At 41.2% G+C, this 130,024-nt stretch overlaps 5 protein-coding genes and 2 pseudogenes across 15 annotated transcripts; 4 read left to right on the top strand and 3 right to left on the bottom strand.

Moving 5' to 3' along the window:
• Positions 1-30,335: 30,335 nt before the first annotated feature.
• On the top strand, positions 30,336-42,739 carry LOC147357436 (ATM interactor-like; annotated as a pseudogene).
• Positions 42,740-60,690: 17,951 nt separating this feature from the next.
• SDHD (succinate dehydrogenase complex subunit D) lies at positions 60,691-72,288 on the bottom strand. 3 transcript variants are annotated; one of them, XM_086339210.1, is made up of 4 exons: positions 72,135-72,288; positions 69,354-69,470; positions 67,847-67,991; positions 60,691-61,655 (listed from the first exon to the last, which is right to left on the bottom strand). In XM_086339210.1, the coding sequence occupies exons 1-4, from the start codon at positions 72,259-72,261 to the stop codon at positions 61,490-61,492; spliced, it is 555 nt and encodes a 184-aa protein (XP_086195336.1). In that variant the 5' UTR covers positions 72,262-72,288; the 3' UTR covers positions 60,691-61,489. The 3 variants fall into 3 exon arrangements, with proteins under 3 accessions (XP_086195336.1, XP_086195337.1, XP_086195338.1); XM_086339211.1 differs by having other exon boundaries at positions 72,210-72,288; XM_086339212.1 differs by lacking the exon at positions 67,847-67,991 and having other exon boundaries at positions 72,210-72,288.
• A 132-nt stretch (positions 72,289-72,420) lies between these two features.
• TIMM8B (translocase of inner mitochondrial membrane 8 homolog B) lies at positions 72,421-74,399 on the top strand. Its single transcript, XM_086339213.1, has 2 exons — positions 72,421-72,527; positions 74,007-74,399. The coding sequence occupies exons 1-2, from the start codon at positions 72,444-72,446 to the stop codon at positions 74,172-74,174; spliced, it is 252 nt and encodes an 83-aa protein (XP_086195339.1). The 5' UTR covers positions 72,421-72,443; the 3' UTR covers positions 74,175-74,399.
• NKAPD1 (NKAP domain containing 1) lies at positions 74,315-87,048 on the bottom strand. Of its 9 annotated transcripts, XM_086339203.1 has the most exons (8): positions 86,704-86,809; positions 86,142-86,389; positions 85,253-85,329; positions 82,094-82,300; positions 80,090-80,190; positions 78,412-78,561; positions 77,419-77,472; positions 74,315-76,987 (listed from the first exon to the last, which is right to left on the bottom strand). In XM_086339203.1, the coding sequence occupies exons 5-8, from the start codon at positions 80,170-80,172 to the stop codon at positions 76,483-76,485; spliced, it is 792 nt and encodes a 263-aa protein (XP_086195329.1). In that variant the 5' UTR covers positions 80,173-80,190; positions 82,094-82,300; positions 85,253-85,329; positions 86,142-86,389; positions 86,704-86,809; the 3' UTR covers positions 74,315-76,482. The 9 variants fall into 9 exon arrangements, with proteins under 9 accessions (XP_086195329.1, XP_086195328.1, XP_086195331.1 ...); XM_086339202.1 differs by lacking the exon at positions 86,142-86,389 and having other exon boundaries at positions 86,704-86,909; XM_086339205.1 differs by lacking the exon at positions 86,142-86,389 and having other exon boundaries at positions 74,315-76,984; positions 86,704-86,818.
• Positions 87,049-87,059: 11 nt separating this feature from the next.
• On the top strand, positions 87,060-93,820 carry PIH1D2 (PIH1 domain containing 2). Its single transcript, XM_086339195.1, has 6 exons — positions 87,060-87,094; positions 88,109-88,311; positions 88,715-88,838; positions 89,270-89,515; positions 90,770-91,035; positions 92,775-93,820. The coding sequence occupies exons 2-6, from the start codon at positions 88,135-88,137 to the stop codon at positions 92,907-92,909; spliced, it is 948 nt and encodes a 315-aa protein (XP_086195321.1). The 5' UTR covers positions 87,060-87,094; positions 88,109-88,134; the 3' UTR covers positions 92,910-93,820.
• A 993-nt stretch (positions 93,821-94,813) lies between these two features.
• DLAT (dihydrolipoamide S-acetyltransferase) lies at positions 94,814-129,526 on the bottom strand. Its single transcript, XM_086339194.1, has 14 exons — positions 129,188-129,526; positions 128,605-128,706; positions 127,639-127,763; positions 127,340-127,493; positions 124,503-124,629; positions 122,163-122,350; positions 120,750-120,903; positions 111,157-111,224; positions 110,026-110,118; positions 109,557-109,664; positions 108,605-108,720; positions 98,771-98,933; positions 97,393-97,529; positions 94,814-96,808 (listed from the first exon to the last, which is right to left on the bottom strand). Exons 1-14 carry the CDS (start codon positions 129,464-129,466, stop codon positions 96,679-96,681), a joined length of 1,944 nt encoding a protein of 647 aa, XP_086195320.1. The 5' UTR covers positions 129,467-129,526; the 3' UTR covers positions 94,814-96,678.
• On the top strand, positions 106,219-106,604 carry LOC147357431 (HIG1 domain family member 1A, mitochondrial pseudogene; annotated as a pseudogene).
• Positions 129,527-130,024: the final 498 nt, after the last annotated feature.

Here is a 130,024-nt window from a genome sequence, read left to right as displayed (position 1 = left end):
GGATGTGGTAGTGGTTGCACAACTTGGTAAACTTTCTAAAAATCCTTGAAATGTATCCTTAAATTTGGTGAATTTATGGTATTGAAATTATGCCTTAATAAAATTACTTTTAAAAAATTCCATTTGATTGAATTTTTATGTTAACTTTTATTATTTTTTCCTTACTGTACAATTAAGACATATTTGTTACAGAAATTTTAGAGAATACTGTGTAACAGAAAGAAGAAAATTCAACATGCCCATTGCTTCCATCTTCAGACAACCATCTCTGACATTTTGGCATAGGTCCTTAGTTTTCCTTTCTATAAAAATGTGTGCGGAAAAACTAAAAAGTCCCTGCCCCTTGATCTAGACAGAATCTGCTATACCTTTTCAATAATCTTTCAAAGCTTCACTTTAAATCTTGGACATACAAAGGGATAGCTTGAACTGAGTCTTGACGTAAGGGATGGTTCTGCATAAGGAAAGAGGAGGCTCTGAGAGGGAGAGCACAATGAGAGTTCTAGCTTGAGTTCCCTGCCTTCCCACAAAACAGAGTCTACTGCAAGGACTTTTGTGCAAGTAATTTATCTGGGATGTAATCCCAGGGAGCAAGAATGAGAAAACTAGGATGAGAAAGGGAATGTGCAAGCTAATATAAGGTGTGTTATCAAGGTTCTCACCATGGGCCTGACTTGTCCAGAACCACATGAGAAGCATACAAAAGGCCTCCCAAAATCATCTCCCTGGAGGGAGGGAGGCAAGGGTATCTACCCATAAGCTCCAGATACCCATTAATCGAAGGTTGCCCCTGGGGGTGTTAATCCCCACACTTCTTAGCAGTGCTTGGCCAGGCAGATTTACGTGTGGCAGAAAGTGAAAAGATACACAGCACACTCAAGACAATATTGTTAGTATGAGCTAGCATGGCACTGTCCACTGCAGTTACTGAGGAAATCAGAAGTGGGCTGAAGCAACGTGACACAGGGCACCAGACTGGAGCAAGCAAGAGGGTGAAGCTTAAGTAGAAAGAAATTACCTTAGCTGATTCACATTGTTCTACAGGAAAAACCAACACAACATTGAAAAGCAATTATCTCTCAATTAAAAATAAATTTTTAAAAATCACCAGAGGACCTTTGAGCAGATGTTTTACTTCTTTCTTTCCAATCTATTTGGATTATTTCTTTTCCTTATTTTACCATATGGTTAGAACCTCAGTAAAATATTGAATAGAAGTGATGAGAAACAGCATATTTGCCTTATTCTCAATCTTAGAGAGAAATCAATCAATATTTTATCATTATATATGATATTAAGTTCAGTCGCTCAGTCATGCCTGACTATTTGCAACCCCATGGACTGCAGCATGCCAGGCTTCCTTGTCCATCGCCAACTCCTGGAGCTTGCTCAAACTCATGTCCATTGAGTCAGTGATGCCATCCAACCATCTCATCCTCTGTCGTCCCCTTCTCCTCCTGCCTTCAATCTTTCCCAGCATCAGGGTCTTTTCCAATGAGTCACTTCTTTGTATCACATGGCCAAAGTATTGGAGCTTCAGCTTCAGTATGAGTCCTTCCAATGAATATTCAGGACTGATTTCCTTTAGGATTGACTGGTTTGATCTCCTTGCAGTCTAAGGGACTCTCAAGAGTATTCTCCAACACCATAGTTCGAAAGCATCAGTTCTTCTGTGCTCAGCTTTCTTTGTGGTCCAAATCTCACATTCATATATGACTACTGGAAAAACCATAGCTTTGACTATTCAGATCTTTGTCTGCAAAGTGATGGCTCTGCTTTTTAACACACTGTCTAGGTTTGTCATAGCATTCTTCCAAGGAGCAAACCTCTTTTAATTTCCTGGCTGCAGTCACCATCCACATTGATTTTGGAGCCCAAGAAAATGAAATCAGAGTTTTCACATTTTCCCCATCTATTTGCCATGAAGTGATAAGACCAGATACCATGATTTTCCTTTTTTCAATTGAGTTTTAAGCCAGCTTTTTCACTCTCCTCTTTTGCCTTCATCAAGAGGTTCTTTAATTCCTCTTCACTTTCTGCCATAAGGGTGGTATCATCTGCATATCTGAGGCTGTTGATATTTCTCCCAGCAAACTTGATCCCAGCTTGTGATTCATCCAGTCTGGCATCTCACATGATGTACTCTGCATATAAGTTAGATAAGCAGGGTGACAATATACACCCTTGATGTACTCCTTTTCAATTTCAACCCAGTCCATTGTTCCATGTACAGCTCTAACTGTTGCTTCTTGTCCTGCTTACAGGTTTCTCAAGAGGCAGGTTATGTGATCTTGTATTCCCATCTTATTAACAATATTCCACAATTTGTTGTGATCCACACAGTCAAAGACTTCAGTATAGTCAATGAAACAGAAGTAGATGTTTTTCTGAAACTCTTGCTTTTCCTAGGATCCAACAAATGTTGGCAATCTGATCTCTGATTCCTCTGCCTTTTCTATCCAGCTTGTACATCTGGAATTTCTTGGTTCACGTACTGCTGAAGCCTAGCTTGAAGGATTTTGAGCGTAATCTTGCTGGCATGTGAAATGAGTGCAATTGTGCGGTAGTTTGAACATTCTTTGGCATTGCCTTTCTTTGGGATTGGAATGAAAACTGACCTTTAGTCCTGTAGCCACTGCTGAGTTTTTCAAATTTGCTGGCATAATGAGTGCAGCACTTTAACAACATCATCTTTGAGGATTTGGAATCACTCAGCTGGAATTCCATCACCTCCACTAGCTTTGTTCGAGTAATGCTTCCTAAGGCACACTTGACTTCACACTCCAGGATGTCTGGCTCTAGGTGAGTGACCACACCATTGTGGGTATCTGGGTCATTAAAAGCTTTTTTGTAGAGCTCTGCTGTGTATTATGCCACCTTTTCTTAATCTCTTCTGCTTCTGTTAGATCCTTACCGTTTTTATCCTTTATTGTGCCTTTCTTTGCGTGAAATGTTCCTTAGGTATCTCCAGTTTTCTTAAAGAAATCTATAGTTGCTGGGGTCCAGCCCTGGTGGATCCAGGGAAATTCGAAGCAGAGATGGCATCAGCGAATACACTGGCTTTAATTAAATATTAATTAGAGATATAAAGAGTAATAGAATGAGGATAGCTCAGTAGGAAAATTCAGTAGAGAAAAGAGGCTGAATAACTTGGTTTATGTGGAAGCTAATAAAATTCCAAGGCAAGGAATTTACGTCAGCTACGTAGGCCGCAGGCATCCTCCCATTCTTCCGAAGGAGAGGAGACACTAAGGCCTCCCCAGTCAGATCTTAGAAGCCCAGGCATAATTAGTGGCCTTGACGAGCCTCCACGTTCCAGATGGGGATTCAGCCAGAAGGTGAGAAAAAGAATGACATGGGGAGACCAGTCTTTCGAGGAATTGATCCCATTTTTTATTTTTCCAGGGTCTGTTTTTATACACAGAGATATTATACAAAAGTCACGCGGGGTCAGCAGTCCTGACTTTTATTAAAGTCAGGTGCTTCATACAAATGTATACAGAGGTCTTAGGGGTGTTACATCATCTTCTGGCCAGGGGGGGCCTGCTGACAATTTATGACCCTCTCCTTGTGACAGCGGTCAGTCAACCAGAACACTTATTTCTCCAGGGGTGATTATTCTTAAAACAGACGCCACCTTCCGAAGGTGCCAGATAAAATTACATTCCTATAGGGTGAGGGTATAGTGGGTTTTAATTAAGGAAAGAATTTGCTTAGCCTAAGGTCTAACATGATTAATATCAAGGTTAATACTTATATCTCTTATATGTTAGTTATATTCATTAATGTGTATAAGGGCAGGGGATGTGGAGACTTAGCAGTAAACATTGGCTCAACAAATGAAAAACCCTTCACCAATACAATTTCTAATCAGCCCACTATACTTATAGTTTTCTAACTTCTCTAAAGAACCTGTTTTTAGAAGGTTTAAAGCATCTCGTGCCTCTCACGGTTGGGAGGCTGTGAACAATCACACGTGGCCGGACAAGCCCGTCAGGCAGGCTAGAGAACCTTCAGAGGAGTTTGTAAGTTGGAATACTCCTGTCACGCCCAGGAATTATTATTAACTGGAGCTCTAAGTTAACTCTTTTTCAGAGAGAGGTGGTGGGGGACAGCCTCCCATAGAGTCAGAGGTGTAGGTGAGAGCACAAAGTAGTAAAGTAGGTACACTCTGGTTTTTGGGGGTAGATGCTCGAGAATTTCCAGCGGGACTCCTGAGGTTTGATCCCGCCTTTGCGTATGTCGAGCCTCCTTCCTCATGACCTTTGCCATGGGTGGAGCTCCTCACACTGGCTCCCGGCATATAGTCTTTCCCATTCTATTGTTTTCTTCTCTTTTTGTGTATTTTTCAATTAAGAAGGCTTTCTTATCTTTCCTTGCTAGTCTCTGGAACTCTGCATTCAGTTGGGTATATTTTTCCCTATTTCCTTTGCCTTTCACCTCTTTTCTTTTCTCAGCTATTTGTAAGATCTCTTCAGACAACCACTTTTCCTTCTTGCATTTCTTTTTCTTGGGGATGGTTTTGGTCACCACCTCCTGTACAATGTTACGAACCTCTGCCCATAGTTATTCAGGCACTCTGTCTACCAGATGTAGTCCCTTGAATCTATTCATTACCTCCACTGTATAATCATAAGGGATTTTATTTAAGTAATACCTGAATGACAGAGTGGTTTTCCGTACTCTCTTCAATATGAGCCTGAACTTGCAATAAGAAGCTGATAATCTGGGCCACAGTCAGCTCCCGGTGTGGTTTTTGCTGTCTGTATAGAGCCTCTCCATCTTCAACTGCAAATATAATCGATCTGATTTCAGCCCTGACCATCTGGTGATGTTCATGTGTAGAGTCGTCTCTTGTGTTGTTGGAAGAGAGTATTTGCCACGACTAGTGCGTTCTCTTGGCTAAACTCTGTTGGTCTTTGCCCTGCTTCATTTTGCACTCCAAGGCCAAACTTGCCTGTTACTCCAGGTATCTCTTGACTTGTTACTTTTGTATTCCAGTTCCCTATGAAAAGATCTTTTATTGATGCTAGTTCCAGGTGGTCTTTTAGGTCTTCATAGAATCATTCAGCTTCAGTTTCTTCAGCATCAGTGGTTGGGGCACGGACTTGGAATACTGTGGTATTTAATGGTTTGCCATGGAAACGAACCGAGATCATTCTGTTGTTTTTGAGATTGCACCCAAGTACTGCATTTCAGACTCTTTTGTTGACTACGAGCGATACTCCATTTCTTCCAAGGTAGCCTTGCCCACCGTGGTAGATATAATGGTCATCTGAATGAAATTCACCCATACCCATCCATTTTAGTTCATTGATTCCTAAAATGCTGATGTTCACTCTCACCATCTCCTGTTTGACCGCACCAATTTACCTTGATTCGTGGACCTAACATTCCAGATTCTTACACAATATTGTTCTTTACAGCATGGGACTTTACTTTCACCATCAGATACAACCATAACTGGTTGCTGTTTCTGCTTTGGCTCAGCCTCTTTCTTATTCCTGTAGCTATTTCTCTGCTCTTCTGCAGTGGTATATTAGACACCTAGTGAACTTGGGGATTCATCTTTCAGAGTCATATCTTTTTGCCTTTTCATGCTGTTTATGGGGTTTTCAAGGCAAGAATAATGGCATGGTTTGCCAATCCCTTTTCCAGTGGACCACCTTTTGTCAGGCTGTATCAGGGACATGCCCTTCAGCTGCTCAATGTAGCTGGATGCCATGCCGGGCACCCTGGTTGTCTCACTGCTGGTCCTCCTTGAGCATTTGAACCTTCACTGTCCACTGGGTGTTGGTCAACGTGCAGCCAGGGATCGAGGCAAAGGCCCTGCTGGAGTGGCTGAGAAGAGGGTCTGGGGAAGGCTGGAGCTGATGTTGGAGGACACCCAGGATGGGAGGGCACCCCGGCCTTATCACTGCTGCTGACCGCCCTGGAACCCATCCGCTGCCCAGGAGTCTCAGAGCCAATCAGCTGCTCAGGAGCAGTTGGTACCCTGACCTCTCTGCTGCCACGGTCACCCTGGGAACTGGAGGTGCTGGTCACTACCCTGCTTCCACCTCCAACTCTGGGTTGATCTTTGCAAAGCCGCTTCCCTGGCCACCAACGCCTCTTCAGGCCACCACGATGTTATCCTGTGGCGATACTTGTTATAGGTTTAGTACCAAATATTTTTCCAGATCACAGTGAACCTGAAAAGCACTTGGGTTAGTTTTCACTATATTTCTGAGAATTTTTATGAATAATAAATTTATATAAGTGCTTACTTATTTAAGCCAATTAAACAGAGATCTTGTAGAGATTAATTTTGCTAATATTATCTGAGGTTTGAAAATACCACACAGCTACAACACACACTTGTGTACAGACACACATGAATATACAGACAAGCACAAACTGATAGTTTAGTTTTTAAATTTTGACCATAAGACAGGTATGATAATGTAAAATTCAGTTACAAAAGAAACAGTTGGAATAAGTTAAGTTTATATGCTCAGATGGCTAAATCTTTTTCTACTAATATTTGTGGAGAAGACGTAAGATTTTTCATTCACTCAAATTTCAAATGACCTTTCAGCATTTGGTTCTTCTGATAAGAATTATCTCCCTGAAGTCTGTAGAATATGTACATCTCAAAGGCATACATTTTTATCTTTGAAGAAGAGTCCTTAAAAGGAAAAAGTTCTTATCAGGCTCCAATATGTTCTTCCAATATCTTATCAGGTTTCAGGCAGGACAAACAGTAAATATTCCTGGGAGTATTAAATAACTTCCTGGACCCAAAAGGCATTCATTCTCAAAGACAGTTCAAAGGTTCCTACATTCCCAAGATTCAGAGTCACTTCCAAAGAGAGCCGAAAGAAAGCACTGACAGCTACATGTCCCAGGCAGGGAGAAAGCCAAGCCAAGCTTTTGTTTTTAAAAAGGTAACCATTTAACAGTCTCTTCACAGTGGAAAGGCAATTTACATGGAAGATTACTAGAATTAATGCTCCAATACCGGAAGCTAGAGTGGAGCAATAGGAATTTCATCAGTCCTATAGTCTTTTGTTTTCCTTACCTTTTAAGATATGCGCATTTATTAAGACACTGCTCTTTTTTTCATCATTCTTTTGTATATTTATTTACTTATTTTTGATTGCACTGGGCTTCTTTTTTACTGCACTGGCTTTTCTCTGGTTGCGGTGAGCAAGGGCTACTCTCTAGTTTTGAAGCAAGGGCCTATCATGGTGGTGACTTTTCTTGCTGAGAAACACAGGCTCTAGGCATGCAGTCTTCCCTAGCTGCTGCAAGTGGATCAGTAGCGGCAGCTCCCAAGCTCTGGAGGGTAGGCTTAGTGTTGTGGCGCACAGGTTTAGTGGCTCTGCAGCAAGTGGGATCTTCCCAGACCAGGGATAGAACTCATGTCCCCTGCATTGGCAGGTAGATTCTCATCCACTGTACCACCAGGGAAGTCCTCAGTACGTTTTATAATTTTTCATTAGCCTTTTGCAGCAAAATTTTCAAAGAAACTATCTTGGAATTTTGAAGCTTTGTGGAAGCTTCAGCATGTCAATTAAAATAAGTATCTGGGTTAGGAAGATCCCCTGGAGAAGGAAATGGCAACCCACTCCAGTATTCTTGCCTAGGAAATTGCATGGACAGAGGAGGCTGGTGGGCTACAGTCCATGGGGTCACACAAGAGTCAAACATAACTTAGCAACTAAACAACACCTCATCTTTAAATGATCTTATCCAATTAGAGTGCTCCTCCTAATGACCACTGTAATTCTAGTTTGTGATTTCCAAGTGCTGGCAGCAGTTTAGAAGGACCCTAGCTATAGGAGTTTAATCCTGTCAATGAAAAATTAATCAGTCAATCTAATAAGTGGAAATCTTTATTAGAGCCAAATTGGAGGATTTAACCTGGGAAGAGCACCTCAGAAAGCTCTGAGAACTGCCCCACCTGTTAGAAGTCAAGGCACAGTTATGTAAGTTTTTTAAGACTGTACATCAAATGATGTATTATTGACACTTTACATACTTCAAATCTAAGCAGCATGTGACCCTGACAACATGGTTGATGTCAACTAAAAAGATGCACAACGTCAGAGTTGTCAGTTAAGTTTTATTTGGGGGCAAATGAGGACTGCAGCCTGGGAGACAGCATCTCAGCTCTGAGAGACTTCTCCAAAGAGGCAATGGGAGAAGGTCAATGTATAGCATTTTGGTGATGGGGGAGTTTAATGTAAAAAAGCACTCACTTTACGAAAGGTTTTTTGCTAGTCACAAGGAAATGACGTCACCATGAAGGAATTCAGTGCTTTTCTAGATATGAGGAGATGCAAGGATTTGGATCATGAAATTAGTTCCTGAAAATATCTAAGTATTTAAAGACCTGTTCCATCAGTTTCCCTAGAGCACAGAGTGCAACACTCTCCAACCTGAATTCCCTCCAGAGAGTATTCAAGGTCAGCAGCTGCAGCAGCACCGGCAGATGGCAAATGCCCATGTTGTTGTTCTTCAGTCGCTGGCAAGTGCCAATTTTTAGTTGACATTGACTTTAAAAAATGCACAACATGGTGAGAGTTGAGAGTTAAGTTTTATTGGGGCCAAAATGAGAACTGCAGCCCAGGAGACAGCACCTCAGATAGCTCTGAGAAACTGCTCCAAAAATCCAGTGGGGGAGATTAGTATATGTGTGATTTTGGTGAAGGGAGAATGCATGCAATGAAGCACAGATCTTTCCAGAAACCTTCTGCTAGTTTCGTGAAGTTTTTGCTAGTCCTAAGAAACAGTCATCACCATGAAGGATTTTAGTGCTTTTCTAGACATGAGGAGAAACAAGAATTAAGCTCATAATATTGGCTCCTAAAAATATCTAACTCTCTGAAGACCTGTCTTGCCAATTTTCCCCGAGCACAGAGTGCCTCATTTCTGCTCTCCACCCTGAACTCCTTTCGGGCGGTGTTGAAAATCAGCAGCTGCAGCAACACATGATTTCATCCTCGTAGAGGTCTTTGGCAAGTGTCCCTGGCAAGTGCCAATTTGTAGTTGACAAGATCGAGATGGAATGTTATCTTTTAAGGAGTTGTCTTGCTGGTGCTAGGAAACTGTCACTCTTCAGGGTGAGCAGCTTTTTCTGCCAATGGGGGAGATTTGGTCAATGCATGGTGTGGGGACAGAGGAAGCTAAAGGCAGAGAAATTTTTGTTTAAATGTTTCTTGTCTTGCTATAAAATATGAATTTTATTTCACAACCCACATTTATGTCCAGCTTATGTCTAACCACAAATGGGGTGTAATTCTCATTTCTGTCTGGCCATAATTTGGGGTCCCCACCCTGGAGGTTTCCCTGGTGGCTCAGATGGTAAAGAATCTGCCTGCAGTGCAGGAGACCTGGATTTGATCCCTGGATTGGGAAGATGCCCTGGAGAAGAGAATGGCTACCCACTCCAGTGTTCTTGCCTGCTAAATTCCATGACAGAGGAGCCTGGTGGGCTACAGTCCATGGGATCTCAGAGTCATACACGACTGAGCAACTAACACACACACACATACACCCTAGAGGTTACCAAGCCAGACTCTCAGAACACAAAGCAAGTTTTGTAAGATTTTGTAGATATTCAGTATCTTCCAGAACCACAGTTCTTAGACATAAAATAAGCAGATGTGCTGAAAGATGGCAAAGAGTTAAATAACTCTCTGGATCTTAGGAATCCCATTTTTAACTCAAAACAAAATTTCATTCACCTAAGATCTTGCAGCACTGGATCAGTCCACTCAAATCCAATCCAGTCCAATCCAAGACAAAGTCTGGTTTTTAGATTGGATCCTCTCCAGCTCCAGCTGATAACTACCAACAATTCCCATGGAACTCTGGACTAAGGGGAAAGGTTGAACCAGCAGAACTCAACAATTGAGGAGTGCAGGCTGGGGGCTCTGCATGGATGAGGAACTGCACACTGCCACCAACTACTGCCACACGGATCTTTGGGCAGAATCAAGGGCTGGGAATTGCAGGCTAAAACGTTAGGGGCTGGTCTCTATGTAGACCCATCTACTAGCTCAACGGGGCACCAAGCTGACCTACCCTGTGAAGAATAGCCTATTAAATCAGGAGTTCAGTGCAAAGAGAGCAGACTGAGCTCAGAACTTACTCGTGGCCCTTGAGAATGGCAAGAAAGATAGTGAATTTAAAGAGTAACATGTCTTGTGTTTCTCATTGTCCCCAAATGCTATCAAGTTCACTCCTAATCCCCACTGCTGCCCCCAAATTTGTTAAATAAAAATTCATCAGAATAAATTTGAAGATTTTTGTGCTGAAAGTTTTCACTTTCATCTCAGGTTCAAAGGATTTGTTAACAAAATAAGCCACTCGTTCTATACAAATAAATAATATCAATGTTTATTAAAGAATTATCTAGCTTACTTTCAATATACTAACATTAAAAGAAAAGAGAAAGAGAAACAGCAGAGGATACATCACCAAATTGGGTTTTGACCAACATCCAGAGTCAAACAGCGCTGGGTAGTCCCGAGACACAGCACATGTGGAGTCCCAATTGGGAAAAGGTCCCAGGTGGTGGATCTACTCCGGGGGTGAGACTTCAAAGATTGCAGTAGATTGCAGTTTGGGGCTCCTGTTTATAATCCCAGGATGCAAACTGATATCACTGTCAATATGTGAGCAAATAGCAGCTCTGGTTTCATGTTAATAATATTTGTTTTGTCTTATAAAACTTGGAATGTTGTTAAGCCTGGGCCTTGGTTGGCCAGGTACCCTTCAAGGGCTCAACAATTTCAAGATTTGTCCCCAGCCTTATCTATGGTGCTGCATCTTGAATTCACAGCAGGTAGTAAGAGCAGTGTCTAGGTGGGTTAGAAGCAAGGTCAGAGGCCTGTTCTGCTTTGTCTCTGAAGCCTAAACAAGACTATTTATTTAATTTCCCTAACAAAGATGTAATTGACTTTATTAATTTATTCATGAATTGGGCAGCATCCCACCTAGAAAATAGAAAGAGGCTCTGTCAAGCTGCAGAAAAGGAAAGGGAGCAGAGAAAAAGAAATTATTAGCAAATTATAAAGCAAAATAATTAGCATTGTTTTAGGCACAGTTCTCCTAAAGATAACAGAAGGGGCCCTTTCGGGATGGGTGGAATATCTCATTAGTGCTGACTAGGTAATTTCCTACTGACTGGTTAAAGGTTACTTTCCTGGGAGAGGCTGTCACTGCAGTTAGTTTAGGTATTAAGTTTGTTTTGCTGACACAGGGCCTTAAAGCAGTGACTGTATCTGGGGCCTCTTATTTCTTCTTAATAAAATGTATGACATAATGATTTGATATTTGTTTATATTGTGAAACGATCACCACAATAAGTCTAGTTAGCATCTGTCACCACACATAGTTACAAAACATTTTTTTCTTGTGATGTTAACTTTTAAGATCTAGTCTCTTACCAACTTTCAAATACGCCCTTTAGTTTTCTAAATTCTTTTGGTATAACTTCCTTATATTTGACTCCTGAAAATGTGGATATTTAAAGAGGCAGTATGCAGAGATGATATGAGGAGACTGACTTTTGGAGACAAGCAATCTTGTTTTGAATCTTGTCCTGTGACCAAAGTACACGGGAGACGTGTGCTTTGGACGCATCTCTCTGAGGCTCAGTTTCCTCACATATCAAATGGGAATGGAGGGAAACACCCACTCCACAGGGTAGTTTACAGAATAAATGAGATAATATGAAGCTCTCGGTAGTATCTGGCATTGGACCATGACAGCTAATAAACTTTATTTCCCTTCTTACATTTCTCCATGTATTCACCATCCACTTCCACCTGAGCGCACACACACACACACACACACACGCACCTGTCAGAAACAGCGCCTTTTCTTCCTATAAGAAATAAACCTGGAATTTCCTTGATGGTCCAGTGGCTAAGATTCCACACACCCAATGCAGGCCCAGGTTCAGTCCTTGGTCAGGAAACTGGATCCCACATTCCACAACTAAAATATCCCACATGTCGCAATTAAAAAAAAAAAAAAAGATTCCACATGCCTCAACGAAGACCTGGTGCAACCAAATGAATAAATAAATATTTGAAAAAGAAATAAACCCATCTTGCTTTAGGTCACTTCTTTTCCTACAGTGTATAAACTCATTGCTCACTCCAAAGGAATAAAAACATCACTGCTTTCCCCACCATTCTTTCTGGCTCTTAGACATATGTTGCATATTCCCTATCTTCTTTCAACACATGTACTTTATAACTGAAAGAGAAGATGGCAGGACATAGAAGCCTACTTTGTTTTGCTTGCTTATCTTCCAAATTTTAAACTCTTGATTTTGTTGCACAAAAGAAATCCCGTGTAAACTAGACTACAGAAAATGGCAAGTCACGGCTTGGAATTTTGCTAACTCTACATATGATTGTCTCTGGAACCACAAAACCCATACAGCAGAACAAAACTTTATATTCACATCTGTAGTTATGCTCAAAATTTGGCCTTTGATTTTTCCTAAAATGGTAATGACCTTGCTCATGAATGGCTCCTCACCCCCATGAATGGTACACATTTTGTCTAGGACTTAATTATACGTCACAGAGCTCAGTTCAGGAAATGAGAGTAAAAACAGTTAAAGGTAAGTGTGTTCTTAGTTGCTCAGTCATGCCGGCTTCTTTGCAGCCCCATGGACTATAAACCACCAGGCTCCTCTGGCCATTCTTCAGGCAAAATACTGGAGTGGGTTGCCATTTCCTTCTCCAGGAGATCTTCCTGACCCAGGGATTGAACCTGTGTCTCCTGCATTCCCGGCAGATTTCTAATCTGCTGAGTCATCAGAGGAAGAATGTCAAAGGTATAGGCATTGAAAATCATAACATTTGGGGCGAGATGTCATGAAATTCCACCTGCCCCCAAAAGGGCTCCTCAATTGAGGTCTTTTAGGAGACACCAAAAGAGAGATATCTTCTTTTTCTGGCTCCAAGACTGCAAGATGGCCTATAAGGTATTTTTAGAGTCATTAACTCACGTTTTACAGCCATTTGATTAAAAAAAAAAAAAAAAATTGACAGGTAGAGATACTTCCAGAAAGCTCTCAGATATCATATTCTGAACACAATGCCTTCTAAGGCCAGAGGCACACATGAGGCAGAGCCTCTGGACCTTCCAAAGATGCCTGCAATAAAAGGGATAAAAATGAAGTGCAGGGGAGGACTTCTGACTGGCTGGGTGGGCACCCTTCACAGAAAAGGTTTAATTTAAGCTAAGCCTTGATGGGCAAGCAGCATCTCAACAGACTATGGGAGGAAGGAGTCTTTCATCCCTGAGCACGTGGACTTGGATTTGTTAGACGTTGTCTCTGAAGGTCAGAGTGCTAATTGTCATAGCGGATAGGAATCTCAGTCCTTAAGCTCTGATGAGTGAGAAATGAAACCTTACTTTCTACTCTTTTTTTGGGGGGGCCATGCCACACGTTTACAGGATCTTAGTTCCACGATTAGGGATTGAACCCTAGCCCTGGCGGTGAAAGTGCCAAATCCTAACCACTGGACTCCAGGGAATTCCAGGAACCTTACTATATATATATATATATATATATATATATATTTAACTTTTTTATTTTGTATTGGAGTATAGCAGGTTAACAATGATGTGACAGTTTTAGCTGAACAGCAAGGGGACTCAGCCAGACATACACATGTATCCATTCTCAGCCAAACTCCCCTCCCATCCAGGCCACCACATAACATTGAGCAGTTTCCTGTGCTGTACAGTAGGTCCTTGCTGGTTATCATTTTAAACATAGTGTGCACATGCCCATCCCAAACTCCCTAACTATCCCTTCCCCTCATTCTTCCCAAACAACCATAAGTTCATTTTCTAAGTCTTTTTCTATATTTTAATTTTTACTCCAAGTTCTCACTATGCTGAGGTAGTAAAAACTTAATTTTAGTAATTGCTAACGGTCCCTCAGAGAAGGCAATGGCACCCCACTCCAGCACTCTTGCCTGGAAAATCCCATGGACTTTCCATGGAGGAGCCTGGTGGGCCACAGTCCATGGTGTCCCTAAGAGTTGGACAAGACTCAGCGACTTCACTTTCACTTTTCACTTTCATGCATTGGAGAAGGAAATGGCAACCCACTCCAGTGTTCTTGCCTGGAGAATCCCAGGGACGGGGGAGCCTCGTGGACTGCCGTCCATGGGGTCGCACAGAGTCGGACACGACTGAAGCGACTTAGCAGCAGCAGCAGCAGCAACAGCCCCTCTGTCCCCATAGAGGGGAGATAGATGTAGAACTATACAAATATAGAACTTGTATCTAAGTTCTGTAGGTAAATAATACCAAGGCATGGGGGATAGGATAGATAGGAAGCAAAGAGGAATCTAAAGTTTTATCTATTGCCAGAAAGTTTATTAACAATAAGGAAAGAAAGGTCGTAAAAAGTCATACATGACTGAGCAGCCAAGCACACACAAAGAAATGAGAGAACACCTCAAGAGAGAGTGGGCCACACTGAGAGAGGCAAAGGGCCCTGGAGGGCTGGATACAGAGTTTTTAAGGCAAGATCATTTGCATAATCCAGGGACGTCATCAACTGACAACCTTGACTGACAACTGCAGGTTATATAACAAGATGCTCTACCGCTCATGGGCTTCCCATAATTCAGTCTGTTATTATAGATAATTATAGATAATTATAATCAATAATTATAGGATTGATTATATTCTTTGCAGCCAAAGATGGAGAAGCTCTATACAGTCAGTAAAAACAAGACCAGGAGCTGACTGTGGCTCAGATCATGAACTCCTTATTGCCAAATTCAGACTGAAATTGTGGGACCACTAGACCATTCAGGTATGACCTAAATCAAATCCCTTATGATTATACAGTGGAAGTGAGAAATAGATTTAAGGGACTAGATCTGATACACAGAGTGCCTGATGAACTATGGACGGAGGTTCATGACATTGTACAGGAGACAGGGATCAAGACCATCCTCAAGATAAAGAAATGCAAAAAAGCAAAATGGCTGTCTGAAGAGGCCTTACAAATAGCTGTGAAAAGAAGAGAAGCGAAAAGCAAAGGAGAAAAAGAAAGATATACCCATTTGAATGCAGAGTTCCAAAGAACAGCAAGGAGAGATAAGGAAACTTTCCTCAGTGATCAGTGCAAAGAAATAGAGGAAAACAATAGAATGGGAAAGACTAGAGATCTCTTCAAGAAAATTAGAGATACCAAGGGAACATTTCATGCAAAGATGGGCTCGATAAAGGACAGAAATGGTATGGACCTGACAGAAGCAGAAGATATTAAGAAGAGGTGGCAAGAATACACAGAAGAACTGTACAAAAAAGAGCTTCACAACCCAGATAATCAAGATGATGTGATTACTCACCCAGAGCCAGACATCCTGGAATGTGAAGTCAAACAGGCCTTAGGAAGCATATCTACGAACAAAGCTAGTGGAGGTGATGGAATTCCAGTTGAGCTATTTCAAATCCTGAAAGATGATGCTGTGAAAGTGCTGCACTCAATATGCCAGCAAATTTGGAAAACTCAGCAGTGGCCACAGGACTGGAAAAGGTCAGTTTTCATTCCAATCCCAAAGAAAGGCAATGCCAAAGAATGCTCAAACTACTGCACAATTGCACTCATCTCACACGCTAGCAAAGTAATCCTCAAAATTCTCCAAGCCAGGCTTCAGCAATACATGAACCATGAACTTCCAGATGTTCAAGCTGGTTTTAGAAAAGGCAGAGCAACCAGAGATCAAATTGCCAACATCCGCTGGATCATCAAAAAAGCAAGAGAGTTCCAGAAAAAAACATCTATTTCTGCTTTATTGACTATGTCAAAGCTTTTGACTGTGTGGATCACAATAAACTGTGGAAAATTCTGAAAGAGATGGAAACACCAGACCACCTGACCTGCCTCTTGAGAAACTGTATGCAGGTCAGGAAGCAACAGTTAGAACTGGACATGGAGCAACAGACTGGTTCCAAATAGGAAAAGGAATACGTCAAGGCTGTATACTGTCACCCTGCTTATTTAATTTATATGCAGAGTACATCATGAGAAACGCTGGGCTGGAAGAAGCACAAGCTGGAATCAAGATTGCCAGGAGAAATATCAATAACCTCAGATATGCAGATGACACCACCCTTATGGCAGAAAGTGAAGAGGAACTAAAAGGCCTCTTGTTGAAAGTGAAAGAGGAGAGTGAAAAATCTGGCTTAAGGCTCAACATTCAGAAAACTAAGATCATGGCATCCGGTCCCATCACTTCATGGCAAATAGATGGGGAAACAGTGTCAGACTTTATTTTTGGGGGCTCCAAAATCACTGCAGATGGTGATTGCAGCCATGAAATTAAAAGACGCTTATTCCTTGGAAGGAAAGTTACGACCAACCTAGACAGCATATTAAAAAGCAGAGACATTACTTTGTCAACAAAGGTCCATCTAGTAAAGTCTATGGTTTTTCCCATGGTCATGTATGGATGTAAGAGTTGGACTATAAAGAAAGCTGAGCACTGAAGAATTGATGCTTTTGAAGTGTGGTGTTGGAGAAGACTCTTGAGAGTCCCTTTGACTACAAGGAGATCCAACCAGTCCATCCTAAAGGAGATCAGTCCTGGGTGTTCTTTGGAAGGATTGATGTTGAAGCTGAAACTCCAATATTTTGGCCACCTGATGCAAAGAGCTGACTCATTTGAAAAGACCCTGAGGCTGGGAAAGATTGAGGGCAGGAGGAAAAGGGGATGACAGAGGATGAGATGGTTGGATGGCATCACGGGCTCAATGGACGTGAATTTGGGTAAACTCTGGGAGTTGGTGATGGACAGGGAAGCCTGGTGTGCAGCAGTTCATGGAGTCGCAAAGAGTCAGACAGGACTGAGCGACTGAATTGAACTGAGCTGATAATTAGATATATGTGTTCATGCAATATTTATGAGCAGTTAATGAGTCCCACTCCAGTACTCTTGCCTGGAAAATCCTATGGACGGAGGAGCCTGGTAGGCTGCAATCCATGGGGTCACTGAGAGTCGGACACGACTGAGCGACTTCACTTTCACTTTTCACTTTCATGCATTGGAGAAGGAAATGGCAACCCACTCCAGTGTTCTTGCCTGGAGAATCCCAGGGACGGGGGAGCCTGGTGGGCTGCTGTCTCGGGGGTCGCACAGAGTCAGACACGACTGAAGTGACTTAGCAGCAGCAGCAGCAATGAGTCCAGTGGTCGCCAAAGGTTATTTTAGTACAGGATAATGTGAGTACAGGATACTGAATCACCAACAAGGACCTACTGTATAGCACAGGGACGCTCCTCAATGTTATAGGCAGCCTGGATGGGAGGGGAGTTTGGGGGAGAATCAGTTCAGTTCAGTTCAGATGCCATCCAACCATCTTGTCCTCTGTCGTCCCCTTGTCCTCCTGCCCTCAATCTTTCCCAGCATCAGGGTCTTTTCAAATGAGTCAGCTCATCATATCAGGTGGCCAAAGTATTGGAGTTTCAGCTTCAATATCAGTCCTACCAATGAACACCGAAGACTGATCTCCTTTAGGATGGACTGGTTGGATCTCCTTGCAGTCCAAGGGACTCTCAAGTGTCTTCTCCAACACCACAGATAATGGATACATGTATATGTCTGGCTGAGACCCCTTGTGTTCACCTGAAACTATCACAGCATCATTAACCCGCTATGCTGCTGCTGCTGCTGCTGCTGCTAAGTCGCTTCAGTCGTGTCCGATTCTGTGCGACCCCATAGATGGCAGCCCATCAGGCTTCCCCATCCCTGGGATTCTCCAGGCAAGAACACTGGAGTGGGGTGCCATCGCCTTCTCCGGTTAACCCGCTATACTCCAATACAAAATGCTAGAGTAGGGCAAGTCCCAACAGTCAGTGGTGGGGGTGAGGGGAGGTTTCTGGCTTCCTGACTGTTTTTGGAGTACTGCTGCTGCTGCTAAGTTGCTTCAGTCGTGTCTGACTCTGTGCGACCCCATAGACGGCAGCCCACCAGGCTCCCTCGTCCCTGGGATTCTCCAGGCAAGAACACTGGAGTGGGTTGCCATTTCCTTCTCCAATGCATGAAAGTGAAAAAATAAAGTGAAGTCGCTCAGTCGTGTCCGACTCCTAGAGACTCCATGGACTGCAGCCCACCAGGCCCCTCCATCCACGGGATTTTCCAGGAAAGAGTACTGGAGTGGGTTGCCATTGCCTTCTCCGAGTACTAGTGGGTGTCTATTAGGAGCAAGGCTAATAAATTGCTTGGTGGGATTAGGCGGCTATTGTACTGTTTAGCTGAAGGGGCCACCTCCCCTTGCTCTCAGCTAACCTCCTGCCTATCAGTTGCAGGAATAAGTAAGTAAGTAAGTAAGGGACTGAGCAGGCTCTTACTTCTGCCCACAAAGCCCTTTAAGGAGGAATCTTCCCTTCGATCAGTCATGTCCGACTCTTTTCGACCCCATGGACAGTAGCCTACCAGGCTCCGCTGTCCATGGGATTTTCCAGGCAAGAACACTGGAGTGGGCTGCCATTTCCTTCTCCAAAATCTTGCTTCATCTCCATGGTGTGGGGGTGGGGGCTGGGCATTGTTGGTTGCTGCTCTAGGATCCATGTGATCTCTCTCCATTATGCAGCAGCCAGGTGAGTGGGATGGGACTGACACAAGCCACCACTCTTCCCAACCATCTCCACTGGCTGATGCTGACTGGCTCAACAGTGATCCCATCCTTCTTGCTTTGATGGCAATTGTTATCCACAGTGGTTATTTTTGTTTCTTTGCCTGTGTCCCACAGCTTGTGGGATCTTAGTTCCCCAAAAATATTGAACCCAGGCCTTTGACAGTCAATGCCCCAAGTTCTAACCACTGGACCACTGTGGGGGAATTCCCCACAGCTGTTCTTTTAGCGATGAGTACTTCATTGAAGCTGGTCCAATTGAAACCCCAGGATTATTTTCCCATGGTTGAGAAAAGAGAAGTTCTCCTTCTGGACAGACAGATATGTAAATCCTGGAACTGATACAGGCATTTTGCTGTTAGGAGGGAAGTCAGCCTAAGGACAGAGCCAAGACCCGTAAGAGAACAGAAGTGGAGGCAGAGCCTGATCAAATCACCAGGGCCTGATCAAATGACCCTGTCCCTGCACTTTATTACTGAGCCAATAAAATCCATTTATTGCTTAAATCACTTTGAATTGGATTTTTTCTTTTTTTTATCACTTCCATAAAAAAGCATTCTAACCAGTTTACTTTAGGGGCACTCTTGAGCGCACTGAAAACATTCTGTTTATTCTGGACCCATCTGGGCTTGGAGAACTCTGAGAGGCTGTTCAGATCTTATTATGTATTCCACATAACAATTTATTTTATACTATCTAGCTGCCTCCGACAGCTCTACCCATAAGAGGGAGCATAGTTCTCCCCTCTTCTTATATCTCACAAAGCTATTTGTCGGGACAGTCGGGTGTCAATTTATACCCCATCCTATAGAACAGTTAATCACAACTGAATTCCCTCACACTGCTTCTTCAACTCTAACCTCTGATTTGCTTGTCTTTCACATAGTTTTAACTTTTCAGAGTTTCATACAAATCACACACTATGTAAATTTTTTGGACTGGTTTTTTTCCATTCAACAAAATGCCTTGGTAATTCACCCAAGTTGTTGTGTATATACAACAACTATATGTGTGTGTGTGTGTGTGTGTGTAGTTCAGTGCTTTTTGCTGTTGAATTCCCCCCAAAAGCCTGTTATTCCCATCTTTGTTGATGGCAACTTTGTCCTTCTAGTCGTTCAAGCCAAAATCTTGATTCCTCCTTTTCTTTCAACCCTACATCCAATCCAGACTTCTCTGGCAGGCCAGTGGTTAAGACTCTGTGCTTCGATTGCAGGGGGCACGGGTTCCATCCCCGCTCAGGGAAATAAAATCCCACATGCCATGTGACACAGCGAAAGAAAGAAAGAAAAAAAAAATTTTTTTAATAAAGAAAATCAAGTTAGCTCTACCTTTATTTTTTATTTTTTTATTTTTTTGCTTCACCATGGGGCTTGCAAGGTGTTAGTTTCCAGCCAGGAACTGAACACTGGCCCTGGCAGTGAAAACACAGAGTCATAACCACTGGAGAATCAGAGGTTTCCCTAGCTCTACCTTTAAAGTATATTGAGAATTCAATCACTTCTCAGCATCTCCACTGCTACCGCCATGGTCAGACCCATATCATTTCTCACTTGGGATACTACAACAACCTCCAGTCTGGCCCCTGGGCTCCTGCCTTTGTCTTCCCTATTATCTATTTTCAATATAGCGGCAGCAGTGGTCCTTTTGGAAACATAAGTCAAATCACGAGACACTTCTGCTCAGAATTCTGCACAGGCTCTCCATTCCATCAGAGTGAAAGCCAAGGTCCCTCTAATGGCTTACAAAGGCCCTACATCAATCATCTGGTCCCCTCTTACCTCTCAACTCTGTCTCCTACTTTTCTCCTCCTCATTCATTCTGCTCCAGCCGCATTGGCCTTCTGCTTCTCAAACACACCAAGCATGATTCCACGGGTAGAATCTACCTGTTTTCTCTGCTTGAAATTCTTTCCATGCCCCCAAATGTCCATTGTCTAATTCCCCACCTCCTTTAAGGATTTGATGAAATCTTCCTCTTTGGATGAGCCTAACACTGACTACTCCATTTAATAGCCAGCTCACCTCCAGGCACTATTGATCCCTCTTACACTGCATTAATTTTCATCATAGGCCCATTACCTTCTAATATACTATGCAATTAACTTACACACTATGCTATTATTTACTGTGAGATTCCTCAGTAGAGTACTGGCTCCATGAAGGCAGGGATCTTTGTTCGTTTTATTCATGAATGTATCCCAAGCACCTAGTGCAGAGCCTGAAACACAGGAAGCACTCCATATGTGAGTTAAATAGGAAGGGAAAATAAAGGGACTTCCACGGCAGCCCAGTGGCTGGGACTGCACCTTCCAATGTAGGAAGTTTAGATTCAGCTCCTGGTCAGGGAGATGGCCACGTGCCTCATGGCCAAAAAATCAAAGCATGGAACAGAAGCAATATTGTGACAAATTCAATAAAGACTTTAAAAAGGATCCACACCAAAAAAGATTTTTTAAAAAGAAGGGAAAATATAAATTCTGGGGCTCAATAGTTTCTTACAGACAGAGCAAGTCAGTCAATTAAATGCACAAACTTCTAAGTTCTCTTAAGTCTCAAGGACCCCAGTTAGTTCCCTGTTATTGAATGCCTATTATATGCTAGGTATTATTTCACTTAACTATACAGATATCCATGAACGAAGCTCCTAACGCAGAGGTTCCAAAGGCTAAGGTAGTCTATGACAAAAGCTCACAAAGTATTTAAGGAAGCAATAACAACCTGAAGTATTGGAGAGTAGAGCAGAGTATCCCTACTCCTTTACAAAATGATCAAGCATGGGCTGCCTGGCGAAGTCACAAAGCTTCATCAGTTGATGGTTCCATAAAGATATAAGCCTGGTTTCCTGGTCCGTTACCATCGTCTATCAGTCTTTCCTCTGCTACATTACCTCCTTGCTCATTGCTCTTCAGCCAACTGATCAAGGTTGGAAGCTATGCATGTTAGTTAGTTGCTCAGTTGTGTCTGATTCTTTGAGATCCCATGGACTATAGCCTGCAAGGCTCCTCTGTCCATGGGATTTCCCAGGGAAGAATACTGGAGTGGGTTGCCATTCCCTTCTCCAGGGTTCTTCCCGACCCAGGGATCCAACCTGAGTCTTCCACTTTACAGGCAGATTCTTTACTGCCCAAGCCACCAGGGAAGTACCTGGAAGCTATGTATTGCATCCCCAAATCTCACATGTTAGTTTCACCACCTATTGAGGAAGACCAACTTAAAAATTATTTGAGTAAATTCCATACATCTGACAAATACTTATTGAGCACCCACTATAAGCCAAGCTCTTGTATAGGTATTAATGACTCAGCAAATAGGAGACACAGATCCCTGTTCCCAAGGAGATTACATTCTAGTAAAAGGAAAATGAGACTAGACAATTTTTTTAAAGATCAAAAATATCAGATAGTGAAAAATGCAATGTCAACAATTAAGAACATCTATGAAGAAGTGACCATTAAAGTAAGACAGAAGTGGACCAAGACAGAAGTTCCCATGCCAAGACTATCAGGAAGTACATTCTAGGCAAAGGAAACAGCTAGTACAAAAGTCTTGAGGTTGGAACAGCTTGGGGAGTGTGAGGCAGGGAAAGAGACTACTGTAACTGAAAGAGAGTTGGCAGAAGGGAGAATGGCCATGGATGGGGTGGGAGAGGTGATTGGGGCTTGGCCAGAGGTTTTGTGGACTAAAATAAAGAGTGTGGATTTTATCTAAGTGCTAATGAAACTGAGTAGGTCTCAAGCCTTCCCAGGGAGAAATCTCCTCTGCCCTCTACCTCTTATTTGTAGAAAATGTTTAGCCTACTATACCTTCTAGGTCCCAAAGAGCAAATTTCACCAGAGAAGTAAGAAAATACAGAAACAAAGGAAAAGAGTCAAGCAAAACAAAATAATAATAGTTTAGCCATAAAATAGTCAAAGACCTTTAGTTCCTCCTCAAGGTCTATAGATTATATCCTGAGCCATATCCTTGAGTTGTTCTGCAAATATCAAAATCTCCCCCAGGTGAAGGAGGTTAACTGCATGCTGACGACCAGCAGAACCCAGACCAATTGGAACCAGAAGGTTGATGAATGAGACTCCTAAAACTTCACCCTTTGACCTCACCATCAACCAATCAGAGAATTATGCACAAGCTGAAAAGCACTTCACAACTGACATCCCCAACATTGCCTTTAAAAACCTTTCCTTAAAAGTCATCAGGGAGTTTAGGTCTCCTGACTGTGAATTGCTCATTCTTATTGCTTTGCACCCCACAATAAATACTCTACTTTCCTTCACCACAACCCAGTGTCAGTAGATTGCTGTGCATTAGGAAAAGACCCAAGTTCAGTTAAATAACAATTTTGGCAACCATGAAGGGACTCCCATCCCAGGTAGGTGTCTGGACAGTGGCAGCTCTCAGATCCTGTCCAGCAGCTCCCTGAGTACCTTTGTCTCACTGAGAGCCCTGAGTGCTTTCTTCTAACCAGGCATTGCTGGCCCATATCACTTTCAATTTTGGGTTGAAGGAAGCAAAGCTCTGTTCCCGGTTTGTAAGATGTCTCTGCTAAGTGATAGAACCTTACATGTGATGACATTAGAGTATTCTTCCCTACTGGGTTGCCTTGATTGGAACTTTTCCTTTTGAGGGAGAAAAATCATAAGACTTAGTCATCTGGCTCTGATCTCCAAGTGGAGCATCATTTTAACTTTTCCTTCTGTGCCAAGGAGCTTCTTGGTCATCCATTACCACCTGAGAAGTAATTGTGAGAGTCTGTGTTAGATCTGAACCCCCATCTGAAATAGTAGGTAGGAAATCCTCCATTCTCATGCTAGGGAACTGTGACTTTTAGAGGCTACTGTGCATTGGGTTGCCTCATTCTGGTCTATTTCTGGTAATACAAGCCATATGAAAGAAAAAATGGGAAATTAGATCTCTATTCCATCTTGTAGGCCCCTAGGATGTATTCTACAAAATCGGGAAATTTTCAGCTACACACATATGAAAAGAAAGAAGATGATTTCCTTTTAACACCATGTGGCTATAGCATTCTTAAGATTTCAGAGAAAAATGGCTTGATAAAATATATTTTCAAAACTCTGACCCCAAGAGAACAAAAGTATTCCTAGAAGAAATCTTGAAGTTAAAAGTCTTAACATTTTCTTGGAATGCAAACACAACCCACATTGCCTGAGACTATGGCCTTGGGCAGCTCAGATGATAAAGAATCCACCTATAATGCAGGAGACCTGGGTTCAATCCCTGAGCTGGGAAGATCCCCTGGAGAAGGATATGGCTACCCACTCAATATTCTTGCCTGGAAAATTCCATGAGCAGAGGTGTCTGGCAGGCTACAGTCCAGGGGTCACAAAGAGTCAGACATGACTGAGCAACTAACACTTTCACACAAAGCTGAATGAAAAGAGAAATAGGGTGAAGAAGCCTTTTAAACTCAAGTGAGTAAATTTAACTTATTCCAACTGTTATTCATAAAAGAATGTCTTATGTTGAAATACTTGATTCATGACTAAGTTTCAAAAATGAAGCTATGAGGAAGTTCCCTGGAGGCGTAGCGGTTAGCAGCCCAACCTTTCACTGCCATGGTCTGGGTTCACCCCTTGGTCAAGAAACTGAGATCCTGCAAGCCTCACATTGTGGGGGGGAAAAAGAAAGCTATGAGATCTCTAGCTGTGTCTTTATTTAAAAATCAGTTTATAAATGAGCTTTATTCAATTGGCTTAAAGGAAATCAAGCACTTACATAAATTCTAAGAAATATAAAAGAAACTAAGCCAAATGAATTTTAGATTCATATGATCTGGGGACTATTCAGCATTAAATTAACGTCTGATATTAAAGTTAGTTTAAGCTTGTTGGTTTAATTAACATAGACATGTCTTTAGAGTCATCAACATTATGTATAATATTTCTAATGTACCTAAAGTTCAGTTCAGTTCAGTTCAGTCGCTCAGTCGTGTCCGACTCTTTGCGACCCCATGAATCGCAGCACGCCAGGCCTCCCTGTCCATCACCAACTCCCGGAGTTCACTGAAACTCACGTCCATCAAGTCAGTGATGCCATCCAGCCATCTCATCCTCTGTCGTCCCCTTCTCCTCCTGCCCCCAATCCCTCCCAGCATCAGAGTCTTTTCCAATGAGTCAACTCTTCCCATGAGGTGGCCAAAGTGCTGGAGTTTCAGCTTTAGCATCATTCCTTCCAAAGAACACCCAGGGCTGATCTTCAGAATGGACTGGTTGGATCTCCTTGCAGTCCAAGGGACTCTCAAGAGTCTTCTCCAATACCACACTTCAAAAGCATCAATTCTTTGGTGCTCAGCTTTCTTCAGAGTCCAACTCTCACATCCATACATGACCACTGGAAAAACAATAGCCTTGACTAGATGGACCTTTGTTGGCAAAGTAATGTCTCTGGTTTTGAATATGCTATCTAGGTTGGTCATAACTTTCCTTCCAAGGAGTAAGCGTCTTTTAATTTCATGGCTGCAGTCACCATCTGCAGTGATTTTGGAGCCCAGAAAAATAAAGTCTGACACTGTTTCCACTGTTTCCCCATCTATTTCCCATGAAGTGATGGGACCGGATGCCATGATCTTCGTTTTCTGAATGTTGAGCTTTAAGCCAACTTTTTCACTCTCCTCTTTCACTTTCATCAAGAGGCTTTTTAGTTCCTCTTCACTTTCTGCCATAAGGGTGGTGTCATCTGCATATCTGAGGTTATTGATATTTCTCCTGGCAATCTTGAGTCCAGCTTGTGCTTCTTCCAATCCAGCGTTAAGTTAAGCAGGGTGACAATATACAGCCTTGACATACTCCTTTTCCTATTTGGAACCAGTCTGTTGTTACATGTCCAGTTCTAACTGTTGCTTCCTGACCTACATACAAATTTCTCAAGAGGCAGATCAGGTGTTCTGGTATTCCCATCTCTTCCAGAATTTTCCACAGTTTCTTGTGATCCATACAGTCAAAGGCTTTGGCATAGTCAATAAAGCAGAAATAGATGTTCTTCTGGAACTCTATTGCTTTTCCATGACCCAGCGGATGTTGGCAATTTATGACAAAAAATTAAATGTAAACAAGAGAAAAGCTTTTTAGCGAACTTTAGAAATAATTATGGCTTAGTTTTTCCAGTTTTTTGGTAACTTGAAACTTTACAGTTTTGCTAAATTAAGTTAAATGATGAAAATTCATTGGCGGTATATATAATTTTAAATTAAGATAAAAGACTATAACACTGATTGCTAGGCAAGCCTAAGTTTACATTCTTTTGTATTGTTATTAAAATACTAAAGATGTTTGGGTTTATTAGACACATGTTTTGTACTACACTGAGGGGAAAAATGTATATATTTAGAGGTTATAGAATATGTTCATAAATTTGACAATCAGGTAATGCTGGTATTTACCTTTAAAATCTTTTACTGTCACTTTATGATTAAGTGACTAAGTACTGTCTCACTGTGACCTATGATCATATTTGACCAGTTTTGGGGGGTTTGTTTTTTGGGGTTTTTTTTGCAAACTTCCTCAAACCAAATTCTTAAATTATTTTGACCTCTGGTTAACTCTGGGTTGCTTCACAGGGCCACTGAAGTATCACAGAGAGAGAGAGAAACATTTAATTAATTGGGATTATTTAGTATGTTAATTTCCGTGGGAAGCAATGTCAAATGTGTGGTGACAAACATTCTTAGGTTTTGTTGTATGAGTAAATGTCATTAATATAGAAGTTCTAGAAATTATATAAAATTTCTAAAATTTGAATATGTCCTGGAATAATGTTATCAGTCATAATTTTATTTATCTCAAAATGTTGCATGTCTCAGCAACTTGGTTAAAATTTATCAATTGAACTGTAATTCGATCTTTAAACATGTCTTTTAAGTCTTTTATCATTCATAACTAGTTATTGCTTCACGCCAATGCCTTTGCAAAAGAAAATGCTTCATCTTCAAGATTCCTAGAAAGGGCTTTCTAACATATACAGATTTCTGATAACTTTCAGATCTGGGTGAGAAATTAAATAATTCTAATGAAAACAATAATGGTTTTGTGTTACTGTTAAAAAAAAAGATTAAAATCAAGGATTAGTTACATAGGACTGTGTAAACTGATGAATATAGTTATAATTTTTATGATTTTTATCTGAAATATTATGAGTTTTTATTGTGTTATCAGATATGAAGAAACCTTTCCCCTCAAGCTAATTATGGTTTATAGAAACTTGATAAATTATACTTTTGTAAATAGAATTGAAATATTTATCTTTTCTCTTTACCTGATCCCTCCAGAAATTGGAAACTCTTAAGTTACCAGCAGCCTTATCAGGCCAACTTTATTGCAACCAGAGTTATTTTGCAAACAAATAAGTCTTAATTTGGCTAGACTTGTTAAAAATGAGGATGACTCAAACAGAAAAGTTATATTTCAATAATATACTTTTGTTGATGCTGAAGTTTCACATATATTAAGGCTTTTTTATCTATTGTCTATGTCCAAGATGATTTTTTGTTGCTATACCACATCACTGTAAAGTTTAACTGAATTTTTAATATTAAAATGATGTTCTAAGCATATTTCTGAGGCTGATCACAGTAATCTTTGGATAAAGGTCAGATGCCCCATGACTTGCAACCAGGGGATCATGCGTACTAGAAAACAAACGTAATTTAAAAGACTCTGTCTCCAACCTAGATGAAAAGACTCTTGTCAGGTACTCTAACTCATACACAATGAAGCTGAAGAGAACTGACTCTTGAACTCATATTTCCCACTTAAGAAGGGCTTCTAAACTAGACTGGTCTGTTGAAAGAACTGCTGACCTCAAACTACACCCAAATCAGGACAAGAAGATGAGAGCAACGGTAGGCAGCTGGCCCAAGAATCCAGATCAGGCCTGTAAGACCTATCCTACTAATTCAACTGAATTGTTTACCAAATTTTTATCTCCTTATCAAAGTGGAAAGTTATTGTACTCAGTTCAGTTCAGTCGCAAAGAGTTGGACACGGCTGAGCGTGTCCAACTCTTTGCGACCCCATGGACTGCATCACACCAGACTTCCCTGTCCATCACCAACTCCTGGAGGTTGCTCAAACTCATGTCCATTGAGTCAGTGATGCCATTCAACTATCTCATCCTCTGTCATCCCCTTCTCCTCCCACCTTTAATCTTTCCCAGCATCATGGCCTTTTCCAATGAGTCAGTTCTTCACATCAGGTGGCCAAAGTATTGAAGCTTCAGCTTCAGCATCCATCCTTCCAATGAATATTCAGGACTGATTTCCTTTAGAATTGATTGGTTTGATCTCCTTGCAGTCCAAGGGACTCCCAAGAGTCTTCTCCAACACCACAGTTCAAAAGCATCAATTTTTAGGTGTTCAGCTTTCTTTATGGTACAACTCTCACATCCATACATGACTACTGGAAAAACCACAGCCATAGCTTTGACTAGACGGACCTTTGTTGGCAAAGTAATGTCTCTACTTTTTAATATGCTATCTAGGTTGGTCATAGCTTTCTTCCAAGGAGCAAGCATCTTTTAGTTTCATGGCTGCTGTCACCATCTGCAGTGATTTTGGAGCCCAAGAAAATAAAGTCTGTCACTGTTTCTATTGTTTCCCCATCTATTTGCCATGAAATGATGGGACCAGATGCCATGATCTTTGTTTTTTGAATGTTGAGTTTTAAGCCAGCTTTTTCACTCTCCTCTTTCACTTTCATCAAGAGGCTCTTGTGTTCCTCTTCGCTTTCTGTCTTAAGAGTGGTATCATCTGCTTATCTGAGGTTATTGATATTTCTCCCAGCAATCTTGATTTCAGCTTGGGCAACATCCAGCCAGGCATTTTGCATGATGTAATCTGCATATAAGTTAAAAAAAAGCAGGATGACAATATATAGCCTTGAAGTACTCCTTTTCCAGTTTGGAACCAGTATGTTGTTCCATGTCCAGTTCTAACTGTTGCTTCTTGACCTGCATACAGTTTCTCAGGAGGCAGGTAAGTTTGTCTGGTAGTCTCATCTCTTTCAGAGTTTTCCACAGTTTGTTGTGATGCATACAGTCAAAGGCTTTGGCATAGTCAATAAAGCAGAAGTACATGTTTTTCTGGAATTCTCTTGCTTTTTCTATGATCCAACAGATGTTGGCAATTTGATCTCTGGCTCCTCTGACTTTTCTAAATCAAGCTTGAACATCTGAAAGTTCATGTTTCACGTACTGTTGAAGCCTGGCTTGGAGAATTTTGAGCATTACTTTGCTAGCGTGTGAAATGAGTGAAATTGTGCGATAGCTTGAACATTCTTTGGCATTGCCTTTCTTCAAGAGTGGAATGACAACTGACATTTTCCAGTCCTGTGGCCACTGCTGAGTTTTCCAAATTTGCTGACATATTGAGTGCAGCACTTTCACAGCATCATCTTTCAGGATTTGAAATAGCTCAGCTGGAATTCCATCACCTCCACTAGCTTTGTTCATAGTGATGCTTCCTAAGGCCCACTTGACTTCACATTCCAGGATGTCTTCCATTTCGCCTTTTTGTGTCTAGGTGAGTGATCACACCATCATGGTTATCTGGGTCATAAAAATCTTTTTTGTACAGTTCTGTGTATTCTTGCCACCTCTTCTTAATATATTCTGCTTCCATTAGGTCTATACTGTTTCTGTCTGTTATTGTGCCCATCTTTGTATGAAATATTCACTTGATAGCTCTAATTTTCTTGAAGAGATCTCTAGTCTTTCCCATTCCATTGTTTTCCTCTATTTCTTTGCAATGACCACTGCTGCTGCTGCTGCTAAGTCGCTGCAGTCGTGTCCAATCCTGTGCGACCCCATAGACAACAGCCCACCAGGCTCCTCTGTCCCTGGGATTCTCCAGGCAAGAACACTGGAGTGGGTTGCCATTTCCTTTTCCAATGCATGAGAGTGAAAACTGAAAGTAAAATAGCTCAGTCCTGTCCAACTCTTTGTGACCCCATGGACTGTAACCCACCAGGCTCCTCCGTCCATGGAATTTTCCAGGCAAGAGTACTGAGGAAGGCTTTATTACTTCTCCTTGATATTCTTTGGAACTCTGCATTCAGATGGGTATAGCTTTCCTTTTCTCCTTTGCCTTTAGCTTCTCTTCTTTTCTCAGCTATTTATAAAGCCTCCTCAGACAACCATTTTGCCTTTTTGCATTTTTTTTCTTGGGGATGGTCTTGATCACCACCTCCTGTACAATGTCATGAACCTCTGTCCATAGTTCTTAAGGCACTGTTACTTCTAACCAAATTTTTTATCCAATGTTCAAGATGGGAAAAAACTCTCTAGTGAAGTTTTTACAGGCTATGACTACTTATGACATGTATCACTGCTTACTTAAAGTCTACTGTTAGAAGCATATGTGTTTGTGTCACAATTTGGTAACTGATAAAACATATAGCCTATAAAATGTTTCCCCATTAGCATACCTCTGTGTTTGTTCACTGTCTGGATTAATTTTCCCCAACATAGGTGACTAGGCAAATGGTTATAAACAAAAAACAAGGCTTAACACCAAGAGACATTATGGACCCAAAGCAGGTAACAACCACTCTGGCATTGAGGGACAATTACTTTGATTATTAGTGCTCCCCATTGAAAGATTTGCAATCAAAAGGAGAAATGGTAGAGGAAATTTTCACATATTGAGATATGGGTAAGTCATTTTGGCTTATACATCATTTAACTTAACATTTATGCTCACCAGGCAGCATGTTTTGTGGCCTATTAAACATGCATTGTACATTTGCTTTAACCGTCGAAGAAAAAATGTATTTTTTAAAATCAAAAAGGAATAATTGTGGTCCAGGCATCCAAAATAGAGCTGAGTGGCTATTATGGACATTGTTTCAGATACTTTACTGTATTACTGAGAAACTGAATTTTCTGAACTGTACCAGACTCAAGGATACCACAACCCACTTTCAAAACAGTACCTTCAAACAGCTGCCAAATGCATCCTTATGGTCTCAAGGTCTTATAACAACTGTGAAACTCTTTAGGAATGGTAAAACAAATGAGATAGTTCAAGCAGTAGTCTTCCAGCAGAAGGCATTAGATTCTTTTTTCTTTTTACCAGAATAATACTATATGATAAAATTGCTTTAAATTATATTTTAGCAAAAGAAAAAAAATGATGAAACAAAAAGACATATGTATAGTAGCCAATAGTTTCTGTTATGTATATATTAATACCCCTGTAGGAACCCAAGTAAATAGAATAATTCAAAAGACCACTTGGTTACAAAATGTACGTAAAGAGAACCCACTCAAGAATTTATTTTCCTGGTTGCCACCTGGAATAGGAGGTTTCTTTCAAGGAATATTACAATGGTAAATTTTCATCATTATCCTCATTGTAGTATATCTACTAATTTTCCTTTTTAAATATTTTTATTTTTATATAATTTTTAAAAGTCATGTTCCATTCTCAGTTGTTAGAAAATATTGGCTATATTCCCCATATAGTACAATACTTCCCTGTAGCTTGTCTTTAAAAAAAAAAAAAAAAAAACAACTTTTTATTTTCTGTTGGAGTATAGCTGATTAACAATGCCAGGTGGATAGCAAAGGGACTCAACCATACATATACTGGTATCAATTCTCCCCTAAACTCCCCTCCCATTTAGGCTGCCATGTAACGTTGCAGAGTTCCCTGTCCTTATGCTATTTGTATTAATTTTCAAATGTTTACCCAAGTGCTATGACAAAGCAATCAAAGATTGAGGTTCTGTTTTCATAATACAGAATACTAAGGCTAAGCCTGGACTCAAGAATTCTTTAAAATGAAAATCTATGACATTCTCTCCTCTAATACTAAAAAATTGACTTTGCCCCCATTCAGCTGGAAGTAGCTGAGAGGTCATCACACCTGTTCCCATAAACCACTACATTATTTATTGGACATCCCATGGCCCCAAGAAGAGAAGAAAAAATTTTTTAAATAAAGAGATTAACTGAGATTAGTAGGGCAACGCAAGCCAGCCTCTACTGAGCATGCCAGAGAAATAAGCAGGTGAGATCTCTGCCCTCAAGAAACGTAGTCAGGGAATTAGTCATTTGGGGGATATTAATAAGCACCACAATGTGCATTGTACTTGGTGCTTGGAATACAAAGATGAACTAGACACAGAACCTGCTTTTAAGAAACCTGTCTCTACGAGAAATATATATAGTTGAAGAATGTTAAAAGCAAAGAAACAAAACAATATAAACTGGATCTAAATAAGCCAATATCATTCATTAATTTAGTACCTTTAGCTTTTAAAATTGTTATGCTTGTTTGTTTTAATTAGGCAGGCTATTTCTTGAAACTGAAGAAAAGCAATTGCTTCACTTTTTTTTACCTTAATGGTAATCTCAATAAATAACTATTGCTGTTATTCGTGCTCTTACAGAGTTTCAGTTATTTACGCTGACAGTAAGCGTCAGATGCAGCAATAGTTCACTAAACACACACTCAAAAATGTTTACCAATGATGATGGCAGAAACAGGGAAGTCCAGTTAGGTAAGATTAATCAGAGAACTCTTCCTGGAATAGATGATTTTTAATTAGACTTAAAGTAAAATACTTGTTTTGGTAGAGAAAAAGAGGAAACAATTATTACATACTGCCAGCTTCTCAAAAATGTCATCACATGGGCTTTGTTTAATTTTCTTACGGTAAGAAGAATAAGACCATAGAGGGAAAAACTGTATTTAGTAGAAAACTGCACTGTCTTGTTTTATTGAGGCTTAATTGATATACAACATTATATTAGTTTCGGATATAAAATACAATGATTCGCTACTTGTATATATTGAGAAGTGATCACACAATAAAGCTAGATAACATCTGTCACCACACATAGTTACAGAATTTTTTTCCTGTGGTGAGAACGTTTAAGATTTCTCTTAGCAACTTCCAAATATGTGATACGGTGTTATTAACTACAGTTGCTGTGCTATACATTATACCCCATGACTTATTTAGCTTATAACTTGACATTTGTACCTTCTGACCCCCTTCCCCTATTTTGCCCACACCACCCCTATCTCTGGCAACCGCCAATCTTTTCCCTGTATCTATGAACTTGGATTTTCTTATTGTTTGTTTTTAGACTCCACATATAAAGAGGTCATACAGTATTTGTCTTTCCCTGTCTGACTTATTTAATTTAGCATAATGCCATCAAGGTCCATCCATGTGGCCCCAAATGCAAGATTTCATTCTTTTTAATGGCCAAATAATTTCCCATTGTAACATACATACCACATCTTTTTTATCCATTCATCCCCTGATGGACACTTAGCTTGTTTCCATATCAAACTGCATTGCCTTAAGGAGACCGCTAGGTATATGATTCCAGTTCTGTGGGAGCTATTTTGCCACTTTGTAAGCTGTACATACTGATAGCAACACAAAATAATTCTTGTCTTTGAACATGCATATTCTGTCCTGTTCAGTGGAAGAGCAATGTACTTCCCTCCTCCCTTCCAGAAAAACAACTTTGCTACCATTTGTACATTTATTTCAACATTCTTGATCTAAAAATGGCCTATGGTTGTCCGTAGGGGTGGGGGAAAATGAAGGGTAGGGATAGTTTGGGAGTTTGGGATGGGCATGTATACGCTGCTATATTTAAAATGGATAACCGGAAAGGACCTACCACATAGCACATGGGACTCTGCTCAATGCTATGCGGCAGCCTGGTTGGGAGGGGAGTTTGAGGGAGAATGGGTACATGTCTCTGTATGGCTGAGTCCCTTTGCTCTTTACCTGAAACTACCACAACATTGTTAATCAACTATACGCCAATACAAAATAAAAAGTGAAAAAAAAATTTTTTTTAAATAAAAATGGTCTGTCCTTTGAGCCAGTTGCTACCTCTTTCTGGTTCCCTCACTGATTAATGAAGAGGATAAAGTTTTGAATATGTATTCATTTTTGTATCTGTAGGAGCCATTCAATATTTAGTTATTTATTTATGTGCGTCAGGTCTTAGCTGAAGCGTGTAGGATTTTCACTGAGGCATGAGGGGTCTTTCACTGCAGCGTGTGGGCTTCCGTCTAGCCGTGGTACCGGCTCTAGAGTGTGCAGGCTATGATTCTGATGCATGGGCTTTTAGTTGCCCCACCAGCGATCAGACCCGCAGTGGAAGGCAGATTCTTAACCCCTGGACTACCAGGGAAGTCCCAATTTTACCTTATGCTGCAAGTTAATCTTTTAACAGGATAAAAGCGAGACAGGCAAAATAAGAAAGTGAAAAAAAATTGAGGGGGCAAAGAAGAGACAAAGTGGGAAAAAAAGATAAGGCAGCCGCTCTCTTGTAAAGTCTGAGATGAATTAATTAGAAGTCAGTCCTTCTGGAGGGGAGAGTCCAGAAGATGTAAATTTTTCTTTCTTCACATCTGTTGTTCCTTTGAGTTGTGGCATTAGTATATGTTGCCAAAGTATAATTAAAACAAAATTTTCTCACAACCCAGAAAACCTCTCCACAAAGGGAGAAAAAGAAAATATTTTCACTATTGAATAAGCATTAAACAAAAATGTGATGCACACCCTAGGGAATCTGCTAAAAGATTATGAAGACAGAAAGAAATCTCACCATCACATACATGTTCTCAGGATAAGCAATAGTGTTAATGATTTTTAAAAGATAAGCAATAACCAGTCTTTAGTAAGAGGACTCAAAGAGAGCACCCTTTGCTACACATAGTTCGTCTTCAATTCACCTGATAATTGAGGTGACCATCTATATTAGCTAATTGGTTTTATATAAAGAAAAAGCAACCTCTATCTTTATGACAGGAGGTATTTTTGCAACTGGGAGGGAGATGCCCACAGAAGTCAGGTTCTTACTGGAAATAGAAACTGGAATAGGGAAATGAAAACGTGGATGTTTACATTTCAAAGGCATGGCCCCAAGCCCTTGAGAAAGACACCCCTGGGTCATAAACGTGGCAAAAGACTTATGTAACTTTTAAAAGTGTTTGCATATATTTCAGAGAGACAGAGAAAGGACTTACCAGTTTTCTAAAGTAAATGCTCTAAGAAAAGGGAGGAGGGACATCTGCCCGTATTTTTCACAAGGAGAATGAGGCATCATTTAAAATGTTTATTTGTCCTTATATGTGTAAATCCTATCTAACTGCACAGTTGGAGTGAACAACGCCCTCCCCTTAAAATCCAATTCTCACCCTCCCAAATGCAAGTCTAGTTCAGTCTCCCCAATGCCTTCTGCTTCCCATAAGGGTTCAGGAACCCTGTGCAAAGACAGTGTACGAAGAGAGGGAAGGAGAGACGGAAACTCTCTCGACATTAGCAGCTGGAGGGTTCCTCTGTCACCAGCAGATCAGCTGACTCTGGAAGGGTTCCTCTGGGAGCTAGTCATACCGATGCCACGAGGAAGGTCTGTGGGACTTTCCATCCGCCACTGCAGTCTAGACTGGAGTTCCTAGAGAGAGGGCGAGCTCCTGCCTCCGTGTGCAGTTCACTCAGAGGTTCGCCAGATGACAGCTGTTTTGCGGCAACTACTTCCCGGGAGGCAAACCTGACCCCAGAAAAAATTGATGAGGCCAGTTTCCAGGACTGGCCTCATCAATTTCACCTCCTCACTCCACCAGCACTGAGGCCAGCACACTAGTTCCGTCTCCAGCCATCACGGTTATTTTATAGCAGGGAACTGGAAATTTGGGCCTTAGCTGCCACCAAGTCTTAAAGTCAGCCATACCGTTTCCTTCCCACTGCACTCCCTAACCTTGAACGCTGGGGCAAAGTTTGGACTCTTGGTGCTTATCCTGAGTTCCACATATAAATTTTCCACCCCCCACCCCCGACCCCAGAACCAGGCACACTAAGGAAATTGCAAGAGGGGAGGGAAGATGTTGTTATAAACTCTCTCCCTTGAGCAATGGAGAAAGAAGTCACAATTCCATAGTCAGGGAAGGCCAGTCAAGTGATTTCTTTGGGTAATTTCTGCTGTAAGTGGTTAACTGCCTCCATTAGAGTCAAGAAGCTGCAGAAAATCTCAAATTTCTGCCCTTAGAACTTGAGAAATAACATTTCTGTGTCCCCAGTGCAAAAATTCAGGTTTGAAATTAAAGCTGACTCTTCCTTTGCAATGAAGAAAAGAAATAAGGGAGCTTTTAACTTTTCTGAGAGCTTGAGAGAGGTAATCAGATTCCAAACTAGTCCTACTGACGTTCAAAGCAGTCACGCCAAATCTTACCAGATCCTCATATTTTTTCTGAGAGCACAGGATTGCTTCATTCCAAAGCACTCCCAAGTTAGAACGAAACAGCATTCAGTTTTTGCTATGGTTCTGAGTCATTTTCTTAATCATCTCTCCTTATAATTGGATGCTCTCTGCTCAGGCACTCAGTTGTGTCAAACTCTTTGCAGCCCCAGGGACTGGAGCCTGCCAGGCTCCTCATGAAATTCTCCAGGCAAGAATACTGGAATGGGTTGCCAGGCCCTCCTCCAGGGGCTCTTCCTGACCTAAGGATCAAACCTGCTTCTCTTAAACATTTCCTGCATTGGCAAGAAGGGTTTTTTTTTTTAACCACTAGCACCACCTGGGAAGCCCATAAATGGATATTACAATATTCCTAATAATTCATAATTTTAAAAGCTTATAAAGAAAAAGTTCAAATTAAAATGGATTAACTACTGATTATCCAAATAGCTACAGCTATCACTGCGGTATTTTCAGATTACTTCTTCGTTAGCTCTGCCTCGCAGCTGCTGAATTGAGCAAGAGGTGTGGGGACTTCCATCCAGTTTCAAGGGGATCTGCAGAGAAAGTTATATTCAGATGAAGCAGCTCCACTGCCCTTGTGACTAATCTTTGTTCATCAGTTTCATGGGCTCTGCTGACTCACTTCTCTATTCAAGATGTTTATTGCCCAGGAAATAACACTTACGCCATCAGAATCCATTTCCACTTTGAAGGATGCCAATGTGACAAAGCAGCACGGGAAAAGGCTCGACTCCTTATGTGTGAGTTACAACACAAGTGCCAGCAAAGAAGAAGAAAGTTTTACCTTTTACAGGAATCCTTTGTTTATTGGCCAATGTTGAGAAGTAAAGCAGGAACAGGAGACTGCCCAGACTGGGCTCCCCTGTTTGTGTAAGCCTTGATAGATCACCAAGGGTCACAGATTATAGGCTTCACATTCAAGGATCAGGTCCTTATAGCTGTCCAGTTATCCAGTAGAGGTCAAGTTTAAGTTTTCTCTTAAGTGTTCTTAAGAGACTAATTTATAAGCTAAAATGCCAATTTATTCAGTTGTCATGCACACACATACACACAATAAAACTGTCAAATCGGAAAAGTGCCAAGTGTCCATTAGTCAATATATCCACTTCTCAGTTTTAAAAAGATCTATTTAAAAACCAAACCATTACCAGAAGTTTACTTTTGACTACAGTATCCTGTCTATTGTGTTACGGGTGTCCCAGTTTAGCCTGTGAGCTGCTGGAGATCAGGAGCTGTGTCTCTTTGGTCTTTATAATCTCAGGGCCCAGCACAGTACCTGGTACACAGTAGACACTGACATATTTTTTTACATACAAGCAAGTGAATAATAATGATTTGTGTGAAATTTCTCTGCAAATTGCAAGGCACTGTCTAAACGGAACGGTGACTATGAATAAGGACTTGCAATCATTAAGCTACAATAGCCTAATGTGCCCATCTTCACGGTAGGAGCAATGAAGTGTGAAGGCAAACACTGGGAAGCAAGGGAAGATGTACATATATAAAAGCAAAATTAATGTAATAACGCCAATTAATGTTTTGAGATAACATTTAAGAGATATGAAGTACAGGACATTAGGTTTTAAACGCCTTTTTTTTCTTGGCTGCACTGTGTCCCTGTTGTGGTATGCAGGCTCCCTAGCTGTGAGTTGCAGGCTTCAGAGTACGGGGTCTCAGGAGTTGCAGTGAGAGGGCTTATCTAGTTGCAGCACTCCAGCTCTCAAGCTGTGGTGCCTGGGCTTTAGCTCCTCCGCGGCATGTGGGATCTTAGTTTCCCCTCCAGGGATCGAACCCATGACCTTGCATTGGAAGGTGGATTCTTAACCACAGGACCCCCAGGGAAGTCCCTAAAAGCAATTTAATGACAAAAAATATAAAAGTGATCCAAAAGGAAATCAACCCTGAATATTCATTGGAAGGACTGGCGCTGAGGCTTCAAATCCCTGGCCACCTGATGCAAAGAGCTGAATCATTGGAAAAGACCCTAATGCTGGGAAAGATTGAAGGCAGGAGGAGAAGGGGATGACAGAAGATGGTGGGATGGCATCACCGACTCAGTAGACATGAATTTGAGCAAATTCCAAGAGACAGCGAAAGACAGAGGAGCCTGGCATGCTGCAGTTGATAGGGTCGCAGAGTCGGACAGGACTTAGTCACTGAACAACAATAATAAATAAGAATGAACTGATGTTAAGAGAGAGAAGGGAAACCCTAAAACTAGAACTTCAAACCTCCACATCATGGGTCTTCCAAGTCAGGAAACTTGCTCTGTATCTAATAGGAAACTGGGCAATGTCCTCAAAGGAGATTGTTTACAATTTTCTGTTCACATTTCTTTTACCTTGAAGGGTATGAATAAGGAAAAACAAAAATGTGGGTCAGTCAATGGGTGACAAATTTTAAGAGAATATTGTCAGGATCAACCTATCTTAGGAAAAGATAGAGGTCAGACTGACTGTGTTTAAGTGAGATGTTGAGCATAGCTGGGAGAAAATGTACACTGAGTCAGAGATAACCAGTAGTGGTTAGGCCCCGATCCGGCCAAAAGAATATTTTGAATTATTAAATGTATTAGGCAAGACAAAGACGATAAATAAAAAGTTACTGAATTCCCTAAGCTTCTAAGTCATAGGGAAAAAAATAAATCAACGACAAATAAGCCTCTAATTTTGCTGTAACAGCCTTGAGGGAGAATGAGTAATAGTCATAGTTTGGGAACGAGAAGGAGGTGCCCTGCTCATAAACTTGGCAGAGCCACCACAGGATTGAGTCATTGTTCAGGAGACACAATTCATTATCAGCCATCGGCCACATCCATCTGCTTAGTGGAAGACTATGTAGACCGCAAGCAGGACAGCTGGTGGACAAAGGACAGTCCCTCTTCCTTCTCTATTTATAATATCCTGGTTTATTTTTAAGTGCAGGGTTGCTTTTTCCTTTTAATCTTTATATTTGGAAGATATCGAGATAGGTCAGGAAAGATTTAGATAAGCTAATGTTAAGTCCCTTAGCAAAAAATATTCCTTTCTTTCCTTTAGAAGGAGCAGTCTTCTTATTTCTTGTGCAGTTTCTCTCTCAAAGATCCAGCAGCCAAGGAGACACAGACATAAAGAACAGACCTTTGGAGCCTGATCCGGCCGCGGTGCGAGAGCCACGGCAGCCATTGGGCGGCGGCGGACCCCACTGCTCTCGCCTCGGGCGCCCCGGCCGTCCGGGCGGCCGCGAGGGGAGCCGCCGCCGCCGCCGCCGCCTCCGGCCCGTGGGGTGCCCCCGGGCGGCTGAGAGGCAGCCGGCCGCGACCCACGGCAGCGAGGCAGCAGCCCGCGGGGTCGGTGCCGCCCGCCCGGGAGCTCATTCAGCCGTCGGTGGCGAGCCGTCCCGGGCAGTGCACGGTGCGCGGCTGCGGCAAGATCCTGCCCAGCAGCCCCGTGCTCCACATGCACCCGGTCAAGAGCCACCGCCTGCAGCTCATATGTAACAGCCATCACCCACCTTCAGATCATCCCCTCACTGATTACTAAGGCAGACATTACATCTAAGCACAAAGGAAGCGGCCAGTCTGACGAGGGCTCTCTTAACTTTGTTGGCCTGAACCATTCTCGCAAGCCCTTTTTAACATTTTATATTGTTGTTTTTTGTGGAACTGCTATCAGGAGCTATATTTCTCCAAACCTTGTGAAGCATCCGTTAAGCAAAAGATACCATTTGTCAATACCTCTCAGGACTGGTTTGATAGTATACAATTGTTGTTCAGTCGCTTTGTTGTCTCTGACTTTTTGCAGTCCCATGAACTGCCGCACTCCAGGCTTCACTGTCCTTCGCTATCTCCCTGAGTTTGCTCAAACTCATGTCCATTGAGTCAGTGATGCCATTCAACCATCTCATCCTATGTCACCCCCTTCTTCTCTAGCCCTCAATCTTTCCCAGCATCAAGGTCTTTTCCAATTAGTCGGCTCTTCGCATCAGATGGCTGAAGTACTGGAACTTCAGCTTCAGCACCAGCCCTTCCAATGAATATTCAGGATTGATTTCCTTTTGGATTGATTGGTTTGATCTCCTTGTGTGCAAGGGACTCTCAAGAGTCTTCTCCAACACCTCAGTTCAAAAGCATCAATTCTTCAGTGCTCAGCCTTCTTTATGGACCAACTCTCACATCCATACATGACGGCTGGAAAAACAATAGCTTTGACTAGACGGACCTTTGTCAGCAAAGTGATGTCTCTGCTTTTCAATACACTATTTAGGTTTGTCCTAGTTATTCTTCTAACGAGCAAATGTCTTTTAATTTTGTGGCTGCAGTCACCATCTGCAGTGATTCTGGAGCCCAAGAAAATGAAATCTGACACTGTTTCCATTGTTTCCTATCTATTTGCCATGATGTGATGGGACTGGATGCCATGATCTTCATTTTTTGAATGTTGAGTTTTAAGCCAGCTTTTTCACTCTCCTCTTTCACCATTATCAAGAGACTCTTAAGTTCCTCTTAACTTTCTGCCACTAAAGTGGTATCATCTGCATATCTTGGGTTGTTGATGTTTCTCTCAGCAATCTTGATTCCAACTTGTGATTCATCCAGCCCAGCATTTCTAGCGATGTACTCTGCATGATGGCGCAGTAAATCCAACAATAAGAAAAGATTTGAAAACTGTACCTAAATTCTACTGTTGTCCAATTGAAGGATGCCCTAGAGGCCCTGACAGACTATTTTCTCAATTTTCTCTTGCAAAACAGCACTGTATGAAAGTGCATGCTAAAAGAAGCATAAATGTAGTAAGTGCAGCAATTCATACGGCACCAAGTGGGACTTGAAAAGACATGCAGAGGATTGTGGCAAGACCTTCCAGTGCACGTGTGGCCGTCACTATGCCAGCTACCGAACTGGCCATGAGATCCCTGCAGAACACGGGGATCCACCTAGTAAGAAAAGGAAGATGGAAAACTGCCTGTGCAGCTGGAGCTGTCCAGGAAGACCGCTGAATCACTGAGCAACCAACCAATTCCACAACCAGACGTTCCAGAACTAGAAACTTTGGAAATAAAGCTGGTGGCTTCCTCTGAAGACTCTCGCAGCTCTAATGCCAAACAACAGACTCTTCCAGCAGCTCCAAGGTACCCTCAGCAGTTGCTTTTGCCAAAGCCCAAGGTGGCTTTGGTTAAACTCCCCATCATGCAGTTTTCTCCTGTGCCTGTCTTTGTGCCTACAGCCGACTCCTCGGCCCAGTCTGTGGTGTTGGTCGTCGACCATCAGGGCTCCGCTCCTGGTGCCATACACTTACTGCCCTTGTCCATTGGAACCCTGACCCTCAGCCTAGATTTGGAGGCCTGCTCTCTCAAGGAGAGCCTCCCTCTTTCAAAAGTTGTAAATCCTGTTGCTGTTAAGCCGATTAGCACAGGTGTTCAAGTCAACTTGGGTAAAAGTCCATTTAGCCCATTACTGAAGAAGGAAGTGGCAACCCAATCCAGTATTCTTGCCTGGGGAATCCCATGGACAGGGGAGCCTGGTGGGCTGCTGTCCATGGGGTTGCACAGAGTCAGACACGACTGAAGCGATGCATGCATGCATAGCCCATTACAAGAACTTGGGAACACATGTCAGAAGAACAACATTTCTTTGACCAATGTACAGACAGACCTGTCCTGCACCACACCACAATTCATGCCATCTGCACAGTGGGCCAGTCCTGACTCCTCTGTGTCGTCCTGTTCACAAACTGATTTGACATTAGTGTTCAAAGTCAGACTTTTTTGCCCAGTTCTAAGGTAACCTCATCTATCACTGCTCAGACTGATGCGTTTATAGATGCCAGTTTCCAGCCAGGTGGGATCTCCTGAGAAACTCAGAGCAGTGGAATGCAAAGTCCAGCAGATGACCAAGTACAGATGGACCATGCTGTAATGTGTGGAGACATTTTTGAGAATGTCCATTCATCATATGGTGTGTCTACAGACAATATTATAAGCAGTAGCTTAGTAGCAGAGACTGTAACTCATGACTTGTTACCTCAGAACCACCCTAAAACTTTATCTCATGATATTGAGAAATCCGCACCAAATTTCAGGGCCCCGAATAGTATGCTTTCATCAGAGAACGTGACAGATAATCAAACCCAAACCATGGATTTATTAAGTGATCTAGAAAACATCTTGTCAAGTAACCTACCTGGTCAGACGTGGACAATCATAGTCTTTTGTCTGACACAAATACTGGACCTGACACCCAGCTCCCATCTGGCCCAGTCCAGAATCCTGCAGTTGATTTTGATACTGAAGAGTTTTCAGCCTCAAATACACAAACCAAAGAGAGTGAGCTTAGCACCATGACCACTGAGCCAGTCTTGGAATCGCTGGACACAGAAACCCAAACTGATCTCTTCCTTGCAGACCCTTCTGCGCAGGCCTACAGTTGTAAGGGAAATTCTAGCTTCTTAGGCCTTGAAATGTTTGACATGCAGACACAGATGGACCTGAACTTCTTTTTAGACAGTAGCCCTCATCTGCCACTGGGAAGTGTCCTGAAACACTCCAGCTTTTCCATGAGTACTGATTCATCTGACACAGAGACCCAGACTGACAGACTCTCCACTGCTAAAAACCTGCCTGCCCTGGAAAGCAAAGTTCAGTTGAACAGTGCCGAAACACAGACAATGAATTCTGGCTTCGAAACTTCGGGGAGCTTATTCTTCACCAGCAATGAAACTTAGACAGCAATGGATGACTCTCCCCTGGATGATCTGGCCTGGAACAAGATGGAATCTCAATTCAGCTCTGTTGAAACCCAGACGTGTGCAAAACTACACCCAGTCTCCAACTTCTGAAAGCAGAGTCCACATGGGGGGTGGATTCACAAATACTGGACCTGACACCCAGTTCCCATCTGGCCCAACGCAGAATCTGGATTTAGAAGATGAAGAAGGGGGACAACAGTACTAACTCTACTGAATGCAGTCGATGATACAGTTACTTCGATTCTTTGAGGTTCTTTGCCTTTTTGTACTTGTAAACATATTTGTGTAAAAATTTGTGAGTGTATTATAAAGTGTAAGATGTTGATCTGGAAAAAAAAAAAGAACAGACTTTTGGACTCTGTGGGAGAAGGTGAGGGTGGGATGATTTCAGAGAATAGCATTGAAACATGTACATTACCATATGTAAAATAGATGACCAGTGCAAGCTCGATGCATGAAGCAGGGCACCCAAAGCAGGTGGTCTGGGACAACCCAGAGGGATGAGGTAGAGAAGGAGATGGGAGGGGTTTCACAATGGGGTTATCATGTACCTGTGGCCGATTCATGTTGAAGTATGGCAAAAACCTTGACAATATTGTAAAGTAATTATTATCCAACTAAAATAAATAAATTTTTTAAAAGATCACCATTCTCCACACCACCACCAACCTCCCCCACAAAAAAATCAGGGTTTTCCCTGTGGTCCAGTGGTTAAGAATCCACGTGTCAATGCAGAGGAATCGGTTTGAGCCCTTGTCTAGGAAGGTCCCACATGCCGCAAAGCAACTGAAGCACCCAGAGCGCATGCTCCACAAGAGAAGCCACAGCAATGAAAAGCTGGTGCATTGCGACAAGAGAAAATGTTCATGAAGCAACGAAGTCCCAGTGCAGCCAATAATAAATAAATAATTCTAGAAAGAAAAAGAAAAAATACTCATACCTAGAGGTGGGGCTTTTTGTTTTGTTGTGCATGATTTAGAGTTAGAAGAGGAAACAGGGAAATACCTTACTTTGGCAGCACTTTTTAAAAACCACAATTCCTCATGTACTAGAGACTCATAGAACAGCAGGCAAAAGGAGTAAGGGAGAGATGCAGCTTCAACAGAGCGGAAGTATACTAAGTGAAAAGTTGCTGGGAACTGAGAAAAGAGGCTGCCATACCAATCTGCCCTCTAAATACAGATGTTAAAGGAAGATTCCATTGCCATGCCATTGGGCAGAAATCAGAGCAAAAGGCAGTCCTCACTCACTGGTTGGTTTGGTTTAGTTGCTAAGCCGTGTCCAACTCTTGCAACTCCATGGACTATAGCCCACCAGGCTCTTTTGTCCATGGGATGGGATTCACCAGGCAAGAACACTGGAGTGGGCTGCCATTTCCTTCTCCAGTTTTAGGATTATCTCCCTTCTTTTGTTGACTCTGAATCTAAATAGATACCACTATGTTCAAAGTTGGGAACAGAGACAAAAAGTTAGCATGGAAAGTATTAAAAAACAAAACAGCACAATAAAACATGAGAAAGGAAAAAAGTACTCCAGAGATTCAGAAACTTTCCATATGTGAATAACTTTGCTGGAGCCAGAAAAAATTTACAGGAAATTTATTGAGCATCTTAAGTGGAACTGAAGGACCTGAATGTATGGGAGAGGGGAAATAGAAGAAATAAGGTAAAATTTCAGTAATTGTTGAGCCTGGGTGATGGGTACTAATATAAGTTTTCAAGTTTTTATAGCAAAAAGTTTTTTAAACTAAAGATCTATTAAAGATAATACTGGGTTGGCCTAAAGTTTCATTTAGGTTTTTGATATCTTAGAGAAAAACTGAATGAACATTTGGGCCATCCCAATAAATTAACTCTGCAAATTTGCAATATATGACAATACATACAGCCACAAAAAATAATTTCACTTTAATATACAAGTGATATAAGTAAGAAAAATTTTTTCTTCTCTTTTAATCCTATTTATAATAGTAAGAAGGAATATAGTGGGAATAATATAACTTAGATAATAAAATCTACTCAGAGAAAATTTATAAAACTTATTAAAAGAAATAAAAAGAAATAAAGGAACCCTGAAACAGAGAAATACTCATGGACAAGAAGAGTAACTGTAGTGAAGATGGCATTGCTTTTCAAGTTAACTTACAGATTTAATACAACGCCTAAAGCAGTATCACATTAACGGGTATAAGTAAAAATTTCTCATTTATATACTTGTCATAACATTTCTTTTAAGCTCTTGGATTTTATGCATTAATTATACTTATGTTCTATATCTTATGAGGTTTTGACATCTTTGGGGGCTTTGCTGGCTGGGGAAGGGACTGCCCTTTAGGGCTTGCTAATTCCTGAGACAGGAAACAGTATGTTGGTTGGTGAGCCCAGCTTTCCTATACACCAACCAATTCAAACTTCGCACCACCAGCCACCTCCTTTAGCCAGCAGTCACACACAGGGCCAGCATTTCCCCTGCCCTAAATCTTCCCAAGATCAGATACCAGACAACAGGGACAGCCCTGTCCCCCAAAGTTCGCTGGAATTACTCAGATATCCTAATTTGTTTGCCTTTCTCTGCCTTGCTTTTTCCACACAAAACATAACAAAAACTGTGACCTGTGCTTTTCCTCCCCTCCTCTCTTCCTTCAGGCTTCCCTGGTGGCTCAGATGGTAAAGAATCTGCCTGCAATGCAAAAGACTTGGGTTCGTATCCCTGGGCCGGGGAAGATCCCCTGAGAAGGGAATGGCTGGCTACCCTCACTAGTACTCTTGCCTGGAGAATTCCATGGACAGAGAGGAGCCTGGCAGGTTACAGTCCATGGGGTCACAAAGAATCAGACACGATTGAGCCAAGAACACTTTTCTCTTCCTTCAGACTGACTTTGGTGCACCCCCTTGTGGCTATGCCTGGCATGACATGCCTTTCATGTCTAAGACAGCTTTTATTACAATGGCATTGACCTAGTGTTTTCACTCAGTCATTTTTATAAATTAACTGCTGGGCACAACTTATCTTACTTTTCTGCATTCTTTGGCAATCACGTCTAGCTTTTTTTTAATGTCTAGGGTTTTTTTTTTTTTTTGTCAGAACAGCTGCCACTGCAAAAAATATTTATTTACAATGTCACAGTATTTTTGAGCATCTGTTGATCATTCAGTGGCTGCACAATGCATGAGTTCTGCTTAAAAACTCCTTCCACACAGGCGTGCACTGCTCATTTGCTGGTAAAAGAAAAGAGAGAGAAGCTATAGAAGCCAGCTTGTTCATTCATTCCACAGCTTTTCTCTGAGTGAGGAATGGGAATACAAAAGTACCTGACATGTGACCCCAGCCCTAAAAGTGTCAAAATCCAGCTGCGTAAGTGAAACACGAACAGAAAATTCCTAAATTATCATAAAATGTAAATTTAACTTAGAGACAGCTCTTTTGCTTTCACATCCTTTTTAAGGTTCTCCCAGAGAGCTGTTTCACAGACATAATGCTGATACTAAAGTCCAACTTATAAAAGTGCTTACTTATTTTTGCAGAAGAGGGAAAACTGATTAGTAGGTATTTTCTGGGAGTAAAAAAAAAAAAAACTATGCAAGATTGAGTCAAATCTCAAGACTTGTCAAATCTCAAGAGAGATTGTTCTCTTTTGCTACTCTTGAAAATATGACTCTACTGCATTTCACTTGGCTTCTAAGAATAGTTGCATTTTTTCTATTTTTAATATTTATTTATTTATGGCTGTGCTAGGTCTTCACTGCTGCACATGACTTTCTCTAACTGCGAAGAGCTGCAGCCACTCTTCATCGCAGCGTGCTGGCTTCTCACTTCAGGGGCTTCTTCTGCTGTGGACCATGGGTCCTAGAGTGTACGGCCTCAGTAGTTGTAGCCACCGACTTGGTTGTCCCGCAGTATGTGGGATCTTCCTGGACCGAGGATCGAAATGTCAAGGTGGTTCTCCAACCACTGGATCACCAGGGAAGTCCGCGTTTTTTTTCCTTTTAAACTAGGAAGCATGGCTGGAAAAGCAGAGGGAAAATACAAAACATACACATTTTTGTCAGGAAAGCTTTACATTATATGCCAATAACAAAACTTACCCATCAAGGATATATATGCTGCTGCTGCTAAGTCACTTCAGTCGTGTCCGACTCTGTGCGACCCCATAGACCGCAGCCCATCAGGCTCCCCCGTCCCTGGGATTCTCCAGGCAAGAACACTGGAGTGGGTTGCCATTTCCTTCTCCAATGCATGAAAGTGAAAAGTGAAAGGGAAGTCGCTCAGTCGTGTCCGACTCTGTGCAACCCCATGGACTGCAGCCCACCAGGCTCCTCCATCCATGGGATTTTCCAGGCAAGAGTGCTGGAGTGGGGTGCCATTGCCTTCTCCGAAGGATATATATAAGCACAATTAAATTCATATAGAATCAATCTTTAGAGCTGGGTTAACTTCTAGCTCCGGGAGATGGTGGACTGGGAAGCCTGGCATGCTGCAGTTCATGAGGTAGCAAGAGTCGGACACGGCTGAGCAACTGAACAAAACCAACTTATATATTTATTTATTTTTGGCCACAAAGCATGTCAGATCTTGTTCCCTGAGCACAGATGGAACCCACACGCCCTGCAGTGGAAGCAAAAAATTCTAACCACTGGACCACCAAGGAAATCCCTAGGCATCTTTCAATGGGCTGGTCTGGGAGCTTTGCTCTTAACGCTTTCCCACACGGTAACTTTAAAATGCTGTGTGGGAAAACTAAATGCTGTGGGAATCCCATTCTCTATCCTTTCTCCTCAGACTTACCTTGTGAACGTACTCTTTTCACAGTCTGTATCACGCACTTTCACTTATGTATCTGTGTCCTCCCACCAGACTATGAGCTCCTGGGGTGGCAGGATCTCTCTTTTTTTCTGTGAACTTACTTGTTGAACAGAACCTGACAGAAATGGCTCTAGCCCCTCTTTCTCACAAGATCCTCATCAAGCTGATTGGTTTACTTCACCTTTTCTGCTTTTCTACCTGCTGCTATGAACTTCACCAGGTGTTATTAAGCTTTCTCGTCTTTGGTAATCACATAAGTGCTATGGTATTTAATCATGGTTTTATTATTAAGTAAAGCTGTTGCGATTTTCATATATTTAAAAACTATTTGTCTATCTTTAACCATTGCTCATTTTTCTGTAGAGTTGTTTGTATTTCTCACCAATTTTTTTTATTTGGCTGTGTCGGACTTAGTCATGGCATGCATGATATTCCATCTTCATTGAAGCATGTGGTATCTGTAGTTGCAGCTAAAGATGTGGGATCAAGTTCAATGAACACAGATCAAACCCAGGCCCCCTGCACTGGGAGCACCGAGTCTCAGCTACTGGACCACCAGGGAAGTAGCATCACCGATTTAGTTTCTAAAACACCAGTTATTAATCTGTATTTATTATTTAGCTCATTAAAAGGACAATTTTCTAGTCCTGTAGAACTGTGTTCAATTCTTGGCTCTAGGTAATTATTATCATCCCTAAAATGAGAAGAAAAATACTACTTCCTGTCTCATAGAGACACTCACAGAAATGTTATGAGTATTAAATGAGAAAATTCATAGTGTACCTGGTATATAATTATAGGTACAATTTTTTAATGTTTACTATCATATTGACTACGCCCAAGCCTTTGACTGTATGGATCACAATAAACTGTGGAAAATTCTGAAAGAGATGGGAATACCAGAACACCTGATCTGCCTCTTGAGAAATCTGTATGCAGGTCAGGAAGCAACAGTTAGAACTGGACATGGAACAACAGACTGGTTCCAAATAGGAAAAGGAGTACGTCAAGGCTGTATATTGTCACCCTGCTTATTTAACTTCTATGCAGAGTACATCATGAGAAACGCTGGGCTGGAAGAAACACAAGCTGGAATCAAGATTGCCGGGAGAAATATCAATAACCTCAGATATGCAGATGACACCACCCTTACGGCAGAAAGTGAAGAGGAACTCAAAAGCCTCTTGATGAAAGTGAAAGAGGAGAGTGAAAAAGTTGGCTTAAAGCTCAACATTCAGAAAATGAAGATCATGGCATCTGGTCCCACCACTTCATGGGAAATAGATGGGGAAACAGTGGCAACAGTGGCTGACTTTATTTTTTTTGGCTCCAAAATCACTGTAGATGGTGATTGCAGCCATGAAATTAAAGACGCTTACTCCTTGGAAGGAAAGTTATGACCAACCTAGATAGCATATTCAAAAGCAGAGACATTACTTTGCCAACAAAGGTTCGTCTAGTCAGGCTATGGTTTTTCCTGTGGTCATGTATGGATGTGAGAGTTGGACTGTGAAGAAAGCTGAGTGCCAAAGAATTGATGCTTTTGAACTGTGGTGTTGGAGAAGACTCTTGAGAGTCCCTTGGACTGCAAGGAGATCCAACCAGTCCATTCTAAATGAGATCAGCCCTGGGATTTCTTTGGAAGGAAAGATGCTAAAGCTGAAACTCCAGTACTTTGGCCACCTCATGCGAAGAGTTGACTCATTGGAAAAGACTCTGATGCTGGGAGGGATTGGGGGCAGGAGGAGAAGGGGACAACAGAGGATGAGATGGCTGGATGGCATCACTGACTCGATGGACGTGAGTCTGAGTGAACTCCGGGAGTTGGTGATGGACAAGGAGGCCTGGCGTGCTGCGATTCATGGGGTCGCAAAGAGTCGGACACAACTGAGTAACTGAATTGAACTGATCATCTTTATTAGAAATAAAAACAATAACACAGTAACGAATGTCTATATTGGTATAGCATTTTTAAATGCCCTAACTATTTTAACATCTTTTAAAATCTCTATGGCAATCCTGTAAAGTAGATAGGACTTTGCTGAAACAATGCCTCATTTGTGCTTTCTAGACTAGAAGAGTGAAGAGAGTTGCAGGTAAGGCTTTGAGGTCAGAGAGGAGATAGTCCAGGTAGGCTAGGTCTAGGAGCTCATTCAAATCATACCTTCTAAGTAATGAGAAAGCTCAATGCATAAGGCTGAACTTGAATTCAACAAACATGAAGGAACACTGAACAGGGGTTTTGCATAGTGTAACCTGGATGTCACCTGAGGTTTTCCTGAGATCTAGTATTCCACATTGTGGAACTCCATTGCATAGAATATTAGATCTCCACATCTACTCCAAGGAGTTCTGCAAATTCCTAGGAGGTTTACACTCTCATAGTCATTTGTGGCTCCAGACGCCTTCTTCCAGTGAATTGATACAGTTTGTGGATCATCTTGGCATCTAGCATGTGCTCTGGAATAAGGATATTGCTTTGATCCTGATAGAAATTTACTCCTGATATAAAATATCCAAAATAAAATAAAACAAACCACTAATATTTTTTCAAGACATAGTCTCTATGTCTCTAGCAACATTACCAAAAAAAGTGTGAGGGACAAAAGAATGAATCATGCTGTCAAAATGAAAAAGAAAAAAAACAACAAATTGCACACGAATAACCTTGTCCATCTGTTGGTCATCCACAATCAGGATTTTTTTTTCCCCTCTGGCTACTGTAACCCTATTGTCCCCAGATCCCGGCCTCACACCATCTCACCACCTCTTTTCTCATCTGTCCCTCTGTTCTCTTCTCTTTCCCAAGTCTCTTCTGGATTAGTCCTAGAAACTTCAAATTCTCCTTATTTTACTTTTTGGAACAATTTTTGATTCCCCTCAATCTTTGCTCCCAAACTTGGGCTCACATCTATATTTCCCAATCATTACTTGCTCAGCAGAACAAAAGGGATTTTCACGTAACCAATGTTTTTAGACTTTCTTTGTGTGTTGACCCCATTCTCTCACTTGTGGTTATACAACACTTTTTTTTTTTTTCCTCCATTACACCATCACTTAACATGTCAAACAGTACCAAATTCCCTGGTGGTCCAGTAGTTAATAATCTGCCTGCCAATGCAGGGGACATGGGTTCAATCCCTGGTCCAGGAAGATCCCACATGCCATGTGGCAACTAAGCTCATGTGCCACAACTACTGAGCCCAGGCGCCTAGAGCTGGCGCTCTGCAACAAGAGAAGCCACCACGATGAGAAGCCTGCACACTGCAGCAAAGAGTAGCCTCTGCTTGCGGAAACTAGAGCAAGCTCTCATGCAGCAACGAATACCCAGTACAGCCAAAAATAAACAAATAATAAACAAATAATTAAAAAAAATTTTACACAATACCAACATATTTGTCTCCATGTCTATCCCCAGTGCTCAAATGAATAAGTGAACACACTTTCTGGAGAGTAAAGATGAAGGAGGCTCCAGATACCAACACTATTTAGCCTAAAAACAAAAGATTAAGATCATCAGCCTGCGTTCACACACTATTGAAACCACTATCCAGTTTCATCAAAGAATGAAGAGTAGGAAGAGGCCAAACCCCAGTAGGAAGATAGAGACATACTACCCATGCATTGTCGTTCTATTTTGTTAAGCTATTGTTCTAACTGGAATATATATTCATTGCCAAAATAATAAACATTACAAAAATATACAATTAATCACTGTCAAGAGAATGCATATGTTGTTGTTGTTCAGTCACTAAATTGTGTTTGACTCTTTGCAATTGCATGGACTGCAGCATGCCAGCTTCCCTGTCCTTAACTATATCCCAGAGTTTGCTCAAATTTATGTCCGTTGAGTCAGTGATGCTATTTAGCCATCTTGACACCACCCTTATGGGAGAAAGTGAAGAATAACTAAAGAGTCTCCTGATGAAGGTGAAAGAGGAGAGTGAAAAAGTTGGCTTAAAGCTCAGCATTCAGAAAATGAAGATCATGGCATCTGGTCCCATCACTTCATGGCAGATAGATGGGGAAACAGTGGAAACAGTGGCTGACTTTATTTTTTGGGGCTCCAAAATCACTGCATATGGTGATTCCAGTCATGAAATTAAAAGATCCTTACTCCTTGGAAGGAAAGTTATGACCAACCTAGACAGCATATTAAAAAGCAGAGACATTACTTTGCCAACAAAGGTCCATCTAGTCAAGGTTATGGTCATGTATGGATGTGAGAGTTGGACTATAAAGAAAGCTGAGTGCCGAAGAATTGATGCTTTTGAACTGTGGTGTTGGAGAAGACTCTTGTGAGTCCCTTGGACTGCAAGGAGATCCAACCAGTCCATCCTAAAGAAAATCAGTCCTGAATATTCATTAGAAGGACTCATGCTGAAGCTGAAGCTCCAATACTTTGGCCACCTGATGCAAAGAGCTGACTCATTTGAAAACACCCTGATGCTGGGAAAGATTGAGGGTAAGAGGAGAAGGGGATGACAGAGGATGAGATGGTTGGATGGCATCACCAACTCAGTGGACATGGGTTTGGGTGGACTCCGGGAGTTGGTGATGGACAGGGAGGCCTGGCGTGCTGCAGTTCATGGGGTCGCAAAGAGTCTGACACAACTGAGCAACTGAACTGAACTGATGCTCTGTCATCCTCTCCTCATTTTGCCTTCAACCTTTCCCAGAATCAGGGTCTTTCCAAAATTTGGAATAGACCAAATAGACAAATATGTATATACACACAAATTTCCAAATAAAAACTATGAGCTATGCCATGTAGGTCCACAAAAGACTGATGAGTCAGGGTGGAGAGTTTTGACAAAATGTGGTCCAATGGAGAAGGGAATGGCAAACCACTTCAGCATTCTTGACTTGAAAACCCCATGAACAGAAAAGTCAAAAAGATATAACACTGAAAGATGAACCCCCCAGGTCTGTAAGTGTCCAATATGCTACTGAAAAGAGCAGAGAAATAGCTCCAGAAGGAATGAAGAGGCTGAGCCAAAGCAGAAACACTGCCCAGTTGTGGATGTGTCTGGTGGTGAAAGCAAAGTCCAGTGCTGTAAAGAACAGTATTGCATAGGAACCTGCAATGTTTTTTCCACTAATCAAGGTAATTGGAAGTGCCATTAAACAGAGATGGCAAGAGTGAACATCAACATTTTAGGAATCAGTAAACTGAAACAGATGGGAATGGGCAAATTTAATTCAGATGACCATTATATCTACTACTGTGGGCAAGAATCCCTTAGAAGAAATGGAGTAGCTCTCATAGTCAACAAAAGAGTCCAAAATGCAGTACTTGGGTGCAGTCTCAAAAACAACAGAATGATCCTGGTTCACTTCCAATGCAAAACATTCAATATCACAGTAATCTAAGTCTATGCCCCAACCACTGATGCCACAGAAGATGAAGGTGAATTGTTCTATGAAGACCTGCAAGGCCTTCTAGAACTAACGCCAAACAAAGATGTTCTTTTCATCAGAGGGGACTGGAATGAAAAAGTAAGAAGCCAAGAGATACCTGGAGTAACAGGCAAGTTTGACCTTGGAGTACAAAATGAAGCAAAGCAGTTTTGCCAAGAGAATGCACTGGTCAGAGCAAACACTCTCTTCCAACAGCACAAGAGACAACTCTACACATGGACATCACCAGCTGGTCAATATTGAAATCACACGGATTATATTCTTTTCAGCCAAAGATGGAGAAGCCCTACACAGTCAGAAAAAACAAGACCAAGCTTATTGTGGCTCATATTACCAAGCTCCTTATTGCAAAATTCAGGCTCAAATCTAAGAAAGTAGGGAAAACCACTAGGCCATTCAGGTATAACCTAAAGCAAATCCCTTATGACTGTACAGTGGAAGTGACAAATAGATTCAAGGGATTAGATCTGATAGAGCGCCTGAAGAACTACGAATGGAGGTTCGTAACACTGTTTAAGAGGCAGTGATCAAAACCATCCCCAAGAAGAGGAAATGAAAAAAGGCACAATGGCTGTCTAAGGAGGCCTTAAAAATAGCTGAGAAAAGAAGAGAAGCAAAAGACAAAGGAGAAAAGGGAAGATACACCCATCGGAATGCAGACTTCCAGAGAAAAGCAAGGAGAGATAAGAAAGCCTTCCTCAGTGATCAATGCAAAGAAATAGAGGAAAGCAAGCAGAATGAGAAATACTAGAGATCTCTTCAGGAAAATGAGAGATATCAAGGGAATATTTCATGCAAGGATGGACACATAAAGGACAGAGATGGTATAGACCTAACAGAAGCAGACGATATTAAGAAGAGGTGGCAAGAATACACAGAAGAACTGTACAAAAAAGATCTTAATGACCTGGATAATCACGATGGTGTGATCACTCACCGAGAGCCAGACATCCTGGAATGTGAAGCCAAGTGGGCCTTAGGAAGCATCATGACAAACAAAGCTAATGGAGGTGATGGAATTCCAGTTGAGCTATTTCAAATCCTAAAAGATGATGTTGTAAAAGTGCTGCACACATTATGCCAGCAAATTTGAAAAATTCAGCAGTGGCCGCAGGACTGGAAAACGTCAGTATTCATTCCAATCCCAAAGAAAGGCAATGCCGCAGAATGTTCAAATTACTGCACAATTGCCCTCATTTCACATGCTAGTAATGTAATGCTCAAAATCCTTCAAGCTAGGCTTCAACAGTCTGTGAACTGAGAACTTCCCGCTGTACAAGCTGGATTCAGAAAAGGCAGAGAAACCAGAGATCAAATTGCCAACATCTGTTGGATCATAGAAAAAGCAAGTGGATTCCAGAAAAACATCTACTTCTGCTTCATTGACTATGCTGAAGCCTTTGACTGTGTGGATCACAACTGTGGAAAATTCTGAAAGAGATGGGAATACCAGACCATCTTACCTGCCTTCTAAGAAACCTGTATGCAGGTCAAGAAGCAACAGTTAGAACAAGATATGGAACAATGGACTGGTTTCAAATTGGGAAAGGAGTACGTCCAGGCTGTACATTGTCACCCTGCTTATTTAACCTCTATGCAGAGTACAGCATGTGAAATGCTGGGCTGGATGAAGCTCAAGCCTGACTCAAGATTGCCAGGAGAAATATCAGCAACCTCAGACATGCAGATGATACCACCCTAATGGCAGAAAGTGAAGAGGAACTAAAGAGCCTCTTGATGAGGGTGAAAGAGGAGTGAAAAAGCTGGCTTAAAACTCAACATTCAAAAAATGAAGATCTGTTCCCATCCCTTCAAGGCAAACAGATGGGGGAAAAATGGAAACAGTGACAGACTTTATTTTGGGGGACTCCAAAATCACTGTGGATAGTGACTGCAGTCATGAAATTAAAAGAGGCTTGCTCCTCGAAAGAAAAGCTATGACAAATCTAGACAGCATATTAAAAAGCAGAGACATCACTTTGCCAACAAAAGTCCATATAGTCAAAGCTATGGTTTTTCCAGTAGTCATGTATGGTGAGAATTGGATCATAAAGAAGGCTGAGTGCCAAAGAATTGATGCTTTCAAATTGTGGTGCTTGAGAAGATTCTTTAGAGTCCCTTGGACAGCAAGGAGATCAAACCAATCAATCCTTAAATCAACCCTGAATACTCATTTGAAGGACTGATGCTGAAGCTCAAGTTCCAATACTCTGACAGCCTGGTGCAAAGAGCTGACTCAGCAGAAAAGACTGTGATGCTGGGAAAGACTGAAGCAAAAGGAGAAGAGGGTGGCAAAAGATGAGATGGTTAGATAGCATCACTGACTCAATGGACATGCTGCTGCTACTAAGTCACTTCAGTCGTGTCCGACTCTGTGTGACCCCATAGATGGCAGCCCACCAGGCTCCTCTGTCCCTGGGATTCTCCAGGCAAGAACACTGGAGTGGGTTGCCATTTCCTTCTCCAATGCATGAAAGTGAAAAGTGAAAGTGAAGTCACTCAGCTGTGTCCGACTCTTAGCGACCCCATGGACTGCAGCCTACCAGGCTGCTCCGTCCACGGGATTTTCCAGGCAAGAGTATTGGAGTGGGTGCCATTGTCTTCTCCACAATGGACATGAATTTGAGCAAACTCCAGGAAATAGTGGAGGACAGAGTTGGGGTTGCAAAGAATCAGACATGACTTAGCAACGGAACAACAATTCTTTAAGGTAAATAGTACATCATCCTTGGATACCTGGATAATTTCTAAGTAAGACAGAGAATAGAAAACATTGGTCACCAATCAAAAATACTTTAAAGTATTTTTATACATTATAAATTGACCATCAATTATTTAGTAGAATGTTCCTATGTCCTTTTAACATGAGTGTTTACTGATGTACATCAGTTCTTAAGTCACCTGCCTTCTATGGTCACTTAAGTCACCGTCTGTCTTTAACAGCACAAAAATTTATTGCTATGATTAAAGGTTATAACTAGATGGATAATTAAGACTAAACTAGATATTGTGCTGCACTCAGTCGCTTTAGTCATGTCTGGCTCTTTGCAACCTATGGACTGAGCCCACCAGGTTCCTCTGTCCATGGGATTCTCTAGGCAAGAATACTGGAGTGGGTTGCCATGCCCTCCTCCAGGGGAACTTCCCATCCCAGGAATCGAACCCATATCTCTGGCATCTCCTGGACTGTAGGCAGTTTCTTTACCCACTGAGCCACCTGGGGAGCCCATTAGCACACCAAGGCCCCCTAGACCTTGTTCCCATTAGTTCACGGTATCAGAATGTGGAGAAGCAAGCCTACAGATGTCTCCTGACTACCTTCATAAGGCATGTAACTGGTCTGTTATCCACTGCCCACAGGCCTCCTGAATGCATGGTTTCTCCAGCCCTGCAGAGCCCCTTAAACTGCTGCTGTAAGCGACATATGCAGTAAGCAAGGGCACCGGTATAAAGACAAACGCTAATTGAATAGTGTCAGAGCAGCATGTCACACACTCCCATCAAGCACAGGATATGAAGTAAGTGTAGAACAGAACCAGAAGAGATCATGTCCTAGAGAGGGCTGGTAGGCACTGTGAGTGGGCTGTGCAGTGGTGTCCTGCGCACCAGCAGGAAGCCAAGAGATGCACTCTATACCATGTTTCTACCAAGAAATGGGAGAACGGGGTCTGACAGTCTATCCCTAAATAAAAACAGAGCATGGTTCATGGACTCTGAATGCACATTTTTGGCATAAAAGAATTTTAATTCTCTGTTTTCATAAAGCAAAAATCTCAAGTCTTCGTGAGTGAATTTCACATTAACTGACACTTTATTTTGCTTAAAACCTAAACACTGTCAGTTTGGGAAGAAACCCATTGTGATATATAGCACTCCCCATTTAAATTCTAGGGTTTCTTCTTTTGATCCTTGGCAAAATCTTTTATCCAAGAAACAGAATAGATACATATAGATATCTAAAAACATGAACCATTAGAGAATAAAATAGGAAGTCAAGAAAGATTTAAGTTTTGGCGGCCCTTGCTTTTTGTTCTTTAAAGACTGTTTAAAGACTGTAGCAGAATAAGAGGATCACTGGCTCCCAGTCTCCTAGAGATAACAAGTAATGAAACTAAAAACAAACCAACCCACATCCCCAAACAAGGTCAGGTAACCTCAGTTCCCTGCCCTGCCCCATGGTGAAAAAACAGGAATACTCTTAGTAGCAGCTCAGAATTCATCTTTGTCTCCTACCTGCCCCCTCAGTGGGAGTTTATAGTCATGACTTTTTCAGACATCCATATTTCTGTATATACAATATAAAATTGTATTAGATGACAACTGATTTTTTTTTAATTCAGGTAGAGAAAGCAGCAATAACTTTTAACTAAAACCTTCTATATTTTTTGATTGCTGTTCAACTTGCTACCATTTAGCAAAAAGCAAAATTCTCAGTGTTTCCTCAAATCTTATTGCTTTACAACTGTAGCATACCATCCATTAAAAATAAAAAGATGAAGCAGATATATATATACACACTAGATATAGTAGGTGCAATAAAAATATACATAAATTTGAAAAAATGGATATTTGTCTATTTCTCAAGGGAATTTTTACAGTTCATGAAGGTAGAAAATTTAACAAAATAATGTTTGTGAAACATGCTAAAATCAAAATTTAAAGCTAAAGGCTAAAGCTTTAAATATATATTTGTATATGTATATAATCATAATATATGAAGATATATGAAGATTAGTAAGTAAAAAGGCCTTATAAATTATTTTTACAGGCAAAATTAGTAGTAGAAAATAAGATTTATCTTTAAATATAGTATTTACGCCTTTATCATTCTCTTGAATTAGTCTTTGCAAAAGTTCTTCACTTCTAAGTTTCCTGTTGTGTATATTGTCACTCTAAAGCAAAATGTTTTCTTGTATTTTGGTATCTTTGACTTAAGCTTATTTTTAATAACCAATATTCTCTGATAGGCTGTTTCTTTTTATTTCCTAAGCTCAAAAGGCTTAAATTCAGAATAACAGAATTGTTAAGAGGTCTTTTATATCTAAACTTTCTTTGGAGTGTCTTGGATGACTGTAATGTTATTTTCTTACCTCATGAAAGGAGAGATACTAAAAATAATTAGGTATGTTTTGTATTCTTTGTAGTTCGATTAGCTAAAACACTCTATGAGCTGAAACTTTAAAATATCCCAGAGCTGTACTGTGGGATACAGATGTTCAACAGGACTTTTCTTTCTTTACTAACCTAACCTCTAACTTCATTCCTTTAAACCATTCTTGTTGATGTGTGTTTTAGTGATGCTTACTCAAAATTAGGAACCACATAAGCTCATTGCCTTCTATATTGTTTGTCTGCTTCTTTTATAAGTAACTGTTCCAATTAAAATCTAACTGCCTTTCTTCCCCTTGCTGATAAAAGAGTAATTTTAGTATTGTTCAACAGCTATTGCAAGCTCAGCCACATTGTAAAAGGTATTCAACATGTGTGTCATAGCAAAGTAATACCTAAAATTTAGTCTGTCATATTGACAAAAAATGCCAAGTCTACAAAATCTCTTTTCCTGGGTATCTCACAAATCAAAAACTTAGTGACCTATCCCTCCAATGAATGAGTTAAAACTGTCACTCAGTCATGTTTGACTCTTTGTAACCCCAAGGACTGTAGCCCACCAGGCTCCTCTGTCCATGAAATTCTCCGGGTAAGAACACTGGAGTGGGTTGCTATGCCCTTCTCCAGGGAATCTCAACCCAGGAATTGAACGTGGGTCCCCGGCATTGCAGGCAGACTACCATCTGAGCCACCAGGGAAGCCCCTCCGCTACCATATCTAATTTTCCTTCAAAATTTAATGACACTGATTCTCATTTTTCATAATGAAAAAGTTGAGTATAGCCTCCCTCCCTCTTTTCACATGCCAGTATAATTCTTACTGATTCTAAGTTCTAAATATGTCTTGAATTTCTTTTCACTCTACTATGGCCTTCAGAATTTATTATATTTTCTGGATCACTGAAATAACCTGTTACCTCCCTCAAATTCACAGCTGCCAGCACAACCTATTTGCAATAAACATGTGATCCTGTCTTCGGCATAATTTACAATCTTCCGTGACTCGGGTGTTCTCAAGGTGGTCTCAGTTACTTACCATGGCACAGAAGGCACTACAGTCAGTCTCTGGTGCAGTTGGACCAAATCACGTGCCATCTTGTTTATCTGCCATCCATCCTCCAGTCACCCAGCTTCCTTGGCCACGTATCAAGTCCTCATCTTTCAGAATCCAGGTCAAGACTCTTCTGTCTCCCAGGAAACTTGCAAGCAAATTGTTTCCTTTGTTATATCCCCATTCAATGTACTTTATTATTGCACATATTACACTGTATTGCAATCATTTATCTGTTGTCCCAACTAGTCTATGAGTTCCTTCTGAGATAAATTCCTACCTCTTAAAAAAAAAATTCCTACCTCTTTTGCCACAGTACCAGGCATGGTGCCAATTATAGAAGCTACTTAACACCTATCAAACAAATGAATGTTGACTTCTACCTTTGAAAGTGACTCCTACTTTCCACCACCACTGTCTTCCACATCTATCTTGTCACACACCCTTCTGCCTCCAGTTCACCGACCTTCCTGATGACACCTGAATTCTCTCTGAAGCACAATTCTTATCACGTCCTGCTTAACCTCAGAAACTTCCTACTGCTGTCAGCCCCGGCCTCATCTTCCCTCTACAGTGGTTCATAGCAACCCATTGATTTTCCAAAGTGATAGGTGAGCTCCAACCTAATAACAAAACTGAGCAGGACTAGGGGCAGGCGTTACCCAAGCAGCCTCGACTCTAACATTCAATCATCACCTAACTAGCCCATCAGCATTCAGTTCAGTTCAGTCACTCAGTCGATCCAACTAGGATCTGATGGTACTGGTGATAGCTACAAGATTCCCACATTACTCAGTTACTGCGCTCCCATTTCGCTTCTATGGAAAACTCCATTTCTCCATTCCATTTTACAGCAGTCGGGTACTGGGGGCTAGGTGGGGATGGAGAAATGACTTTAAGGGGAACACTGTCTATAGAGATTTTAAAACAATAATGAAACAGACTAAAGGTCAGTCTGCTTTTTATCATCATCATGAGCCACCAACTCTGAAGAAAGCCAGTAATAAAAAATACTCCTCCCCACCAAGACAGACCAGCCCACCACCACCACTCTTTGACAAAGCACTACTATTCAGGCACCACCCGCTTCTGAAACCTTTAACCTGCCCCCAGACAGAATTAACCACCTCTTCCTAAATCCTTAATACACATCTGAATCTCCTACAAGACTGTAAGCATGTTAAGGGGACCTCATCTTTAACCTCCAGCATGAACACTTACCCTTCTAGCCACCTCCCCTTCAGCAGTTTGTGGAGTAAGGTCCTCAGTGAATGAAATGCACCCAGTCCCATTTAATCTATGTTGCTAGATGAAACCATCCTGCCTTACACTCATTCCTTAGACCAGACTAACTGCATACAGTATATAATTTGAATATAAAGGATGGCATTCACAGAACACCATAATCTGGACCTAATTTTAATTCCTACTACTTAATCTTAGTCTCCTCATACCAAACTACTTATACTCAGTATATTTCTGCCTATTATATGAAAGTCTTTTCTGTATTACAGTACTTTGTGTCTAACTTACCTATCTGCTAAACTCAGAAAGAAATTAAAGGAAATACAGTCCTGCTTCAGAGCCATATATGTAACAGACACTCAGTTCTACCAAATAAAACTAGGAACAATTAAGACATAAAAGAGTAGAATAAATTTTTATTATGCAGCATTTTATTTTTTTAAAAAATTACCTTCATGGAATACATTTTCACATTAGAAATTCCCAGTGGGAAAACAACAACTTATCACTTATAATTTTATATTTGTGGACAGATTATTTTAGGACAAGTAAAATAAACACATTTGAGGATTAAGTCTTGGTTTAGAATCTGCAACAATTTGAAACATCTATAAAGGGACCTCTTCCCTAAATGGAACTTCTCTACATTCAGAAGCTCTCCAGGCTCTTCTTTCTAGGATTTAGAAATCAGTAATGTGAAATATCAGCATTTCTAATTTTCAAATTTCCCTAAGACATGTAACCATCAGTAACTGGTATCAACTGAACAGAGGGGGAGGTTTACAAAAACGAAACACTGCCTAATTTTCTGCAGTCTTTACTTATGAATTAAGTCTTTCCCTTTCTCCATCATCCTAGCACAAACACAGACATTTGATCAGATATCGAGAGTAATAAAGCTGAATTCCCTTTAAGAGTTTGATCAATTAAAAGGCAAAAAGCTCATATATAATGTTCAGTTATACTATGAGACTTATGAAAAGCTGAGACACTCCATTAGCTCCCCAGAATACAAAATTCAGTCTTATAACTTCTTAAGATACAACTTCTCTCAAATCTTTCTTCAAAGATTAAATTCTAAAAACAATCAGGTGATTAGGAGAAGAGGTTTGTCTCACCAATGTTTTTCCTTCTTATTGTGAGTTGAAATGGCATGACAGAGCAGAGGCAAGGAGGTGTACAATCAATTCTCAAGGTATTAAGTCTAAAAGGTCAGAGCTTCCACAGCATAGCCACAGCTTTGCAGATGCCCACGTCATGATAGTTGAAGTAACAGAGCCCAGCAAAGGTGAAAGCCGAGAGCACCAAAAGGCCTGTCTTGGCAGCTTTCTGCACTGCATCTCCATGAACATAGTCAGTAACAACTTGTCCAATGCCCCTGAAGGAAAAAAAACATCACAGTACAAATGAAAAGCCACAAGTAATGTCAGGTTAGAAGGCTATTCAGTTAACTTGGCTGCACAACATAATCAGTCAAGGTCAAAATGCAATTCATGGTAACAAGTGCGTGCCAAATAAGCACTTTAATCCTTTGTATGGCCAAATAACTCTCCTTTGTAAACATATATTTTATTTATTTAGCTATTCATTAATTGAAACATCTGGATGATTTTGCCTTTGGGGCTAAAATAACACTGCTCTGAACATTATGCTACAAGGTTTTGTGTGGATGGGGACATATGCTCTCACTTTCAGTAGGTATACACCTACAAATGAAATTGTTGCGTCAGATGGCAACTCTCTGTTGTTAACTCATATTATAACTCTGTGGTAAAAACTTGTTAGACCTGACAAACTATTTTCCAAAGTAGCTGCAATGTTTTACATTCCCAGCAGAGATATATGAGGATTCTAACTTGGTGACCCTTGTAACAGTCCATCTTTTTGATTACAGCCATCTGAGTAGGTGTATGGTGGCATCTCAATGTGGTTCTGATTTGCATTTCTCTAGTAACAAACACGGGCGCAGGAGGGCCTAGAGGAGCTATCCCACGTTGAAGGTCAGGAAGGGCGGCGGTGAGGAAATACCCCTCGTCCAAGGTAAGGAGTAATGGCTGCGCTTTGCTGGAGCAGCCGTGAAGAGATACCCCACGTCCAAGGTAAGAGAAACCCAAGTAAGACGGTAGGTGTTGCAAGAGAGCATCGGAGGGCAGACACACTGAAACCATAATCACAGAAAACTAGTCAATCTAATCACACGAGGACCATAGCCTTGTCTAACTCAATGAAAATAAGCCATGCCCTGTGGGGCCACCCAAGACGGGCGGGTCATGGTGCAGAGGTCTGACAGAATGTGGTCCACTGGAGAAGGGAATGGCAAACCACTTCAGTATTCTTGCCTTGAGAACCCCATGAACAGTATGAAAAGGCAAAACAATAGGATACTTAAAGAGGAAATCCCTAGGTCAGTAGGTGCCCAATATGCTACTGGAGATCAGTGGAGAAATAACTCCACAAAGAATGAAGGGATGGAACCAAAGCAAAAACAATACCCAGTTGTGGATGTGACTGGTGATAGAAGCAAGGTCCGATGCTGTAAAGAGCAATATTGCATAGGAACCTGGAATGTTAGGTCCATGAATCAAGGCAAATTGGAAGTGGTCAAACAGGAGACGGCAAGAGTGAACGTCGACATTCTAGGAATCAGCGAACTCAAATGGACTGGCATGGGTGAATTTAACTCAGATGACCATTGTATCTACTACTTCGGGCATTTCTTAGAAGAAATGGAGTAGCCATCATGGTCAACAAAAGAGTCCGAAATGCAGTAAGTACTTGGATGCAATCTCAAAAATGACAGAATGATCTCTGTTCGTTTCCAAGGCAAACCATTTGGTATCACAGTAATCCAAATCTATGCCCCAACCAGTAACGCTGAAGAAGCTGAAGTTGAATGGTTCTGTGAAGAAAGCTGACTGCCGAAGAATTGATGCTTTTGAACTGTGGTGTTGGAGAAGACTCTTGAGAGTCCCTTGGACTGCAAGGAGATCCAACCAGTCCATTCTGAAGGAGATCAGCCCTGGGTGTTCTTTGGAAGAAATGATGCTAAAGCTGAAACTCCAGTACTCTGGCCACCTCATGCAAAGAGTTGACTCACTGGAAAAGACTCTGATGCTGGGAAGGATTGGGGGCAAGGGAGAAGGGGACAACAGAGGATGAGATGGCTGGATGGCATCACTGACTCGATGGACCTGAGTCTCAGTGAACTCCGGGAGTTGGTGATGGACAGGGAGGCCTGGCATGCTGCGATTCATGGGGTCGCAAAGAGTCGGACACGACTGAGCAACTGATCTGATCTGATCTGATGAAGACCTACAAGACCTTTTAAAACTAAACCCAAAAAAGATGCCCTTTTCATTATAGGGGACTGGAATGCAAAAGTAGGAAGTCAAGAAACACCTGGAGTAACAGGCAAATTTGGCCTTGGAATACACAATGAAGCAGGGCAAAGGCTAATAGAGTTTTGCCAAGAGAACGTACTGGTCATAGCAAACACCCTCTTCCAACAACACAAGAGAAGACTCTACACATGGACATCACCAGATGGTCAACACCGAAATCAGATTGATTATATTCTTTGCAGCCAAAGATGGAGAAGCTCTATACAGTCAACAAAAACAAGACCTGGAGCTGACTGTTGCTCAGATCATGAGCTCCTTATTGCCAAATTCAGACTGAAATTGAAGAAAGTAGGGAAAACCACTAGACCATTCAGGTATGACCTAAATCAAAAATCTTATGATTATACAGTGGAAGTGAGAAATAGATTTAAGGGCCTAGATCTGATAGATAGAGTGCCTGATGAACTATGGACGGAGGTTCGTGACATTGTACAGGAGACAGGGAGCAAGACCATCCCAATGGAAAAGAAATGCAAAAAAGCAAAATGGCTGTCTGAGGAGGCCTTACAAATAGCTGTGAAAAGAAGGGAAGCGAAAAGCAAAAGAGACAAGGAAAGATATAAGCATCTGAATGCAGAGTGCCAAAGAATAGCAAGAAGAGATAAGAAAGCCTTCCTCAGCGATCAATGCAAAGAAATAGAGGAAAACAACAGAATGGGAAAGACTAGAGATCTCTTCAAGAAAATTAGAGATACCAAGGAAACATTTCATGCAAAGATGGGCTTGATAAAGGACAGAAATGGTATGGACCTAACAGAAGCAGAAGATATTAAGAAGAGGTGGTAAGAATACACAGAAGAACTGTACAAAAAAGATCTTCATGACCCAGATAATCACGATGGTGTGATCACTCATCTAGAGCCAGACATCCTGGAATGTGAAGTCGAGTGGGCCTTAGAAAGCATCACTACGAACAAAGCTAGTGGAGGTGATGGAATTCCAGTTGAGCTATTTCAAATCCTGAAAGATGATGCTGTGAAAGTGCTGTACTCAATATGCCAGCAAATTTGGAAAACTCAGCAGTGGCCAAAGGACTGGAAAAGGTCAGTTTTCATTCCAATCCCAAAGAAAGGCAATGCCAAAGAATGCTCAAACTACCACACAATTGCACTCATCTCACACGCTAGTAAAGTAATGCTCAAATTTCAGCAAGCCAGGCTTCAGCAGTATGTGAACCGTGAACCTCCAGATGTTCAAGCTGGTTTTAGAAAAGGCAGAGCAACCAGAGATCAAATTGCCAACATCCACTGGATCATGGAAAAAGAAAGAGAGTTCCAGAAAAACATCTATTTCTGCTTTATTGACTATGCCAAAGCCTTTGACTGTGTGGATCACAATAAACTGTGGAAAATTCTGAAAGAGATGGGAATACCAGATCACCTGACCTGCCTGTTGAGAACCCTATATGCAGGTCAGGAAGCAACAGTTAGAACTGGACATGGAACAACAGACTGGTTCCAAACAGGAAAAGGAGTACGTCAAGGCTGTATACTGTCACCCTGCTTATTTAACTTATACGCAGAGTACATCATGAGAAAGGCTGGGCTGGAAGAAGCACAAGCTGGAATCAAGATTGCCGGGAGAAATATCAATAACCTCAGATATGCAGATGACACCACCCTTATGGCAGCAAGTGAAGAGGAATTAAAAAGCCTCTTGATGAAAGTGAAAGAGGAGAGTGAAAAAGTTGGCTTAAAGCTCAACATTCAGAAAACGAAGATCATGGCATCTGGTCCCATCACTTCATGGGAAATAGATGGGGAAACAGTGGAAACAGTGTCAGACTTTATTTTTTTGGGCTCCAAAATCATTGTAGATGGTGATTGCAGCCATGAAATTAAAAGACGCTTACTCCTTGCAAGGAAAGTTATGACCAACCTAGATAGCATATTCAAAAGCAGAGACATTACTTTGCCAACAAAGGCCCGTCTAGTCAAGGCTATTGTTTTTCCAGTGGTCATGTATGGATGTGAGAATTGGACTGTGAAGAAGGCTGAGTGCCGAAGAATTGATGCTTTTGAACTGTGGTGTTGGAGAAGACTCTTGACAGTCCCTTGGACTGCAAGGAGATCCAACCAGTCCATTCTAAAGGAGATCAGCCCTGGGATTTCTTTGGAAGAAATGATGCTAAAGCTGAAACTCCAGTACTTTGGCCACCTCATGCGAAGAGTTGACTCATTAGAAAAGACTCTGATGCTGGGAGGGATTAGGGGCAGGAGGAAAAGAGGACGACAGAAGATGAGATGGCTGGATGGCATCACCGACTCAATGGACGTGAGTTTGAGTCAACTCCGGGAGTTGGTGATGGACAGGGAGGCCTGGCGTGCTGCAATTCATAGGATCGCAAAGAGTCGGACACGACTGAGCGACTGAATTGAACTGAATAACAAACACATTTTTTCATGCACCTTTTGCCATTTCCATATCTTCTTTAGATAAATGTTAATTTTCCCTATAAAAAGGTCCCTTTGGCTATATGTGGTGAATGGACCGTGTAGGCAGAAGGGCAATAAGAACAAAAATAGAGAACTAGTTAGGAAGCAACTGAAGTAGCTGAGGCAAGGCTGCTGGCTTAACTTGCCTTAAGCTAGGGTGGTGATAGTGAGGATACCATCAAGTGACAATTCAGGCTATATTTTGAGGAGAGAACTAAAAGAAAGAGCTGATGGACTGGTGGCGGGGTTAGGACAAAAAGTAGTATTTAGAATGACTCCTAGGATTTTTGATTTGAGCAACAAGACTTAATTGAATTATTGAAGAACAGGAGAGAAGAAGCTTGTGAGGAAAAACTGAGAGATTTGAGGGGAAGAGTGATTTGGGGCAATATTACACTGGGGATGCCTACTAGATATCCCAGTGGACAACTGGAAATACTAAGTCTGCAGTTCAGGAAAAGAGGGCCATGTGGAACAAAAAACAAAGAGGTCTATCTGAACTCACCTGGGGGAAGTATGTAGGCAGAGAAATTTAAGAAAGCCAAGAACGAGCCTAGGGTTCAGACCTTCATTATTCGGAGGTCAGACAAGAGGAGGTGCTGGCTGAGGAGACAGAGAAGGTATATAGAGCTGGTGGGGTGGAAGAAAACAAGGTAAGGATGGTATCTAGGAAGCCAAAGAAAAATTACTTAACGAGAGATCAGTCAATTAAGTTGAATACTGCCAAGTTCAAGTGGAGAACAAAGAACGGACAACTGGTTTGGAAAAATGAAGGTCTTCAGTGATTTTTGTTGAGAATGACTTCAGTTAAATAGTTGGGATAAAAGCCCAATCAATGCAGGTTTAAAAAAACGGGATACTAAAGAACTAGTGCACAATTACAGACAACTCTTTCAAGTCTTTTTTGTGTATGTGTAAAAAAGGAGAGAATTAATAAGGTAACTGGAGAAGTCAATTGCAATTATTTACATGTATGACTTTAGGACTTCCCTGGTGGTCCAACGGTTAAGACTCACTTCCACTCCAGGGCACACAGGCTTGATCCCTGATTAGGGAATTAAGATAAGATTCCATATGCCACCCAGCATGGTCAAAAAAAAAAAAAAAGCATGACTTTAGATTTATCTCTTATTCTGATTTTTCATCAATTTAGACTGATCTTCTTTCAAGATACACACATTAGAGAAATCCTACTGTACTTGTGATCTAGTATTTCAAGAGCAACTGGGATCATTTACTGTGCAAGGTCTATCTGGTTGAAGGGTAATTCTCCTAACCAATGCTTACGAAGTAAGAAAACTAGGTAAGCAAACAACCCCTTTAATACTATCAAGAAAATGATTCTGACAAATTATTTAACGTCCCTGGGATTTAGTTTCCACAGACGTTAAATAACAGGCTTGGCTAAGATACTCCCTCAAGTCCTTTCAGTTCTAACAATCCAAAAAACACCTCCCCATCCATGACAGCATACTGTCCTTGCCAAACCACATAAAATGGGGAACTCTCAAAAGCAATGCTAAGTTCAAAAGCCTCTAAAATATGAAAAGGAAGACATCTTACAGGCACGTGGATACACAAATTTGGGCATGTAAATATTTTACGTATGTTTTATTGTTCTCTTCAGATCTTCAGTATTTTGAGCAACTTCTCCCTCATATGCAACTGTGAGATAAGCTCACAGCAAACAAACTGCACAGACAAGGTAAGACTGAAAGGACTGCTGTACTTGCCAGTGACTGTGAAGAGTGAGGGTTGCAGCCAGAGAGTAGTCCATCGCAGAACACGGATTCAAATAAGCAGCTGGAATTAGGCCCAGGAGCAAAACACTGACAACCCTCTCACCAGTCCAGTGGAGAGATGCAGCCTTGGAACCAGCTATAGAAAGGAAGGACGAGATTCCTAAGAGTTTCAGGGGAAATACACATCTCAGTATTTGCCACAAACTAACCCAAACCAACAGAACGGCAAACAGTATGCATTTAAGATTTAACTCTGAGCATAAAGTGGGTAAGAGAAAGGAGGTAAATGAGAAAGATGCAATCTCCCTTCTCTGAAGTCTTTCAGCACAGGGTTTCTCAAGCCTACATACATTAATTAAAAGAGAGATCCACTCTGCTTAGAGGCAAGATGATGGATGAAATATTGTTGCAGAATTACCAACCTTGGACTTCATTATAATAGACAGATACCTTATAAATGTAAGCTGGTGACACCTGAGGAATTCCTTTAAAACATCAATCTTATTTTACACCTGATCTTTCTAAGTAATATTAAAAATCCTCCCAAAAGAAAATTAAGCCTGTCAATTAAAAGAGAAGCACAGTTCTAATGTCAACTTTTAGGATTATGGCTCTTCTGTTCTGTTACTTATAAATAGCCCAATATAGAGAAGGAACATGAAACTTTCTTTTAAACAAGTAAAAATAAAATGGGCTTTAAACATCTCTTTGAAAGCCTCTTTTTTGGGGGGGTTACATACCCCTTTGGGAATGTTTTATTAATGATGGAGTTACTTCCTGGAAAAATCCACACAGATACACACGTTACAAACTATGTACACAACCCTGGGGACCTTCCTTCAGTCCCATGCACCCCAAGTTAAAATCGCTCTGCTAAATCTAACTGAACAAAGTTCATCAACAACTTTTCAAAGCTAAAATAATTCTAAATAGCAGAAAAACTATACTTGCTTAATTATTCATAACTCAGAAGCAGCTTTCAAGTGACAGGCTTAAGAATCAAAAGTCTTTATCTCTATAAAATACTGATGTTTCTAGACTTTAAAAATGAAAATAGTTACCTCAGTATTCACCTATGGATTTTCTAAGACTTAACAATACCTAAATAGTATTCATCCAAGAAATAACATGATTTTAATAGCAACCTAAATAAAAACAAACATATCATTATAGCTATGAATATGCAAGATTTTAAAAACTGTCTGCTATTCTAAATTATCCAGATCCAGCTCCTCTGCAATAAATAAAGGTAACTAAACTATATTGAACAGATTGTCCCTACAGAGCTATTTTCTTTTAAGAAACTTAAACATTTTAAAAAGACTTAGACCAGAAGGTTCTGTATAAGTGGAAATGGCATCATTCAACCGTGCTAGCATTGTGTGCCCACAAGTGTAGATTAGGTCTTCACTTGACAGAGCTGGACACAAGAGTTCCCCTCAGAGAGAGCAAGTCCTGCCAAAGGCATGATAATCAGCGCAGACAAAGATGCACATACAATGGTGGCTGGGTGACAGGTGAATATGCTGTGTTCCACACCATCCTTGAGCAGGTTGGTCCTGGAGAAATCCTGAGACAAGAGCTGGTCTGACCACTGGGTTTCGGAGGAACAGAGCTGAGGAAAGAGACATCAAGGGAATCATAAGCACCTTTCCTGTAACAGGACTGAGACTTTCTACATGACCATAGATAAGCTGCTGCTGCTGCTGCTTAGCTGCTTCAGTCATGTGTGACTCCATGTGACGCTATGGACTGCAGCCTGCCAGACTCCTCTGTCCATGGGATTCTCATTGCCATGCCCTGCTCCAGGGGATCTTGCCAACCTAGGAATCGAACCCAGGTCTCCTGCATTGCAGGCTGATACTTTACCACTGAGCCACCCAGGAAGACCCATAGGTAAGCTACTTAACCCCAAATAGGGAATCACCAGCTAATCTGTAAAATGTGGATAGCATCTATTTCACTGGGTTGCTGTGAGACTAGACTAAGCAGCCATGGAAAGACTGATAAATCGATGAACACTTCTGCAAAAAGGGCTTCACTTTGACCAATTCTCAAAAATTAATTATGGCTCTTTTATCCTTTCATTCATCTACTCATCCAACAAACTTTTACTACATACAAAACTATGCTCTGCACAACAGCAAGAGAGATAAAGACAAAGTCTTTGTCTTCAAGTAATTCAGCCTAGTTTGGGAGATACGACTTTCTTTTTCAAGATCAATTTCTGTGCTTGCACGCCTGAACTCATCCCTTTCTGTCCTCTTATAGATCTTGGTTAAAAAACAGGCAGACCTAAGAACACCCAAGCCTATCAATACCGACTATGAGATAATGGACAATTAAGTTAAATAGGCTCTCCAAGCCTCAATGTCCTCATTTGTAAAATGAAAACATTGGTATTTACTTCATAATACTCTGCTGAAAATTAAGTAATATATGTAAGATGTTCAACCTAAGTCCCACAGTGTTATAAGCACTCAATAAGCACTCAATAAAAGATAATTTCTCTCCTGTATCTTTAACCCCTCCTTTCTTCCTACTGACCATTTTCCCTCAACTGATGCAATATACTTAACCCCTCCCTTCATCCTATGTCCTATAATGCCCATGCACTCTTCCCCTCCTTTCTTCTCTTTCTAAACATGCTTCTTTAAAGTGTTGTCTAAATCACCTTGACTTCCTCACTTCCCTAAAATTCTTCATGGCCTGCAACTCGTCCTTATCCCCACCAAAGCTGCATTCATGAATTACCAATGTTCTCATGTGACCACATCCAACATCTTATTGGGCCTTTCTGCACGAGGCACTGGTGGCCACTTCTCCCTTCTTTTCTCTGACAGAACTCTCTTCAGCTTCTCCCTTTGATTTTCTGATCATTATATATCAGTCTCCTCCTGCATTTGCTCTTAAATGCTCACCCAGGAGTCCATCATCTGCCCTTTGCTCTCCTTGCTGCCTAAGCCCACCCCTAGACATTTTGTCCACTCAACTTCTAGAGCCTTTAGGTTAGTGACAGTCAACTCTGTATCCCCAGGTTTGATATCTCTCCAGAGTTTCAGAAGTTTGAGTACCTGCAAGCTCTGTCCCCTGAAGTACCCCACCTGGTCCTCAAACTCACTATGGAAAAAACTAAAATCACCCTTCAACTCGTCTTCTCATTCAAACTTGCCTCTCATTTGCATGTTCCTCATTTTATTTAATGATATCCTAGTCACTCATCAACCTAAACCAAAAATCTGGAAATCATGTAAGACTTCCCTTCTAAATTCAGTCAAATACCAAATCATACTCATATAACTCCTTAGCATTTCTTGAGACAATCTTCTCTTACGTACTACTTTCCAAGTTCAGGACCTCACCATGCTTGCCTAGACTACTACAATAAGTGTCTCAATTCATCTCCTAACTTATGTCTTGGCTTGTCCCATCTCCCATGATGGCCATCTATAATATCAAACAGTTACCAAGGTGGTCAATCTAACTGCAAATCTATGTCAAATCTTTCACTTTCTCCCTTTCACACAAAGAAAAATGCATACTCCACATCAAGACAAATTTTTCTGAGATTTGATTTCAGTTTACTTTTCCAGAACCATCTCATTCCTCACCTTGAGCTTCATGTTCTAATATCCGATTTGTTTTCTCTCACAACAAGCAGCTTCTATGCCTTTCATCATTGCTTCTGCTCATCCCACTACCTCTAACTGTAATGCCCTTCTTCCTGTGGCCTTCCCTACCCTCAAGACTCAAATCGGGCACAGCTCCTTCAGGAAGTGAGACAGGATAATCCTTCCAAAACACAGAGCTAGTATAGTCTTCTGGATTGGCATACAACTTAGATACTGTGCTGTAGTTTTTGCTTTCTGTCATATTATGCTTAGATGTTTTCCTATAAAAATGGAAACTCTTTAAGAATTGGAACTACGCTTTCTCACATTTTTAACCCAATCATACTACAGTACCTTGTATAACACAAATGCCCCCTCGATGATTATCGAACTGAACGCCAAGGGAAACGACCAATACGTAAATTGGGACTTAAGACACTGACACTCTTTTCTGATTCAGGGTGGGAACATTCCAAAAACAGGGAATGAGGAGAAAAAGAGAACTCGTGAACACAGCCGCAGCAGGACTGTAACTTTCAGACTACCCCATCACCACGTCAGCCCAGAGGAGGGGAAATATGCACTCGGGTGGACATCTGGACCCTAAGACAACGCTGGTCATGCTGTGCCAAAGGAAAGGAGGGACACCCCTGTTCAAAAGGTCTCACCGCCCAGCAGACGAATCCTAACCGCATCCCTTTCCCCGGCTGGAGGTTGTGCTGAGAACCTCCGGCTGCCCTCACCTCGCCCTTCTCTGGCGCCGCAGAGGACACTTAGCCTCCAGAGAGCCGCCATGTCGCTCCGGAAGGTTCAAGGTCAATCAGCAACCCGGAAGCAGTCATTCGACAACATCCGCCCGCGACAAGGAAGAAAACATGGAAACGGAAAAGGCCGCGTGAACCGGAAGTTGGGGTTGGCGCGGGCCCGCCGCACATGCGCAGATAACTCTTCGGAAGGTCGGTAACTGGACACGGAAGATGGCGGAGCTGGGTGAGGCGGATGAAGCCGAGTTGCAACGCCTGGTGGCGGCCGAACAGCAGAAAGCGCAGTTCACTGCACAGGTGCGGGGATATGGACTAGTGTGAAGAGAAAGGAGGGTGAAGTACAAGTCCCAGGCACTCGCGGAGCTCTGAACGCTGGCGGCGTGGGGCGGCCGCCAGCCGCTCCGTGCTTGCTGCGCGTGGTTCTGCTCACTAAAGAAACGAGTCGCTTCTGCCGCTGGTTACCTGCAGTGCTCAGGTGCCCTGTGAGCCTAGCGTAGGGGAAAGAGAAAGTGTAAAGCGAAGCAAAAAGGTTCGGGTGACGCAAGTGCACGGAAGCCTAGTTTGGTGGCGAGCTCTCTCGGCTGGCATTGGGAGGACCCAGCTTCTCATACTGCTCTGTCCCTTACAGGCCACGTGCCCCTAAACAAAATACCCATCCACCGTAGGTCTTGGTTTCACAGTCGCCTGCTGCCTCACAGGATGTCGAGGATCATATGCAATGTATTTGAAAACGATAGAGTAGTAGAGCATCATTGGATAAAAGTGGGCTGAAGTAGTCAGTGTAGACTTAGGTAGAACAAGAGCTTCGGAGCATAGTTCCAGCCCCGGCTTTGACCTTTACTAGCTGCATGATTTTGGACGTATTACTTACCCTGCCTCTTAAATGGAGGTCACAGTCATCCTTTAGGACCGCAAAAAGAATTGACTTAACTACTTAGTACCCCAGCCTCCCGAAATAGCTAAGCCCTTGGTAAATGGTTATTCCCCGCTTTTGCGGGCAGTGGAGGTGGTGGGAATGGGAGGGCTCGCGGAAGATAAGTGGCAAGAACCCTGGTTGGAAATCTTTGGGTCCTGAACATTTTGAAAGCGCACACATTTTCTGTGCTTCTGTGTGCATTTTTCTGTAGATTGGGTCCGTAACCTTCATTGGATTCTCACATATATCCCTGACCCCCCAAAAGGTTAACGACTTAAGAACTGCTTAGGAATAGGCTTAGAATGAGAGGAGTGCAGTGGTTTGGGGGAATTAATTGGTACCATAGCTTTCCCAGCTTACACTGGTGTCAGTTTGGAAATAAAGAAGGTATCAATCCTGCCTGCAGTTTTACAATCTGATTAAGGAAGTGACGCAGAAAATAATCGTGCTCTCAAGGAGGTGATAATAAACTGGAAAAACCTTTAGGGAGGAGTGTTGAGGGCCAAATTAAGTATGCTATGTATGGACCTACCTCATTGAAACACATTGGTTGGGTGTTAAATAAGGGAGTGCCCTGAGTGGCTGACAGAGAAACTGATGCATTAGGCCAGCACTGGGGTGACTTGGTCGAAAGTACCTATTTTTCAGTTACTAAGGAGAAAAATAGACAAGGAGAGGATGAAAGTATTGTTGCAGGGTAGGAATGAGGAGTTGGACTGTATTGGTGACAAATTAGGAAGTGAGCAAAGAGTCAAAGAATGGTTTAGTCAGGTGACAGAAAATGAGAAAAGTGGGAAGGAAATTCATAGATAAGGCCTGTCAGCAGACCCCAAGTGGTTACTGTTTTTCTTTCCTCTTAGGTGCATCACTTCATGGAGCTATGTTGGGATAAATGTGTGGAGAAGCCAGGGAATCGCTTAGACTCTCGTACTGAAAATTGTCTCTCTAGCTGTGTGGACCGCTTCATTGACACTACTCTTGCTATCACCAGTCGGTTTGCCCAGATCGTACAGAGAGGAGGGCAGTAAGCCACCCCTGGAAGAGTAACAGCAGCAGCCAAGGACTGATTAAGCAGCCTGAAGGGCCTGCGGGGGAAGGCGGCCAGTCTGTCGGGTTGGCTTCAGGCAGCTACCAAGCCCGTTGGTGCTAAAAAGGAACAGATCAGATGTTCAAAAAGTGAAATTTATTTATTGGGAATTCAGAAATTCCATCTTGTATCACAACAGTTTATTCAATAAATGTGAATTCTCCAACTCTCTTTTTTAAATCCCATTTTAGGATTTAATATATAGATCTCTGATTGGTAGGAACATTACAATTAAGTATGTTCCAAGGCCATTAGTAGTGCAAATGAGAGATCTTAGGTTTTGAAGAGCCATCCTAAGCCATATTTAAGGGGGTGGGAAGAACCATCAAAAGCCTTAGCCTAAGGCATCAGAGAGAATTTGGGGTTGAGAAAGGTGAAAACAGAAAACAGCTTTATTGCTTATACATGACCAAGAAAAGGTAAACATGGCAAAAAGCAAAACAGGCAAGATGTGTGTTCACTGGGAAAGAGGCCTGCTAGTATGAGACGAAGAGAAAGTCAAGACCTAAACAGAATCAACTTCCTGGAGAAGCCTGGTTCCACTGGCCCATCTTCCTGAGTCTGCGCTTAGAATCAAAACTTTTAGAGCACAGAAACAGTGCTAAAAAACAAACCCAGGAGCTGAAAACTCCTTCCCACAAAGATTTCACTTACACCAAGAAGAAAACAATTGCTTTAGGTTAAGAGGTAGTAATTATAGACTGTTCTTCCCTACTTGGGCCCTTAATCTCAATGTTAAAAATATGCACCATGGAACATCTGCAACAGTACCAAAGTACTAATATTTCAAATAAATATCCCAAAAGGTAGCACCTGCTTAGAGTCAAGGGCTAGGGAACCTCTGGCCAACTGTTTATGACTAAGCATTTTATTAGAAATCTGTTCTGTAAAGAGAACAATTTAATAGTTCAGAGCTACAAAATATTACCACCTCATGGAATGTTGTCATAGGCTATTGCTGGTGTCATACACTGTCAGGCTACCATGAAGTATTTCTGTATTACACATGGGGAAAGTTCCAGGGAGGCTGACTTACCTGCTCCAAACCTCGTAACCAACTAATGGCAGAACCAAGACAAAAAGTCTGAGCTTTCAAGATTTTTACTCAGCCCATGAAGTGACAGCCAGGAAAAAACAATGTCACTTGTTCTGCCATAGTAAATAAAACTCACTTGTGTTCTGCCAGCCTTCTTCCAGCGAGTTTAGTTTCTTAAGAGTTAACATAGTAGGATCACCGTATTATAGCACAGGGAAATAACAAGATCTTTGCTTGGTGCTTTAATCCAAAGGCAGACTAGGAAGAAATGGATATGTCCCTGAGAAGCCTATTCATTTTGGAATCGATTCAACCTAGTTTCAAGGGAAATCTACAAGTTCATTAACTAAGAAATGAACAAGGAAGACAACATTTAAATGGCTGTTGCTGCCCTGAATCCTTTTCAGTGCACAATGAGATAGCACGACTGATGCCTAATTCTTCATTTGGTTAAGGACTTACCCAAGACAACTTACCCAAGAAATAATTTTGAATACAAGTGCATTTAGGCAATAAACAGTGAAACTGGAAAACCTTTTACTATCCAATCACCCATGTTTAGGGGTATACTGAGTATAGCCACAGACCCTGTCCAGCAGGGAAATATGACAAAAACCCCTAGTTTCTACCAGTAACAGCTGTCTAAGGATGTTACCATGAATTGAAAATGTTTGTTCTTATGCTCATTTCCTTATTAAGTAAACTGGACCACATCTGTGGGGCCAAAATACAGAAAAGATCAAAGCACCAAAGCTAAAGACAAACTGTGGCACCTATTATATAATAAACAAGAGCAACACGATATTTCCTCTTCATACCATTCTATATAGCACTAGCTCAATCCATCTCTTGACCCCAGCCCTTGCTTTCCCCAAATTCAACACTGTGACTGGTATACCCAGGTCTTTACTGGATTCAACTTTCTGGGTCCTTTAATTTGCTGCATATGCACTCTACCCTAAATGTGATTAATCACAAAAAATAATCTCTTCAAGAAACCTTCATAACAAAATAACGGATTCCCTATTAACAGTAAGAGGATCAAGTTTAACAGGCCAAACTAGACAAGACGTCTGTCAGAACATATATAGATGGCACAGGACAGCTCTAACCTCAGGCCCTGTGCCGAGCAGTAGCGTCACTGGCAAACCCCAAGGTGTAAGAACTGTAAATATCCAGAGTCATGCAGAAAACATGAATGCTGCTTTCTCATTTAGTCATCCTCTGAACTCTCGGCAGACCTTTCATCTGTAGCCACTTTCCAATTTGTGCGTTTGTTTGTCCTCTCCTGTATTTCATTGTTAACTACAGGGATGTGGGCTTTTTTCTCTCTCTTTTTCCTTTTGGTTTTCTTAGTGTCTCTCTCCTCACTTTCCTCAGAACTGCTGGATGCAGAATCATCTGATGGGGAAGTGTCACTCTCTGCCTCTAATAAAGGAGATTTCTTGAGAGACTTTTTCCTGGATTTTTTCTTGCGTTTGTGTGGTTGCTTCCTTTTCCTGGTACTAGAAGCCCCAGTTTCTTCCGAGAACTCGCTTGAGGAATCTGCTGTTATATCTGTGGCTTCCTTTTTGCTCTTCTTCTGTTTTTTGTGTGACTTCTTTTTCTGCTTTTTTTTGTGGGACTTCTTTGACTTCTTGTGTTTGTGAGATTCATGGGTAGATGATTTTACCTGGGGAGATGTTTTTTTCCCATTGGTAATATCTTGCTGATCACTACTAATAAAAAAGAAAAACTGCTTTACTGTAGAAAATATAAAGTGTATTTATATAATTTTTATATTCTGCTTTCGAAATGGGAAGTTGGGGTTAACCTCTGAATTTTAAATAAAAACTTTGATACAAGCTTACCATCAGACTTTATCACTGAGTTTTGTTTCTTCATTTTTAAAATGAAGATAAAAATCTTCATCTGCCATACTGAGTTACTGTATGGAACACTGTATATAAAACCGACATGCTACAGATATGCCAAATGTCAGGGAAAGGCAAAATATCAGTCCTCTCCCAACTAAACTGCCTATTTCTCTGGTTACATTTTTAATGGCAAATGTCATATACTTGGTAAAAAATTAGGAACTTCATTTATAATTCAGACATTGTACTAATCTTAGTTTCTAAGTTTTTTCCAGTAAGCCTACTTGCCTTACCTGTCTGTTTCAAATTCTTCAGGGTATAACTCTTTATATCCACTGTGGCCCCATCTGTAAGATAACGTTTTATTACACATATTACTAAATCAATGCATACATTTCTTAAAACTAAGACAAATTAGACTTAGAAGTGTATACATACACAGACACACACAGAACAAAAAAAGATATGGAAGAGCCAACACCACATTTATAGATCAGTAACTTGGTTACATTTTCCATACTATACACTCTAATTTCAGAAACAAAGGATTCCTTTATCCATTTGTAAGAAAACTTGCCATTCTCTTCCTTGAAACACTGAGGAACTCTTAATATGCTGCTCTTCAGTTGTGAAATACTTCTCTAAAAGCACTTTATAACATAATGCTGTCTACCTTGGGACAACTTTTTTGAATAAGTTAATTGAGGTATAATCCATATACCATAAAATTCACCCATTTAAAGAGTATGATTCAGTGGCTTTTAGCATATTCAGAGTTGTGCAACCATTACCACTATGATTTTATAATATTTTCATCACCCCAAAAAAAAACAATCCCCCAAAAAAACATCAGCAGTTATTCCACTCCTCCATCTCCTACAGCCCATGGCAACCACTAATCTACTTTCTTTTTTTTTTTTATTTTTTAATTTTATTTTATTTTTAAACTTTACATAATCTTATTAGTTTTTCTCTATAGAATCATATAATAAGTGGCCTTTTGTGTCTGACTTTTCTCACCTGGCATAACGTTTTCAAGGTTCATCCATGTTCTAGCATGTAACGTACTTTATTCCTTTTACTGCCAAATAGCATTCCATTACCATTCCATATACCGCATTTTGTTTATCCATCCATTAACTGACAGACATTTGGGTTTCCACTTTTTTGGCTATTATGAGTATGTTATGAACACTTCTGTAATAAGCTTTTGCAGGGATAATTTTTAAAAAGTACACATTCTCAAGCCAAATATCACTAATGGTCATAAGAATTTAGTCACAGACCTGTCTGGCATGTTAGCTTCATAATCATATAACTTCTTGTTCCAGGATTTAGCCTTAAGAAAACCATCATCCAGTGCTCCACAAATTTCATTCTTTGGCCTCCAGTAGTCTCTTTGACTTTCTTCATCAAAACCATCACTGCGCATCCGGCTATAAGAGAAAAGAGAAGAACTTTTAGATACAGAAGCAATCTGTAAGGTTACTTTATGGAATATCATGCACAAAACTCACTGAACAAGCTAAAAGGAGACCAAAACAATCTAATACTTTTTTTATAACCTGATACTTAAAAATATATATATCTTTTTAACATTATGTCCTTCCTTAATTTGTACAGTTATAGAATGAAAATATGATCATCACTACCCCTCCTACTGCAAAGGACAGACAAAATAACTTTTGGACTGAGGCATGTTATACCTCACTCACTGATTCTGAAGGAAGCAGACCAATAATCACAGCTGGGGACATCTCAAACTGCCCCAGTGATTTTGAGATACACTCCCTTCCCTAACACCAGCTCCTACTGTAATTAGATCACAGTAACAGTGGTAGCAAGGTGTAACCCATGAATATATTGAACTAGAAAAACAGTTAAGAACTACTAATCTAGCCTGTGCCTACAAAATCCCACTAACAAGTCACTAAGCCAGCTAAGAGGTTATCAAAAATGTTTAAGGGCCTCCTACATGCCTATGAGGCACTGTTACAGCTGCAGGACTATAATGGGAAATGAGCCAATCAAAAAACTGCCCCTAAAGAAATTATGTTTTAAAGACTTATTCATCATGACAGGCATTAATAATCCACTCCAAAAGAACAGTATTTTGTTCTGGAATGTTACTTGGAATTGAATAACCAACACAAATCATCATCTGCACTAAGTACTTCCAAATTCTCAAAGAACCATCCTCAGAGAGAAAACAGACTGAAAAGGTATTTATTTGTATGTTGAGACCCTGCCATGTTTACCATGGATACCCTGAATACTTTCTTGTGGAAAACTATTCACACACAATCACTCCAAAGTCCACACACTCAGCAGGCACACTCCTTAAATATCTCACTATTATTAACCATGTTCCTGGATGGCTTTAGAAATCAGCATTGATAACTTTATAGTCATTTTTCATACAACAGCTCTACACCAATAGGCATATGAGGCCCAGGAGATGTTCCAACACTCTGACATTCCTATACGTCCACAGGTAAGACAACTAAGCCTACATAATCTTTCATACTCACACTCAAATTATTAAGAAGGTAATGTGAAAGGTTGTGTGACTAAGACAGTGAGTAGATAAAGAAAACACAGAGAGAGGATGAAAGACTAAAAAGGCAAAGGTGTGAATGATCAGCTAAGTGACCATAACATGCTCATAGAAAATCTTAAGTCAAAAGCCATCAGGTAAGGTCAGAATCCATAGAATCCTTAACGTTTACAATTGTTCAAGGCAGAATTTTTAAGTTCTCCATTCCAAATAAGTACAAAGAGTGGGGCTATATGCATCATAGCCATTACCTGTATGCTTGAGTCAAGATTTATGAAAAAAGGAAAGTCTTAAAAGACTCACAGAACTGAATTCATCTATCTTTAGCACACCATCATATTTTTAAACAAAAGTTGATGATTCTGAATGAGATGAGAGTATTTTGGTTCTCAGAGTTGCAACTTCACCTTGAACTGCTGGGTAACATTCTCCTTTTGGTCCCCCGGTAAGCATCATCCATCTGTTTCTCCAGTTCTCTTATTTTCCACATATCTGATTCCTCTTGTATCTGGATTTAAAAAAAAAAAAAAGACAGACAAATAAGTTACTAGAACTTCCCCGGTGGCACTGTAGATAAGAATCCACATGCCAATGAAGAGGACACAGGGTCGATCCCTTGTCTGGGAAGATTTCACATGCTGCGAAGCAACTGAGTCCTTCTGCCACAACTACTGAGCCCGTGCTCTGGAGCCTGAAAGCCCCAACTACTGAGCTCATGTGCTGTGCACCCAGACCCTGTGCTCTCCAACGAGAGAGGCCACCAAAATGAGAAGTCCATACAACGAGTAGTCCCTGTGCAAAGCAATGAATACCTAGTTCAGCCAATAAATAAACTTATTTTTAAAAAATAAGTTAATAAAAATAACACTTTACATCACAGAAAAGTAATTGCAAATAAAGTCTGCACTAGTTATTGGATTACAAACTGTGTTTTGATCAGGAACCTGGGAAACAAATTCTGGTTTCTCTAGAGTGCTTAAACAATCCAACTCAGTAAATCTCAATTATGTAGAATTCTGCAGCAACAAGAGCTTTTTAACCCCTGCATAGATACACTCTTCACCTTATTAACCAAGTATGCTGCAGTTAGAAAACGATAATCCCTTATGTTTCTAAAATGCTTTGTGATTTTAATTGTATCATCTCTATTGAATTTTAAGCAATCTTACAAGGAAAGCAAAAAAAAGGTACTATTACTACATTTTACTGAGAAGAAACAAAAGCTCATAGATTTTTACCAAAGTCAAAAAGCCAATAAAGACTGGTCTTTCAACTTTCTAGGCTATGTCTCTTTTACAACACAGTAATTTTTGTTAAAAACAAAGCAAAACAAAACAAATAGCATGAGAACTGTTAGACAATTTCCTGAAAAGCAGAGTACAGCTGCACAAAGAACAATCAGCTATTTCTAAGCCCTCCTATAATATTCTGTTAAATTTGCACTCAATTTACCTTTTTTAATCACTGTTTTCAAATATAAGCTTACCATCCAAATAGGAGAGGTTTAAAGCAATTGCAGAAGCTGCTTATGTAACAGCTACACGCTCACTCACAATCAAAATATCAGGGGATAGGACAATAATAACATCTGCAATCTAATTAGGAGTTGCATTTTTTCATATTGTTCAAGAGAACACACTGGTCATAGCAAACACCCTCTTCCAACAACACAAAAGATGACTCTACACATGGACATCACCAAATGGTCAATACCAAAATCAGACTGATTCTACTTTTTGCAGCCAAAGATGGAGAAGCTCTATACAGTCAGAAAAAACAAGACCAGAAGCTGACTGTGGATCAGATCATGAACTCCTTATTGCAAAATTCAGACTTAAAGAAAGTAGGGAAAACCACTAGGCCATTCAGGTATGATCTAAATCAAATCCCTTATGATTATACAGTGGAAGTGACAAATAGATTCAAGGGATTGCATCTAATAGACAGAATGCCTGAAGAACTATGGATGGAGATTCCTAACACTCGTATAGGAGGCAATGATCAAAACCAACCCCAAGAAAAAGAAATGCAAAAAGGTAAAATGGTTGTCTGAGGAGGCCTTACAAATAGCTGAGAAAAGAAGAGAAACAAAAGGCAAAGGAGAAAAGGAGAGATATATCCATCTGAATGCAGACTTCCAACGAATATCAAGGAGAGTTAAGGAAGCCTTCCTCAGTGATCAATGCAAAGAAATAGAGGAAAACAACAGAATGGGAAAGACTAGAGATCTCTTCAAGAAAATTAGAGATACCAAGGGAACACTTCATGCAAAGATGAATGCAATAAAGGACAGAAACAGTATGGACCCAACAGAAGCAGAAGATATTAAGAAGAGGTGGCAAGAATACACAGAAGAACTGTACAAAAAAGATCTTAATGACCCAGATAACCACGATGGTGTGATCACTCACCTAGAGCCAGACATCCTGGAATGTGAAGTCAAGTAGGACTTAGGATGCATCACTATGAACAAAGCTAGTGGAGGTGACGGAATTCCAGCTGAGCTATTTCAAGTCCTAAAAGATGTTGTTGTTAAGTTCTGCACTCAATATGCCAGCAAATTTGGAAAACTCAGCAGTGGCCACAGGACTGGAAAAGGTCAGTTTTCATTCCAATCCCTAAGAAAGGAAATGCCAAAGAATGCTCAAACTACTGCACAATTGCACTCATCTCACAGGCTAGCAAAAGTAATGCTCAAAATTCTCCAAGTTAGACTTCAACAGTGTGTGAACCAAAACTTCCAGATGTTCAAACTGGATTTAGAAAAGGCAGAAGAACCAGAGATCAAATTGCCAACATCTTTTAGATCACAGAAAAAGCAAGAGAATTCCAGAAGAACATCTATTTCTGCTTCATTACTACTCTAAAGCTTCTGACTGTGTGGATCATAACAAACTGTGGAAAATTCAAGAGTTGGGAATACCAGACCACCTTACCTGCCTCCTGAGAAATCTGTATGCAGGTCAAGAACCAACAGTTAGAACCAGACGTGGAACAACATACTGGTTCCAAATTGGGAAAGGAGTACTTCAAGGCTATGTATTATCACCCTGCTTATTATTTTTTGGGGGGGAGTACATCATATGAAATGCCAAGCTGGATGAAGCACAAGCAGGAATCAAGACTTCAGGGAGAAATATCAATAACCTCAGATATGCAGATGATATCACCCTTATGGAAGAAAGCAGACAGGAACTAAAGAGCCTCTTGATGAAAGTCAAAGAGGAGAGTGAAAAAGCTGGCTTAAAACTTAACATTCAAAAGACGAAGATTACGGTATCTGGTCCCATTACTTCATGGCAAATAGATAGGGAAACACTGGAAACAGTGGCTGACTTTATTTTTGGGGGCTCCAAAATCACTGCAGATGGTGACTGCAGCCATGAAATTCAAAGATGCTTGCTCCTTGGAAGAAAAGTTATGACAAACCTAGACAGCATATTAAAAAGTAGAGACATTACTTTACCAACAAAGGTCCATCTAGTCAAAGCTATGGTTTTTCCAGTAGTCATGTATGGATGTGAGAGTTGGACCATAAAGAAACCTGAGCACCAAAGAATTGATGTTTTTGAACTGCAGTGCTGGAGAAGACTCTTGTGAGTCCTTTGGACTACAAGGAGATCAAAGCAGTCAATCCTAAAGGAAATCAGTCCTGAACATTCATTGGAAACACTGATGCTGAAGCTCCAAAACTTTGGCCACCTGATCAAAGAGCTGATTCACTGGAAAGACCCTGGTGCTGGGAAAAACTGAAGGTAGGAAGAGAAGGGGATGACAGAGGAGGAGACGACTGGATGGCATCACTGACTCAATGGACATGAGTTTCAGCAAGCTCCAGGAGTTGGTGATAGACAGGGAAACCTGGCGTGATGCCATCCATGAGGTCGCAGAGTTGGACATCACTGAGAAACTGAACTGAACTGAAACAGAAGTTGCACAGAGTTCACCAAAGACAACTAAAGTTTTGACCTCATCTGCTCTCATGACCTCTATCACTTGGTGCATCAGTAACCCTCAAACCTTTATATCCAGTCTCAATTTTTCTCCTTTCCTCCAAGTCTAAGTTGCCAACTGTCTGGATATCCTATAAGCACCTTACCATCAACATGTTCAAAACCAAATTAATTACCTTTCCCATCATATCTGTCTCTTATTTTATTCCCTATCTCAATTAATTGCATCATCATCATCATTCACCCAGTCACACAAGGTGGTTATACTTGATTCTAGAATTATCACTATCATCCAATCAATCATCAAATTCCTTGAACTCCAGTCCCTAAATTCTTCATCTTCATCCCTACTATCACTGTTTTCATGTGAATCCCTCATCATCTCTCACCTGAAATACTACAACTATCTCCTAACTGGCCTCTCTACTATTTCAACCCATCTGATCTATCCCCTCCCCAGCTAACAAATCATCTTTCTAAAATATAAATACAGTGAAACAGTGACTGACTTTATTTTTCTGGGCTCCAAAATCACTGCAGATGGTGAATGCAGCAATAAAATTAAAAGATGCTTACTCCTTGGAAGGCAAGTTATGACCAACCTAAATAGCATATTAAGAAGCAGAGACACTACTTTGCCAGCAAAGGTCCATCTAGTCAAGGCTATGGTTTTTCCAGTGGTCATGAATGGATGTGAGAGTTGAACTATAAAGAAAGCTGAGCATCAAAGAATTGATGCTTTTGAGCTGTGGTGTTGGAGAAGACTCTTGGAGAGTCCCTTGGGCTGCAAGGAGATTCAACCAGTCCATCCTAAAGGAGATCAGTCCTGGGTGCTCACTGGAAGGACTGATGCTGAAGCTGAAACTCCAATACTTTGGCCATCTGATGCGAAGAGCTGACTCATTGGAAAAGACCCTGATGCTGGGAAAGATTGAGGGCAGGAGGAGAAAAGGACGACAGACGATGAGATGGTTGGATGGCATCATCGACTCAATGGACATGGGTTTGGGTGGACTCCGGGAGTTGGTGACGGACAGGGAGGCCTGGCATGCTGCGGTTCATGGGGTCGCAAAGAGTAAGACACGACTGAGTGACTGAACTGAACTGAACATCTCAAACCTTGCTTTAAAATATTTAATGGTTTCTTTATTGCCTACAGGAAATAGTCTGATCTCCAAGCATCACAATCCAACTCTAATTCACCACTCAAGCCTCACCTTCTGCCATTATCTCCCAAATTCTCTACGTTATAGATGCATACAATTTCTTACCCTAACTGCTTCATGCTCCTTACCATATACTACTACATGATGTTTCCTCTGTGCTGAATGATCTTTGACATCTGATAAACTTGAACCTGTTCATCAAGAACTAGTTCAAATATCAGCAGTTCAAATACCACCCATTCTGTGAAGCCTTTCCCAATTTCCCAAGGCAGATTTCATTATTCCTTCCTCAGTGGATGAAAGCACTTTGTGTATGTCTACATTACAATACTTACCAAATTATATTCTATTTATTTTATTTATCTTTGTCTCTTCCAGCTGTACAAAAATCCCTCCAAGCACACTGTTTGCCCTCCTTAACCATGAGGAATAACTAAGGTGTATCTCTAACCTTATTGTGAGCATCTGTGTGCCGGATGACATTTCTCAGGAGGACTTTCCCCAAAGGAACTCGGGACATTCTTCAACCTGAAATGAATCAATAAGTAACATTTAATAATTTAATATATTATATTTTATCACTATGAAGCATGAGATAAAGAAAAGATTACTGAACTAGAAGTCAGTGGTCCTGAGGAATAGTTTTTCCTTCACCATTAAAAGGGGAAAACACCTGTCCACACTAATGTGAGGATGAAAGGAGATAATGTACATTGGAGTTCTCTGAAACTGCACCAAATTAAGTGCTTTCAAGAGCACCATTTTATTTAATCGTTAAAATAACTGTTTTATTTTCCCTGGTGGCTCAGATGGTAAAGCGTCTGTCTGCCTGCAATGAGGGAGACCGGGGTTCGATCCCTGCGTCAGGAAGATCCCCTGGAGAAGGAAATGGCAACCCACTCCAGTACTCTTGCCTGGAAAATTCCATGGACAGAGGAGCCTTGTAGGCTACAGTCCATGGGATCGCAAAGAGTCGGACACGACTGAGTGACTTCACTTCACTTCACCTTCATTCCTTTTCTGTAGATGACATTCCCTTAAAGCCATACCTTGCCCCAGGGCACACAGTCCAGGGCAAACAAAATTCAGATTAGAAATCAATTCCCAAATCTCAATTAGTTTGCAGTTAAACACCTAGATTTAACAGCGTCAGGGCCACAAATGTGAACAGTAAAAAAAACTGACCCCTAAAAACATCAACTGCAAAGATGCCCTACACTGCTTCATTCAAGGGAATTTTATGTTCTATTTTGTCCAGAAGCCTCCAAAAAATAAATGACAGAGATATTCACGTGTGTAGCTATCAGGGGCTTTGGGCAACCACCCCACCGCTCACTCACCCCTCGATCCTGAGGAAATCAGGCATCTTGTTAGTGTGAGACGAAGAACCATTCCATTACAAGATCTCCTCCGACCCAGGAAGCCAAGGAGTCAGGGCTCAAAGGCAGCTCTGCAGCTTCACCCGAGTCCTTCGTGAAAACGCAGCCTTCCCACCGGTTATTCCGCCCTCACCCGTGGCCCAGGTCACGGCCGCCGTTCCCTCAGCCCAGGCCGACAGGCAGATTTCTCTCCGGACTGAGGCCGGGGGCTGCTCCGGAGCGGAATTCGGGCGGCCGGGTTGGCTGGGGCATTCCCCGCTCACGTTCGTCTGGGACTATCCCAGGGGTTGGGTTTCACTCCCCAAAAAGGGATAAGGACGCTTTGGACGGGTACGACCCTCGACTGGGCCCTAAGCTGTATCTAGAGTGGCTGAAGTGGGGGTGGGGAGGGGAGCTTCCAAGTGGAAGAGAAACTACCCCTATCTTCGTCACCGGGACCCTTGCTCCCCAGCGGCCACGGGGCTCCTGGTAACCTTCCTTCCAAACGCCCTCCCCACAAAAACACACACAAACACACCCATACCGTGCGCCGCAGCCTCGCGTGGCGGGGTTGGGGGGGAGGAAGCTCTCTGGGAGAAGAGGGAGCTGACTTCCCTTCCAGGCCGGAAGTGGTGCTCACGGGAAATTCTTCCCACCAAAAGAAGTCCCGAGGATTCCCACAGAAGGGTTTCCAGGACACTCTAGAAGTCCTCAGAGGTAGAACGGGAGGCAAAAGGACCTCTTTCCCTCCTGGAAAAGAAGTGGGTCAGGCTAAGCCGAAAAGCAAGCCCAGAACCAAAAGGAGAAGACTCGGGAACTGGATGTAGAAAGATAAGACCTTTCTGTCTGGAGCTTTCCGGACTCAATTAGAGGTTGTCCCAATGTGGTTACCGTGGTAACAGGCGTCGCGTTTTGTCAAGAAACCAAAGGAAGAGGTAGGTTCGCCGACCTCTGGAAAAATTAAATTTCCCATTTAGTCTAATCTTAATGTAGTATTTGGAGAATCCTCCTCATTCTGTGGATGCTGTGAGATACGTCTCCATTGACGGAGGGGGCTTAGAGAGAGGTTATATCCAGTGGTATAAAGAATATTATTCTTGGCAGGTGTTCCAGCCTCTCCGTATTAGCTTACTTAATCCTCACGATAACCCTATGAGATAGGTATTATCGCCTCCATTTCGAGGAGAATAAACTGAGGCACATGTGTAAATTAATTTCTCAAGATCACACAGCTAGTAAATGATAGAGCTAAGAGTGGAATCTCGGCATTCTGGCTGCAGAGTCCATGCTTTTAACTCCTAAACTATGCTGAGGATTGAGAAAGTCTCATGTGACCCTCAACCCACAGCACACTTCTAGCAAATTCAGGCCCCAGTTAGCATATACCCGGGTGTTGAAACAAGAAAATCCCAAGAAATTCAAACTTTAACTGACCTCTCAAGCGGAGAAGGCACTGGCGACCCACTCCAGTACTCTTGCCTGGAAAATCCCATGGACGGAGGAGCCTAGTAGGCTGCAGTCCATGGGGTCGCGAAGAGTCGGACACGACTGAGCGACTTCACTTTCATGCATTGGAGAGGGAAATGGCAACCCACTCCAGTGTTCTTGCCTGGAGAATCCCATGGACAGAGAAGCCTAGTGGGCTGCCGTCTATGGGGTCGCACAGAGTCGGACACGACTGAAGCGACTTAGCAGCAGCAGCAAGGCTTGTGATGGTCTATGCAGAGGTTAAGGACTTACTATCTGAGAGAGCATCTTGAGAATGTAAAAAAGGGTACTAAATAGAGTATAAGGAAAAGATAAGACAGTGCTGATCCATAATCTTTTAGGCACTGGTGTTAAGAATAGCTGTCAACTTCAACGAAACAGCCCCTGAACTGTTCCTCCTCCCCCCAAAGAATAGATTTGAGGGGAGATTTTTTTCTTCCTTAAGTCATGTCTTTCCACAGGCTTAAGAGGTCTATTCATCTCAATCATGGAGTCATCCTCAAAGGGTCTGCTTACCCAGGTTACTCAGTTCTGGAACCTCTTAGATGATCTGGCTGAAAGTAACCCTGAGAGCTATCAGAAGTTCATTCAACAGCAGCTCAAAGAGGGGAAAGAGCTCTGTGCTGCCCCAGAACCACAGCTCTGTCTACAAACCAGGATCCTGGTATGTAGAGTTGGTGCCCAGAGAAAGGAAGTCCTGATTGAAATGGTCCTGGAATAACCAGACAATGGCTTACCCTTAGCTATTACTACTTCAACATAAGAACATTGAGGGAAACTGTCACTCTGAATAATGGAAAATTGAATGTAATGTGAAAGTGTTGATGGAATAAGAATGGGAATTTCATATTTGACACATTTTGGAGATCCCCAAATCAGTCATTTTTCTGCTAGAATAAAAATCAAAAGTAATGTAATTATTTAATAGAGAATAACATAGTTGGAGATTTTTCAAATAAAGAGAACTTATTTGGTTGGGGAGGTAACTCTGTGATGAGTTACCTTTAGGATATTTTTTAAAATTTTAAAAACTGGATTTTGAGACATGCAAATTTTTTGCTTTCTAGAAACCGAAAGAAAAATTACTTTTTATCAACCTATGTCAGTGGAAAAGGATCCCAGCTCCAGAATCAGCCACTCATCCAGTACCTCTAAGTATTGGCAGACCAGAAGATATATCTGAGACATCAGGTACATAGAATTATGGGAGAGAAAGCACATTTTAAAAATTGGGATGTGGGAATAAGCATGGGCCAGATTTTACGTGGTAAAAAGGCATTACATATTTGGTCATGGTATAGTCAATGAATAATAAGGGCCCATGGGGTTGCAAAGAGTCGGACACAACTGAGCGACTGAACTGAACTGAATAAAGGTACTTTGTGAAAATTGAATACTATTTAATTTCCTAATAATATGAGCTATTTTAATTCATATAAAATGCCAAGAAATTCTCTAATTGGAATTTTATATATATAGCACCATTGTGATTATCTTTGAAGATACAGAAATAGAATTTATACTTTTCCATCTTTATCAGGATATGACTTAAAATATTACCTGACGATATCATTACTAAAACAAATTGTCTTCATTTCACACCTTCTGAATTACACACACAGATGTTTACACAGTCATCGATGTTGCCTATCATCCTGATGTTCTCCAGGCAGCAGAGAAAGACCAAGTGAAAAAAGATCAACTGATACGGATGGCCATGAGATGCATTGAGGAACAATTCCAATTTACTCTCTCAAACTGTTACTATATTACCAAATTTAGAATAAAAGGAAGCATTCAAAGAATGAAACAAAATCTGATGGGAATCCAAACCAATCCCGCAGACTTAAGAGAGAAAATGAGAAACGGTAAGTTAATGAAATGTAATGGAAAGTGATCTGATTTAAAATGCTTTTTGCTTCTGGTGTACATTTTGCAAACTAGAAGTCGCAATTTTAAAAGATGAGAAATTTAAGATAGAAAAATATAAATATGAGATATTAGAAATATTAGCATGTCCCAACATAGATGCTGGAGAAGGCAATGGCACCCCACTCCAGTACTCTTGCCTGGAAAATCCCATGGACGGCGGAGCCTGGTAGGCTGCAGTCCATGGGGTCGCTAAGAGTTGGACACAGCTGAGCGACTTCACTTTCACTTTCACTTTTCACTTGCATGCACTGGAGAAGGAAATGGCAACCCACTCGTGTTCTTGCCTGGAGAATCCCAGGGATGGGGGAACCTGGTGGGCTGCCATCTGTGGGGTTGCACAGAATCAGACACTACTAAAGCGATTTAGCAGCAGCAGCAGCAGCAGCAACATAGACAGAGGCTTCCCTGATGACTCAGTGGTAAAGGACTTGCCTGCCAATTCAAGAGGCGTGGGTCAGCTCCCCAGGTCAGGAAGATCCCCTGGAGAAGAAAATGGCAACCCACTCCAGTATTCCTGCCTGGGAAATCCCATGGACAGAGAAGCCTGGCAGGCTACAGTCCATAGTGTCTCAAAAGAGTCGGATACAATTTCGTGACTAAACAACAACATAGATGGGCCTAGAGATTATCATACAAAGCGAAGTAAATCAGAAGGAGGAAGACAAATACCATATGATATCGCTTATGTGTGGAATCTAAAAAATGACACAAATGAACCTATCTAAGAAACAGGCTCATAAAGAAAAGACTTGTGGTTGCAAGGGAAAGAGAAATGGGCTGGGAATTTGGGATTAGCAGATGCAAACTATTATATATAGGATGAATAAACAACAAGGTCCTATTGTATGGCACAGGAAACTATATTCAATATCCTATGATAAACCATCATGGAAAAGAATATGAAAAACATGTAACTGGGTCTTTTTGCTATTCCACAGATATTAAACACAACCCTGTACATCAACAATACTTCAATAAAATTTTAAAAAATATTAGCATGTCCTTAAAGATAAATCCTGCAAACTTTTAAACCAGATTGTCTGGTTTAAGAATCTTTTCAGATTCCCAAACCAATTTACCTGCAGCTTTGTCTGCTGTCTTGGCTAACACTACCACTGTTACAGCTCAATGCCTGATAGTATTTCATGTTGATTAATTTTGTGATTTCATTTTCCTTTTTTCAAATAAAGAACTAACCCTTGAAAAGATACGAAGCAGTACTGTGAGCAATTCAGATCAGTTTCCTCAACTTCTACTGCCAGAAGACCAAGTTTCAAGTAAAACAGCATGTCTGATAGAAGAGATTTCTAGTACAGAGATTAAAGTGGAGATGATGAGACCAGCCTATGAATTAAAAATTGTGGCAGATCAGAATGAGAAACCTCTGAAAATTGAATTAAAAGTTGAATTACCTGGTGTTAATTCAGTATCTCTCTGTGACCTTAGTGTTTCTGAGGTAAGCTGAATAGGTAATACTGTAAATTTCTATCAGTCAATAATCACTGTGTTATGCTGCAGTAAAAAAAAAAACTCCACAATCTCAGTGGCTTACAATAATTTGCTCAGGTTACATGTCAACTCATCCTGCTTTGCTCTGTGAGTGCTGCACATTTTAAGATACAAGGTGAAAGAACAATTTTCACTTTAGACAAGTCATTCTGATGGAAGAGGGAAATAGAAATGGTGAAACCATGCAATAGATCCTAAAACTTCCTCTCAGATATGGAATCTATTGCTTATGCTCACATTGTATTGATCAAAGTAAGTCAGAAGGCCAAGTCCTACATCAGTACGGCTGGGAAGAACATTCTTCTCACAAGCAGTCACTGGAAGTTACATAATAAGGATGCATAAATCCTCTTATAAAAGAAAAGCAACAATCTACAGTCTACCACAGTCCACCCTCTTGGTCACAAGTATTTGCTTCTTTTTCCAAGAAAAATATCTCCAATCCCAGTATCAGACTTTGAAGTGCAAGATTTTGCCATCATAATCTGCATTAGACAAAATTTGCATGAACTGCAATGACAAGTTATCTATTTCTGTAACCCCATGCATCAAACAATGTAGAATGGAGACAGAATAACCACAATCCACAGTCTCAATTCAGAAACTGGAAAACTATAAGACACACAGTAGTTATTGATACTCAGCAATTCTAAAATCCTGGTAGGCAGATAGTACAAGGGTCCCTTTCCCGGAGGTAGAGGATGTTCTTGCTGAGGTCCCTTGACAAGCTTCCTTGATTACCTAGCCTCCTAGTTCCATTATTTTCCATGACTTTTAGCTCCATTCTTTGGGAGGTTTTTTTCTCTTTCATAATCTACCTTAGCCATGCCTGAAAAGAGCGTTGAAGACTATGCTGTCATTTGGTGCTGAGGAGCTTACTCAACCTGTTTGCTGCCCATGGAATGTTGAGGCTGAAAGGTTATTTCTCAATTTTATTACTGGTTGAAAATAAAAATTGGTTCCATTTTTCATTCAAGTCTTAAAATTTATGGGCTCTGTATCAGTTCAGTTCAGTCGCTCAGTCGTGTCCAACTCTTTGTGACCCCATGAATTGCAGCACACCAGGCCTCCTTGTCCATCACCAACTCCCGGGGTTCACTCAGACTCACGTCCATCGAGTCAGTGATGCCATCCAGCCATCTCATCGTCTGTCATCCCCGTCTCCTCCTGCCCCCAGTATTCCCTTTCAATTCTTTATATTCCCTTGCAAATTGAGAACTTTTCTAACTTCATCTTTTTGTAGTACCTTGTTAAATGTAGCCAACAGAACCAACGCATGCAAATAACATTCTATTTTCCCATTTCTGTACCTAAAAACACAAGTTAATGAGGTAGATTGTCTTCCAAATTATTGTGCTAAGGGCGTTATCACCATAAAACATAGATCACCATCTTTCCAGTCTCCAGCAAGTTTTCTTGCTGCTTGCTGGTCAGCTGTGAAGTCAATGCCACATAATTTATAATGGCAGCATCCATCTTCTGGTACTGTTATCAATTCACTTTTAATGCACTGAACAACCACCACCTCAGAATCTCAGGGATTTACAATACCTTTACTGCTCATAAGTGGACCCTCTTCTTATGGAAAAGGAGTGAATAACTGGGAACAATAAACCTGTAACAAATTCTAACCAGGAAATACTTTTCTATTTTCATCTTTTAAAATCGCTCTTTATTTTTTTTTAGGATGATATATTGATCGAGGTCTCTGAAAAGTACAGATTATATCTAAACCTTCCAGAATCTGTGGATACTGAAATGACTACAGCAAAATTTATCAAAGAGAAAGCCACTTTAATTGTCACGATGCCATTGGTGTAAGTTAAAAGCATCAAGTATTTGGAGTTTTTTGTGAAAGTCATGTGAATTAGAGGGCCTCCATTATCTGTGAAGAGGTTTATCTTAAAAACTTTTAAGTTTCATTTTCTAGGAGTTTCTTTTGATGGAATGAGATTTTCTCATCAGCTGCTTTTTAAAATTCTTTCTCCTCAAGTAAACTTGGCATTAAGCAGAAACTACCAAAAACAGTACTGCCGTGATATACTTGTTTTGAAGATATTTGTAATGGCCTCAAGTAACTTAAATACCATTTGGGAAAAGTCTGTCTCCAGGTATTATAATATGTAAGAATTCTTTGTTTACTAGTTGAAAACATTTTTGTCTCTAGTAAATTCTTGCATCAGGAATAAATACCAGACTGTGCAAGAAGTTTTTTACTACCAAGATGTACCTTAGCGGTGAAAGCTTCCTCCAGCAGTAAAGATGTAGGACCAGTGTAATGTGTAAACCTTTGCTTCTGTGAACCTCTGTACTTCTATAAAGCAAGCTCTGCCAGGAGTCCAAGCCACCCAGGCCTACCTCCCTTTAATATCAGGTATGGACTTGTCTGTGGATTAGATAAAGCGATGCAGTGACAGTCATTGGGTATTATTACACGTAAGACATAAAATACATCCAACTCTAATTTAAGGCAAAGGGGCTGACTTTGGGACAAGTGCCTTTCTCTTAAGAAAATAACTTTTAAAATACAGAAGTGATGTACTTTTACTCCCATTCATCCATCAGTTCTTTGTTCAATACAGAAGTATGTTTTCCAATTTATATCCAAGTAAGCAACATTCACACCAAACTTTAAACATCCCTTGTCTTTTCTAAATACAAAACACTCTCCTTGTAATTATGTTTCTAATTCAACATAAGGTCTTTAAATAAAGTTCTCATTAATTTTAAAACTTTTAACTTGAGAAACTAAAGTGTGTGATAACAGTAACTGACCTGTGATAATCAGAAATGAGTAATTTTCTTAAACCTGGTGTGGACTTGAATTTTTCTAGCAATAGGATAATTTATAGTTGGAAAGTTTTCTAGAACTGTGATATGCTATACTTATCCTTCAAAAGACCTAGAATACTTTGAGCTTTTCTTCTACAAAATCACTGTCAAACTTAATTTCTATAAGTTCCTATACCTACTTACACAGAAATAGCTGAATCTCTACTCTTGCACTCTCACACTTAGGTGCTACTTACGTCAGGAGTTATGTAATTGTGTACTTATTAATGAGTACAAGATCTAGCATGCTTAACGATAAAATGGTAAACTTACATCCTAGTTTTCCAAAATACCTTCACTTACAACATCTTCACCTCCCCCTCCCTACAAAAAGCAAAACTCTGGTCAGGAAGAGCATCAGCTAATAATGAACAGTTGAGCAGTTTAATCTGAATCTTATCAAGATATTTCTTCTTCAAAACTGAAAACTTTGAGATGGTCATGAATTATCCTTGATTTAGATACCAGACTCTTCTACAAACTTGGCTTTAGAGATTAGGAATCAGTAGTAATTATTTTCTCATGTCCTCCAGAGTTTATGCATTACTGAGTGATGAGAATTCCTTACAGCACATTCCTGGGACCACTCGCACTGGTCAACCTCTGTAGTCCAGGCCTTGGGATACTACTTCATTCACAAACCTCAGGAATGGAGTTTATAGCTAGCAGAGCCAGACCACATTTCCTTCTTGCTATGTACCACCTCCTAACAAGAGGGCTCCTTGAGCCTGAAGGTTAGATTATATGCTCCCAAATTCAGAACTTATTTTACCAATTCTATAAACTCAAAATGTATCTGTATTAAGAGCTTACCATGTATATAGCTGTTCCTGGTCTTAAAAAATCTAATGTGAAAAATAATTACCAAAAAATCAAAAATATTAGACAAGACATGTTGAAAACATATAGTTTAATTTTTCAAACAATCTAATTTGAACCAAAACACTATTTCTAAGACTTGTTCATTCCATCTGGTAAGGGAAATAAACTGAATCCAAATTTAGATTATAGCTCAGGTTAATTTTTAACTCAGAACAATTTTTATTAGAATGCAACTTTTAAATTTTTCTCTCAAGGGAACAACAGAGCCATAAACACTACCAAATAATGAATTATCTTTGAAGTTTCATGTATTTGAACCAGATGTGGCTCATACTACTGATGGTCCCTTGTCGTAAGTTTGTTCCTTCTCCATAATCTTCAATTCAAGCTAAAATCACTACTGAAAAGTCAGATTAACGTATTATTTTCATAATAATACGGCAAGGAAAATATTCCTGGAATATATCGAGTGTCACTTGTGCGCCATGTAATAATGAACATTTAGAAACAGATTCCACATTGAAAGACCTAAATTTCAGGGAACAGTTCTGCATATTACATTTTATAAGGAGGATCAGATTTGCTAATAGTCATAAACAATTCCAAATTTATTATTCAGTCACATCAATTCCATAGAAAGTCTAGAACTGCAATAATGTTTCTAATTCATTTTTATTATCCTGAATATCACCACCCCCCACCCCCCTACAGAAAGGCAAATTGTAAGAAAATGGAAAATAAATATTTAGGCTGATAAGGTAGCAAACAACCTAAATAATCTTTTTCTCTCTGACAGGATTTTAGGGTTTTCTTATTTTACATGAGACAACATTGGGGTGGAAAAACATAGAACACTTCTTTTTGTACACATTTAACATTTTCCACTTTATCCAAGTAGAAATGACCAGTTTGTTCCAGTCATCATCTTTTATCACTCCAAACTGTCCACTAGTGTATCTCTCCCCTTTTTCTTTTCAGATACAACTTGATGATAAATGGACTTTGGCACATATCTCACTAGGAACCATATTTACATATATACACTTATTCCATTCCACAGTTACTTGATACAAGTTTTTCAAGTATTTAAGTAATAAATCCTAGTAATTTAGTTCATTTGCAAGTAACCACTAGTTAATTTTACAGGAAAAATTCTACTTTCACAAGTTCACTCTGTTAAATTCTATAAGCATATTCTTTTATTTGAGGCAATTGTAGAATTCTGCTCTCACAATGACACATTTAAATAGATACACACACAAATTCTCACTTATACCAAGGAGCTGGTTCATATTTATATCTTCATCTCAAGAGGAGAAAACAACCATTTCTGAATTCATAGAAAAACAACAAAGAACAGCTGGTTGAACAGTCCTATGAAAATGTTGACTTTTAAAGTTTTCTCATATTTTCCTTCAAGTTCTCCATGCTTCTTATCCATGATAAACCAAGATTTATCAGAAAATTTTTAACTAGGTTTAAATTCCAAAATCAAGTTTCAGTTCAAATCCTTTCTCCAAATGAAGTAGTTTTCCTGACTTCTCTTTTCTCAAATCTAATCAAAACATTTGAGTTAATTAAATTTCAAAACCTCAAGGTCTCATCCAGGTTACTTTTATGTGCCTGTCTCAATAGGGAACCACAATTCTACCTCTGCATTTCCAGTGGAAGGACTTACCACCAAAGGGCTATGCCATAGGCCCCTTGACCTGGAGTACACAGCTTAAAATCTGGTGTTTATTAAATGTGCACAATATTGGGATGTATTGGCATTTTAAAAAATTTGTAATGCCCATTACAAATAACTTATCTGGACAGACTCAAAAATAACTGATTAACCTTAAAATAAAAAGAGAACCACCGTTTAATGACATATTAATACCTTGGTAAGAATGAAACAGTGTGACCTAGGCGAGTCTAGACATTCTTGGATTAATTATAACAACATGGTGATAGGTTTTTCAAGGTACTTTCTAAACTCAGCAAGCCACTGGGCTCCAACTGCTCCGTCGACAACCCGATGATCACAACTGAGTGTAACAGACATCATGCTGGCCACATCAAATCTAGAAAAAGATTAAAAAAACATTATTAGGTATTCTAAAAGCAGTCACTAGATGTTAGCTAGTAACCAGCCCAAATGCCAGCTCCTAACTTACAATCCCAACCAGGTAACATTATTTTTCTCCTACTCTTCATGGGTTGTACATCTGTAGCTCAAATCAATAGTTTGAAGAAACAGACCAAACAACCATCTGAAGGATACAGGTCAGGAAACAACAGCCCACAGGCCAAATCCCACCAAACACAGATTCACTGGAATACATTTTTGTATTGGCTGTGCCTGCTTTCATACCACAATCGCCGAGTATTTGCAATAGCAACTGTGTGACCCAGAAAAAATAAAACATTTACTAACTGGCTCTTTAAGAAAAATTATGTTGACCCCTGACCTAGAGTAAATAAGACTTCCCATCTCAAATAGCAAAATAAGAAGAGTTGGTGCCCTGAGAAACTTCACTCTGTGCTTACATCTAGCTCTGTGTGAAGCTCCAGTATGCCATGCCAATAATTATAAAACCTAAGACTCAAAGCCAGGGATACTGTAATGAAAGTAAGTTTACAACTCCCTCTCCATTTTGGCACTTACCCTTTTTCATTATCTGCTGGAACCAGTCTATCCTCTGAAGCACCAATTGCCAAAATACATGCTTGAGGTGGGTTTATAATAGCAGAGAAGTTCTTAATCCCAAACATTCCTAAATTTGAGATCGTAAAAGTGCCACCCTAAAGGGAAAAAAAAAAATTTAAAAACAGATCATGGTAACTGCTTGTCAATATAAATCAGAAAAAATGACAAATGTTTTGTGAAAAGACCTTAAGATGTTTTACTTTAAGAAGGGATTCTTAGCAACATGGATGAACCTAGAGATTATCAAACTAGGCAAGTCAGAAAGAGAAAGACAAATACGGTATCATTTATATGTGCAATATAAAATATGACACAAGTGAACTTATCTACGAAACAGAAATAGACTCTCAGACATAGAGACAGACTCATGGTTGCTAAGGGGGTGGGGGAGAGTTCAATTGCGAGTTTGGAATTAACAGACACAAACTATTAGATACAGGATGGATATGCAACAAGGTCCTACTGTGTAGCACAGGGAACTATATTCAATATCCTGTGACACACCATAATGGAAAAGAATATGAAAAAGAATGTATGCTGCTGCTGCTGCGTCGCTTCAATCGCGTCCGACTCTGTGCGACCCCATAGACGGCAGCCCACCAGGCTCCCCGTCCCTGGGATTCTCTAGGCAAGAACACTGGAGTGGGTTGCCATTTCCTTCTCCAATGCATGAAAGTGAAAAGTGAAAGTGAAGTCGCTCAGTCGTGTCCGACTTACAGCGACCCCATGGACTGCAGCCTACCAGGCTCCTCTGTCCATGGGATTTTCCAGGCAAGAGTACTGGAGTGGGGTGCCATTGCTAGACATGTATAACTGAGACACTCTGCTGTACAACAGAAATTAACACATTGTAAATCAACTATACTTCAATAATGTATTTTCTAAAAAAAGGACTCAACTACCATTAAAAAAGGAAAATGGTAAGTATATGAGGTGACAGATACGTTAATTACCTTGTCACGATCACAGAGTATACATATATCAAAACATCAAGTTGTACACCTTATATATACAATTTCTATTTACTAATTACACATAAAGGTGAAAGGGAAAAAAAAAGAAAAGACTGAATGGGGTACACTTTTCTGAAAACACACAACCATAGCAACATGAAGATAAGTCAGTTGTGTGGCTTTTGCACACTACTTGAAAATGTTTTTTTCAGCTTGTGATAGATTACTCAATTTTTCTTTATTTTCAAGACCTTCTGTCAGTGAGAACACAAGGCAGAATCAAAAAGTGGAAAATGCAATAAAAGCAAAGGCCAACTTTAAAAACAATGCAATTCACTAAAATAGCATAGTAACATTCATAAAGTAAATACATAATACCTTACCTGGAACTCATGTGGTTGTAGTTTACCCTCTCGTGCTTTGGTTGCTAGAGAAACAACGTCATTAGCAATGGTTTCCAGTCCTTTTATATGTGCATTAAATACAATAGGTGTGATGAGTCCTGCAGGAGTACTGACTGCAACACTGATATCAACAACATGATTTCTATTTAAAAAGAAAAAAAGAAAAGTAAAACTCAATAATCATCAACTGTTAAGAGTCTGTGTCAGGTTAAGCAAGAATAGCGGTATTCGATCTGTGTTACTTTTTAGCCAGGGAGATCTTGACTGGTTTTTCAATTTTGCTATGCCCTCTCTCAGACCTGCACTTTTATTTTTTTAGACTTGCACATTTTAAAAATGAATGAGCAATGTGTCCGTAGATTGGCTTCACTTGTACTCACTAACTACCCCTTATCGGCACTGACCAACATCATGAACATAATTGGGGGAAAAACATTCAGCATCCAGTGAGAACTGAAAAGAACTCCTTAGATTTACGAGATGAAGAGGACTGGCCAGAGCTTCGTCTGCAAGCAGAGCCTGAGCAGATAAAAGGAAGACTGAAGGGAAAGAACTGCACGGGGGCAGAAACAGGAGTGCCCGCATGGTAGGGAGGTAGTGCTGTCTCAGAACATAAAAGCAGGACTCCTAATCTTTTCTATGCTACAGACACCGTTGCATTTGGGCCCCTTCCAGAATTTTTAAACACAAGAAACAAAATACTTAAAAAAAGAAAAAAAACCCAAACAAAATATACTGAAATTCAGTTACTGAACTATTCAAAAAACAAAACTGTGATATATGTGCTTCAAAAATCTTGCAGCAGATCTAATTATGGCTATGCTTTTGAAGTAGTGATATATTTTAAGACATCCATAACAACTACAATGCATATGAAAACAACTCGATTTTATTTGGTTATCAGAACAAGTATTAAAACACCTCTTTGATTTGTTCTCTATAATAGGAGAAAATGCTAAATTTCACACTGAAAGTAAAAATCACTTAAGTCATGTCCAACTCTTTGCGACCCCATGAACAATACAGTCCATGGAATTCTCTAGGCCAGAATACTAGAGTGGGTAGCCTTTCCCTGTTCCAGGGGATCTTCCCAACCCAGGGATCAAACCCAGGTCTCCCACATTGTAGGCAGATTCTTTACCAGCTGAGCTACAAGGGAACCCCAAGAATACTGGCATGGGTAGCCTATCCCTTCTCCAGCACATCTTCCTGATTGAGGAATTGAACTGGGGTCTCCTGCAATGCAGGCGCATTCTTTACCAACTGAGCTATCAGGGAAGCCCAAATATCACAATAAAGATTTTTAAAAAAGAATTATATTCCCCCCCAACCAAGTTTCCAAACTCCTGAACTGTATCATGATCTCCATAGGGGTTGTCTGTGTAAGGGCCCCTGCTAAAGTGTTCTGCAATTAAGAAAAAAGTTAACAAATGTTGGCAAGGAAGAAAAGGGTGAGAAAGCATGAATTATAAATTGTTGGTGAGAATGCATTAATAAACTGGTGCAACCACTATAGGAAGAGAGTATGGAGGTTCCCTAAAAAAGTAAAATAGAACTATTATATGATCCGGCTGCGCCGACCGGCGTGCACTAAAGCGCCGGCGGCTGCGCCGGGAGGACCCCATGCCAAAGGGCGGCGGCCAAGAGGAGTTACCCCACGTCCGAGGTCAGGGGCAGCAGCTCAGAGTACCAGACTGCGACGGCGCAGGAACTGCGGAGAGGAGCTACCCCGCGTCCGAGGTCAGGCGGGGCGGCCGAGAGGAGATACCCAGCGTCCGAGGTCAGGGGGGGCGGCCGGGAAGAGCTACCCAACGCGGGCGTGGAGCCATGGCAGCGGGGGCGCAGGAAGGCCTAGAGGAGCTATCCCACGTTGAAGGTCAGGAGGGGCGGCGGTGAGGAGATACCCCTCGTCCAAGGTAAGGAGCAATGGCTGCGCTTTGCTGGAGCAGCCGTGAAGAGATACCCCACGCCCAAGGTAAGAGAAACCCAAGTAAGACGGTAAGTGTTGCAAGAGGGCATCAGAGGGCAAACACATTGAAACCATACTCACAGAAAACTAGTCAATCTAATCACACTAGGACCACAGCCTTGTCTAACTCAGTGAAACTAAGCCATGCCCGTGGGGCAACCCAAGATGGGCAGGTCATGGTGGAGAGGTCTGACAGAATGTGGTCCACTGGAGAAGGGAATGGCAAACCACTTCAGTATTCTTGCCTTGAGAACCCCATGAACAGTATGAAAAGGCAAAATGATACGATACTGAAAGAGAATCTCCCCAGGTCAGTAGGTGCCCAATATGCTACTGGAGATCAGTGGAGAAATAACTCCAGAAAGAATGAAGGGATGGAGCCAAAGCAAAAAGAATACCCAGCGGTGGATGTGACTAGTGATAGAAGAAAGGTCCCATGCTGTAAAGAGCAATATTGCATAGGAACCTGGAATGTCAGGTCCATGAATCAAGGCAAATTGGAAGTGGTCAAACAAGAGATGGCAAGAGTGAATGTCGACATTCTAGGAATCAGCGAACTAAAATGGACTGGAATCGGTGAATTTAATTCAGATGACCATTGTATCTACTACTGCGGGCAGGAATCCCTCAGAAGAAATGGAGTAGCCATCATGGTCAACAAAAGAGTCCAAAATGCAGTACTTGGATGCAATCTCAAAAACGACAGAATGATCTCTGTTTGTTTCCAAGGCAAAACATTCAATATCACAGTAATCCAAGTCTAATGCCCCAACCAGTAACGCTGAAGAAGCTGAAGTTGAACGGTTCTATGAAGACCTACAAGACCTTTTAGAACTAACACCCAAAAAAGATGTCCTTTTCATTATAGGGGACTGGAATGCAAAAGGAGGAAGTCAAGAAACACCTGGAGTAACAGGCAAATTTGGCCTTGGAATACGCAATGAAGCAGGGCAAAGACTAATAGAGTTTTGCCAAGAAAATGCACTGGTCATAACAAACACCCTCTTCCAACAACACAAGAGAAGAATCTATACATAGACATCACGAAATGGTCAACACCGAAATCAGATTGATTATATTCTTTGCAGCCAAAGATGGAGAAGCTCTATACAGTCAGCAAAAACAAGACCAGGAGCTGACTGTGGCTCAGACCATGAACTCCTTATTGCCAAATTCGGACTGAAATTGAAGAAAGTAGGGAAAACCACTAGACCATTCAGGTATGACCTAAATCAAATCCCTTATGATTATACAGTGGAAGTGAGAAATAGATTTAAGGGCCTAGATCTGATAGATAGAGTGCCCGATGAACTATGGAATGAGGTTCGTGACACTGTACAGGAGACAGGGATCAAGACCATCCCCATGGAAAAGAAATGCAAAAAAGCAAAATGGCTGTCTGGGGAGGCCTTACAAATAGCTGTGGAAAGAAGAGAAGTGAAAAGCAAAGGAGAAAAGAAAAGATATAAACATCTGAATGCAGAGTTCCAAAGAATAGCCAGAAGAGATAAGAAAGGCTTCTTCAGCAATCAATGCAAAGAAATAGAGGAAAACAACAGAATGGGAAAGACTAGCGATCTCTTCAAGAAAATCAGAGATACCAAAGGAAGATTTCATGCAAAGATGGGCTCGATAAAGGACAGAAATGGTATGGACCTAACAGAAGCAGAAGATATTAAGAAGAGGTGGCAAGAATACACAGAAGAACTGTACAATAAAGATCTTCATGACCAAGATAATCACGATGGTGTGATCACTGACCTAGAGCCAGACATCCTGGAATGTGAAGTTAAGGGGGCCTTAGAAAGCATCACTATGAACAAAGCTAGTGGAGGTGATAGAATTCCAGTTGAGCTATTCCAAATCCTGAAAGATGATGCTGTGAAAGTGCTGCACTCAATATGCTAGCAAATTTGGAAAACTCAACAGTGGCCAAAGGACTGGAAAATGTCAGTTTTCATTCCAATCCCAAAGAAAGGCAATGCCAAAGAATGCTCAAACTACCACACAATTGCACTCATCTCACACGCTAGTTAAGTAATGCTCAAAATTCTCCAAGCCAGGCTTCAGCAATATGTGAACCGTGAACTTTCTGATGTTCAAGATGGTTTTAGAAAAGGCAGAGCAACCAGAGATCAAATTGCCAACATCCGCTAGATCATGGAAAAAGCAAGAGAGTTCCAGAAAAACATCTATTTCTGTTTTATTGACTATGCCAAAGCCTTTGACTGTGTGGATCACAATAAACTGTGGGAAATTCTGAAAGAGATGGGAATACCAGACCACCTGACCTGCCTCTTGAGAAATTTGTATGCAGGTCAGGAAGCAACAGTTAGAACTGGACATGGAACAACAGACTGGTTCCAAATAGGAAAAGGAGTACGTCAAGGCTGTATATTGTCACCCTGCTTATTTAACTTATATGCAGAGTACATCATGAGAAACGCTGGACTGGAAGAAACACAAGCTGGAATCAAGATTGCCGGGAGAAATATCAATCACCTCAGATATGCAGATGACACTACCCTTATGGCAGAAGTGAAGAGGAACTAAAAAGCCTCTTGATGAAAGTGAAAGTGGAGAGTGAAAATGTTGGCTTAAAGCTCAACATTCAGAAAATGAAGATCATGGTATCCGGTCCCATCACTTCATGGGAAATAGATGGGGAAACAGTGGAAACAGTGTCAGACTTTATTTTTCTGGGCTCCAAAATCCCTGCAGATGGTGACTGCAGACATGAAATTAAAAGACGCTTACTCCTTGGAAGGAAAGTTATGACCAACCTAGAAAGCATATTCAAAAGCAGAGACATTACTTTGCCAACAAAAGTCCGTCTAGTCAAGGCTATGGTTTTTCCTGTGGTCATGTATGGATGTGAGAGTTGGACTGTGAAGAAGGCTGAGCGCTGAAGAATTGATGCTTTTGAACTGTGGTTTGAGAAGACTCTTGACAGTCCCTTGGACTGCAAGGAGATCCAACCAGTCCATTCTGAAGGAGATCAGCCCTGCGATTTCTTTGCAAGGAATGACGCTAAAGCTGAAACTCCAGTACTTTGGCCACCTCATGTGAAGAGTTGACTCATTGGAAAAGACTCTGATGCTGGGAGGGATTGGGGGCAAGAGGAGAAGGGGACGACAGAGGACGAGGTGGCTGGATGGCATCACTGACTCAATGGACGTGAGTCTTGGTGAACTCCGGGAGTTGGTGTTGGACAGGGATGCGTGGTGTGCTGTGATTCATGGGGTCACAAAGAGTCGGACATGACTGAGCGACTGATCTGATCTGATCTGATTATATGATCCAGCAATTCCACTCCTGGGTATATATATCCAGAAAAATGAACATACCAATTAAAGACAGGGAAGAAACCCAAGTCCAAGTGCCCATCAACAGACAACAGACATCTCACTCACTCACACACACACATATACACATGCATAGGAATATTACTCAGCCATAAAAAAAGAATGAAATTCTACCATCTGCAGCCACATGGATAGACCTAGGGAATATTATGCTTCAGGAAATAAATCAGAGAAAGACAAATACTGTATATTGTATATGTGGAATGTAAAAAGTAATACAAATGGATATACTTGCCGAACAGAAACAGAGAAAAAAAACTAGTGGTTACTAAAGGATAGAGGAAAGGGCAGAGTGACGAATTGGGCATATGTGATTAACAGATACAAACGACCATGTATAAAATAGATAAGCAACAAACATATATTATAGAGCACAGGGAATTATAGCCATTATCTCGTAATACCTTATAAGGGAGTACAATCCACAAAAACACTGAATCACTATGTCATAATCCTAAAACTAATATAATATTATAAATCAACTATCCTTCAACTTAGAAAAGTTAAAACTTCACATGAAAAAAGAACTCCAGCTCTTTGGAGATTATGGGTACCAAACCCCTCAGTGTGCCCAAGCTGGCCTGAGGCAGCAGGCTTTTGCCAGTTGCAAACATAGGGACCTGCTCTAATATTACAGTGACACTCAGCAGCTACCACAGCTGGGCTCTGGCCAAGGTATCACACAGCAGCACTGCTTTCTTAATTAAATTATCCTGTTATTACAATAATGTTTAAAAATATTCCTAATAGAGTAGGGATGGTGTTTCCTATCTTGTTCATCACTAAACCAGGCAATCGTAAGGAAATCAATCCTCAATATTCATTGGAAGGGCTGATGCTGAAACTCCAATACTTGATGTGAAGAACCAACTCATTAGAAAAGACCGTGATGCTGGGAAAGACTGAGGGCTGAAGGGGGCGACAGAGGATGAGATGGTTGGATGGCATCACTGACTCAAAGGATGTGAGTTTGGGCAAACTCAGGGAGATGGTGAAGGACAGGGAAGTCTGGTGTGCTGCAGTCCATGAGATTGCACAGAGTCAGACAAGACTAAGCGACTGAACAACAACAAAATCCAGTTAACACTGTATGTTCAATAAATATTTGTTAAATAGCTGTATGAACAAATGAATGAAGGGCATTTGGTAAGGATTAATAAATAATTCATAGAACTTGAGCTGCAACCACCATCCTTTCATCTAAGTAGTGTTTCCTTCAGATATTCTTAAAAGGTTAAACATAAATTTACCCTACAATCCAGCAATTCCACTCCAAAGAGTCTACCCAAAAGAAATGAAGACATATGTCAGTACAAAGAATTGTCGTCAAATGTTCACAACTGTGCTCTCAAAGCTATGTCTATGTCTTAATCCCAGAGTCTATTAATGTGACCATATTTAGTAAAAAGGTCTTCACTGATACACTCACGCCCTTGAGATGAGTACACCCTGGATTATCTGGGTGGGCCCTAAATCCAATGCCAACTGTCCTTGTAAGAGACAGAAGGGAAGACATGGACACATGAAGGCCATGTGAAGCTGGAGCTATGCAGCCCCAAGCCTAGGAATGCCCGAAGCCGCCAGAGCTGGAGAGAACAAGCAAGAGTTCACCCAAGACCCTGTGCAGGGAGCATGGTCCTGCTAATACCTTAATTTCACACGTCTAACCTTCAGGACTAGGAGAGTAAATTTTTGTTAAGCCACAAATTTTGTGGTAATTTGTACTGGCAGCCCTAGAAAACTAATATAGTCTCTAAAGAATAGTAAGACCCTCAGATGTTCTCTAATGGCAGGGTAACCAAGACGAAAATCAGAATCAGTAAACCATTTTTCAGTCTCGGGAAATGTTTAGTTTTCCTGGGGAGTTTCAGATAGAAACTGAAACTTTTTTTTTTCTGAAAGAAACTTCAGAAAGAAATGATGATAAGCAATTTAAAAATCTATACTATAATCAATCTGGCTGGATGATGGGTTGTGTATATGTGTTTGTAAAGAGGGTACAAAAAAGCTAAAATTTAACCTTCTTAAACAGAAAGGTGATAAATGAAATGAAAAACTGACAAAAAGGCAACAGAAAAATGTTATGTAGAAATATGAAGGTAGACGGCATATGTGGGAGCCAGGTCAGAAGCCAGTAGGAAAAAAAAAAAAAGAAGCCAGTAGGAACCTGAAACGTCCTGTAATTGTCTAAGATTCTTCAACCACCATGTCAAGCGACACGCTTCTCTTTCTTCATATGATGAAGATCAGGGCTCTACACTCATCTGAAAACCTAGAGAGGCACCATCTGTTCCCACTGGAATGGCACGTTTTGCAGCAATCATTGCATATGGATAACATATATGGAAGAGCAGGAGAAATACTGTCTGTTCACCTGACCCACATGCGTGTGGCAGTCCAAGGCTTTCTTGTGGGAGCAATGGCTCTTGATATGGGCGATTCCCCATATCAAGAATTCTGGGCAAAACCTAAACCTTAGAAGAGGAGATGCCATCTTGGTCTTGGCAGTGCTTGCTTTAGTTAGACATCTCATATTGAGGTTATATGTTTCTGCTGAAAATAAATTATTTGGGTCAGACAAGAACATGGTAATTTGAATACTGGCTTCCTTTCTTGCAGGCTTGATTTGCCTGGTGACCAAGTTACTGGTGACTAGTTCACTAGCTAGGTCACTCAGGGGAGTCAGATTAGCACAAAAGAAACATGTCACTTTTAAATATATTTGCTAGTGTTACGTGTCCACCTTCTTAAACCCTTCTGATGAAATTAGTTTTGAAGAAGACAACATGCCAATCCTGAAAATGCTCCCAGTGGCTGCAGAATAATCATATGCTTTTGATGTAAGGTAGGAATCCTATTTACCCCACTTAGTTTAAAATTCTCTGACTGCCTTATGGACTAAGTACTGTTTTAAGGGCTGGTTGGCTCCTGAGGAACCCTTTCAGAACACGGCATGGAATACAACGTTATAAACCTCCCTGAAAGTCTGTGTGTGTTTTTAAACCAAACATAAAAAAGCTGGTAACAGCCACTTTGAAGTATAACTTATTTTAGAATCGTAGTTGTAAACATGAGAATAACTTAATTGTAGATCCCTTTTAGCTCTTTTGTAATTGCAAAATTATATTTTCCTGCTGTTATATTAGAATAATTTTAAATGTTATTTTGAAATAGAAATGTGCATTCTAAGTGCTAATGCGAAGGTAAATGAAAAACACTTTTAAAATGTGTGCAGTATGTTCATTTTCTCTAAAAGAATCATAAGTTAAATAAATTGCCTATAATGGAAGTGATTTATGAGCAAGCTGGTTTGGTCAGACAGTATGCAAACTTTGGTATACCACAAACTTTGCTTTGCTGTACTGATGAAATTCTCCTATCTAACCTGAATTCACATTCCATGGTGATAATATGGTAAATGTAGTGTTATTAAAGTAAGTGAACACATCAAAAAAAAAGAAAGATATGAAAAGTAAAATTAGTCACTCAGTCATTTCTGACTCTGTAACCCCATGGACTACAGCCCACCAGGCTCCTCTGTCCATGGAATTCTCCAGGCAAGAATACTGGAGTGAGTTGCCATTTCCTTCTCCAGAGGATCTTTCCAACCCAGGGATCAAACCTGGGTCTCCTGCATTGCAGGCAGATTCTTTACCATCTGAGCCACCAGGGAAGCCCAAAGAAATATAAAGGTAAATACCAAAAGAAATAATAGTTTAAATAAAGGCTGTGTTGGCCTCTTGGGAGTGGATCTCAGATAAAGGCTGAGCAGGTCACCATAAGCCACGAATTAATATTATAAAGTATATACTGTTACTGTAATAAAAATTTAATAATACAAAACCATCTATGTAGTAGAGAAAGGCTAGACTGAGTCAGAATCCTGGTTCCAATCCCAGTTCTGCTGCTTACTAACATATGAACTCAGGGAGTAACTCAACTTACTGAGCCTATTCCTTCATCTGGAAAATAGGAGTAAAAGCACCTACCTCATAAGGCGGTCCTAAGAATTAAATGGGACAACATGCGAAAGACACTAAGCACCATGCCAGTCACATAATACCGTAATATTAACAAATACTGCTTTTTTGGTTTTGCTTTCAATTTTGCCACCACTAAAGTTTAGCAGAACTAATTGGTGAACAAAACCATCTCAATCCTGCCTTGTGAGAGTCATTATCAATTTAATTATACATATCTGTACACTCATCTCCCTTCCCGGAACTCTTAAGCATCTGTAGTCTTTACTGATTAAATTTGGCATGGTCTCAGAAGCAGTTTTATGTTGTTTTCAAGTTGTTTTGCCTATGGAAATCATCTCCCACTCTGCATTGTTTCTTCTTATTCCCTGCACTCCTACTTATACATTAGACAACACACAAAAAAACCTGCTGATGTGTATATATATATATAGATAGATAGATAGACAGACAGATAGATAGATACAGAACACACCTTCCCTAAAAGGGTTATACTTACTGTCTTATAACTGTGTCCATCCAAGAAGAATTTGCTTCAGGAACTTTTAAACATGCCAAAGCTGAAGCTTTTATAATGAAGTCATTGACGGAAATTTTACTTTTTCCTTCTAACATCTGCAAAAGAAAGAAATCATTATAGTTTCTTAAGTTCTCTTCGCGAAGACTGAAACTATATAATCTTGAGAAGGTGGGAGGGGATGAATATACAAATATCCTGAGGTAAAAAGGATGAAAAGAAACCAAAAGTCGTTTCTTTTTCATCTTTTCTAACGTAGACCATTACAACTGTTAAATTTCCTGCTAAGGGGTGCTCTCGGAGAAGGCAATGGCACCCCACTCCAGTCCTCTTGCCTGGAAAATCCCATGGACGGAGGAGCTTGGTAGGCTGCAATCCATGGGGTCGCTAAGAGTCAGGCACGACTGAGCAACTTCACTTTCACTCTTCACTTTCATGCACTGGAGAAGGAAATGGCAACCTACTCCAGTGTTCTTGCCTGGAGAATCCCAGGGACGGGGGAGCCTGGTGGGCTGCCATCTAAGGGGTCGCACAGAGTCGGACACGACTGAAGTGACTTAGCAGCAGCAAGGGGTGCTCTAGGTGCGTCTGTAAGTTACAAAATAACTAAGCACTAGGTAGGTATGAAGACAAAGCAAACACACTGTTTCTTACCTACCCGAAGAGACCCAAGTAGTCTCAAAGAATCATAGTGACTATGTTAGGCTAAAATGGATCCATGGCAAAGTCGACTTTAATGATAAGCTTTAATCAAGGGTTAGAAAATGAAAATTCTCCAGGATATTTTCTGCAAGTTAAAATTAAGATGACATCCACTTTCCATCATCAACTGGCATTTATAACAAAATACAATACAGCGACAAAAATGTAAATATTCAGTGAGGGAAACCAAGATTTTTAGAATTTATAGAGGTGGAATTTCCAGACCTTTTACCTTATTAAGTTCTTTCCGTACCAACAAAACTTCTCCCATATTTACATCAATAGAAAGGTAATAATGAGGTATGGTTTGCTTAGATTGCATTAACCGCTGTGCAATGACCTGAAATGAAAAGAGATTAAAAAATCAATTATCTTGAGTTGAGATGAGACGTTATCTATTCAGGGCTCTGTTTGCCCCTTTATCCTGCTCCCTGGTGATGCTTACCCGATATATTATTAGAACTGAAAGATGTAGGACTGTAGCACAACTTAGCCCCCTGTAATACTATTTAATTAGAACACAGGGTTTGTGTATTCTAAGAATTCAACTGGCCAAACCAAACATCTACTAAATGAATCATCAAAGATCTACAATTTTTAAAAAGTCTCTTCTTAGTGTTTTAAACGATGAATACAACTGAACAATCAGAGTAAAGATGCCCCCAACAGCTTGAGGTCTGGAGTTATGGTAATACTCTTACTCGGCGAATGTTGCTGATTGGGATATCTGTGAAGACACCTGTAGGAACTGGAGCCACTCCTGGACTTGGGGGAGGCACGGCGGCTGCTGGAGTCTAGAGAGAGGTAAAAAGGTTCTTAGTAACTGTGGCTTAGTCTTAGCATCAGCAAGTGTGAACTACTGTTAGTGATTCTTTTACATATGGCAAAGTAAAAATTAAAGGGCTTATAGAAAAATAACTATTTCTATCCCAAGGGAGCAAAAGGGACTCAGATCTGGACTGTGCTTGTTTAAAAGTTGTTTTTAATTTTCATACTTGGAATTGGGTAATCATATTTTAAGTGTCATTTTTCTATGACTAGTTTATATCAAAACAATTTTTTTTGCAATATTTTCCTCAGGAAAAACAAAGCATTCTTAAATTGAAAAGATTGAGATAAATACAAAGAAGGTATTGTATTTTCCTGAATAGTGTCAATAAAAAATAGCGACAAATCTTTCATTTTAAAGCAAACATCTAAATAACTAAATCATTATCCTTACTTATAGCTGATTATCTTAGCACCTTTGCTAATCAGAGTTGACTATGTGGATTTAATCCCTCTGTGGACTAATTAACCACATAAAACTCAAATCCAAGTCAAGCATGCTTTTAAAAATAGTGTCTGAGTGAGATAATATGTTAGGAAAAATTTAGTACCTCTACTCAAAAAAACAAAAACAATTTCGAAGAACTTCAATGTAGTATAGCATCTTTGGGGCTTCCCTCATAGCTCAGTTGGTAAAGAATCTGCCTGCAATGCAGGAGACCAGGGTTAAATTCCTGGGTCGGGAAGATCCTCTGGAGAAGGAAATGGCAACCCACTCCAGTATCCTAGCCTGGAGAATCCCATGGACAGAGGAGCCTGGCAGGCTACAGTCCACGGGATTTCAAGAGTCGGACATGACTTAGCATCTAAACCATCACCATAGCACCTTTGTATATGAATAACAACACATTCATACTTATGTACTGTCAGCCAGTAAAATCAGACAAAGAAAACACAGCGCTGATTAAGCTATTTCACTCACTGTATGCAAGGGTCTAACAGGCTGGACAAAGCACTCTGCAGAGGAAACTGCAACCGGAATTTAAAAGCCAAATAGAACTCACAGGAGCAGCTTTAGTAGGCACAAAAGAGTCAATGTCCTTCTTGATGATTCTGCCATCTGGTCCTGTCCCTGGAGGAGACACAGAAATACCACGTATGTGAGAGTGAACCGCGGATTCCTCAAGGAAATCAGCACTGTGATCCAGAAGCACAAGCTCCTAGAGACAGACCCTCTGAAGGGGCCACTGCCTCAACCATGCCCCTTAAACATTTCTCTAAAAAATACCAGCTTCGGTCACCTCTTCTTGGTTAGCTCCAAAATACCCTTTCTTAACTCTGAAAAGATCTCATTTCGGTTCTACATTCATTTGATGTTAAAGAATTATCTTTCTACAGACATGATAACAATTATTTTGGACAAATCAGGTAACTTTTTTTTTTTTTAGCATGAAATAGCATGAATAACTTTCAAATGCAACGATCTCATCTTTCAGAATCATTCAATCCATATGTGGTCTCCATCATTCACAACTTTCTCATAGCAGCCAAGGCTCTATACTGGCTTGTGTTACAAGATTATGAAGGAAATAGCCATCACGTTACACATGAAGAAAGATCTTCAAAGTTCCCTCAACAAGGCTAAGTTTTACTTTCATTCAGTTTGTTTCCTCCTCCCATTCATGGTCTCTTAGGTTTAACATTACACCTAAGTAGATAATCCTGAATCTTAATTCTAAGGAAATTCAGTATTAAAATACCCTTTACCCTTGCACACTTCTAAAAGAATTTGGTCAAACTGATTCATCTTCTTCCAAAGAAGATGTTTAAAAAAAGGATTCTTGTGTGCAGTTCATCCCAAGTCCTTTCCTTCATTATGAAAACTGGTTGGCTAAGACTGTGTATTACCAGGAGCTTAGAACAGAGGCAGCAGTACTATGAGATCACCCTCATTACAAAGGACAGAAACCATAACCTTCCTTCGCAACCAAGGCTGATCTCGACCCTGCAGTTCCTCAAGATGAGGAAACTGCAGGACCTGTCTTATTAGGAGTTGGTAGAAATCTTTGAAATTCTTTTGCCTATCTCCCTAGGAAGGAGTAACAGATAGTCATTAGGCAGTATAGTATAAAAGGAAGAACACTAGACTGCTAAGTCGCTACAGTCGTGTCCGACTCTTTGCGACCCCACAGACGGCAGCCCACCAGACTCCCCTGTCCCTGGGATTCTCAAGGCAAGAACACTGGAGTGGGTTGCCATTTCCTTCTCTAAGAACACTAGACTAGGAGTGAAAAATGTAGGGCTGCTGTCAAATATAAACTAGACAGATGACTACAGTCACTTAATCTCATCTGCTCTTTAGTCTCATTTGTAGAATAGATTATACCAGCCCCTGCTCATGGGTATGTCATGAAGATAAAATGGGGCAGTGACGTAAGAATGCTCTGCATCAAAGCAATATAAACCATAATGTGGGTAGCTCTGAGACAAATCAAACTCTGAACATCAGGGTTTTGGCTTTCAAAACAGCTTCTCCCAAAATGATCACATTTTGGTCAACTTTAGTGAGCAACCTGTCCCTTGGGAAGGGGGTGGGGTGAGGATTGGAGATTGAGTACAATAACCAATGGCCAATGATACAATCTGGCTTTCCAGGTAGCGCAGTGGTAAAGAATCTGCCTGCTAATGCGGGAGATGGAAGAGATGTAGGTTTGATCCCTACGACAGGAAGATCCCCTGGAGAAGGAAATGGCAACCCACTCCAGTATTCTTGCCTGGAAAATCTCATGGACAGAGGAGCCTGGCGGGCTGAATCGGACATGACTGAGCAACTGAGCACACACATACAATGGTACAATCAACCACACCCCTATAAAAATAAAAAGGGGCAACCACACCCCTATAAAAATAAAACTCCTGAACCAGGCCTGGAGGGTTTCTGGGTTGGTGAGCATACTAATGTGCCAAGGGGTGGTGCTCCCACAAGGGCACCCACACTCTCTTATGCATCTCTTCCATTTGACTGTTCCTGAGTTGTATCTTTTACAATAAATAGGCAACAGTAAAGTGCTTTGCTGAGTTCTGTGAATCATTCTAATGATTATCAAACCTGAGGAGGGGGGTCTTAGGAACTTCTGGTTTGTAGCCCACGGAAAAGAAATATGGGTGGTCCCCAGGACTCGCAACTGCCCCCTGAAATGAGGGCAGACTTGTGGGACTGGACCCTTTAACCTGTGGAGTCTGATGCTAACTCTGGAGAATTAGTGTCAGAATAGGATTGAACTGTTGGTTAACCGGGTGGTGTCACAGAACTGACTGATGGTCTGGAAGAAAACATTACATTTCATGTTTGACTTGGGTGTCAGAAAACACTAACTGCTGATCCTCTCAGCTCACTTATTTTAAACCATTCCTTCCACCCACTGCAAACTTTCTTCCACTTCATCAAGACTGACTCCTCCACTCCCATCATCTGTTGTCAGCCTCCTGTCTTCACTTCCTCCCTACCCAGGCTACACTCTACGGATCACTGTTACCATCACTGTCCGGCAAGCTCTGTAACACATGCCTTCTCAGTGCCAGCACCACAGTTGTTCAATATTGCTGGGAGAAACAAGTACATACCTCGCTGACTGACTGTACTATAAACCAGAGACATAAATCTAAAATAGACTCACAAAACTACCGAGAAGATAAATTCTTTCTTCTGAAGTCACTTTCACAATCTCAGAGAACAGTATTTCACACTCTCTAACCTCAAACCTTCCCACACTAATTCTACCACAGGTCCCCTCACTTTATACGTTTTTGGCCATGCTGAGCAGCTTGCAGGATCTCTGTTCCCCAACCATGGATTGAACCCGGGCCACAGCAGTGAAAGCACCAAGTCCTAACCAGTAAACCACCAGAGAAATCCTCGCTCACTTTATATTTTACTGAATAGCAGCAACCAGAGAGGTTCTACCCTCCTCTGCTGCCACCAAACCTATAAAACCACCCCATATTCTCTTCCCTCCTATAAAAACAAACTGTCCTAATACCTACCCAAGAGCAATTTCATCCCCTTTTACATCTAAGAACTTGGTTCCTTGCCAAATTATTCTGCATCATCAATTTATCCCTTTCTATTGGACAACTGGTTCTCAACAAGGCAATTTTTCAGTTTTGCCAGAGGGGCATCTGGCAATGTTTGAAAAGTTTTTTTGGTTGTTACAAGTGGGGGATGCTACTATCATGTAGCGAGTAAGAGCCAAGGATGCTGCTAAACATGCTACAATGCAGAGGAGCCTCACCCTCACTCTGCCAAGAATTGTTATTTAGTCACTAAGTCATGTCTAACTCTTTTGCCACCCCATGGACTGCAGTACGCCAGGCTCTTCTGTCCATAGGATTTCCCAGGCAAGAATACTAGACTGAATTGTCATTTCCTTCTCCAGGGGATCTTCCTGACCCAGAGATTACACCCATGTCTCCTGCATTGGCAGGTGGATACTTTACCACCGAGTCACCAGTTCAGTTCAGTTACTCAGTCATGTCCAACTCTTTGCGAACCCATGGACCACAACACAACAGGCCTCCCTGTCCATCACCAACTCCCAGAGTTACCCAAATTCATGTCCATTGAGTCGGTGATGCCATCCAACCATCTCATCCTCTGTCGTCCCCTTCTCCTCCTGCCTTCAATCTTTCCCAGCATCAGGGTCTTTCCAATGAGTCGGCTCTTCGCAATAGGTGGCCAACGTATTGGAACTTCAGCTTCAGCATCAATCCTTCCAATGAATACTCACGACGGATTTCCTTTAGGATGTACTGGTTGGCTCTCCTTGCAGTCCAAGGGACTCTCATGAATCTTCTCCAACACCACAGATCAAAAGCATCAATTCTTCAGTTTTCAGTTTTCTCTGTAGGGCAACTCACACATCCATACGTGACTACTGGAAAAACCATAGCTTTGATTAGATGGACCTCTCTTGGCAAAGTAATGTCCCTGCTTTTTAATATGCTGTCTAGGTTGGTCACAACTTTTCTTCCAAGAAGCAAGTGTCTTTTAATTTCAGGGCTGCAGTCACCACCTGCAGTGATTTTGGAGCCCCAATAAAGTCTGTCACTGTTTCCACTGTTTCCCCATGTATTTGCCATGAAGAGATGGGACCAGATGCCATGATCTCACTTTTCTGAATGTTGAAATTTAGGCCAACTTTTCACTCTCCTCTTTCACTTTCATCAAGAGGCTCTTCAGTTCTTCTTCGCTTTCTGCCATAAGGGTGGTGTCATTTGCATATCTGAGGTTATTGATATTTCTCCCAGCAATGTTGATTGCAGCTTGTGCTTCATCCAGTCCAGCATTTCGCATGATGTACTCTGCATATAAATTAAATAAGCAGGGTGACAATATACAGCCTTGACATACTCCTTTCCCAATTTGGAACCAGTCGGTTATTCCATGTCCGGTTCTAAGTGTTGCTTCCTCATCTGCATGTAGGTTTCTCAAGAGGCAGGTCAGGTGGTCTGGTATTCCCATCTCTTTCAAAATTTTCCACAGTTTGTTGTGATCCACAGTCAAAGAATTTGGCATAGTCAATAAAGCAGAAACAGACATTTTTCCGGAACTCTCTTGCTTTTTCATTGATCCAACAGATGTCGGCAATTTGATCTCTGGTTCCTCTGCCTTTTCTAAAACCAGCTTGAACATCTGGAAGTTCATGGTTCACATACTGTTGAAGCCTGGCTTGGAGAATTTTGAGCATTACTTTACTAGCGTGTGAGATGAGTGCAATTGTGTGGTAGTTTGAGCATTCTTTGGCATTGCCTTTCTTAGGGATTGGAATGAAAATGACCTTTTCCAGTCCTGTGGCCACTGCCGAGTTTTCCAAATTTGCTGGCATACTGAGTACAGCACTTTGACAGAATCATCTTTTAGGATTTGAAATAGCTCAACTGGAATTCCATTACCTCCTCTAGCTTTGTAGTGATGCTTCCTGAGGCCCACTTGACTTCGCATTCCAGGATGTCTGGCTCTAGGGGAGTGATCACACCATCGTGGTTATCTGGGTCATGAAGATCTTTTTCGTATGGTTCTGTATATTCTTGCTACCTCTTCTTAATATCTTCTGCTTCTTTTAGGTCCCTACCATTTCTGTCCTTTATCGAGCCCATCTTTGCCTAAAAAGTTCCCTTGGTATCTCTAATTTTCTTGAAGAGATCTCGAGTCTTTCCCATTTCCTCTATTTCTCTCCACTGCTCACTGAAGAAGGCTTTCCTGTCTCTCCTTGCTATTCTTTGGAACTCTACATTCAGATGGGTATGTCTTTCCTTTTCTTCTTTGCCTTTCAATTCTCTTCTTTTCATAGCTGTTGTAAGGCATCTTCAGACAACCATTTTGCCTTTTGGCATTTCTTTTTCTTGGGATGGTCTTGATCACTGCCTCCTGTACAGTGTCACAAACCTCCATCCATAGTTCTTCAGGCACTCTATGAGATCTAATCCCTTGAATCTATTTGTCACTTCCACTGTATAGGCATAAGAGATTTGATTTAGGTCATACCTGAATGGTCTAGTGGTCTTCCCTACTTTCAATTTAAGTCTGAATTTGGCAATAAGGAGTTCATGATCTGGGCTACAGTCAGCTCCTGGTCTTGTTTTTGCTGACTGTATAGAGCTTCTCCATTTTTGGCTGCAAAGAATATAATCAATCTGATTTCGGTATTGACCATCTGGTGGTATCCATTTGTAGAGTCTTCTCTTGTGTTGTTGGAAGAGGGTGTTTGCTATGACCAGTGCATTCTCTTGGCAAAACTCTATTAGCCTTTGTCCTGCTTCGTTCTGTACTCCAAGGCCAAATTTGCCTATTACTCCAGGTATTTCTTGACTTCCTACTTTTGCATTCCAGTCCCCTTTAAAGAAAAGGACATCTTTTTGGGTGTTAGTTCTAGAAGGTCTTGTAGGTCTTCATAGAACTGTTCAACTGCAGCTTCTTCAGCATTATTGGTTGGGGCCTAGACTTGGATACTGTGATATTGAATGGTTTGCCTTGGAAACGAACAGAGATCATTCTGCCATTTTTGAGGCTGCATCCAAGTACTGCATTTGGATTCTTCTGTTGACTAAGATGGCTACTCCATCTCTTCTAAGGGATTCTTGCCCACAGTAGTAAATATAATGATCATCTGAGTTAAATTCATCCATTCCAGTTCATTTTAGTTCGCTGATTCCTAAAATGTCAATGTTCACTCTTGCCATCTCCTGTTTGACCACTTTCAATTTGCCTTGATTCATGGACCTAATATTCCAGGTTTCTATGCAATATTGCTTTTTACATCATCAGACTTTACTTCCATCACCTGTCACATCCACAGCTGGGCGTTGTTTTTGCTTTGGCTCTATCTCTTCGTTCTTTCTGGAATTAGTTCTCCACTGATCTCCAGTAGTATATTGGGCACCTACCGACCCAGGGAGTTCATCTTTCAGGGTCCTCTCTTTTTGCCTTTTCATACTGTTCATGGGGTTCTCAAAGCAAGAATACTGAAGTGGTTTGCCACCAGAGAAACCCACAAAGAATTACCTGGTCAAAAATGTCAGTAGTGCCACAGCTGAGAAACTCTACACTGGGCCTGTTCTGCTGCTGCTGCTGCTAAGTCGCTTGAGTCGTGTCCGACTCTGTGCGAGCCCACAGACGGCAGCCCACCAGGCTCCCCGTCCCTGGGATCCTCCTGGTAAGAACACTGGAGTGGGTTGCCATTTCCTTCTCCAATGCATGAAAGTGAAAAGTGAAAGTGAAGTCGCTCAGTCGTGGCTGACTCTCAGCGACCCCATGGACTGCAGCCCACCAGGCTCCTCCATCCATGGGATTCTCCAGGTGAGAGTACTGGAGTGGGGTGCCATTGCCTTCTCTGAGGGCTGTTCTACCACCACTCGTTTTCTAAAGGCCATTCTTGAGCTCATATCCTCCCAAACTGTACATCTCTATTTTTATGCCTTCCTTCACAGCAAAAGCTCTTGACTAAGTTGTCCACAATGCTATCTCCACTTCTTCATTCACTTTTCACCCTATCCAGACTGTCAGTGCACGTATCTTTTGAAGTCGCTATTGTTGAGTCCTCATATCCAATCCCTAAGTTCTGTTGATTCTGCCACAAACATATGTTAAGCTGTCCATTTCTTTCCATTTCTATTCTCATCACCTTTGTGTAAACCACCATCGACTCCAGCAACATTTTAACAGACACTTTTGCTTTCATTTAATCCATTTGCACAGAACAGCCAAAACAATCTTTTAAAAATATAAATGATTTTATGCCACTTCTTCATTTTAATTTTCAATGGCTTCCTGCCCTACTTGAAATAAAATTCAAACTATATCATAACCTGTAAAGTCTTTTATGTTCTTACCCCTGAGTTTCTTTCTGCCCTCATTTCCTACCACTCTGCTCACTATGCTCCATTAACACTGGCTTCCTTTCTTTGCCTCAAACACACCGAGCTCTCTCCCCTTCAGGCTGGTCTTTGCCCAGAATGCTTCTCTTGCAGTTCTTCACATGGTTGGCTCATAGCTGACTCCTCATCTTTCAGGTCAGATCAAATTTCACCTCGTCAAAAAGATCTTCCCCAACCATCCTGTCCAAAAGTGGTCATGCGTGCATATGTGTGCTGTGCTGAGTTGCTCAGTCGTGTCTGACTCCTTGTGACCCCATGGACTGCTGGGATCCTCTGTCCATGAAATTGTGCAGGCAAGAATCCTGGAGTGGGCTGCCATTTCCTATTCCAGGGGACCATCCTGACCCAAGGATTGAATCTGTGTCTCCTATACTGGCAGGCAAATTCTTTCCCACTGTGCCACCTGAGAAACCCATGACATAGAGGTACCCTGTTTGTTACTCCCTACCATAACACTGGTTTATTTATTTGTTAGCATTCGAATCATATTATTTAATAAGCTATTATTATCACCATAGCTAATTACCTATATTTGCTTTCTACGTACAGGCACTGTTATTAACACATTTAATCCCAACAAGCTATAAAGTATTATTTCTATATACAAATAAAGAAACTGAGACAGAAAAGGGAATACACCTAGTGTTCGACAGAGCTGGGTTTAAAATCTAAGCATTCCAGCTCTAAAGCCAATACTCTTAACTACTATGTTATAATCCCTGTCCATTTACTTCTTTATTGTCTGTCCCATGAACAAGTGTTGGCTGCACAAACAATACTCAATGAATATTTGTTTAAATAAATGAATCACTTAACTCTAACTGCGTAAGAATACTGAGATTTTTTTCCACATAAATATTACCTAAGGCAGTCAGTATCACTCAATATCCAACAAATGGTCCTCATTTACTTGTTTAAATTTTTCAGATATAATTATTAACCCAGTCCTTCCTCCCCTTAAAAATGTTTTCCAACTTAAATTGCTATCCCTAATCATACATACATAAAGAATGGCAATATATTAGTGAAATGACATTAAGATGGAAAAAAGGGTCTTTTTACAAGAATTCTCTGAGGTGAAACAGTGATAACTTCTGTCCCCGTATCTTTGGGAACTGGCTTGCTTTCAAACCATTAAAACAACAGTCTGCAGACAGTGATAACCAACAATGATTGCTCATAGCTGGAAAACTGCAGAAGTAGCCATTATTTTGAGTAATTAAAGATGGCAGAACATCAAAACAGAAGGAAGTATAGGGTAGTGGGAAGAATACAGATTCTAAAATGAAACAAATCTAGATTCGAATTGCAACTTTACTGCTTAACAGAACAAGAGATCTTTCAAGAGTCTATTTTCCTATCCAAAAAATATGAGATGATAATTCTTACTTCAAGTGTTATGCAAATTAAGTCTGGTAATTAAATGACTAGCCATCAAACCAAGCTCCACAAACAGTAATTTCTCCCACCTCTTTCCAAAGTATATTAATTACCTTACATTAAATTTTAGCTTAAAACATTTAAATGCCAGCCAATAATAATAACATGAACAAAATTACTATGTATGGAGTATTCCTATATTCTAGATATTGTTCTAAGCCCTTCACTTATTTTATTGGAAACTATTATCTCAGTTTTACAGATGGAAAAACAAATAAAATAACTCATGAAAAGACATATTACATAGAAAGTGATAAAGCCAGGATTAAACCCTAGATGGTCTGATTCAAGAGCCCACGCTCTTATCACTAAGCTACACATTGTCTTTGGGAAGGAAAAGATGAGTAAGACATTTTCCTTTGCCCTCAATAGGCGTTAGTTCAGTTTTATATGAATTTTATTATTTTAAGTCATTTCAAGTCATCCCAACTTCATGTTGTGTTTTGAGTATTGCTACATTCACTCAGCCTAGCACTAATACAGATTTCTTATCACATAATCAAGTTCCGTAACCCAGCTTTGCTGAACACATCATACTTTCACCAACAATTAAGCAGTTCTCGTTAATAGAAAATGAAAAAAGCTATCTAAATTATACAGGTAGACCTTAGACAGACCAAGCAAAGCACAGGAAGTTTTCCTGCTCTGTCAGTTCCCTCCCTCATCCTTCTCCCTACTTCCCCAGATAAGACAGCTCTATATATTAATAGTTGTGGTTGTACTCTCTGGTCCTAAGGAGGAAACTCAATTTTAGTAAAACTCCATTCCATAGAAACAGACGTACCTTTTACTTGTGTAAGGTCAATCCCTTTCTCTGCTGCCAATTTCTTCGCAAGCGGGCTAACAAACACCCTTCCCTTTGGTCCAGCTGGAGCTGCTGGCCGGGGGGCTGAAGGTGGAGGGGCTACAGGTTGGGGAGCTGGAGGAACAGGGGCTGCCTTTTGAAAAAAGTTACAAATTGTTAATTCACCACTGAAAAGACTGGTCTGAAAGATTAACAGCTTATAGCTAAGTCAAACCTATTTTAATTATATAACTTTCGTCTTTTCTCCAAAGGTTAAATGCTCATTTTTCTTGCTTAACCAACATAATACAGCAACATGAATACAATAACATTATTTTAACAAAGACCGAACAAAGTCAAGTTCTCTAACTCCATGATTAATACAGAGAGGCACTGAATTTAATTCTGGTGACCAGTATACAACATCCTTATAGCCTTTCTTCACTTTAATCTCTTGTCTCTATTTTCTTGTCCCTTTTTTATTCTCATTCTCTTATATTACCTACATGGTTTTTACTTAACCTACTTCCAAAATAATAAATTATTCTGGAAGATTCCATGTTGAAAACGCATTAAAAAATAAACCAATACTACTACTTGCCAGCTCCCCATAAATGTATGGAAGTCAGAAATCAAAGTTTTCTCTGACAGAACTGTGTACCTAGTCTAAACTCACATGATTCTACACCTACAGAAGCCTTATAGTGTTACTGCTGCCTGGAATTCATATGAGTTCACGTTATAGGTATATAGTATATGGTGGTGGTTTAGTCACTAAGTTATGTCTGACCCTTGCAACCCCACGGACTGTAGCCTGCCAGGCTCCTCCGACCATGGGATTCTCCAGGCAAGAATACTGCAGTGGGTTGCCATTTCCTTCTCCAGGGGATCTTCCTGAGCCAGGAATCGAACCCGGGTTTCCTGCATTGCAGGCAGATTCTTTATTGACTGACCTACGAGGGAAGCCCTCGTATATAGTATATAGCAAAAAACTAAATTCTATGCAAAATAAGCCATTCATGTCAAGATTCCCATGTGTTACAAATATAAGCTTGACCTACTATAATATGTGAATACCAAGAGGACCGACAAAGACTACAAATTCTATAGAAAATGGGTGACGAAGCATTACCTTCCATATGTATATCTACACCTAAAGCATAAAAAGATCAAGTCACCTCAGTTTTGTTCTCAACAAGACTCAAGAAAGCAGGGAAAAGGAAAATTACAAGAATCAAACTATTGACCATTATGTGAACAGTGCAGTCCCATGCACCCTGTGGGTCTCCATAAATGTTAACTATCTCCTTCCTTAGTCACAGACTCTTAGCACTGGAAGGAACCTAGACTATCACCCCTTAATTTAGAGATGAATAAGGTAAGTGGTTCCCTCAATTCTAGAAGCATACCTACCGGAGATGGGATAGGTGGTGGTGCTGGTGGTTTTAAATCAGTTACTTCAGCTGGCCGATAGTCAGCAAATGCTGGTATATCTGCCTCTTTTTCCACAATGATACAGAGCGGGGTTCCTAGAGGGACATCTCGTGTGCCTTCAGGGATCAGGATTTTTGCCAGGTAACCTTCTTCCTGTACCTCAAAACCTTAAATAGAAAGAAAAAACCATTATGGAACTTAAAGGACTCTACTAGCCTACCAAATTCAAAGCACAGTTTGTTCTTTTTTTTCTTCAAAGCACAGTTTTTAAGTAAAAGGTTCTTCAAAGTAGCTATATAACCTTTTGCAAGCTATTTAACCTGTGTCTCAGCCTCTTTACCTACAAAATGGGAACAGTACCTACCTCACAGGGCTATTACAAAAGTTTTAAGTGAATCAATATTTTCCAAGCACTTGGAAATAGTACCTAATACAAAGTAAATACTACCTAATACAAAGTAAATACTAATAAATATTTGTCAAGTAAAACCCCAAGAGGTTAAACAGTGGTTAGCTCTGAATGTTTTCTTTAAAACATCTCCAAGGGCTGCTCTGTGCAGACCCACAAGACTTCCGAGATGGCATCAGTTGTACTGCTAAAGAACAGAACCACATGGTTGTTAAATTAAAAGAGCTACTACAGTTGGTAGTGATGCATCTTTGGAACTTTTCTGAAGAGGTCATACTTGGTATTACACCAACTATTTCAATATGAAGAAACACAGCATTACTATGGAGATTCAATGGTGTTGACAACTTTACTCAGCTACTGCTTTTCTTTTTTTGGCTGCACCATGTGGCTTCTGGGATCTTAGTTCCCCCACCAGGGACTGAACCCTGGCCCTTGTCAGGGAAACCGTGAAGTCCTAACCAATGGACCACCAGGGAATTCCCAGCTACTGCTTTTTTTTTTAACAAGGAACTCAAATACGACGGATTCCAAAAGTAAAACTGAAAGGAGCCACTGTAGAGGACATCTTTTGCCTTCCAGATCTTAGCTTTCCGTTGGGCTGTGCCTCTCCCTGATGAACACATCTTTGATGAATCCTTTTATTTCCCAGCTGAGAATTAATATCCAATACAAGACATATCAAAAGAAAAGGCTCCATGGCCACTACGGAGTATAGAGTTTGACCAAGGTTAATACGTCTCTAGTGACCAGTTTCTAGAATACCACTCTCTACAGCAACATTGGTAATCAAGTTAAAATGCAAAGTACACCTATTTTGCCAGGGCTTTTCTGTTTCTTTTTAATAATCTTTTTAACAAACAGAATAGGGACTTCCCTGGTGGTCCAGTGGTTAACAATCTGTCTTCCCCAATGCAGGGAATATGGGTTCGATCTCCAGTCAGGGAACTAAGATCCCACATGCCACAGAGCAACTAAGCCTGCCACTGCAACTGCTGAGCCCGTGAGCTCTAGAGTCCATACTCTGAAACAAGCCTGAGCACTGCAACTAGAGAGAGCCTGTGTGCTGCAACAAAGACCCGGGCAGCCAAAAAACAAACAAACAAAAAAGAACCCTTTCCTCTAATAAAATTTTATGGGGGAGAGCACAATATGCTAAAAGATAAAACAGTCAGAAGTGAGGGAAGGGGGCAAGTACAGTCCTACTCTCTAAGTCTCCTTGACCCCAAGGTGCCATCACGGAATCATGGGGTGTGAAGAACAAAATCCGAAAAAGACCACTGCAGAGGATGCCCAGAAGCTCCTACTGCATTTTTGAGGACTGGACAGAAAAAAAAAAAAAAATTATCTACAGGTATCCAGATATAGTATGGCAAATATTAATTGTCTATAGGGGTTTTTTTTCTGAGCATAAAAATAAATCAGATAGTCAATAAAAGGAAATGTGATATGATATCTGAACAAGTAGTATATACATTTCATCAGTCATTCTCATATACAAAAACAATCAAAACCCTACTTTCAAGTTTTCCCTCAAAGTCATCTGAATTTCTTCAGTATTTTCCTGCCTTTGATGTTATTTTCCCCTATTTCCTCTTTTTCCCCCCTTGACCAGTGTGAAGAATGTCAATTTGGATACAGCTTCTCAGTAACAAAAAGCTAATAATTAAACTCTGGCCTAAAAATTATCTCCAAGCTGATACAGCTTTGATTCAATGACAGTGCAGTTTGGAACCAACAGACCCAACTATGCAACACTTCTGTTTATGAAAATACTCTGTTCCAGGAAATTAATCCCAAGAATTAAAATTTTTCATGTTATCACTCACTCATTATAGGATAGGATGGCAATCCTCTTCCCTTACTGGAAAACTCAGTGTCTCAACCGTTAAGAGCTGAAGAAATCTCACCTATAGTGGCCTTGTCAGTCTCTATCTCTGCCAATAAATCTCCTTCATTTAGCTTCTCACCCACTTTTTTTTCCCATCTCTGAACTGTGCCCATGGTCATGGTGGGAGACAGGGCAGGAAGAAGCACCTGTAGAAACAAACACATATTTTATTATTACTCAACACTAGGATGCTTTTGACACAATGGCACTCAGGCAAGCAAATAGCTTTATGGAATGACAGTGACTATGACAATTCAAATTCCCATCTGCCTGATGCTCCCACAGCAGCAAAAGCCTCATGCTTCAGCAGTGTCCCTACAGGTAAATCTTTCAAATCTCAAGCTTTTATAGTGCCAGTGATACTCTGACCCACCCTCCAAAGTTAAAAACCATGGGCAGAGGGGAAAGATTTCTTTCTAGACAGCTAAAATTAATTCCCCAACAATATCTAAACATAGCACGTCTTCTCATCTTTCTCAACACTTAGATTAAGCTAGAGGTTTTTCATCTTCATAGAATGACCTCAGACTTTTCCACTAAAATTTTACTGTGTGCTTTACTGAAATCTACCTTTTCATTCAGAGGAGACTGAATTTCTCCCAAACTCCCTGGATAATACTTTATTAAATTTTTAATTATTTATTTTTGGCTGCTCTGGGTCTTCATTGCTGTATACACAGGCTTTCTCTAGGTGCAGTGAGCAGGTGCGACTCTCCAGCCACAGTGCACAGGCTTCCCACTGGAGTGGTTTCTCTTGTTGCAGAGCTTGGGCTCAAGGCGCGCGGGCTCAGCAGTTGTGGCACGTGCATTTAGTTGCTCTTCAGCATGTGAGAATCTTCCCAGACCAAGCATTGAACCTGTGACCCCTGCAGGCAGATTCTTAACCACCAGACCACTAGCGAAGTCCCTCCCAGGTACTTTTTCAAGATAAAAAACATATTAAGAATTGTTCAGGACTTCCTTGGTGGCCCAGTGGTTTACACTCTGTGCTCCCAATGCAACAGGGCACAGGTTAATCCCTGTATGGCGAACTAAGATCCTGAATGCCATATGGCATGGCTGAAAAAAACCCCCAAAACAACAACAAAAACCTAATCTTACAATAGTCACTTCCACCAGAGTAAAATCTAAAACAACAGATTGGCTGATCTAAATTAAAAGACTGCTTCCCTATTTACATGGCTTGTATGTTCACTGAATTTGGATGCTCACTCAGTTATGGGTTTTGTTTGCTATCTTCTTAAGTCTTTTGCATCTAATTAACATACGGATTATGCTGAGAGAAAAGTCATTTTAGTGGATGATGTCTCAGGAAGCTGTGGGGAAAAAAGTAAAACAAAACTTAGAGCTCTTGACCTTCTCTGGTGGTCCAATGGTCAGGAATCCGCCTGCCAATTCAGAGGACACGGCTTCGATCCCTGGCCTGAGAAGATCCCACATGCCTTGGGGCAACGAATCCCATGCGCCACAATCACTGAGCCCATGCCCTAGAGCCCTTGAGCTGCAAGTACTGTAGCTCCTGTACCTACAGCTCACACTCTGCACCAAGAGAAGTCATCACCATGAGTAGCCCAAGCACCACAAGAGAGCTGCCCCTGCTTACCACCATTAGAGAAAGCCTTCTCTTGGCAATGAAGACCCAGCACAGACAAAAAAAATGTTTGTAACTTTTTTTTAAATTAAAAATTTTTTAAAAATTGCTGAACAGGATGGAATAAATGTGTGAACTGACCACCAGGCAAAATTTCATCATGAGTGAATGTTAATAAAAGACCAGGGTATAGAACACGATGCCTGAAGAAGAAAATTATTCCTATACAAAAATTTCTACAAATAAACTAAGAGAAGGAGAAGTTCTAATCTTAATCCTTTAGGAAAAAAACACAGCTGGCTTTTATCCATTTTCAATATCCAAAACACACAAATATACATGGGATAATCCTAATATCTAATAAACTAATCAGCTTCTCAGAAACTGATTTAGTTAACAGAATCAACAGTGACTATATTTACCACCTTCAGCTTTGCTGTAATGCTATTATATATGTCTGTGCTGAATCGCTCAGTCATGTCTGACTCTTTGAGACCCCAAGGACTGTAGGTAGCCCTCCATACTCCTCTGTCCATGGGGATTCTCCAGGCAAGAATACTGGAGTAGACTGTCATGCCCTCCTCCAGATTATATATGTCTATTTGACACTTATTCTTTATTGTTGGTCTTTTCTAAATACTACCGGATTATTTCACTTACTCTGAGAAAACACTACTTGTCAAGGAAAAACACTAATTGAGGGCTTTTATTCAATAGACAGCACTTGGGGCCTACTAAAAAAACTCTATTTAGACAGAGAGTAGATATAAGTGGGTTTCCCAGGTGGTGCTAGTGGTAAAGAACCTGCCTGCCAAGGCAGGAGACATAAGAGACACAGGTTCGATCCCTGGGTTGGGAAGATCCCCTGGAGGAGGACATGGCAACCCACTCCAGTACTCCTGCCTGGAGAATCCCATGGACAGAGGAATCTCTGACATGACTGAAGCGACTTAGCACAGCAAAGTACAGATGTAAGCACAAACAATCCTCAAAATCCAACATGATATTCTTGAATGAAAAGTACCAAACATTATCTTACCTGCTACACGGAGGCTGAGAAAGGTTAAAAGAACTATCCAAGTACACACATCTGGAAATAACCACTAGAATAAATGTTGTCAGTTTTCATGTTTAAATCTCTATTTACTTTCAAATGACAAAAACCAGCCAGGTTTAATGCCAGTTTCCAGGACGCAACTCATCTACGAAAAATAATGAGTAAATAATAAATTTTCTAGAACAGACACCCAGAGGCTGAGCCTCACCTGCATGTGACTAGGATATGAGCTACCAGGAGCCTGAGCAGAAGGTGTAGGTGATGGAGCGGGGGCGGCAGGGGTTGGTGCCGGGGCTGCTGGTGGGGCAGGTGCTGCTGAAGAATCCAGTGTGTAATTTTTAAAGGCTTCAACATCTTCAGGCCTAAGGAAGAGAAAGAATGTGTAAGTATAAGGGGGTTATAAAGCGGATGTATCAGCCTTAGAAGCCTTTAACTAACTCCTCAGTTCTGGGTTAAAATACTCCACTTAAGCACCTGACTTTCACAGATTCCCCCGGTACTACTCACTTGTCAACTGTGATACAGATGATTGCTCCAACTGGAACATCTCTGGTACCTTCAGCAACAAGGATCTTTGCCATGTAACACTCCTCCACACTCTCAAATCCAACAGTAGCTTTATCGGTTTCAACCTTTTAACACAAAAGTAGGAGCTTAGGCTTCTGCTGCCGGTATGAAGTTTATTAACTTGTGTCTAAAATCATACAGTTCAAAGTGAAGTAAGTCAGAAAAAGAAAGAAAAATACGTGGAATCTAAAATGGCACAAGTGAACTTATCTACGAAATAGAAATGAACTCACGGAGAATAGACTTGTGATTGGGGGTGGGGCAGGGAAAAAACAGTAGGATTTGGGGGTTTGCAGATGCAAACTATTACATACTGAATGGAGAGCAACATGGTCCTACTATATAGCACAAGGAACTACATTCTGTATCTTTGATAAACCATAATGGACAAGAGTATTTAACACAACGTCGTAAATCAATCTTACAGCAAAAAAAAAAAAATCGTACAGTTCAACAGTGAAAATAAAGCCTCTATCACAGGTTTGAAAGAATTACTATTAAAAACACCCAGGCTAAAAATCAGTTTGGTTAGCTCCTGCTAACTTGGCTAACCAATCTCTCATATCAGACTGTAAAAAACATCTAAGTTTCTTAATGCATGCGTGCTAAGTCGCTTCAGTCCTGTCCAACTCTGTGCAACCCCATAGATGGCAGCCCACCAGGCTCCTCCATCCCTGGGATTCTCCAGGCAAGAATACTGCAGTGGGTTGCCATTTCCTTCTCCAATGGATGCATGCATGCATGCTAAGTCGCTTCAGTCGTGTCTGACTCTTTGTGACCCCATGGACAGCTGCCCACCAGGCTCCTCTGTCCACGAATTCTCCAGGAAAAAGGGACAATTACCCACTCGGAAAGTTAATGCTCCATTTAGCTAAGATAGGCTCTTCTAACTCATTTCCAACTTACCTCTGCAATTAGTTCACCCTCATTGATTTTTTCTCCTTCCTTCTTTTCCCAGCGGGCTATGGTGCCTGCCTGCATTGTAGGGGACAGTGAAGGCAATGGAACCTAGAGGAGAAAAGGGAGAAATACTCAATTTCAAGAGCTACCTAACTCTCAATCTGGTGTACCACTTCGTTCAATTCAGACTAATTTAACGCTGAGTCTGAGTCCCTTCACACATTGGGCAATGGGCTTATAAAAGGATTTCCTAACACCAGAAGCTCTCAACCAGAAGGACAGGCCTTCCGCTCCACCGTTTCTAACAGCGTGTACTCAGCAGACATCCCACAGACCGCCCCAGGCTTGGCGCTCTTTGAACGGAACCGGTCAGGAGAAGGAAGCCTGCAGCTCCTTCTTCAATGGAATAGGTCAGGAGAAGGAAGCTCAAGAGCTAGAGCAAAGCTGGGTAATGGAGAAGGGACAGTGACAGAGTATACCTGGAGGGGGGCGGAGACGGAGGATCATCAAGGCCTCTAAGGAAGGATCCCAAGCCAAGTCTGCCGTGAAGGACAACGGGGTCCCGCGAAGGACAGGTTCTGGGGCTTACCTTCTGATGCGGGGGTAGGCTATACCAGCGGCGGCTAGGCGATCCCCAGAGCTGCAGCAAGACGCGATTCCGCGGTGTGGCCCGAGAGACTGGGCTCCAGCCGCAGAGTGCCCGGACCCTGCCATACCCTGGGGTCTTGCTGCTGCAGCGAGCCAGAGCCGAGCCAGCCTGCGGGGTCACGCACGGAGCTCCCGGCTCCTCCCGAAAGGCCGTCCACCGAGCCCCGAATCCCGCCCGGGGGGCTGCATTCTGAGCCCGTCGCGCACAGACGCGCCACATAGTGCCACGGCCCCCACACCCCAAAACCAACGCCGTCTCCGGAGTGACCTCTCCAAGAGCAGCGCGGCATTGCCGTCAGCCGCGCCGCGCGGCCGCAAGTTGTCGTAAAACGGGGTGCGAAGCCTTGCCCCACCCGCTCCGCGGACCAGAGAAGCGGTGAACGTTCGGTCTTTCTCCAGGAAATGAGAGGCTGAAAGTGACCCAGAGCTGGTCGGGGCGGCTACTATAGAACGACGAGGGACAGGGGCGTTCCAGCAGGCCGAATCTGGGAGGATTAGGCGTGGGGAGGAGTGGAAAGTGGTGGGCTCGGTGGCGAAGGTGTCTCTGGGGCAGGGGGACAGGACCTGAGCGCCGTGACGGCGCGGTCGAAAGGGAGGGGCCTAAAAAGGCGGCGAGAGCGGGACCGCCGGAGGTGAAGCGGTCAGAGGTGGGCTGGGGGGCCTGGCCCCGCCCTGAGGAAGGATGGGAGGGGGCTCCCGGCCCAGCCGGGCACCGGGAGCCTGCGGCCGTGGGGCAGGTCTAGGCGCTCCGGCGGAGGGCCGCCCGAAGGGGCATCTG

This window comes from Bos grunniens, chromosome 15 (assembly GCF_055505025.1).
Source record: "Bos grunniens cultivar Pamir isolate PY7600 chromosome 15, Bosgru_T2T1.0, whole genome shotgun sequence".
In the NCBI taxonomy this organism is placed as follows: domain Eukaryota; kingdom Metazoa; phylum Chordata; class Mammalia; order Artiodactyla; family Bovidae; genus Bos; species Bos grunniens.
Note: the sequence above shows the minus strand (reverse complement) of the source record. Positions and strands in the feature narration are given on the sequence as shown.

What these genes read in the sequence shown, in the direction of transcription:
- TIMM8B (XM_086339213.1), top strand. Translation starts at nt 72,444, where the DNA reads ATGGCGGAGCTGGGTGAGGCGGATGAAGCCGAGTTGCAACGCCTGGTG. An exon ending in AAGCGCAGTTCACTGCACAG is followed by an intron (nt 72,528 to 74,006) that starts GTGCGGGGATAT and finishes CTTTCCTCTTAG; the next exon opens with GTGCATCACTTCATGGAGCT.
- DLAT (XM_086339194.1), bottom strand. Translation starts at nt 129,466, where the DNA reads ATGTGGCGCGTCTGTGCGCGACGGGCTCAGAATGCAGCCCCCCGGGCG. An exon ending in CATATCCTAGTCACATGCAG is followed by an intron (nt 124,630 to 127,339) that starts GTGAGGCTCAGC and finishes TTGTTTCTACAG; the next exon opens with GTGCTTCTTCCTGCCCTGTC. An exon ending in TGCCTACTAAAGCTGCTCCT is followed by an intron (nt 110,119 to 111,156) that starts GTGAGTTCTATT and finishes ACCTCTCTCTAG; the next exon opens with ACTCCAGCAGCCGCCGTGCC.
- PIH1D2 (XM_086339195.1), top strand. Translation starts at nt 88,135, where the DNA reads ATGGAGTCATCCTCAAAGGGTCTGCTTACCCAGGTTACTCAGTTCTGG. An exon ending in GTCTACAAACCAGGATCCTG is followed by an intron (nt 88,312 to 88,714) that starts GTATGTAGAGTT and finishes TTTGCTTTCTAG; the next exon opens with AAACCGAAAGAAAAATTACT. An exon ending in AGATATATCTGAGACATCAG is followed by an intron (nt 88,839 to 89,269) that starts GTACATAGAATT and finishes TTACACACACAG; the next exon opens with ATGTTTACACAGTCATCGAT.
- SDHD (XM_086339210.1), bottom strand. Translation starts at nt 72,261, where the DNA reads ATGGCGGCTCTCTGGAGGCTAAGTGTCCTCTGCGGCGCCAGAGAAGGG. An exon ending in CCTGTCACCCAGCCACCATT is followed by an intron (nt 67,992 to 69,353) that starts GTATGTGCATCT and finishes TCCTTTCTATAG; the next exon opens with CTGGTTCCAAGGCTGCATCT. An exon ending in CTCACTCTTCACAGTCACTG is followed by an intron (nt 61,656 to 67,846) that starts GCAAGTACAGCA and finishes TTTTTCCTTCAG; the next exon opens with GGGCATTGGACAAGTTGTTA.
- NKAPD1 (XM_086339197.1), bottom strand. Translation starts at nt 85,321, where the DNA reads ATGTCCCGAGTTCCTTTGGGGAAAGTCCTCCTGAGAAATGTCATCCGG. An exon ending in ACACAGATGCTCACAATAAG is followed by an intron (nt 80,191 to 85,252) that starts GTTAGAGATACA and finishes TTTTAAATCCAG; the next exon opens with ATACAAGAGGAATCAGATAT. An exon ending in GAAGCTAACATGCCAGACAG is followed by an intron (nt 77,473 to 78,411) that starts GTCTGTGACTAA and finishes GTTATCTTACAG; the next exon opens with ATGGGGCCACAGTGGATATA.